The sequence below is a fragment of the Trichosurus vulpecula genome, chromosome 8 (genome assembly GCF_011100635.1).
Source record: "Trichosurus vulpecula isolate mTriVul1 chromosome 8, mTriVul1.pri, whole genome shotgun sequence".
NCBI classification, from domain to species: domain Eukaryota; kingdom Metazoa; phylum Chordata; class Mammalia; order Diprotodontia; family Phalangeridae; genus Trichosurus; species Trichosurus vulpecula.
Genome location: NC_050580.1, coordinates 32438378 through 32582556, shown reverse-complemented (window position 1 = coordinate 32582556; position 144179 = coordinate 32438378). Strand labels below are relative to the sequence as shown.

At 43.8% G+C, this 144179-nt stretch overlaps 2 protein-coding genes and 1 pseudogene across 2 annotated transcripts; 2 read left to right on the top strand and 1 right to left on the bottom strand.

The window, feature by feature from the left end:
• Positions 1-45595: 45595 nt before the first annotated feature.
• On the bottom strand, positions 45596-51413 carry FAM241B (family with sequence similarity 241 member B). The gene is made up of 3 exons (XM_036736412.1): positions 51327-51413; positions 49472-49589; positions 45596-47109 (listed from the first exon to the last, which is right to left on the bottom strand). The coding sequence occupies exons 2-3, from the start codon at positions 49562-49564 to the stop codon at positions 46840-46842; spliced, it is 363 nt and encodes a 120-aa protein (XP_036592307.1). The 5' UTR covers positions 49565-49589; positions 51327-51413; the 3' UTR covers positions 45596-46839.
• LOC118829454 lies at positions 49913-94031 on the top strand (annotated as a pseudogene).
• A 6081-nt stretch (positions 94032-100112) lies between these two features.
• Positions 100113-102477, top strand: NEUROG3 (neurogenin 3). The gene is made up of 2 exons (XM_036769593.1): positions 100113-100488; positions 100679-102477. The coding sequence occupies exon 2, from the start codon at positions 100680-100682 to the stop codon at positions 101355-101357; it is 678 nt and encodes a 225-aa protein (XP_036625488.1). The 5' UTR covers positions 100113-100488; position 100679; the 3' UTR covers positions 101358-102477.
• The last annotated feature ends 41702 nt before the right edge of the window (positions 102478-144179 follow it).

The following is a 144179-nucleotide window of genomic DNA, read 5'->3' as shown; positions in this document are numbered from 1 at the left end:
CGTGCACGCATGCATGTATGTATATATGTACACATATATGTGTGTATATTTATCATATCTACACAGACTACAGATCCCTGTCTGATTAATCTTCCTAATGCATAGTCTGCTACTTAAAAGCATTAATTGGCTCTCCATTAGTTTAAATTATAATAACAACCAAAAGTTACGCAATCTGGCATTGGTCTGGTAGTGATATGAAAAACGGATTGAACAGAAGAGGGCTGGAGATGAAAAGAAATGTTAGGAAACCATTTCAAGAGGTAATAGGGCTCTGAACTGCAGAGGTGAGGAAGTGAGAATGGCGAATAGGAGCAGAATGGAAGATGTCATGGTGTGCAGTTCAGATGTATTTATAATCCAGGGATACGTTTTGTGGAACAGACTCCAAAGCGCTATCAGCAAAAGAGGGAAAGACAATTGTGGAGTATGGTTCAATCAGGGCAGGCTTAATGAAGGAAGTGAAATTTGGATAAGCCTTAAAGGATGGGTGGGGAAGAAGCATTTGTTAGGTGCCCACCCCTTCCCAAGGAGCATTGGTGCCGAAGGGCAATTAATCAGAATCCTTGGGGGGAAATAAGTGTCCTTGTCCAAGTAGTGATATGGAAAAATAAATACAACATTCACCAACATCAACCAATCAAAAGACTTGATAGGCATTGTGAACCTGAGGTCAGAACCACAGCATAAAGGATAGGAGATGACAAGAAGGAGGGGCGCTAATACAGAGAATCAGCAATGGTGGAAAGGGCACACAATGCATGAGCAACTTGGTCTCAGGCCACATATCTTCCTAATTTGGTCTGGGCATTGGCTAACATGATACAGTGCTGGCTACAATATTCCACAACTTGGACTCAGGGGATTCAATTCACTAGGTCAGTGCTACAGTTAGGATGAGATCCAAGATCTGGACTCAAGAGAACTTTTTCCTGAAAGACTGTTCCCAGCTCGCAAAGTTTTTACTACCAAAGGTCCTCCTTGTTTTTTTAATAAGTTTTTATTGAGGTCTTCTGTTTCTTACATCATCATAGTTTTCCCCAGTGCTCCTCCCATTCCCCTTTCCAGAGAGTCATCCCATAGAATAAATAGAATTTTTTTTTAGAGAGGAAAAAAGAGTCAGCGCAACTGATTAATTCATTGAAAAAATCTGAAAACCAGGTCAGTGTGTAACAGCTGTGCACTTCCCACCTCTGTGAGTTGGGGCTCTCATATCTCAAGTCTTACTGGATTTGTATAATTTTGTTATATTTACTTTTGATTTTTTAGTGTGTAGTTGTTTTTTTCATATACGTTGTACTTACTGTATATATTGTTTTCTTGGCTCCACTTTCTTCTGTATCAGCTGATAAAGATTTTTCTGTGCTTCTCTATCCCATGCTCATCCCACATATCTTTTCTTACAGCACAATAATACTGCATTACATTCATGTATCAAATTTTGTTTAGCCATTTCCTAATTGATAGGCATCTACTTTGTTTCCAATTCTTAGCTCTTTTTTTGACAGTTTTTTATTTTATTTTACCAGAACACAAATACAAAATAGAGAAAAAGAAACAAAAACATATCATAAACTTAAATATTGAGACTTAAATATAAAGTAAGAAAGAAAAAAAGTATGTCATGTGCATAGCAGAACATAGGAGAGGATTCAAAATATATAACAATAAATTTTCATTTCAAGAAAGCCTGTATGATAATAATACACCTTGTATTGAGAATTGTCCATCTTTTCTTTGCTTTCTTGTGTTTTCTTTTGTTCTCTGCTGTGCCCTTTTTAACTTTGTTCTTTTTCCCCTTCTCCCCTCCTCCCCAGAAGGCTACAATATAATTTAGATATGTTTCTTGATATATACATACACATACAGATACATACATACACTTATACATACATACACGTGTATATAGATATATACTTTCCCAAACATACGCTACTCCTGCTCTTTGGTTTTTTTTATATTTGTACATATCTTTTGTTTCCTATCCCTCCTGCATCCTCTACTTTACTTCTGTCCGCTACATAGCCTTCCTATTACTTGCCTTCCCCCCTCCAAGGATCCCTTCCCTATCCTGCCATTGCCATTGATCTGAAGTCCCTTTTCCTATCCCCTCATTCACCCCTCTAAAAATCCCTCCCTTGTCCTAATCCCTCCTTTGTCCTCTCCCCCCTCACTATACCCATACCATTTTATTTCTTCTAAATTTAGAAGACTTTTATACTCTTCTAAATATATATGTATTATTCCCTCTTCAACCCATTCCCGATGAAAGTAGGTTACCAGACCTAGCAGCCATCCTCCCCCATCTAAATCCTCTGTATATTTTCTTCTTCTTGCACCTCTTTTGTATAAAAGTTACTGTTTTAGCTGTTTCTAAATGGTTTTACTTTTTAAATTCATATCATAGTCAGGTTTATCCCCCTCTTTCTTATGAGCTTGACAGTTATTAATAAGAATGTTAGACATACATTTTACATTTTATGTTATATGAAAGGTTAGCAGTCTGTTCTTATAAATCCCTTATAATCAGTCTTTGCTATGTACCTTATGTTTCTCTTGGTTCTTGTATGTTGAATGTTCTATTAAGTTGGGGATTCTTTTTAACACAGTCTTGAAAGTCTGAGGGTTTTTCAAATGTCCATTTTTTTCATTCAAGATAATACTGAAATTTGAAGGTTATGTTATTTTCGGCCTAAGCCCCAGCTCTTTTGCTCTTTGATATATTGTGTTCCAAGACCTGCAGTCCTTTAATGTCTCTGCTGCTAGGTCTTGTGTAATTCTAATTGTGGGACCATCATATTTAAATTGATTTAATCTTGATGCTTTTAGTATTTTATCCTTGATCTGGGGATTTTGGAATTTGACTATGATATTCCTATGAGTTTTCCTTATAGGATCTCTTTTAAGTGGTGTTCGATGGATTTTCTCTATTTCTACTCCCCCCCCCCCCCGCCCTTGTTCTAATGCTTCAGGATGATTTTCTTTAATTATTTCTTGCATTATTTTATCAAGATTCTTTTTTTGATCATAACTTTCAGTTACTGTGATTATTTTTATATTTTCTGTTCTTCTCCAAATCTGTTGTTTTTCTTGTAAGATGTTTCACTTTCTCTTTTATTTTTTCATTATTCATGTTTTGTTTAATTATTTCTTGATCTCTTATAATATTACTGGCTTCACTTTGCCCAATTCTAATTTTCAATGTGTCATTTTCCTCCTTGAGATTCTGGATCTCCTTTCCTCATTGATTGACCTTCCTTTCATAACTTTCTTGTTTTTCTTGGATTATATTTTTTTTTAGTTTTTCCTCCACCTCTGTCATTTGATTTTTAAAGTCTTTTTTAAGATCTTCTATAAATTCTTTTTGGGCAGATGACCATTTGACATTGCTTTTTGGGGGTTTCTTTATTTCAATATCCTCCTTTGAAGATGAATCCCGGTCATCTCTGTTCCCATAATTAGGTCTCTATGGTTGGATTCTTTCTCCTTTGTGCATTTTTGTGTGTGTGTGTGGGAATAACTTGATTTTTGTAATACCTCTAGCCCTGGGGTATGGGAAATGGTGCCTCTTGCCCCAAACCTTCAGTTCTCTCCTCTAGCCTGGAACCAAAACCAAACCTCCAACCTCCTGTAACTGCCCACAGCCACAGGCTTTCTGCCCCACTGCTTATGCACTCACCGGGTGTGTGCTGGTTCCTTCTCACTCCCACAGCTCTTCGGAGCACAGCTGGGTCTGGCATTCCTCATCAGCAGAGGTTCCCGAAATCTTCCTGGGCTCAAACGCACGACTCCCCTCACTATCCCAGGGTTAAAAGTTCCAGTGGCTGGGGCTGAGGCAGCCTCTCAAACCAACTAACGCTGGGGCTTACCGCTAGTTATTTAAGTGGCTTGCCACTTGTTAAAACAGAACCTATCCTGGATGTGTTTACTCCTCGCAGGGACAAAACCTGGTCCTGGGGTTTTTCTTCAGATCTTCTCAAACTGTCGGAGGAAGATCCCGGTTGCGCCCTTATTTTTCTTTGTCTCCTCCCACACTTTGTTCGCCCTAAGGTGCTATTTTAACTCTTTTGTGGGGGGAAATCTTGACAGCTTGGAATTTTCTGACCTACTCCACCATCTTCCCAGAATCCTCTCCCCAATTCTTAGCTCTTACCAAAATGCTGCTATAAGTACTTGGGTGTTCATGAGGAAGTTCTTCGTGTCGATGGCTTCTTGGGCTGTCTCTGATTCAGAGAGTATGATCATTTTAGTCACTTTATTTTCATAATTCCAAATTGCTTTCCAAAATAGTTGTACCATTTCACAGCTCCATCAACAATTTCCCTATCATTCCAAAACACATTCAATATTGACTACTGCCATTTCTGTCTTCATTTGGGGGGAGCGGCAGTTTGCAGGGTGCAAGATGAAACTTTGAGATTGCTTTGATTTGCATTTCTTTTATTATTAGTGATTTGGAAATTCTTTCATGTGATTGTGAATAATTTGCAAATTTTTTGAGAACTATTGTTCATATTCTTTGACCATTTATCATCGGGAAATGGCTATTAATATATATATAATATGTATATATACATACACACAAACATATACATACACACATGTGTGTATGCATATATGTACACACATACATGCATACATATATACATACACACAATTATATATGTGTTTCTGTTTATTGTTTATATATCTTGGATACCAACCCCTTATCAAAGATATTTGACACAGAAATCTTTTTTTCCCATTCAACCGTTTCCCTTCTTATCCTAGGTGTATCAATGTTGTCAGTGCAAAATCTTTCCAGTTTCAAATAATCAAAGTTAATCTATTTTATCTTTTATAATTGCCTCTATCTCTTGTTGGGTTAAGAATATATCTCCTAGAAGATGTGGGAAAATTGGAACACTAATGCATTGTTGGTGGAGTTGTGAACTGATCCAACCATTTTGGAGAGCAATTTGGAACTATGTCCAAAGGGCTATAAAAATGTGCATACCCTTTGACCCTATAATACCACTTCTAGGACTGTATCTCAAAGAGATCATACAAATGGGAAAAGAACCCACATGTACAAAAATATTTGTAACAGCTCTTTTTGTAGTGACAAAGAACTGGAAATTGAGGGGATGCCCATCAATTGGGGAATGGCTGAACAAGTTGTGATATATGAACGTAATGGAATACTATTGTGCTATAAGAAATGATGAGCAGGTGGATTTCAGAAAAACCTGGAAAGACTTATATGAACTAATTCTGAGTGAGGGGAGCAGACCCATTGTACACAGTTACAGCCACATTATGCGACGACTAACATTGATAGACTTGGCACTTCTCAGCAATGCAAGGTTCTAAGACAACTCCTAAAGGCTCATGATGGAAAATGCTATCTACATCCAGAGAAAGAATTATGGAGTCAGAAATCAGATCAAAGCATACTATTTTCTCTCTCTCTCTCTCTCTCTCTTTCGTTTTATTTTGTTTCTTCTTTCTCATGGTTCATTCCATTGGTTATCATTCTTCTTTGCAACATGACTAATGTGAAAATATATTTAATGTGAATGTATATGTAGAGCCTATATCAGATTGAATGCTGTCTTGGGGAGGAGGGAAGGGAGGGAGGAGGGGAAAATTTGGAACTCAAAAGCTTGTGCAACTGAATGTTGCAAACTAAAAATAAATATTTTAATGGAAAAAAAGAATATATCTCCTACCCCTAAATGTGAGAGATATAGGATCTGTTTCTCTTCTAAACTTTTTGTAGTATGATCTTTAATATTAAGGTCTTATATCCATTTAGAATGTATTGTGGAATGTGGTGTAAGATGTCGGTCTAATCCTAATTTCTTCCAGACTGCTTTCCAGTATTCCCAGCAGTTTTTATCAAATAAGGAGGTTTTTTCTAGGTAATTTATATTTTCCATTTTATCAAACACTGAATTGTTAAGTTCTATTGTTTATGAATCTCCATTGTCTAGACTGTCCCATTGATCTGTCACTCTATTTTTTTAAGCCCAATACTAGATGGCTTGCTACTTTATAATATCGTTTGAAGTCTGAAAGTGGTCTTCCCCTTTGTTCCCACTTTTTCCATCATTTCCCTTGATATTCTAGATCTTTGGGTTTTTTCAAATAGATTTTGTTATTATTTTATCAACTTCTATAAAATATCCTTTGGTAATTTGATTGATATAAGATTAAAGTATAAATTCATTTTGGTAGTATTATAATTTTCATTATATTGGCATGATGGCAGAGCCTAGCCATGAACACTCCAGCTATTTAAGTTGGTCTTTATATCTTTAAGGAGCACTTTGTAATTAACTCCATACAAGTCTTTTATATGCTTTGGTAGGTCAATCCCCAGACATTTTATGCAATTTGTAATTATTTGGAATGGGATTTTCCTTCCTATTGTTTCTTCATGTGTTTTATTATTATTATATAGACATGATGGTGCTTTTTGAGCATTTATTTTGTAGTCTACAGCTCTGCTAAAACTATTGTCTCATTTAGTATCTTTTCTGACTCCTGGGATTTTCCAAGTCATTATATCATCAGCAGACAGGGATAGTTTTATCTCCGCTTTACCTATTTTTAGGTTTTAATTTCTTTCTCTTGCTTTATTGCTATTGCTAGCATTTCCAGAACTGAAAGCAGGCGTGTGCATCCTGTCTTCACTTCTATATTTATTAGAAAAGATTCTAATATATTCCCATTGCACATAATGCTTATTTTTAGAAAGATGCTTTTTATGATATTAAAAAAGATCCCTCTATGTCTATACCTTATAGGATTTTTAGCATAAAAGAATGTTACACTTTGTTAAAGTCTTTTTCTGCATCCATTGAGATGATCATGTAGTTTGTGAAGTTTTGGTTTTTAATATGATTAATTGTTGATTATTCTCCTAATACCAAACCATCCTTGCATCCCTGGTATAAATTCCATGTGGACATAATCAATGATTTATTGGATAAAACATTGTAGTCTGACTATAATATTTCATTTAACATTTTTGAATCAATGTTCATTAGTGACATTGGCCCATAGTTTTCTTTCTGTGTTTAATCTCTCCCTGATTTAGATATTAGTACTACATTTGTCTCATAAAAGGATTCTGATAAGGTGCTTTCTTTTGAAAATTATTTGTGAAGTATGGTTACTAACTGTTCTTCAAAAGTTTGGTAGAATTCTCATATGAATCCGTAAGACCCAGGAGGTTTTTTCTTTGGTAGTTTCTTTACAACTAGATCTATTTCCCTTTCTAAGATTGAGTTGTTAAAGATATCTAACTGTTGGGGCAGCTAGGTGGTGCAGTGAGTAGAGCACTGGCCCTGGAGTCAGGAGGACCTGAGTTCAAATCCAGCCTCAGGCACTTGGCACAGGTACTAGCTTTGTGACCTTGGGCAAGTCACTTAACCCCAATTGCCCTGCCCCACCAAAAAACAAAAAAAACAACAAAACAAACAAAAAAAATCTAATTGTCTTCTGATAATTTAGTAGTTTATATTTTTGAAGGTATTCTTTTTTTTAATGTTCCCAGTTTTATCAACATATAATTGTGTATGATATGGTCTGACTATTCTTATTTCGTCTGATTTTGCTATAATTTTACCTTGCTCACTTGTTATTTTGTTCATTTGACTTTCTGTTCTTTTTAATCAGATTATCTAAGATTATTATTTTCTCTTTGACCTGGTAATTTTGGAATTTGACTGCAATGTTCCTTGGCATTTTCAATTTGGAATCTCTTTCAGGAGGTCATCAATGGATTCTTTCGATAACTATTTTACCTTCTGATTCTAGGACCTCAAGGCAGTTTTCCTTGATGATTTCCTGAAAGATGCTGTCCAGGCTCTGTTTGTTAATTTAAGTTTGTAAAGATATGATTTTTCTCCTGAGGCTGCTTTAGCTGCATCCCAGAAATCTTGTTAGGTTGTTTCATCATTGTTTTTCTTTCATACAATTATTGATTTGTTCTTTGACTCAGTAATTATTTAGAATTTCATTGTTAAGTCTCCTTTTGGGGCTATATCTTCGGTTTGCAGTTCCTGAACCAATCACTATTTTTATTGCATTATGGTCTGTAAAGGATATATTAACTATATCTGAATTTTTACATTTTTTGCAATATCTCCATGGTTTAGTACAAGGTCAGTTTTTGTAAAAGTTCCATATGATGCTGAGAAATTTGTATATTCTTCTGTTTTCCCATTTAGTCAATACCATAAGTCTTTTATCTCAATTTCTCCAGGAATTTGTTCAATTATATATTTTTCCTTGTGTTTATCTTTCTGTTAGACTTATCTGAGAGAGGGATTTTGAAGTTTTCTGTCACTTTTGTGTTATTGTCTGTCTTCTTGTAGCATCATCTTGTAGATAATGTTTTCTTTATGAATTTGAATGCTAAGGTGTTTGGTGCATATAAGTTTATTACTGATATCGGCTTGTTGTCTATAGTTTCTTTCAGCATAAAATAGTTTCCTTGTTTATTCATTTTTGAATGTTTGTTTTCCCTTTGTCAAATAACATGACAAAATAATGCTTGTTTTTGTGGATTCACTTGAGGCATAGTAAGTGTCCTCCCTTGTTAATACCTTCAATCCCTACTTACATGCTTCAAAAACTTGTGATTTTGGAATTCCCCCTACTTGTACGGATTGGGACCCCTCTGTAACTAACCCTAAACTTGTTTGATCACACTACCCCCATCAATAAAAAATATTTGATCATGCGCTCCAATGTGTGTAAATGTACTTGTTTATAAGGTATATTCATGTACTACTATACAAATGATTGCATACAAATTATGATACCAGGGAAAAGTGGGGCCCAGGCAGGTGCTTGCCCATGATCACATAGCCACTAAGTGACAAAACTAGAATCTATACATCTCCTGACCCAATGCCCCCTTATTTCTTGATTTTTGTGTTTGCTTCCTTTACTGTCCATAAGGAGGTCTGCCAGAGGCAGCTCTAACCGTCCTATGTGAGTTTTGAGATGTTCCCTGGGAAGAATTAATTCTCCTCTCACTCACAAGGTCACCCTGGTGGTTATTACCACTGCCAGAAACAAAGAGTGGGTGGCAGAAATGTGGGAACAGAAAGGCGGGGGCTGCTGCCGGAGCCCCTGCAAGGGCACCAACCTCTCTCCATCTCTGAGACTGCCTCTAATAGGTAAGAGCAGGGAAAACCTAGGCCTGGGCTGGTGTTTATTAGACTGGTTCTTGGGTTGTGACTGTAGAAGTCAATGTGTTGACAGCAGAGACAACAAGACCTGGAGGCAGCATTATATGTGGGAGAGTGGGGGCTAGATTTGGAGTTGGAGGACCTGGGTTCAAATCCCAGGCCTGCCACTTAATCCATCAATCAACTAATTAGCATTTATTAAGTACTTAGGGGCAGCTGGTAGCACTGTAGCTAGAGCTCTGGGCCTGGAGCCAAGAAGACCTGAATTCAAATCCAACCTTAAATACTTCTTAGCTGTGTGACCCTTGGCAGGTCACCTCTGTTTAACTCAGCTTCTTTAGCTCTAAAATGAGGCTAATTAATAGTACCTACTTCAAAGGGTTGTTGTGCAGATCAAATGAGATAATTTTAAAGTGCTTGGCACAGTGCCAACGTTATATAGATGTTAACCATCATTGGCTGTTATTACTACTTACTTGCCAGGCACTGTGCTAAGCCCTAAGGATACAAAGAAACCTTAAAATCTTTGCCATCTTGTGGCTTCAAGCACGCTACTCAATTAACCTCTCTAGGCATCGTTTTCCTCATTTGTGAAATTAAAGAGTTGAAGTTAAATGACTGCTTAGCCCCCTTCTAATTCTAAATTTAGACCCTCTGACCCTCAAATGGAAGAGCAGTGTAATTCTGGGGAGTGGGATTCGAACCTGTGTCTCCTGGATCCAGTCCCAACCTTCTATTCACTACCTCTTCCATTGCTGTTCCAAATAAATACCCGGATGGCTTTCCCTATGTCTTGCTTGAGTTTCCTTGCATTATGTGTCCCTGGGGAAACGCTGGTGTATTAGGCTGTGCTGTGATCTGCCTGAGGTTTTAGACCCAGAACACACCTAATGGTTGGGTGAGGATGACTCTGTTATATGGTCGGCAACAGCCAGATATCTTCTGGGCTCCTTCCCGCTTTGCTCAAGCTGGTCAAGATTAACGGTCATGGGAACCTGAAACCTCAGACAGCTCTCAAGGGGGTACAGGTGGGCGTAGGCATCTGGAGAAGGGGTTTTCATAGTCTGGACATATCATGGACACATTTCTCCGAGCCTCCGATTCCTCATTGTTCCAAAAGAGGTCACTTCCTCCCCTGTCCTCCCCTCCCCTCTCCCAGACTCAATTAGATTATAGCTATAAAGCCCCTTGGAGCTAAGTACTCTATAAATACAAGGTGTTATTATTAGATCCAGAGAAGGCAAACTGGAAGAAGACAATGCTGAGACAAGGGAATGGGCTCAAGGAGTCTGTGCCGGCTCAACCAAACAAGTTTTCTTATAGCCCAGATGCCATTAGTCAAGACCAATCCCTCTGCTGGCTCCTCAGAATTATGATCAACTGGAGAGAGAAGACTGGCCAGGTTTTGAGCTTGCTGAGTGTTTTGCACAATTTGTCAAACACTTGTGGTTGGAGGGAGCCCAGGAGACGTTCCTCTGGGTCTTTCCCCCCCCCCCCCAACCCTTGTGAATGAAGAGTAGGGAATTTTCTTGGTTTTCATGCAAATTTATGCTACAATAACTCACAATTCTGTGGCTCCTTAAGGTTTACAAAGTGCTCTCTTCCTAGTTACCCTGGTTACCACTAGGATAGTGCCAACATTAGGATCCTCGTTTTACAGATGAGGAAGTTGAGGCACTCAGTGAGTGACTTGATCGATCTCACACATCGTGTCAGAAGTGAGATTTGAACCTGTGTCTCCTGAATCCAGTCCCAACCTTCCATTCACTGTCTATGCCATGGGCACCTCAGCATTGCTGTCCCAGATACTCTACTTGCCAAGGCCTGGAAAGCTTTGGATTGTTCTCAGGGATGATATCTAATACCCCCATTAGGGGTATTAGACTGGTGAGCAGACAGTAGTGGAATTCAAACTCAGATGATCTGATTGCAGATGCAGAGATATTTCTATCCTTTTTGTATTCATTGAAGGAATCACTCAATCTACAAACATTTGCTAACTGCCCCTCATGTGCCAAGCACTGTACCAGGAATTGGGTTCATGAAGACAAAAGTGAAATAGCAAAACAGTTACAACCTTGTAAGGATGCTCGATCCTTCCCAGCCTTCACCCCCCGCCCCCAAGCACCAGAAGGGAGTTCAGTTGTCATAATCCAAAAAGGAGCAAGATGCCTTCTGATCCCCACTAGATTGTACCCTGGACTGTTCTGGAAGGAGGGGCAATACAGCAACTGAGCCAAGCCCCCTAAGCAGGGAGACAAACCCCCAATATGTCCCACACCGCCCATGCCCTTGACAAAGGGAGAAAGGCAACCACAGTGCTTTCTATCCTCTCCTCAGCTTTCCCAAAACTCACCCTTTCATCTTAAGCTAAGACTCAAAGATCTCCTCACTACAATCACTGAACACCCTACGCATCCTAAGATTGGCCCCAACCATCTAGCTCACCGCCATACATATAACAATCTGCCCACTTCAAGGCATCTAAATAACCCCTAGTATTGCCATCTATCACTGCTCCTGTCAGCTAATCCTACAGGAGAGACATCTATGGGGTACACTTCCCCGTGCTATGTAAAGGCAGCACCTCCAAGCTTCCTACCCTCTTGGCCCAGGCTCCTGACCCACATCTTAGCCCTGATCAAAAACATTCTGATACCAAAATGAATCTGAGACCTAAAAGCTAGAGACTGTCTCAGAATTTGCGTGTCCCTACCTTCCTTGTCTCTGTACCATTTGGGACTCTTAAACATCATCCCTATGGTGATGGGACAATGCCTCAGAATCACTTTGCCGGATGGGAAGTCTGGGTTTTATCTGGGTAGCCACATCATCACAGACTTACTCCTCTAGAGAAGACATCCCATCCCCTAATACAGGGCAGGTCCTAAGTAGAGACACAGAACAAAAGAAACCCAGTGGGAGGGAAACCCAGGTACCCAGTGATCCTTTCCACCTGGCTGCCTTGCCATGGGTAAACACTCCAGGAAAGTTCTCAGAAATAGTATTTAAGGGGAATGCCCACGTAGAACAGCTGCACCCTTCCCCATTAAAGTCTACTTGGGTCAATAGTCAATTCACACAAAATCACAGAATTCCAGACTTAAAAGAAGCAAGAATAGCTCTCTAACCTATCCCAAAACCCAGACCAGAATCCTTCCCTCAATGAGGGCTCATGTGCCTCAGGTGAGAGGGAATCCACTCCCCCCACCATTGCATCCCATTCCACTCTGGGAGAGTGCCTATTCAAGTGGCCAGTATTAGAATTCACCAACAGAAGGCACTGCCTGCCCTTCTCTCCAAATAGCCCAGCTAAATGTTGCTGCTAAATTCCAAAATGGTGGTGTGCACCCTCATCACACAGGTTACGTGATCCCTGAAACTCTGCTCAGTTCTCCTAGTTGCCATGCACACGGTCTCTTAGCGATTCATCACGAGACCCCAGAAGTTAGAATGAGAAGGGACCTTAGAGATCCTTTAGTCCGACTTTGTCATTTGACGTGCAAGAGAGAAAGCGACTTAATGTCACTCAAGAAGCAATGTCAGGATCTGAACCCAGGTCTTCTACATCCAAATCTGGCCTCTTTCCATGACACCATGCAATCTTTCCTTTGAGAAATCAATTAAGGAATCATAGATGACTCTCAGGTTTCCCTTTGATCATTGCTGTAGGCTTTGGGGAAGGCTGATTTGTTTCCTCCCTCTGAGACATACTCTAGAAATCTAGGCCAGGGTCCCCTGATGAACGAGTAAAATTTACAGCTCAATCTCAATTCATTCTAAAATGTAAGAGGCAGCTGCGTGGGGGTATGGATTGAGAGTCAGAAAAACCTGAGTTCAAATCCAACCTCACATACTTATTAGCTGTGTGAAGTCACTACACTGCTGTCTGCCTCAGTTTCTTCATCTGTAAATTGAGAATAATATAGTACTTCCCTCCCAGAGTTGTTGTGAGGACCAAACAAGATAATACTGTACTTACAAAGGGCACTCTGTAAATGCTAGCTATTTATGGAAGTAAATGTTTACCTCACAGCGTTACCTAGTTAAAATGTCCAAGATGAGTTCCCCCACCTTCCCTGGTCAAGGCTCAACCATCAGCACCGTCCTCCCCTTCACAAACACACACTGGCTAGTGATTTGTGCAGTCAGCAACACCACCGGCCATGTGACGCTTGAGCTCTCCAATATGGCCCTAGGAAAATGGGGAAAATCTTAGAACAATCACGGTATTAAAACTATAGCCAGGGCTTTGTGTGAATTGCTGCATCATCCCAGAATCACCCTCTGCTGGGCAGGGATAGGGAGAAGGGGCCACCGAGACCAGACAGAACCAAAATGTAAGGTGGCGGAAAAAGCATTAAGTTTGGCTTCAGACAACCAGAGTTATAACCCTAACTTTATTTATTGCCTGTAGGACCACAGACAAATCACTGGGCCTCAGTATCCCATCATGGAAAATAAAGCATTAGATAGAGGAGATCTCCAAGGTCCTCTATAAGGTTTTAAATCTTCATTTATCAAATAGGACCCAAAAGATCAGAGATGAGATCCCAGAGCAAGTCAAAGTCCTGTCCTGGAACTATGTTTGCTCGGGGGCACCATCACACCCAGAGTCTCTAAGGTATTTGAGGACCAGATGGAAGCTGGGTTTTTCTTTCAGGGGCAGCTAGCTCCTTGTAGTCTCCTTGGTACCCGACTCCACTATCAGAGCTGTGGGAGCATAAGGACACAGAGCCAGGCTTTGGGAAGGGAGGGAAAAGAGAGAGTCACTAGTGGTGCCTGTGTCTCTGCTCCCAACAACTCTGGGGCACAGACAACTGGAGATATCAAGCTGGGAGGCAGAGGATGGGGAGACGCCCTAGCCCTGACTCCGAGGCAGGGGACAGGAAGGTGATAAAGGCAGATAGGATGACTGGAAGGCAGAGAAGCTGGAGGAGGGCAGAGGAGGAGGGGCCCCTAGGTCTGGTCCCACATTAAAAATAACTCCTGTCCATTGTTTGCTACAGTGACTGTATTTCTCTCTTGAGAGATTGCCTAAGTAAAGACTTGGCGAAGCCAGGAGACTGCCTGGAAGTTGTAAGGATGCAATTGTTTTTGTGATGAAAATTAAATTTGCCAAAAGAAAATGTTTTTAAATTTAAAAAACATCCAGCTGAGGCCAGAAGATTGTTTCTTTCTTCGTCTGTGCGCCCCAGGTGCCTAGCACGCAGTAGGCAATTAATAAGTGCTTGTCGATTGATTGTTCCTGTGCCTTCCATGGTCTGTGTTCACTGCATGCCCCTCTGGCCCATGATCAGGGGTCAATAAGGAACAGAGGACCTGGAGCTGATAGGGTCATCAAAGGCACCTAATGCAGCCCCTTCATTTTGTAAAAGAACAGTATGAGGCCCAGAGAGACCCCTACAAAGTCAGAAGAGCCTATAGAATCCCGGGCCTAGAAGTCATTTTACAAATGGGTAAATTGAGGCCTAGGGGAATTAATGAAATTACTTGCCCAAAGTCACATAGGCTTTAACCTTCAGAAGGGGCTAGACAAGTAACTTAACAATGCTCCCCCCACTTCTGGGACCTCTGTTCTTCTTCTGAAAGGCTTCTGAGGCCCCTCCTTGAATTAAATCCCTCCGTTATCTCATTTGATCTTCAGAACATCCCTCCAAGGTCACTAGGGTAGGTCTTAGTGGTCCCAATTGAGAGACAAGGAAACCAAGGCCCAGAGAGTCAAAATGTCCATTTGAAGGAGACACAGGGTGAGTTAGTAGCAATGTCGGTTCTGAAACCAGATACTGAAGATCAAAAATGGAAAAAGAAAGTTGTGCCTAGACCCTAAAGACCTCTGGTCCTTCTGCTGATGCCCTCTCTCTGGTTGTCTCCCTCTGGTAGGTAAGCACCTTGAGGTAGATGACTGCCTCTCTTGTGGATTTGTATGTCCAGCACTTAATACAGCGCTGGGTGCGTAGTAAGCTCATTCATTCATTCATGCATTCGTTCATTCCTGAATCCCAGTCTGCTCTCCCCCCAGTAGAACACACAAAACCACAAGCTGGGCCTGGGGCTGGGGGCTGGGGAACAGGGCAGAAAAGACCACCCTGGCTGAGATGCAGGGGGCTTGTCGTCGAGCACATCCTCCCCTTACCCACAGCTCGCTCCCCCAGACCCCACTTAGTGGAAACAGTCTTCCCTTGGCTGACCTCAGCAGAATTCACTCCTCCTTCCTCTGCCTGGATCTCTGTCTGCCTATCTGCTTCCCCAACTGGCTGGCCCACCTTCTAACAAGCTTGGCAGCCTTCCCCCCACCACGGCACCCAGGGGACAACGGCTTAGTGGTCAGAGCATCAGGTTTACTATACCTAGCTTCCAGGCAACCACAGCTATGTGCTCCTGGCAAGAGGGCTTTGGCCCCATCCTTCCGCCTTCCCACCAGACAGATGGAGTCTATTCTTCGTGGGGAGATGCCAAAGATTGAGCTGGGAATTGGGGTCTCTCCAATCCTTTGCCTTGGATCAAACTGGATCCAGGTCTCTGGTTCCAAGGGTCCAGGCTGCTGGGGAATAAAGTGGGAAGCTAGAAACTCCAAATGTTGATTGGGTGGTGATCAGGGGCGACGTTTCACCCATAAGATTCAATTCAGTTCAACCCAACAAACATTTATTAGGCATCTGCTGTGGAATGATCTGCTGGGTCGTTGGAATGAGAACCGTAAGGGGCTTTCAGAAGCAAATCAACCCCTTCCTCGATGGAGACAAGGAAAAAAGTGAGCAACCCCAGGTAACACAGCCACATCTACCTCATTCCACACCCACAGTCCCCCACCCCTCGATTGGGACATCAGAGGTTTATCTCCTCATTTGTCCTCCAGGATCAAGATTGATCATTAAAACCAAGTGGACCTTGGCTCTCAGCAGGCTTACTGGTGCTTTCATTTACTCACTGTGTCTTTTGGAGCCTCCCATTCCCAGCCCATCCTTCAACATCTGAAGTAATGATGCCTCTTGCAAGTAGTTTTTCCTTATCTTCCCCAAGTTGAGATTGACCCCAGGCCTCACAGAGAACTTTTTTTGGTCCTCATCTGTGTAATATTATAGAACAGGATTATCATGGAATTCTGGGTAATTTATTCCTTGAGATTAGGGACTTGATTTGGGAATCACAAATCCTAAATTCAAATCCTGATTACTTGACCTTGGACAAATCTCTTCACCTCTTTGGGTCTCATTCCCCGGAGCTGTAAAATGGGTAGCAATATCCTTGTACTTTCTACCTTACAGGACCATCGAGGTAGTGCTTCGTACACCTCAAAGCTCTGTAGAAATGAGAATCATCCCCATCCTCATCAGTTTACTCCATTTCTCTCTCATGTCTCTCTTTGGGGAAGGGGCACGGCCGCAGCTCTGAGGTAGATGAACCTAACTCCCTAGGCTGGGAGCCCGGGGACTGACCTCCCCAGGCAGGAAATGGCCTTGGGCCCAGCCCCTCTCCCACGGCACCAGGGAGGCCGGTGCTTCCTGAGCTCTTTGGGATGCCGCTACTCTCTGCCAGGCATATCATTTTCCCAGCATCTAAGTAGGTTGGGCGGCTGCTTAGGGCTCAACCCTGTCATTCCTAAGCCTGATTGCAGCCCAGTGGGAGCAGCCAATCATCCCCTGCTCCTGAGGCATCTTCTTTCTCATGCTTCCCATCCACATACTCACATGCCTGTCCACGCACACACATACATACTCACACACCCCTGGTTCTCCATTAGGCCGTGACTCACCTTGGGATGGAGGGGGAATTGGCAGAGGGAGGCTGGATTCCGAGCCCACAGAGCCCCTGAAGGGATGGTCTTTTATTCTCTTTCTAACATCGTGCTCAGAACCTTTGATCAGAAAGACATAATAGGGTCCACTCTCTCTGGCTTGAGCGCTCTGGCTCTCTTGGTGTAGTGTATGAGAAATTGGATTTGAACACATAGGGCCTACGTTCAAAACCCAGCTCAGCTACTTACTGTGGGACCTTGGATGAGGTCCTTCCCCCTCTGGGCCTCAGCTCACTCTTCTTTAAAAGGAGATTGACTGGCTGGCCTCTGGGGTCTTTCCAGCCCTTTGATCCCTCAAGACCTTACTGCCAAAGCAACAGAATCCACTTGGCTCTTGCTCAATCTTGATAAACTGGAAGGGAGTCAAGTTCTCCCTCCTCAAGCATTTGCCTGCCACTGGTGTCTCAGCATAGCCCAACCTCTGGACATGCCTGCCATATATACTCAGAGGGGACTGGGGAAGGCACCTCTCCAGTCCTCAAATGTCTCATCCACCCATCTGCCTGCCCCTGGCAGTTCCCATCATTAGCTGTTTGGCTAAAGCACAGTCCATAATGGGGAGTCATCCAGTGTCAAGAACCCTGGATTTGGAGGCAGGAGAAGTGGGTTTTAATGCAGGCTCTGCTGCTGACCAGCAGAAAATCCCTTCCCTCTAGCTTACCCTACAGGAAAATAGAAGGGGGAGAGGATAAGAGAAGTGGGGGAGTGATAGAAGAGAGGGCAGATTGGGGAAAGGGGTAATCAGAATGCTTGCTGTCATGGGTGGGGGAGGGGAGAGAGAGGGGAGGAAGAATTCTGAACTCAAAATCTTATGGACGTGAATATTGAAAACTAAAATAAATAAATAAATTGAAATATGAAAAAATTTTAAAATAAATTAAAAAAAAAGAAACCCCCCCCCCTAGCTTCCTAAGCTGTAAATTAAGAATTATAAACTAGATGATCCTTAAGGCCCTTCTGAGCTCTGAATCCTGTGAATCCTCTTTTAAAATGGTGAGGAAGAGGAGCCGGCCTCATTGATTTTTATAATACAGGGCACTCCCAGTGTGGGACCTACCTCCAATACTGATCTCAAACCATCTATGACTCAGTAGGTAAGGCACACAGGGGCTAAGTGACTTGTCCTGGGGCACAGATATTAAGCGTCAGAGTCAGGATCTGAACCTTCATCTTATACAGTCCAAACCTGCCTATGACTTACTCCATCACATTGTCTCAGAGGGCTAACCACAGGAATTACTTTAAAAGATAGCCAGGGAAATAAGAGTCAGGAAGACCCAAGTTCAAATCTGGCCTCAGATATTTCCTAGCTGGGTTGCCTCAGTAGAGTCACCTAACCTCTGTCTGCCTCAGTTTCCTAAATTGTAAAGTGGGGATAAAAATAGCGCCTACCTTGAAGGGTAGTTGTGATGATCAAATGAGATATTTCTAAAGTGTTTAGCACAGTGCCTGGCACATAGTAGGTGCTTAATAAATGCTTGTTTCCTTTCCCCCTCCTCCCTTTAAGCTTTCTAGGATGGCTGGGGGGAGAAAAGACAATGAACTAAAGAAACAGTTTGAAAGAGGAGAGAACTCCCAGGCAGCTCATCCCGTTGCGATTTCACACTATGGGGAATTTTTTTTTAAATAGGGAACTTTTGATAAGTCAACTCCATCTATGTGCATCGACACCTGTTCTGTGGTCTCAGAATTGTTAGGGACACACAACAAAGTGGTGAGGCTTACAATAGCTTCGTATTTTATATTTGTATATATTTATAATTTATGTTGTTGACCAATGACATCACCGAGGGAAGTCTTGACTTGAGGGTGAGTTGGGTTTGAGTGGTGCAGAGCTGCACAAAGTCGTCGGCCTCACTCCCTCTTCCGGAGTCATGGAGATCCACTGGCAAGACAAAAGTCAGGACGACTGGTGACGGCCTGTATGCAGTGGGTGACCTTGGGGTCTAACATCTAATACTTAGATGCGGCTCTAAAGTTTTCAAAGCACTTTGTTTACATTATCTCATACAATCCTCACAACAGCCCCAGGGGACAAGTGCTATTATTTTTAATATTATCCCATTTTACAGCTAAGGAAGTGGAGGCAATCAGAGGTGAAGTGACTTCCCCAAGGTCACACAGCCAGCAAGCATCGGAGGCAGGATTTGAACACTGATCTTCCCGACTCCTTGCTCGGTGCTCTCCCTACTGCCCCGTGTGGCTGCCAGTTCTTTCTGACTCAGAGGTTGGTTTTCTGTCCCCTCACCCTCGATGCCTCACCCCACTTCCCTTCTGGACAGCTCTCATGGTTAGGAAGTCTTTTTCTTTACATCAAGGTGAAATTTGCTTCTGTGGGACTTCCATTCATTGTACTTAGTTCTGTCCTTGGAGGGCGAGCAGAAAAAGACTAATTCTCCTTGTGCATGACAACCTGTCCAGTTGTTATCATGTCCTGCCCTGAGGCTCCCATTTTCCAGGCTAACAATAGCCGTTTCCTTCAGCTCACCCTCCTGTGGCTTGGACTGGGGGCCCTTCACAGTCAAAGTCCCTTTTGGACCCTCTGGCTGCCGGTGTCCTTCCCAAAATGGAAAAGTGTGGTCAGGCCGTGTCCTCTTTAGATAAAGAGGCCATAGGAACATCCTGTTTGTGTCTCAACTCTGTAGAATAAGGCCAGTGAGTCTCCCTTTCGTGATTCCTTTTTTCATGTTTTTTTCCATTCAGGCTCGATCAGAACCTGAAGCCGGGCACCAATGACGTCAAGAATCAACCCTCCTTCACCCCACACGCTATGCAGGCTTCCTGTTCCAAGGAAAGATGACAGTGATTCCATCTACTTCCTTTAGGTATCCATCTTCCCCTACCCATGATGGGAGGAGCAAAATGGTGGACCCGAAGAGAAAAGACCTTGAGGGAGCCACAGGAAGCCCATCAGCCCTTGGAAACTGGGGGGGTCCTGGCCCCTGGATGGCTGACTTATGGAAAATCCAACAGGCCAAGATGAAAGGCTTCTTCCCGATTTGGAGGAAACCCCACAGCTGGTTAGCTCATCCCCCAGGGGATTGTGGGGGCTCCAGATGTGAGGAAATTGGGCTAGCTGGCAGGCTGTTTGTGCCAAGTCTGCTTGGCTGCTAAAATCATGGGGTTTTGTCCCCTGTGACCTCATCAACTGATGAAAGGAAGGCCGCCATAGCAGCCTCAATAGCCAGCTGCCCGAAGAGCACAATGGAATGAGGCCTCTGGCTTCAGCTACCAATTCTGTTACTCCTTAGTTGTGTGACCTTGGGAAGGTCACCGGACCTCTCTGAGCCTCAGCTTCTACCTCTGGAAACTGAAACTGAAGATGCTCACACTACCTACTTACCTCCTTCACAGGCCTGTGGTAGGGACAACGCTTTGCAAGTATTTAAGGCAGGCCTGTACAACTTGTGGCCCACAGGCCACTTTTGGCACACCAAAAGATTTTGGGCAGCTCGCAAAAAATGTAGAGGAAAACATCCACGGGTTATAGAGGCCTGATTTAAGGGCTTTAGAAATATGAGCTGTAATTATGACTGCCAGCCTGGGGAAGGGGAAGCAGTGAATGAGGCCTCAAAGCCAGTCCCCTCCCCCCATGCTCCTCCAAGCCAAAGAACAAAAGGCAGAAGCCTCAGCATAAACAGAAGCCACTGCTGGGTCAGGTGTCCTAGGCGGCCTGGGATGTGGGGCTGGGGGAGATGACATAGGGCTCTCCTCCTCACAACCCCACTCCTCTAAACCAGCTGTACAAATGAGCACACTCCAGAGATCCAGGGACTGAAAGGAATTAAGCCAAATCAAGAAACCACTAAGAGAGCTGTAAATGATGTCCCATTTGCCTCACCATCCATTGAAATCTCCATGAGCCAGCGGGCCCAAAATTGCCTGGGTCCCTGGTTAATGTGGGCAGGACAGGAGAGATTTTGGCCAAGCTGCTAGGTTTTGAGTTTTAAAAAAAAAGTTGGAGATTGACACTAATCCAATACACCCATTTTACAGATAGAATAACTGAGACCCCCAAGCATGGAAATGACTTACCCAAGTACACACAGGTCATGAGTGGCAGAGCCTCAAGTTGAACCCAGCTCTTCTGGCTCCAGGTCTAACATGTCTTCTATTACAGCAAGCTCTCAGATTTCTGGAAAATCTTGGTAACATAGATTTTAACCTTGGATGGACCTTAGAGGCCATATAGTCCAACCATCTCATTTTCAAAATGAGGAATCTAAGACCCTTAGAGATTTTAGTGACTGGCCCAAGGTCACTCAGATAGTAAGCATCAGAGGTGGGGATTTGAACCCAAGGTTTTTGACTCAAGATCCAACAGATGTTCCATTAAACCATACTTCCTCTCATCCTTCTGTGAGATAGATCCCAGATCTAGGGTCCAACCCAGGCCTCTTGCAGATAAGGAAGCTAAGTCACTTTGTTCAAGGTCATACAAGTGGTGAGTAGTAGAATTAGGATTAGAACTCAGAGCCTGAGACCTCCAGTTCAGAGCTCCCAAAGCCCCATGCTGTCCCAGAGAGTGACATCACAGTCAACTGACTAACGGATCAATAAGAAATCAGTAAGCACCTTCTATATGCCAGACACGGGAGACACAAATACAAAAGTGAGACAATCTCTGCCCTCAAGGAGCTTACATTCACTGTGGAGATACAGCACATAAAGAAGAGAGGTTTGGCCAAAGGAGGAAGTTTATGTTGTTGGGAAAGATGGCTGTATTTGGAATGTGTAGACCTGGGTTTGAATCCTGACTTTGCCATTCACTCTGTAGTCTTAAACAAGTCATTCAATTTTTCTCAGTTTCATTTTCTGTAAAATGTAAGAGTCAGACCAGATGACCCTTTTAGCTCTCTAGCTATGATCCCATGATAGAGGGAAAATCTGCCTCAGAATTCCAACTTCAAGGCGAAGTCACTGGATTAAGAGCTTGAAGGGACCATCATGGTCCTAGACCAGGGGTGTCAAACTCAGAGAAACTGGGACTCGTTAAACCAAGTATGAGGATCCCTGGAGGCCACATATTGACTCAGAAAACCACGTATTAATGATATCTATGTTTCGTTGTGTTGTTACTTATTTTGTTAAACATTTCCCAGTTACATTTTAGTCTGGTTTTGCTGCACTGGGGAGTGTGGAGGTGTCAAACATTCTGTTCTAGGGCACATGGCCCCCAACCCTCTGGAGGGCCATTAAATCAGAATAAAACATAATAGGGAAATACTTAACAATATAAATAAAAATAAAATCAAACAGACGATTTTAACGTTCGGTTTTCTAAGCCAATATGCACCAGTGGGAATTCTTGTGTAAGATTGAGTGGCCCCTTTTCTATTTGAGTCACACTCCCCTGGTCTAGACTAACCTGCTCATTTTAAAGACGAGGAAACTGAGGTCCAAAGGGATGAAGCAACTCGGTCAGACTTGTAAAGGACAGATCCTTAGAGCGGCAGGGCCTCACTTCACTCCCAGACTCAGGAGAGAAACCTAAGTGGTCAGATTTGAATTTGAGGCTTCCTGACTCCAAACACAGCATCCTATCCACTAAGCCATTTAGCTGCTCCTTTAAGCCTACAGGAGCTGGTATTCCCAGCCAGTGTCTCAGGTGCATTGGGGTGGTACAGCCAAAGACTAAGGGCACATAGTAGGTGCTTAATAAATGCTTGTTCAGAGGCAGCTAAGTTCGAAATGAACAAGGTCACTTTAGTGGAAGATCTGAGTTCAAATTTGACTTCAGACACTTAATAGCTGTGAGACCCTAAGAAAATCACTCACCCTCTTTCCATCTGTTTGTCTGTAAAATGGAGACAATAATAGCACCTACCACCAGAGGGCGCTATGAGGATCAAACAGCTAACTTTCGAAGCGCTTTGCAAACATGGCCCGATTTAAATGCTAACTGTCAGGATCATTACTGAATTGAATGCTTTGCAGTCGCTGCTTCCAGTTTGAGCCAGGGACCAAGATGGCACAGAGGACAACATGCTGCTGGTTGGGGAGGATATGTTTGTATTTCTACGTTTATAGCTTTTCAAAAAATACCCTTTGTAAAAGCTAACTGGTGTTATTTGGTTAAATGATACTGGTGAGCTAATGACTGAGGAACCAATGATGTATAGGAAATAGTAACTCTAATTGGTGAATCACATGGAGAAGACCCACCAGAATGGAGGTGTGCGTGGATAGCATTAGATAAAACACCACGAAGCATTGGGTTATGGTGCCCCTGCAACTCCAAAGGGAAGACTTTGTTTTTCTTTGTGAGAGTGGGAGTTGGGATAAAGACCCCAAGAGTATAGAAAGGCTACATCCCAGGCATGCAGTTAGTCTGTGCAAAGCATCTGGATAAGAGACGCAAGATTGCGGGCAAGGAGGAGGACTCCAGTTTTGCTATAACACAGAGTGCTTGAAGGAGGGCCTGGGAAGACTGGCTGAAGCCACACTGCAAAGGGCCTTAAATGCCAAACAAGAGGAGGCTGCATTTTACCATAGAAGCACTAGGGAGCCATCACAGTTTTTTGAGCAGGGGAGAGGTATGGTCACATTTGTGCTTTAGGAATATCATTTTGGCAGTTGGGTGGAGGATGTATCAGAGACGGAGGAAGGTTAGAGCTAGAGAGACTGGTCCCAATGGAAGAGACTCCATCTACCAATGCAGCTTGTCAGCTTTTCTGCAACTTAAACCTTAGAGAGCCACCTAGAGCACTGGTTGGGTAAGTGACTTGCCCAGAGTCACACAGCCAGTGTGTATCAGGATTTGAACCTAAATCTTCCTGGCTTTGCAGCCAGTAGTCCATAGAAAGCACCTAACAAATGTTTGCTGATTGATTGAGCTGCCTCTCTACTGTCCCTCATTCTGGATACGTAGCCAACCCAAGTCCTCTTGCAACATATTTGTGCCCAATGATAGCTTTTACCCCACTTGTAAAGATCCATCAGTTTTGGTAATATGCTTCAGCCTGCTCACCCCCACCAAGCTCCTCTCCACTGCCCTTTGGCTCACCTACAGTTCTGAGTCTTCTGAGATCACACTGTTCCCTGATTCATAGCCATATAGTCTCACCAGAAAAATATGTGTTTGAAAGATGAGCTTTAGTGTCAAGGAGCAGCTTGGAATCACTTAAGTTCCTAAAAGCAATCCAGCCCACTCTCTTCTTTCTGTTCAAATCAGTGTCCAGCTCATATACTATGCCTATTCAAGATCAACAAAATGGAGGACTAACTCAATGGACTGCCCGTTCAACTTCATATTTTAATATGGATAATACATATTTTTCATCCACTCGGTTTTTCTTGTGTGGATGGCTAGACTAAGCTCTTTCTAACGCTTACAAATCTCATGAGATTTGTAACGTCCTGGGATTCAGTGCATTCAGTTCAACATCTGGAAGACCTCATCTTCTACAATAAATCCATCTTCCCTTTGGACTCTGCATAGAAAACTCTCTAAGGGTTTTCTGATGAATAGAGTACTCCCCATGCCCTACAAGAAAGAGACCCAAGATCAGACTGGTATCAACCACCTGAGACATAATTAGAGGGAGACCAGGGTGTTGTAGCAGCCAAAGCTCTGAATTTTGAGATGGAGGACTTGGATTCAAATTCTACTTCTGCCAGGTCACCTGTGTGACTTTGGCTAAGTCACTTCACCTTCCCAAGCCTCAGTTTCCTCATCTGTATAATGAGCTGGTTAAACACAATGACCTCTAAAGTCTCTCCCAATTCCAAATCTTTGACCCTAAAGCTTTGAAGTTTCCTTCCAACTGTAAATCTATGTTTGACTGTGGGATTTCAGATGTGGTAGTGCCCAAATAGAGGAGATGGTTTAGGGAAATGGGGGCTTTCTTGGTTCCACAAAGCACAACAAAATGACTGCCTGACTCCTCCTTAATTCTACTGCTCAAAAGAGGGACCCATGCTCCTAGAAATCTCTTTCCCCCACAGTAGTGGCCTGGAGACCTAAGGTCAGCCTCACCCCAATCATCTATAAACCATCTGAGAAGCATCAGAAGGAAACTTAACTTTTCTCTTCTATAAAGTAAGGAACTTGTGTGACCTTGGGCAAGTCGCTTAACCCCAATTGCCCTCCCCCCCCCCAAAAAAAAGAAAAGAGACCTAAGGTCAGCTTTACACCAGTCATATATAAACCATCTGAGAAGCAGCAGAAGGAAACTTAACTTTTCTCTTCTATAAAGTAAGGAACTTGAACGAGATGATTGCCAAGGCCCCTTTCGACTCTAACTTTTATGATCATGGCGGGGGGAGGGGGAAGGGAATTGATCCGGTCACTCCTGGCCATGCGATTTCCTGTCCTCCACACGATTGAAAGAAATGGCAAAAGTCGACAGAGACAATCAGGTGTAAATGTATTAAATGAAAGGCAAATAGACATTCATGTCTTGTTATTCCATTATGAAGTAGCAAGTTTTCCCTGTCATATTTGTAGGGCAGCTTGACCAAAGACTAATACAGCCCCAGGTGGCCTTGAAGAAGAAGTCAGCTACAAAAGGGGTAGGAGTCATTTCCAGGAGTGTGAGCCCGGGCAGCTTAATAAAGAGGCAGCTGTGGAGAAACAGTCCAGCTCTTGAGAACTGGTCCCTCTTTGCCTTTCTCTCTGAAGGCCAATTCTCTCTCCTCACTGGCTTCTCCAGCAGCCATGGCATTTTGTAGACCACCTCATTCAGTGGGAGACATCATACCCAGCAAGGAACAGACCCAGATGGTCGAAAGGGTCAGTGCAGGTGCCTCCATGGAGTATAACCCCTGGCAGCGGAGAAGAAATCCAACTGTGGATCCATGACAGAATAGTTCCAGAAGTCAGGAGCTGATCTTCAAAGAGAAGTGGGTCCAGGGAGCCCAGCTAAGTGATCTTCCCAGAAAAAACAACTGCATCCTGGAAGGGAGTAGCATGAGGACCCCATAAGAAAAGATAGGTAGAATCAGAAAGATCTGAGTTCAAATCCAGCCTCACACCCTTGTTAGCTATGTGACCCTGGACAAGTCACTTGCTCTCAGTTTCCTCATCTATAAAGTGGGGATTAAAATAAAACCTACCTCCCAAGGTTGTTCAGAGAATAAAATGAGATGATAATTGTAAAATGCTTATTTAATTATTATTATTGTTATTAAAAAAGAAAAGATGGCGGGCCCTCCAGTATCACAGGTGTAAGTTGCTTTTGTCATACACATTCCCTCCTTATGTACCTCACCATCCAAGGACCAGGAGGTGTGCCCACTCTTCCCACTGACACTGTGCATAAATGTTTTTTGGAAAGGGGAGGCGAGACAATTGGGGGTTAAGTGACTTGCCCAAGGTCACGCAGATAGTAAGTGTCAAGTGTCTGAGGCCACATTTGAACTCAGGTCCTCCTGATTCCAGGGCTGATGCTCTATTCACTACACCACCTAGCTGCCCCCGACACTGACACTGCACAATGGTGGGAGATCATGCCTTTGGTTAATTGGAGGGATGTGTCATAGCTACTGTTCTTATCATGCCATTTGCTTTGAGCTGCTTTTGTCTACTGGCTGATTGTTAAAGGCGGGTGCATCACAGTGGGCTCTTGAAGCACAGCTTTAGGAGTGCAGACCCACAGAGTACTAGAGGTAGGTGCCCCCTAGGGACTTGACCTAGAAGTGCAAGTTGAAGGAGCTAGCTCCCTGAGGGAGCACCATCTCATGACCCTCCTTCTCTTCCTCCCCTACCTGCCCTGGCGTTCTTTGTCTTAACTCCTCTCCCTCAGCTTTGGCATCTACACCCTCTCTCTTTCTCTTGTCTCCCAGCCCCCGCTGTCTCTTGCCTCTCTAGGACCCTCCCCTGCCACCCACATCTTCAGTGGAACACATGTTGCCATTCTCATAAACACACTCTGATCTTGGAAGCCACCTCCCCCCCTTGTCTTTGTGATTGATCCATTATGAAGAGGAAAGGAGAAACACAAATCTTTCATTAATTTCCTGCTTTTATTAATTATTATACTGGTTTTCAACTTGGGTGGGGGAGAGGGGAGCCCTCAAAATTGGGGGAGGTGGTTTTTTTTTATTTTAAAAAACCTACCACATTCTCTCTTCAACAGAAATGAGGCACCTCCCTTAGGGCTTTGGAGGCTGTTGATTGCAGGGGAGAGAAATACATTGGGTGAGGGGAGGCCCAGAGGAAAACTTGGAAGTGTCAACGAGATGCTGAAGGCAAGGGATGTGCTGGGAAAGCACCCGGTGGGGCTTTTCTTCAGACACCACGGTATCCCTTGTCCAAGGTTGTTGTGTTCTTATGGCTAGAAAAGACCCTAAGACTGTTTATCCCATTCCCCCACCCCTGTTTTTCAGAGAAGGAAACCAAGACCCAGAGAGGGGTCACACAATTACTTTGTGGCAAAGTCAAGATTCAAGCCTAGCTCCCTCAATGCCAGACCCACCCTCTTTTGTCTAGAAGCTGAAGAGCACACTCTTATTCAGGTGCAGGCTACACTGGCTGAGGTCCAAACCATCCTCTAGGCAGTTGACAAAGAAGTCTGACTATGTCACTCCCCTCCTCAGCAAAGTCTAGTGGCTCCCTGCTGCTTCATGGACAAGACAGGAGCTCTGCTATTCACCTTTTAATGTCCTTCACCACCTGGTCCCAGCCGAGCTCCCCAGCCTCATTGAACGTGATTTCCTCTCTGTGGATCACTCTATGATTGGGCCAAAGTGGCCTTTTCTCTGTTCCTCACACATGGCATTCCATGACCTTCCCTTGGCAATGGGCCATCCCATTTGCCCATCTCAAGTGCATCTCAGAGAATCTTTCTCTTCCTTTAAGCTGATGCTCAAACACCACTTTCTACAGGAAGCTTTTCATATCCCCCCAACTAGCCCCCTCCCTCCTAAACTACCCTGTATTTATCTATATTTACTTATAGATAATGTGACTTTCTCCTTTGTATGCAATTCCTTGTGAGCAGAGTGTTTCACTCTTTGTCTCAGAGCTTGGTAGAGTGCCTGGCACATAGTAGGTATTTAAATACTGCTTATTTGATGGACTGGAAGTTTCCAAGGTCCCTTTTGGTTTCGAGATTCTTTGATTCTGTAGAAATCAAGCTTGATCCCAATCTCCTCCTCTGCCTCTCTCAATCTTCCTTTTCCCAAATCCGTTCTCCCTCAATAGATTCAAAACCTAACTCTGAAGAAACCTGGCCTCTAGGTAATCCCTTGAAAAATGTGTTGGAGGTGGGGGGGGGGGGCAGAGGGAGCATGCCATATGTCATCATGGTGTGGTAATAGGAAGCACTGTCTCTGAAACCAGAGGACCAGGATTCAAATCTGAGATCACACCTCAAATTCTATGATTTTTGCACTCAGGCAGGAAGCCAGAATCTAAATTTGCATTATGGGTGGGGGAGTGAGTGAAGAATGGGGGTTGAGAGGAGGACACTGGGGTACTGGCACTGCCTGAGATCTCAGCCTATATTTTTATGCTTTGTTGTGACAGACCCCTCAGCCAAGCTGATTCAGAACTTGTCCCTCTGTCCATAAAGTAAGGGAGAAAAAGTTACCAAGGGGACATTATGTAAATAAAATGCTTTCCCATCCTTAGTGATCCTGTCTAGGAGCCCCTCAATTGAGGCAGAGGGGCAATTTCCAGGCCTGACTAGTGTATGGAAGGACCATTTGTGCTGGGAGGAATTTCTGGAAAGAGGGAAGATGAGGGAGGAGGGGGAGTGGGGGACCAGCCCCACAAATCACTTTCAATGAGGTGAGAGTCACCAAGGCAACCTGCCTAGTGCTGGAAAACACCACAGGGCCAAGAGATGCACCATTGCCATGGAAACCTCATCCTAGGAACCCATAGGGAATTGTCCCTGTTTGCTGTAGCAGCTGAGGTGGTAGGGGGAGGTCCAGCACTTAAGAATACAACAGTGGCTGATATGGCAGGGAGAGAAGAGGAAAGGATAGACAAAGAATGGAAGAGAGGAGGGAAGGAGAGAGAGAAGCGAGGAAAGAGAGGGAAGAGGAAGAAAGAGGAAGGTATGGGGAGAAAAGGAGGAAGGTAGAGAAAGGAAAGAGAGAAAAGATGACAGAAGAGGAATGAAGAAGGGAGAGTTCTGGAAAGAGGAGAGATTGAAGAGTGGAGGAGGAGAGGGAGAAAGAGAGATTTAAAGAGGGAGGACAGACAGGAAGAAAGGGAGATGGAAGGGGAAAGAGAGAGGGAAGGAGAGAGGGAGGGAGGGGAAGAGAGAAAAAAAGGAGATGTAAAGATGGAAAAAGACTATACAGGAAGAAAGGAAGGTGGAAGGGGAAAGAGAGAGGGAAGGAGGCGGGGTAAATGGTGGAGAAAGGAAAATAGGAAAGGGAAAGACAGAAGTCTGGTGTGGAAGTAAGGGTAAAAGGGAAAGAAAGAAGAGAGGAAGGAGAGGGGAGAGACGAAGGTGGAGAAAGAGGAGGCTAAATGGTAGAGGAGATAAAAAGAGAGAAGGAAAAGGGACAGAGTGGAATCTGATGTGGGAGTGAGGGAGAGAGAGAGAGAGCAATTACACAGGAAGGAATAGGGAGGGATAAAGGCAGAGAGATGGAGAGGAAGGTGGAGAGAAAGAGAAAAGAAGAGGGGGAAAGAGAAAAGGAGGGGAAAAATAGTAAAAATCATAGATGATGGCAGAAGAGAGGAGAAAGGGAAGCACGGGAGAAAAGGCTCCCAGAAAAGGAGGGAGATGGGATGGAAGATGTCAAGGGGAGAAAGATGGAGGCAAAGGGAGCTCCTTAAAGTAGAAGGTTCCCGTTAGCATGGAAACCCTCAAGCGAAACCAGAGTTGCCAAGAATGGGAACATGCTTAGAGATCTCAGAATGAGTGGGGTGACCCGAAGAAGGCCAGAGCCAGTGTTTTGCCAACTGGAGCAGGAGGATCGCAGGCTGGCTCCATGAGTATTGCCAATAGTCATTGTCTGTGCAATCCACAGTAAGCCGGCTGACCCAGGCACTGACTCAGGGGGGACTCAGGCCAGATGGAGCCCTGTGCAGGAAGCACAGCTCCCAGGCTCTGAGTCCCATCCCCCACCCCAACCCCAAGCCCTGGGTGGGAGGGGGCCCAGCCCCTGCACTGCCCCTAATGACTCCCAGATCCATCTCCCTTCATCTGCCTTAGCCTCCAGAGGGCCCAGCTGCTGGGGGCCCAGCACCACCTGCTGGCCAACATTGGAAGCTGAGGTCACTGCTACTGGGGTCCCTCTATGGTACCAGGCATCAGGTGGGGCTGTCTTTGGTAAACCTGTGGCGGTGACCTATTGTTCTTGTGAATTCTGATTGCGAGGTGATAGAAATAGTCCTATTTACTAATTTAGCTCATTCATTAAACATTTTCCCACCTCTTTCCCTAGGCTTCCTGGGTAGCCATGGGGAAGTCACTCAACCACTTTGGCACTCAGTTTCCTCATCTGTAAAATTAGGAGACTAAACTAAATCAAGCAGGCATTTATTAGTCACCTACTGTGTGCCAGGCACTGTGCTGAGCACTGGAAATGCAAAACAGAATCTGTCCTCGGGGAGCGATCCTGTCATTCTAATATAGAGAAGATATATACATATATATATGAAGATATATATATATATATATATATATATATATATATGAAGATATATTTTTAAAATGTATAGAAATCAGATAAAATGTAATGTTGGCATGGGAGGCCACAGAGGTTCCTAACCTGGTGTACATGAACTTGTGTTTTAAATTTTCTTGACTATTATGTTTCAACATTTCCCTTCTTTTGTCTGATGCCGCCACTCTGGTGTAGGCCCTCATAGCCTCCAGCCTGGACCATTGCAGTAGCAACTGGTGGGTCTACCTGCCTCAAGTCTCGCTCGACTCCTATCCACCCTCTATTGAGCCACTAAAGCACAGGTTGGACCACATCACTCACCTACCTCAATAAACTTCAGTGGCTCCCTGTTTCTTCCAGAAGCACACATAAAATACTGTTTGGCATTCAAAACCTTCCATAACTTGGACCCCTCCGAGCTTTCCCGTCTTCTCACACTTTATTCCCCAACGCTTTCTCTTCGGTCAGTGACACTGGCCTCCATCTCTCTGCTCCAGGCTTTTTCCCTGACTGTCCTCCATGCCTGGAATGCTTTCCCTCCTCAACTCTGACTGGTGACCACTTAGGGCTTTCTTTAAATGCCATCTAAAGTTCTACCTTCTTCAGGAAGCCTTTCCCCTTTAATTCCAGGGCCTTCCCTCTTTCAATTTGTATTTCTTATTTATCCTGTGTACAACTCACTCTGTATATATTTGTTTGCATGTTACCTCCCCCATTAGATTGTAATTTTCTTGGGGGCAGGTACTACTTTCAACTCTTTTTGTGTCCCCACTATGCCTTGAACATAGTAGGAGCTTAATAAATATTGGTTGGTTGAGCCTATATGTTTTCTTTGGTGCATTTAAAACATCACTCCCAGGAGAAATCCATAGGCTTTCCCAGACCACCAAGGGGTGCACAATACCATAAAGATTAAGAACTCCATCACTGGAAGCTAAACTGGGGCTAGGAATGGAAGCGGAGAAAGACCTCAAGCAGGAGAAAGCACTTGAGCTGAGTTCTTATGGAAAGTGGACCGTGGGAGGCAGAAGTGAAGAGAGAGAATGTGGCTAAAGGCCTGGAGCTGGGCAATGGCTTCCAAGGTCCCTACTAATTCTATTCCTTTGATCCTATTAATCATCATGTATTTATAAGGGAGAAAACTTGGCAGGAGAGAGAGGGGCAGGCTTCAGAGTCAGGAAGATCCGGGCTCAAGCTCTGCCTCTGACCCATCTTGGCCACATGACCCTGGGTAAGTCTTAACCTCACTGCCCAGAGCATCTCTATAGAACCTTGCGCCACAGAACAGTAGACAAATCTACATTGGTAGGAAGTGTTTCTTCATTGCATGTTCCCTAGACCAATCAGAGGTCCAGAACAAAATGTTCTTGTATTTGGTAGTCTTTCTATTGGCTTAGGGTAGGGGTTGGGGTAGGTAGTCAATTTGACGGAGGATGGCTGTAGTTCAGTGGGATGGAGTAAGCAGACAGAGCCACAAGGAGCATGGGAGTAGCCAAGGTTTTCTCCAGATGATGATTCCTTCCTCCCTACCCATTCCTCCTCCTTCATACTAGTCCCCCAGGGTCTTATGGTCATTAAGTTCTTCTTTTGGGGTAGCCCTTCCCACTAGGGCAAATTGACCCCAATAGGCTGCCTTCCCTAGGGAACTGTGGTACCACACAGGACTGGTAGCAGAGCAGGTAGAAGGGAGATATCTATCATGAGTCCCGTTGGCGCCTTCCCCATGCCTGGTCAATGTTTCCCTTGCACCCACTATCACAGGGAGTCAGGGAGTCCTTACTCCCCTCTGCCACTTGCAGCCTCTTCTTCTGCCACCATCACTCAGCATCCACCTCTTCTCAGGCCAAGTTCTCTCCATCCTGTCCAAGTCCTTGCTGCTGTCATCAGGAGGAAGTCTTCATGGCCATTTTCCTCGTCTGTCGTGCTGGGGGCTGGACTGTGTGGTCTCTGAGCTAGGATCTGTGACTCTAGAACCTAAGTCATTGCTCCTCCCCAGGAGCTTCAATTCAACAAGCATTTATGGAGTGCCCTGAGAATAAATCTCAGCTGTGCTTCTTACTTGCTGGGCGATCTTGGGTAAGTCACTTCTGTCTGAGACTTGTTTATTGTTCTGTAAAATAAGAAAGCTGAACTAGATGACTGTTTAGGTCCCTCCCAGCTTGAAATCCTTGTGATGTAAGGACACAGTTCCCTGGAGGGCTGAGGAGCACTATGGGCACAGTACTCGCAGCCCACTATGCTTTCCTATGGTCTGCAGGGTGCAGAAACAAGGAGAAGAAAAGAGGAAAGTGTTGGCTAGGAAAAACCGTATCAGTGGCAGAAAGGGGAAGGTGGGACAGACTGAAGACTGGGGCCCAGAAAGGAAGGAGACTTCAGACCAATCCTAGGCAAGGGCCAAGAAAACTAAGTAAGAAAACCTAGTGCCAAAGGCCACTCTCTATGGCACAAGTTCTTAACCTTTTTGGGGTCCCCTTTGGCAGTTTGGTAAAGTTGATGGGTCCCTCCCAGAAGAGTGTTTTCAAATGCCTAAAATAAAATACATAGGATTACAAATGTAAGGGAGGTCTGGTGTATGGACAGACCCCATCAGCTTCCTCAAATTGTGTCTTTCCATGTGGAAGATGTTAATTTACGTAAAGGAAATCAAATTATATTGAAACAAAGATGTAATTTTTTCCCAACCAAGTTCACAAACATCCTGAAATTTAGCCATGGTTCCCTTGGCAAGGTGGGCATGGTCTGTGGACCCAGCTGGAGCTCTAGAATGCTGAAACTGACCTGATGGGTTTAAATCCCTGGACTGGATCCTGGCAACTGGCTCCGGAGGGAAGGAATTCCCAACCTTCAGAGGGAAGTCAAGAGACCCTACAGCCCTGTGACTTTCATCAGCCAAATGACCTCCAGAATAGAGAGGAGTTTTCCTCTTCCTCTAATGAAGTCCTTCTCTATCATCCCACCATGATGGGGAGGGGTCCTTGGGCTCTGAAAGAACAGAACCAGCCGAGTCCAAGTTCTGAGAGGTCCTGCCAAGGCAGAAGGGCTTCAGGCACGAGTCCAGTAATGGACTGTGTGCCCTCAGAACTGACAATCTTAGAGATTCCTGAAATATTTCTTGTCTAGAATCATGACTTCAAAGGCTTGATAGTGAAGGATACTTCCCAACTCTTAGAAGACAAGTGGTGAACTATAGGTGCAAAATGAGGTATACATTTTTTAGGCATGGCAGATGTGTTCATTTCTTTTCGTTAACTGTACTTATTTTTGACAAGGGAGGATTCTATGGGGGATAAGGGGAATCATTGAAAATGACATTGATAAAGACAGATCTAAACAACTGGAGAAATATTAATTCCTCATGAATAGGCTGAATCAATAAAATAAAAAATGTCAATTCTACCTAAAGTAATTTACTTATTTAGGGTTATACCAAACTATCAAAAAATATTTTATAGAGCTAGAGAAATCATAGCAAAATTCATCTGGAAGAACAAAAAGTCAAGAATATCAAGGGAGTCAATGAAAAAAAAATGTGAAGGAAGGTGGCCTAGCCATACCAGATCTCAAACTGTATGATAAAGTGGTAATCATCAGAACAATCTGGTACTGGCTAAGAAATAGAATGGTGGGTCAGTGGAATAGATTAGGTACACAATACATAGTAGTAAATGACCGTAGTCATCTAGTGTTTGATAAACCCAAAGATTCAAGCTTTTGGGATGAGAACTCAATATTTGACAAAAATTCCTGGGAAAATTAGAAAGCCGTTTGATGGAAATTAGGTATAGACTAACATCTCTCACTGGATAACAAGATAAGGTCAAAATGGGTACACGATTTAGACATACGGGGTGACAGAAACAAATAAGGGGAGCATGGAAAATTTTATCTGTCAAATCTATGGATAAGGGAAGAATTTATGACCAAGCAAGAGATAGAGAGAATCACAGGAAGTAAACTAGATAATTTTGATTATATAAAATTGTATAAATTTGCACAAACAAGACCAATGCAGCCAACATTAGAAGGAAAGCAAGAAACTGGAGAAAAAAAATTACATTAAGTTTCCCTGATAAAGGCCTTAGTTTTCAAACACATAGAAAAATGAGTCAAATGCATAAAAATATGAGTCATTCCCCAATTGATAAATGGTCAAAGGATGTGAACAGGCAGTTTTGAAAAGAAGAAATAAAAACTCTCTACAGTCATATGAAAAATGCTCTAAGTCACTGTTGATTAGAGAAATGCAAATTAAAACAACTCTGAGGTACCACCTCATCCATGTCAGATTGGCTAACACGACAGAAAAGGAAAATAACAAATGTTGGAAGGGATGTGGAAAAATTGTGACACTAATGAACTAATGAGGTAAAGTTAGTAGAGAACGATTTTGAACTAAACCCAAAGGGCTATAAAACTGTGTATACCATTTGACCCAACAATCTTACTAGTAGGTCTGTATCCCAAAGAGATCAAAGGGAAAGGGAAAGGACCCATATGTACAAAAATATTTATAGTAGCTTTATGGGGGTGGCAAAGAATTGGAAATTGAGGGGATACTCATCAACTGGGAAATGGCTAAGCAAGTTGTGGTATATGATTGTGATGAATTACTATTCTGCTATAAGAAATGATGAACAGGATGCTTTCAGAAAAACCTGGAAGACTTACATGAACGGATGCAGAGTAAAGTGAACAGAACCAGGAGAACATTGTACACATTAACAGCAATATTGTACAATGACCAACTGTGAATGACTTAGCTATCTGATCAATATAATCCAAGACAATTCTGAAGGATTTATGATAAAAAATGTTATCCACCTCCAGAGAGAGAACCAATAGAGTCTAAGTGTAGACCGAAGCATAATTTTTTCATTTCATTTTTTTTGCTTTTTGCAACGTGGTAAATATGGAAATGCATTTTGTGTGATTTCACATCTATAACTGATATCACATTTCTTGCCTTCTCAATAGGTAAGGAAGAAGTAGGAGGGAAGGAAAGAATTCAGGACTCAATTTTTTTAATGGATGCTAAAATAAATAAATAAAGTTACTTTTTAGAAAGAAAGTGGCTGATGTATTTTTAAAAAGAATATCAATAAAACGTTTTTTTCTTTTTAGAGCATCGCTTGGTACAAATAGAAATGACAGAAATGTCACCAGGTCACCATTAAGAGACTGGTTACTGAGTATCATCATTCCCAAGCTTTTATCTGGGGGACTTCTAGTCATCTTTCTTATACCCTCTCCCACGATGTTTTCCTGTATCTTGTGTCCCCTCTACCCTGGACTGAGGTCTCCATTATTCCTTTAAGGCAAGAACATCATCTCTAGAAGGCCCCTGTTAAAATGCTTTTATAAGAGTAGAGAGTGGGCTGGGGGACCTGTTCTCTCAATAGCACATTCATGAATGTTTGTTTAGATTACCAAGAGTGTAAACTGCTGGAAAGCAGTGAGAAGTTCATATTTCTTTTGTCTCCCTTGTGGAACCTAGCACGGTGCTAGGTATCTCCATCACTAACTGAAACTTGGGCAGTAATATTAAAATATACCTCAACCATAGTCTAATGGCATGGTGTGCTCGGGGCAGGAAATACATTTTTATGTATTTTTCTGGGTCCCCAAGCTTGGTACACCTGAGACAAATGTCTTTTTGTCTCCCCTTTGTTATGGTTCTGGTGCTTGGCACATTTAGTACCCACTCAAGCAAAAGACAAGAATTTAAGTGCCTACTAGGTGCTGGGGACACACAAAAACAAAAATAAAACCATCTTTGCCCTCAAGGAGCTTACATTCTAACAGAGAAGATGATGTGTACCCGTGTAAGTCTACACAAAATAAATATCGATAGTTAAATGCAAAGATTTCAGTAATGGACAGGACTAGCGATACAGGTGATCAGAAGAGGCATTGGGTAGCAGAAATTGATGCTTGAGTTACATCTGGAAAGAAGTGAGGGATTTTGTGAGTATTCCAGGAATGGAAGACAGCCAGTGTAAAGGCAGATGGTCTCCAGATTGGCTGCTGCTTCTCTTCCTCTCTCTTCCCAGGGCTTTCTCTGGGGAGGGGGGTGCTGCACTCCCTGTAGGCACTTCTTGGGCTAAGCAGGGGAGGGGAGGGGGTTTGCCACATTAGGACTTTTTTTTTTTCAGTCACATGAGGGCAGCCTTCTGTTCATGACTGTTGCCATCATATCCTGTTCTCCCACATAGAAGAGAGGCTTTGTGATGAAGTCAAAGAACCTGGGGTCAAATTTGGGACATTATTACCTGTCATTGACTAACAGGGCCACCTTGTGACTTTGGGCAAAAGACTATGCCTTTATGAGCCTCACTCTCATCTTTAGAATACCATGAACACTAACTTCCCTTCCAACTGGGCAAATCCTGTGCTCCTCTTTCCATTCTGGAGCCAGAGGGATAATGACCCAGAGGAGAAAACTGGATGGAACATCTCTCAGGTCCCAGAGCGGGCTAAGAAGCCCCTGAGCTCCCAGAGACTTCCAAAGGCAGAGTCCCTGAGTCACTGACACAGACATTCCACCAGATGGCGCCATGAGGCAACATTCCCATCTGCAGTTCTCAACATCCAGTTGGAATCCTGGCTGAAATGTGGGTCTGTCTTTGATGGCTGTGGGTCGTTCAGAACCATGAATGTCCAGCAACTCAGCCACCCCACCCTGTTCCTCTGTAATAAAGAAGGCCGTTAAATCAACAATAGACAAGCACAGTAATGCGGTCTGTGGTGTGTGGTTGTAGTGATTTGGCTGTGTAATTTGGGGAAGATCACACTCCCTTTCTCCGGGGTTCACTTCCATTAGATCGATCCAGACTTTCTACTTCTAAATTCTACTGTCCTATGAAATCAGAATGGTGTGTCCCTCCTTCCAGGCATGTGGGCCTAAATTTGTATCATAGTCACAGACTCTGAGGCCATCTCGTCCAACTCATATCCACACAATAACTCCCTCTGTTGATATCCCTGAAAAGAGAATTTTGCTCTGCAAAGATCTTCATGTTCTGCAAGATGGAGAAAATAAGGCCTCTTCAAAGAGTGCAAAAGGCCACTACACAGACTAGTTTGCTTTTTGGATTGCTCTAAGTGAGAGGCTTGCTAGAGGAGGAGATGGCAAACCACACCAGTATCTTTGCCAAGAAAGCCCCAAATCAATCACAGAGTTTTATGTGACTAAAAAACAAGAAGAAGAAGGAGGAGGAGGAGGAGGAGGAGGAGGAGGAGGAGGAGGAGGAGGAGGAGGAGGAGAAGGAGAAGAAGAAGAAGAAGAAGAAGAAGAAGAAGAAGAAGAAGAAGAAGAAGAAGAAGAAGAAGAAGAAGAAGAAGAAGAAGAAGAAGAAGAAGAAGAAGAAGAAGAAGAAGAAGAAGAAGAAGAAGAAAGTATAAGTTACAGAAAATTACCCATTTATTGGTAGAGGGAGATTTCATAGCAAGAGGTCCCCATGCTGATGCAGTCATGGGTCCTAACCACTCCCCACCCCCCAAAAAATATTTATTGAAAGTTTTTCTTAGCATCAAACTTCACTTTGCCACTTTGCTTCACTTTGTAACATTTACCTGTTTCACTTGGTTCTTCCCTCTAGGGCCAACTGGGACAAGTCCAGCTCTCATGGCTCCCTCAGAGCCTTCCCTTCCCCAGGATACATATCCTCAGCTTCTTCCCTGGATCTGCCCACACGACACTGGACTCACCCTCTTCCGGATCCTCTCCAATTTATATCCTTTCTAAACTACGGTGTCTAGAACTAGACACAGTATTCCGCGTGTGGTCTGACCAGGGCAGATAACTACCACATCTCCCCTTCTGGACCTTATGCCTCTCTCAGTACAGCTTAGGGTAAGGTGAATTTTTTTCTGCTGCCTGTCATCATATCATTGGATCATTCTTCTACCCTGGAACAATTCATATGCATACAGTATCAGAGCTAGGAAGGACTTTAGAACAGAGAACGTCAGAGGTGAGAGCAACCTAGAACACAGGTTAAAGCTGGGAGGGACCTTAGAACCTAGAAGGTCAGAGCTGGAAGGAGCGGTAGAACTCAGCTGATACATCCTCTCTGATTTTCCATAGGAAACAGGCTCAGGGAGGGGAAGTAAATTCCCAAAAATTGTGTAGTTAGTAGGAAATTCAGGACCTGAACCTCATTCTCCAGAATCCCAGCCTGAGGGCACTTTCTTCCACACTCCATTGAGTTAAGAAGATCTGGATTCAAATTCTGCCTCAGACACTTAGTAGCAGTGTGAAAGTGTATGTCCTTATCTACAAAATACATTGTATCCTTCCCAGTAGAATTTAAGCCCCTTGAGGGCAAGCACTATCCCTGCAGCATTTAGCGTTGCACCTGGCACACAGCGAGCATTTAGTAAATTCATGCTGATTGATTGACCTTGAGCAAGTCATTTCATATCTATGAGACTCAGTTTCCTCGTCTGTAAAATGGGGATAATAATAGCACCCCTTTCCATGGTTGTTGTGAGCATCAAACGCATCTAAAATGCTTTACAAACTCGAAAGTGCTTCAGAAATGTGAGCTATTGCTACTAAAGCTCGGGGAAAGGGCCTGCTCTGGCCAGGCACAAAAATGTGCTTAGAGATCCAAGGCTGAACTAGGTGAGCCCGGATAGCCCACCAAGAGAGAGCAAGGTTAGTGGCCCTCCCCACCCTTACTCTCCAGAGTTTGATCGTGCCGCAGATGGGGTCATGGAAGTGGAGAGTGGAAGGGACCTCACAGGCAAGTAGTCCCTCATTTTACAGATGAGGAAACTGAGGCACAGAAGTCACAGAGGTAGTGTAGGACAGGGAGAGCATTTCAGCCCCTGCTCCCAAGATCAATGCTCTTTGAACTGTACCACACGACGTCCTTCACTTCCTTTTCATCATCCTAAAGTCTCTGGAGATGGGAGGCACCCCTTTTCTCCTCATCACCAAATCAGCAGGTTAAAGATCTCTCCCCCCACAAACACACATACACACAGACACACTCACACTCTCACACACACTCACACTCACATTCACACACACTCACACTCACACACACATGCTCACACTCACACTCACACTCCCTGCCAGGACCTTACTCTCTCTCCTTCTCTGTCTCTTGAACCCCGCTGCTGCTCTTTTGGTTCCCGGGGGCCGCACAAAGGGAGAGTGAGTGTAGCTCTCCCGGGTTTTGTCCTGCTGATAGATGGGCTCTGGGGCTTCCCTCTACAACCCCTTTCTACAGGGGCCCCACTGGGCACACACACGCTGAATGGTCTATTAGGGAGGCCCCTTTGTGATGTAATTGGATTTCTCCCCTTGTTAGTCTGCAATGAAAATGTCATCTGGGGGGAGGAGGGAGCAAAAAGGGTGGGGGGGAGGGCACCCATTCAGCCTGAATGGAATTCAGCCATCTCTTCGGTGAGCTGTGAAGCTATTCAGGCCTCTGCAGTGGGCAGCTGCTGTGGCCACAATGTCCTGTTGGCCCACTGTCCTGGGGGGTGGGGGTACATGTTGGCTCTGAGTCAGAGCCACCTCTGGGGTGCGGCTGGGAGATGGAGTAGGTAGGGTGCTAAAATTTCTGATCTTGGGAGAATCAACCCATTAGACAAAAGGGGGTGCCATTGATTGGGGCCTGCCTGAACAAATTGTGCTATGGGAATGAAATGCAAGAATACCGTATTAGAACCAGTTAGACCCAGTGAAGGTGAGGAAGTCAGAAAAACCAAGGAAGAATCTTAACAACTGATAGAGAATAAAGTAAACAGAACCAGGAGAATTATAAATGCAGTGACTGCAGTGACACAAAGGAGAGAAAACTGTAACATTAGAAACAGATCAATCCGTTGTAATGCCTGGCGTGTGGTAGGAGTTGTGGCAGCAGCAGCAGCAGTAGTAGTTGTGGTGGTAGTAAAAGAAGTAATAGCTCTTTAAGGTTTCCAAAGTTTTTTGTATAAGCTCACTTGACCTTGCAACAACCCTGTGAAGTAGCCATCATGATCCCCATTCTACAGTTGAGGAAAGGAAGGCTAAGAGAGATTAAGAGTCCTACCCAGGATCACACAGCTAGTTAATATCTGAGGTAGAATTTGAACTCATGTCTTCCTGACTCTGACACTCCATCCACTGTGGCCAGTGGTAAGCACTCAACAAAAGCTTGACACCATGTGATGACCAGTCTTGAATCCTCAAGTCTGTTGATGAATCCCAGCCTTCCGCCTCCTGACAGAGAAGTAGAAAACTAGGTCAGAATGAAGCATAAAAAAAAAGTGAGCCAAAAGAAAAACAGTCTAAGTCCTTGGTACTGGGGCAGGCTCTAGAACTTTTCCTACCCTTCCAATGGGAATGAGAGCCTCAGGACTTTGAATCCTGTGCCATCTTGCCTAGGGAGTCCTTCGGGAGCTTGCTTTGGGGAGGCTGGGTTGGCCCCTGGTGGCCTTATGTCAGGCTTGTCCCCACTCTGGGTCCATTTTCTGTAAAATGATAGAGTGGTAAGTCCTGGACAGCCTGTGTTCTAACATGGCTTTGTCACTCTGTGGTCCATGAGACTTGCACCCAGGCCCTGGTGGGAGGTTTCATACACTTTCTGTGCTTGTCTTCAGCTCTCCTGTTGCCATGATAGCACTTCACGGTCAGGTTCTTTTTTTGTTTGCTCATTCTCTGAGGGTACTGCTTGGCATTGGATTTATGTTAGTGCTGGGCTCTACAGACTTGCTGGGGGAGAGGCATGTCTGGCCTGAGCTGTCCTTCTGATTCCATTGACCTGGCTGGGGCCTGCCATCTTTCAGTACTCCCAAAGTAGTAGGATGTGGGGCAGGGAAGTCTGTTCACTGCTTTCCTGGTCCAAGCTCTCTTAGTTTCTAGTTGGGAGTTTGAGCAGACTGCTGTCTGACTCAGTCACTATTGGCCCACTGGGAAGCTCTGTGCAGTTTAGAGGGGCAAAACTGCCAGGCTCCTGTTTGGTCTGAGACACTGCAGGATCAGAGCCACCCGCACAGCTCCAGTATGATTCCTAGAACTTGTTCCTTGCTCAGTCAGAGTTAGGGTCAAGGTTCATGACCATTCCTCTCCACCCTAGATCTGTGACTCAACACTGGGTGGTGGTCAACACAGCTGCCAGATGGCACCCATTTCCTCGCCCAGTGTTTTCTCAAGAGTCCCCTGCTGTCTCTGTCTGTGCCCTCCTTGGGCACTGGAATGCTTCCTGTGGCTGTTGTGGACACGGTGACTTCTTGGCTTTCTCAATGAGATTCCAGTCTGGTACATTCCCTAGATCTTTTGCAAGGAAATGCCGAAGGAGAACTAGATTCTAATACTTCTGCTCACTCTGCCATATTGGCCCATAGGCTTTCAGTGTGCTAGAATGATAGGAAAAATCTAATAAAACAGAATAATAGGGACAAACATAAAAGGGCATGGATGGGGTAGTGATCTACATCTTTAGAGGAAGTGTCCACATCCATGAGATCACAGGCATGAAGAATCAATTCCCAGGCTTGGTCCAAAAACAGCAATTGCGGAAGTATAGAAGAGGGGAAGGAAGGCTAGACACAGTACGGACAAAAGGACAGGAGACTTTAGTGTCCTGGGAGGTCAGTATGAGCCAACAGTTCCATTGGACTTGGATGGGGTCAGGCCAGTTGTAGAGAGCTGTATTCAGTCCTGAGTACCCACCATATTTTAGGAAGGACGATGTAGCCCATCTAGGGAAGGGTCACCAGGATGGTGAGAGATCTTGAGATCATGCCATTTGAAGGCCAGTTGAAGGAACTGGAGATATCTGGCCTGGAGAAGGGAAGATTTAGGTAGGATAAAAAAGTTGCCCTTAATTATTTGAAAAAAATCTTCACAAGGAAGAGAGATTAGCTTTGGTCTTCTTGGCTCCAAAAGGCAGATCTAGGAGAAATTAGAAGTTGAAAACAGGATACCTTCTGGTTAATATCGAGAAAAGCTTCCCTTAAACTATGCAAAAGGAAACTAGACTGCCTTGTGAGGTAATGAGTTCCCCATTATCGAAGGTGTTAAAGTAGAGGCCAGCTGACAATTTGTTAGGGATGTCATAAAAGGGATTCCCCCTCAGGTCTCAGTTGGCTTAAATCCCTTTCGAGTCCCTGGAGATTCTATGTGAATGTCAAATTCCAAGTATTTTTCCTAGGCAGCTAGATGGGTATGAGAACATTGGACATGGAATCAGGAAGGCCCAAGTTCAAATCTCACCTCAGACACTTACAGTGTGACCCTAGACAAGTTATTTAACTCGCCTTAGTTTCCTCACCTGTAAAACGAAGATAATAGCTCCTACCTCACAAGGTAGTTGTGAGTCTCAAACAAGAATAATTTATGTACGATGCTTGGCAAATGTTAAAGCATTATTTTAAAGTAAGGTATACCTAATAAAAATGAACAATTTCATGTATAATTTGCGTTTTCTCTTCTCTATGAGAACGCTCATTGTATTTGGTTAAGTTTTGAATTAAAATAAAGTTCAAAAACAAAGATTATATTGTGAGGGGAAGGATGAGCATAGCCAAGACACGAAAGAAGGAAAACAATAACTAGTTTTCTGGAGACTTGTTTTTTAGTCCAACTCTCTCCTCTTAGAAAAAAAGAAGATGAAGGTCCATCTGGGTCAAGTGACTTACCCAAGGTCACCAACTATTTCAGGATCTGAACCCAGTTCATCTGACTCCAAATCCAGTGTTCTTTTCATTCTATAACACTAGCTCCAAAAAGAGTCCAAGAAGGATTCCCTCTTGACAATAGGGCTGGTATGGTGCTTCAGAGTCTTCTCAATGAAATCCACTCTCATTTGAAAGAAATCAGCTTCCCCACCCACAGCAAAGAGGTGGAGCACCACTAGAAAGTCATGGCTGTATATATCAGCAGATTAGTCATTGTATGCACTATTTTTGCTTAATTCTTTCTCTTTGTCACAATAGAAGTTTCTAGGAAATGAGGTAAAACCCAAAGACATCATTAAAATGTATTTGAGAAAGAAAGAAAGAAAAGAAAAAAATTTTTGCCTGACCATCTACTCTAGGAAAACAAAATGAATGAAGAAAATATTTTCAAGTGCAATAGGTGATCACCTGCAAGAGATGATTTGAGAGGAACTAAGAATCCCCTGTCAAAACAATGGCTCTCCCCGTGAGGCCTTTAGTTGTTCATTCCTTCGAGTTAAACATTGCCCTCTTGCCAAGTCCTCTTTTAAAAGGCAAATGTTCCCATGAGAAGGCAACAAGTTGCCACCGACAACAACTCAGCATTATTTATTATCATCACCAGCAAACATTTATTAAGTACCTACTGTGTGCCAGGTACTGTGCTAAGCTCTGGGGATACAAAGAAAGGTAAAAAAAAAACTTAACCCTGCTCTCAAAAGAGCTCCCAGTCTAATGGGGGAGACAGCATGCAAACAACTCTGTATCAACAAGCTAGATAGATAAATGAAAATGGATCTCGGAGGGAAGGCACTAGCAGAAGGTGGGATCTGGGCTGAGTCTTAAGTGAGATGGTCAAACATTCCAGGCATGGGAGACAGCCAGGCAAAAGCACAGTCTGGAGATGGAATGAATAGCCCCTTCAACAAATAACCAAGTGACCAGTGTTGCTGGAAACACCAGAGTAGGGAAGGGGAAGGGAACCGTGTCTCCTGTGTTCCAGGCACTGTGTTAAGTGCTTTACAAATATTATCTCATTTGTAAGAGTATGTGAAGGGGAGTAAATGAAAGAAGACTGGGAAGGCAGAAAGGGGCCAGATAAATATTTTTTCCCAAGGAAGATCATGTACTTTGGGATCCCCTTATATATGGTGGTTGAAGTGGGGAAGCAGCTTACAGAGAAATAAAAAGAATACAGGCACACACAGAGATGGTAGTAGACAATCCGAGGACTTTTACTATATTAAAAGAATTCCCAGCCCCCTAGAAAACTTCCCCCTCCATAGGGACTTCTTCTACCTGTCTTTCCAGCTATAAAATGGGATCCATCCCTCCTACAGAGGGCTGGGCTGGGGGAAGAAGAGCTCAGAGGGGCAGATTCTTAGAGGTGACACCCAGGTGATGCTCTCCGAAGAAGGATGGTTGTGTGAGAAAGAGCTCTGCCTCAATCCCCATTTGGGTTCAGATCACAGCTCACTCACTAGCTGTGTGGGCAAGTCACTCAATCCTCAGGCTTTAAGGGGCTCCATTCAGAGTCTCCCTAAGGTCATTTCCAGCTCAAACTCTAGGGATCCCATTATCCCATTCATAAAGGTCACTCCTTCTTCCACAGGCAGGCCAATCAGGAGTCTGAAAGCAGGAGGCTGGGGTAGGGCAGCCAGGGGTTACCAACCCCAAGTCAATCAAGGTTAATGACTCACTTGGAGAAGGGGAGGGTTGAAACCCAGAGCAGCCAGGCTGCAAATCCAAACTGACTTGGAAATGTAGCCACTTACGGGGATTAGTCAAAGGATTAACAGAAACCCCCCCAAAGCTGGCCTTATATGGCAGGATTAGCACCTCAAGCCCACCATGGAAGACCCTGGCCTTACCAGGCAAATCTAGCATAGTGGCCCACTCTATCCAAGAGAGAAACAGCCCTAGGGGACCACCACTGGAACATAAGAATTCTGTCTGGATGTGGAGACCAAGAGAGACTGGAAAGAAAATAAAGCCCACAGGCTCTCCCTCCTCCCAAACCTACCCCAAGTTTTGTATTTTTGTTCAATCAGACTAGATGAACCCCAGCCTTCTAATTCAAGGTCAAGTCCACCAGTGTTTACAGTCTGGGCCCCACCTCAATACCTTTGATGTTTAACTTCATTCACCAGCACACCACCAACCCACCCCACCCCCATTTCTGGCTACCTCCTCTCTTTTGCTTTTTGGGACACACCAGAGATGTGAGAGCTGAACAAATCCTTGTCACAAAGAGTGTCTGAGCCAGATTAGGCATCTAGTCCCACCTCCCTCATTTTACAGGGGTGGGGGACTATCAGGAGTCTGTCCCATACCCAAGATGTTCCCCTCCCAGCCTATAAATAAGACACAGCAGAGACTTGCCTTGAGAAAGGAGTCATGTTCTGACAGAGAGCTCCCCCAGCATCCCAGGAATGTCAGTGATCCACCCCAGTAGCTGGGGTCCCCCATGCTCTGCCCCTCCCACAGCAGGTCCAGACTTCCCATCCCAGGGCCATGGTTGGGTACAAGGATCCAGTGAAGACCCTATCCATGAAACTCACCCAGAAGAAAGCGTTGGGTTTGCATCCACTCACACACACTAGTGCCAGAGCTGCTTGGGCTCTAAGACCTAGCCTGTCCAGCTAAGGTTTTCCTAGACCTGCCTCTGTTTTCTCCCCATCCCCCCAAAAAAATCTTAGAAAAAGGCCTTTAAAGAGGGTGTAGTTCGGTCCCAAGGCAGTGACGGACTCCTCTAGTGTATTGTATACCCACCATCCTCCCTCCCCTCCTGACAACACACACAGATATGACCCCCGCTTCTGTGGAGATTTCATTCTGTCTATATACTAAGCCTAGCCAGAGTTTTCAGGATAAAATAGGTCCCCACAATTAAAAAAAAACTTCTCCCCTTCAGATTTAAGGTTCAGCATCAGGGAAGGATCAAATAACCCTAGGAATCAGCCATCCCCTCTAGCCTATCCCCATTCCCAGGTACAGGAAGCAGTGCCCCTCCCGTCTGGGAACTGCCCAGTTGAAAACCATCTCTGGGAACTTTGTCTTGTTTGGGGACAACTGCCCTGAATCCAAGGGTTAGCACTGGTGAGTACCCTGACTCTCTGTGGGCTGGGTCTCCTCCTTGGAATTGGTTGAGATGGAAGGAAAAGGGGAAAATCCCCCAGGCTAAAAAGTTTTGACCAGAAGGGCCTGGAGGACTGGCTCCAGCTCCAGCTACCAGCCTCTATTCCTGGGAGCCTCAGTCAAGCCTAGTGGAGGAGCTAAGAGAGTTTGGGGATCTCCTCTAGCATGGTCTTCCAGCTTCAAGGACAAAAAGGAGTTGGAGTCCTTAGAAGCTGAAAGCCCTTTGGCTCAGAAGCCCCACTTATGGCAAAGCTTTTTCCTGACAGATACCAAGCCGAACTAGGAGACAGCAGCAGACACTTCCTTGTTTCCTTGGGGCCCTTTGCCAAAAAGGTAAGGAGCCTCACCCCCAACTAGTCACCCCTCACTCCTTATTAAAGCACTGGAGCTTCACACACACACACACACACACACACACACACACACACACACACACACACACCTTCTCGCAGGAGCTCCCCCCTCCTCCCTCCCTTCCCCTCCCCAGGGTCATCGAAGGCTCAGCTGGGACACCATGTAGACAAGGCCCACCAGCAGCAGCCCTCGAACTCCCAGCATCATGACTAGGAACAGAAGAAGGATGGACATCACAGGCTCCACCACCTGGTCCCCCAGGCGCCACAGGGGAAAGCCCAGATTCACCAGCTGCTGGTTGATGTCAGAGAATGGGGAGCGATGGGCTCCTTGCCTGGGCCCCAAGTGATGGATGTTTGGGGCAGGGCCCCCATGAGGCTGGCCTTCTCCTCTGGTGAAAAAGTTCTGCAGAGGAATAGAAAAAAAAATAGAGGAAGTAAACAGGACAGTAAGTGTAGAGTGAGAAGACCTGAGAAGGTTTGAATACTGGCTTGCTAACTGATTATGTATGACTTTGGGTAAGTCACTGAACCTCTGTGGATCTCAGTTTCCTCATCTGTAAAATGGCCTCTGAGGTCCCTTCCAATGCTAAGAGAACTCCAAGGAGTCTGGTAGAATCCTGAGCAAGGGAGGCATCACAGAGAACAGGTGTTCTATGAAATCTGCCCCCGGGAGCTCGTCAAAGGGGCTGAGGGATAACCAGGCCAAGAGGCACTTCCTATTACCGATATTTATCCAAAACAGCCAACTGGGCAGAGACAACTGTTACATCCATGGCAGTGCCAAGGCTCTGCAGGGCAATAACCACTCCTCCCCCTTCAGCCACACTAGGTCATTGCTCAGAATCCCAGGCAGACCACAAGTTCCTTGAAATAAATCATAAGATCATAGATTTAGAGCTAATAGAAACCTCAGTAAATAATAACGACGCCCACACAATGGTCAGAAAAACATTTTACACTAGAAAAAATAGGATGGGAATGGTCCTTGAACAAATCACTATCAGAACTCCATCAAACCAAAAGAGGAGGGAAGGCAGCCAGGTGGAAGCCTGGAAAGAGCACTGACCCCAAGTCAGGCAGACCGAGTTTGAATCCCACGTCATACTTACTAGCTGTATGACCCTGGGCAAGTCACTTAAACTCTGCCAGCTTCAATTTCCCCATCTGCAAAACGAGGGTCATAATAGTGGCTACCTCCCCAGGTGGTGGAAGATGAAATGAGATCATATTTGTAAAGCACTCTATAAACCTTCCAGTGCTGTGTGAATGTTGGCTATTATTATTATAACAAAGACACTTTAAGCACTTTACATATATTATCTCATTTGAGCCTTGCAACAACCCCACAATGCAAGTATTATCTCCACTTTACAGATGGGGTAAGTCTCATAGAGATTAAGTGACTTACCCAGCAGCTAATAAGTATCAAGCGAAGGATTAGAATCGGGGTCTGCCTGACTCCCACTGCGCTGCCTTAACAGACTAGGAAACAGAAGCCCAGAAAGCAGAAGCTTAATGGCCAAGGTCACACAGTGAACAGCCCAAGTGGGGTTGAAATCCAGGTTTCCCAAATCCTGCACTGTCTCTTGAGAGAACATATCTTTCCTTTTCTACCTCAGAGAAACCGGCACAGGGCTGGGCACATGGGAGGTGTCCGGTGAAGGTCTCAAAACAGGAAAGGGACAGATTCAGGCTGACAAAGAAGAGATGCATCTGACCACCTTCCAAAGCCAGGCAAAAACAAGTGTGCTTTGTACAAATGGTGATGACCTGTCTATCCCCTTTCACACCTTCCCTCCTTTGAAAGGAGGACATATGCATCATTTTACAGTTACTGGCTGAAGTGTTCTGCTCCTCCCCTGCTTCTACCACTCCCTTACAATTTGATTCTGCTGTAATTTTTTTAAATTTCTCACTTAACTCTAATTCCAGATCTTTAATATCTGCCTAGAGAACTCCTCTTATGGAAATACCTTCCACAGAGGCAGAGCAGCAATTTCTTTTAAGAAAATTGCTTTAAAAAGTCAAATGACTTGTCCAGGGTCCTACGGCCAGTAGATGCCAAATACAGATCTTCCTGGTGTTGAGGTTAGACCTCTATCCACATTGCTATACTAACCCAAGGGACAGAACATCATGGGGAAGCTTGCCAGACCAGGAGAGAGTCCCCAGACAAATTTGGGAGTCCGGGAAATCATAAATTTGTGAGGGTCATGCTCCTGTCTGGGTGTCAGGTCACTGGAGCCACCAAGGTACAGTAGTGGAAAGAACCCTGTGTTCAAATCCAAGCTCTCATTGTCTCTTGATCCTGGGCTTGACGCTCCATCCCTACGAGTCTTTGTTCTTACCTGTAAAACGGGAATGATATTCACACAATCTCCCTCCCAAGTCTGTTGTAGGAAAAGAGCTTTGTAAAATGATCCTAACTAACAGCAGCTCATGTTAATATAGCCCTGGGAGATCTGCAAGGTATTTAACACAAATTCGAACCTGATAACAACCCCGTGGACAGTACACTCATTTTACAAGGGAGAAGAGGTGATTTACAGCTTCATGCTACGAGTGTGTCTGAAGAGGGACTCGAACCCAGATCTTCTTGATTCCGAGCTCATCTTTCGAGCTACCATGTATAAATAGAGCTATATGAAATTTAGAAACTGGAGGAGCCTCCAACTCTGGCATGTATATGGTACAATGCCCAGAATTTGTAGGAAAAGCTTAACCAGGAGAAGCTACGAGGGGGCCCAGGAGTTCCTGTATCCTACCTGCCGAGATGTAATGTTCCGAAAGGGGGTGCTGGCCCTGGCTCGGGGGTCGTCATCTTGTACAATGTCCCCATTGGCCAAGATCCTCACCATCTTCAGAGGCACTGGTGGGCGGGACCTGCAACAACAACAAAAAAAAACCAGCTCTTTAAGATTCATAAAAGGTCTCTCCTTACTGAATCCCTTGGAGGTAAATGTGCTGTGCTTGTTGTCTCCATTTCACAGAAGGGGAAACTGAGGCTCTGCAAAGCAACATGACTGGCCCAGAGTTAGACAGCTGTTAAGTATTGCAGTTGACCTTCAAATCCCAGGTCCACAGAAATCAGGGAGAGAGAGATTTTTTGTTTTTTTTTTACCTAATCCTAGAAGGAGGTGGGGGAAAAAAATCAATCAGAATTAGCTAACTGGAAAATTCCCAGTCCTGAAACAAGTACATCAGGAATGGGTACAACGGCCTCTGTATCCATCGAAGGCACCGAGCAGGATGCCCCCAATCTAGCTGAGAGCCAGAACACCTGCTGCACCCCGAGCCCCCAGCTCCACTCTGCTGTGTCAGTTTCACTGTCTGAGAAATGGGAAAGCAGCAAGTAGGATCTGCTGGCCAGATCACGGCATGTTAATTTCATGGTCAATTGCTGCGCCAGAAGGAATGGCAGGTGTAAAACGTTTAGAAAACACAAAAGACAATTACATTAAGAGAGAGAGAGAGAAGGAAGGAAGCAGAGGCTGAAGTACAATATATACCACGACTATGATAATTGAGTGATGGCAACACAGAAAAGTCACAAAACAATTTCGATGGTCACTGTCAGTACTCCACTTACAGAACTGAATAAAGGACACGGCCTTCTTTTCTGTTAACATCAGTAAATTGCCTTCGGGGAAGATGGTTTTTAAGAGAGGAGGGACAGTGTAGGCCAAGAAACCTGGCCGGTGGTCAGAGATAGAGAGAGAACAGAACACTCTGACTTCATTTTTTCTATGTATATTTTTGCTGTATCATCCTGGGTTCAAATGCAAACTCTGCCACCACGTGACTTCAGACAAGTCCCTGGACATCTCTGGGCCTCAAAAGCATCACAAAGTGAGGGGCTTCATTTTAAAATTCCCTGCTAAGGTCTTGAGCTCAACCCAGCAGGCTTCTTAATCTCACCCACTTGACTCTGATAAGCAAATGGGTGGGGTAGGATTGTAGAAATTACGCAGAAGATCCCTGTATAAATTGTGGTCACTAGACAACCCTCAGTAAAGGAGAGGTGGTGGTTGTGTGTGTGTGTGTGTGTGTGTGTGTGTGTGTGTGTGTGTGTGTGTGTGTTTGGGGATGGGGGATAGAGGAGAAAGAAGAAAAGAAGAAGACAGCTTCCAATTTCTACGAGATGCTAGAAATGGAGAGGCTGCCTGCTTCCCGGGCCAGTCTCCCAGGATACAGCTAGTAGGACCATACAATTAAGACCTTGAAAGAACCTCAAAGCCCCCTGATTTTACAGAAGAAATTGAGCCCCCAGAAGGTAAAGGGTCTGGCCCAAGGTCAGTCAGGTAGGATACAGCCAGGAAGCCAGGTCCTCTGACTCCCTATCGAGGACCCAGGGCCCCCGACTCCTGATCCAAGCCTCTGTTCACGACCCCAGCACGTAGTCAGTCCCCAAGACGGTCTTCCTCCTCCCAGCGGCATCCCGGGAGTCGGAAGCAGGCAGCCTAGCACAGCCGATTAGGAGGCAGAGGCCGCACAGTCCAGAGGAGGAGATGGAGGACAGAAGGCAGCCTCTGCTTCCCAGGCCCCTCCCAACGTTCTCCAGGAGCGCTGGGTCCGCAGAATAGGGGAGAAGCCTCAACCCAGGCCCCCCTCTCTCCCTACCTGTGGAGGGATGCAGCTCCCCGGCCCGGTCGCTGTCCACTGAGGGCCGGCCTGGCTCCTTGAAGCTGAGGGGGCGGCTGCTAGCACTCCGGCCCCACCTCCCACTTCCTCCAGCCTGGCATGACAGGAAACGACAGAGAAGACGCAGGAGCTCAGCATTCCCCTCTTAAGGCCCCTGGGAGAAATTGCAGCTGCCCGGGCTCTGCACTGAGAAGGTGAAGCTGGATCCCGGGAGGAGGGTCGCAGGACCCCCAACTCCTGCCCGAAATTGGCCTCACCTGCCCAATCCACCCAGCTCCCAAATGTGCATCTCCCTTTCTCCAGGCTGCCCTCCCAAGCTTCCCAAGCACGGACAGGTGATGAAGGAAAAGAATCAAAAAATCTGGATTCAGTTTCCCCTGGTCTGCTTACTAGCTGTGGGATCTTAGGCAAGTGGTTTCCTCTCTCTGGGCTTTCTTTTCCTCGGTAAAATGAGGGGCTTGGATTAACTGGCTGCTAAGATCCTTCTGGTCTCTGGACCCTGCAAAGCCCTACATAAATGTCCCTCTCCTTTCCGATCCCCTCCAACCACAAGACTACCTCTTTCCTCCTCTGCAACCTGATTCAAGGCTTCTTAACATGAGATAAGAGAACTTGCTTTTTAAATATATTGATAACTGTATTTCAAAATAATTGGTTTCTCTTATAATTCTTTGAATTTCATTCTATGCATTTAAAAACATTCTTCTGAGAAGAGGTCCAAAGACTTTACCAGACTGACAAAAAAAAAAGGAAAGGAAAGGAAAAGTTAAGAAGCCCGGATCTAATTAATCCAGCATCTATCTTACTTTCAGCTGGCTGACAACCAATCAGGCAACCCATCAATCAATCACCAGATATCTAGTGACCAGCTGGGTCCTAGGCACAGCGGGAGCGTTCTTTTCAATTAAATTCCAAAGACTTCAATTAAGTGTACAGAAACCTAGACTAAGCAATGAGAGAGGTCAAAGTTTGGATAAGACAAAATTCTTGCTTTTGAGGACATTAAGGGAAGAAGGGGATTAAAGAAAAAAATACAGATATCCCTAATATAATATATTCTGACAGAGAAGGAAAATATGTATCATAGCAGATTTTGCTGTGTGAGATCCAAAGATGAAAAGGTCATCACTGACTGTGAGGATCACGAAGGACTTCCTGGAGGAGGTAGCATTTGAGTTGGATTTTAGTCATGGCTCTGATAACTTGAGGAATGGTTGAACAAATGGTGTGTGTGTGTGTGTGTGTGTGTGTGTGTGTTAAATAAATGAATGGAATGGAATATTGAGCTTCAAAAAAAGAGCAGAATGCAAAGAATGTAGGAAGAATTATCTAAAATGATGCAAAGCTAAGAAAGTAGACAGAAAGCTATATAAAACAATTTTGTCACTTGTTAAAGTTAATTTCACCGCTGTTGGATAGGGTGTTGGTGTTTTGGGTTTTTGGTTTTTTTTATACAATAAACAGTAAACCCTTCATTTAGAAGAGGGGGTCTATGGGTATGAAGTATTATACACACTGTCAGACTGCTGTCAATATATTGGTGGATTTTAACAGTTTTTCTTTCTATTTTAATATATTGGAAGGGACATCTTGCTAAGTAGGGTAAGGAAAGTAAGGGAATGGATATATTTTTAAAATTGAAAATGGATACATTTGAAAATAATATTCATGTTTCTATGGAGTCTTTTATATTTTACAAATATAAACTTAGTAGCTCTCAACAAAATAAAAACATTTAAATACACAGGCAAAATTTTTAAAAGCACCCACCAAATGTATGGGAGTATGAAATTCTAATATTTTCTGAGTGTCAGCTCTGCACCTTGGAATCCCTAATTCCTTTCAAGGCTCTTCTTCATCACCACCTGCTATACAGTGCCTCTCACGATCATTCCTTGGTAGCACCCGTCCCCTACCACTTCATATTTATTCTATATAAGTTTTGCATTTGTCTGCATATAATCATGCTTTCCCCTCCCCCAATAGACTACAAGCTACATGAGGTCAGGGACTATCTTGGTGGTTTTTGTATCCCCAGCCCTTGGTCAATAGTAAACATTTGCTTGGTAATTGAATAAATGAAACAGAGAAGGAGCAGGAGAAGAGTGTGATGTATCTGAAGCCTTAAAAGAAGTAGGTCAGTCAGTATGTCAATAGACATTCGTTACTCAACAACTGTGTTCCAGGCACTGTGCTAAGTGCTGGGGATACAAAAGGGGGCAACAGATAGACCCTGCTCTCAAGAGACTCACAATCTAATGCAGTAGACAACAAGCAAACAGGTCTGTACAAACAAGGGATACGTAAAAGAGTAGGATAGTCAACTGTGTGAAATGTTTTGGTGAGACTGAGACTGAAAATTAAGGGCAGACCACTGATTTTAGCAATTAAGAAGTTGTTGTAGAGGGCAGCTTGACAAAGGTTATTGTGGTTCTTGTTTGTCCAATGACATCGGGAGGGTGATGTGTTGACTCGCAAGTGAATTGGATTTGAGTGAGGCAGAGCTGTGCAAGGTCATCAGCCTCACTCTCTCCTCCTGAGTCATTGGGGTCCAGTGGCAAGACATAGGTCAAGACACCTGGTGATGGCCCCACATGCAGTGGGAGATCTTGACCTTTTTAAGCTAAGACCTTTGTCTACCCATTCAGTAATCCCAGATTACAAGGGACTGAGGAGAGAGTGGAGAGTGAGGAAGGAAAGGCCACTGTCCACCTATGCCTTGCTTGACTTAATCCAAAAAAATAGCTCCTGCCTCCCAGGAACTCAAGGTCTAGTTGAAGAGACAAGTCAAACACGGATGAGAAGATAATTCAAGGTCTTGTGTGCAAGGTGCCAACATAGGACCCTGGAATTCAGAAGAGGGGCTTCAGATGCCATCTCGTCCAACTCTCTCATTTTACAGGGGAGGAAACTGAAGCCTAAAGAGGGAAAGTAAATTGCCAAAGTCATGAAGGCAGCAAATGACAAAACTGGGATTTAAACTTAGGTCTTTCGTCCAAATAATAGCAAAAATAACTCACAGTTTAAAGTTTACAAAGCACATTCCTGACAATGATACCATGAGAGAGGTAGCTATTGCAGGTATATTCTCCCATTGCACAGATAAGGATGTTGAGGTTCAAAAATATTATGTGACTTGCCTAAGGTCACAGAGTCAGAGGCAGAATTTGTAACCAGATCTTTGGACAGCAAATCCAGGGGTTTTCCATTACAAAAGGATAGAAGGTGATAAAGAAATCTGATGATCTCCTTTTCTCACCAATCAGTCACTTCAGCAAAAACACTGAACCCCCAAAAAGCAGTTGTCATTTTTTTCTTACAAACCACTGAGTTTCATTTTCTAGTCTTCTTTAAACTAATACCTCTCATTTTCACATCCTATTCATTTTCATATCACTCTCCCCACCCCCTACTCATTAATCAGTAACCCACCCCTCAGGACTGAGTTTATTTTTAATTATATTTTATTTTCCCTCAGTTACATGTAAAGACAATTTTTAACATTCACTTTTCTTAATTTTGAGTTCCAAGTTTACTTTCTCCCTCCTTCACCTCCCCCCTCCCTGAGCAAGCAATTTGATATAGGTTATATATGTTCAATTATGCAAAATATATTGCCATATTAGTCATGTTACAAAAGAAGACACAGACCCAGAGGGGGAAAAACATGGAAAAATGCAGAAAGTGACAAATATTGTGCTTTGATCTTCATTCAGACTCCCTCAACAGCTAAGTTTTTAAAAGGAAGAAAGAAATCAGTTCTTTAAAACTAAACAACACATCAAGCACATCTGACAGTATGTGGAACATTCTATGACCGCCCTTGAGACCCCTTTGCTAAAAAGGGAGCTGAGGTGAGACTGTTGTAATTACCCATGGCTTCACTTCCTATTTTTGCTTCTTCACTTTTACAGTGTCCTAATCGTCATGTATACTGTGTTCTTCTGCTTGCTTTACTTGGCATCCATTCATATACTGCTTCCTGAATTCTTCATATTCATTGTTTCTTATGGCATAGTAATATTCCATCACATTCATGGGTCACAATTGGTTTTGCCATTCCCCAATCACTGGGCATCTACTTTGTTTCCAGTTCCTTACTGCCACAAAAAAGTGCTGCTATAAATATTTGATTAAATATTGGACTATTCTTTCTGTCTTTGTCCTCCTTGGGATACATGCCTAGAAATGGCAACTCTGAGTCACAAAGAAAGGTACCCTGGTTTAATAATAGCTAAGGCAACGTATGCACTACACTCTTCACATTTTCTCTATTGGATTCTTAAGACAAAGCAATAAATTAAACTACTATTTGTAGCAGTTGCCAATTTCTGAGCTATAAAGGTTGATACTGAAATTTAACAATTGGGCCCTCAAAAGTAGGTTCACACTGATTTCAGCACATTCTTGGGTAGGGGATGAACATTTTAGTCTGTTTTTACCATAGTTGCAAGTTGTTTTTCAGAATAGTTTGGGTTTCTTCGTAGCTTTCCTGGAAGTGTACTGGTGTGCCTATTTTTCTATGGTCCCTGCAATATTGACTATTTCCATAGTTTGTCATCTTTATCCATTTTCAGAGCATGAAGTGAACCCTCAGAATTATTTCCATCTGCACAGCTCTTATTATCATTACTGATTTAGAGCAATCTTTCATAAAGTTGTTAGTAGTTTGCAATTCTTCTCATAGTGGTATGTGGTGTAGGAAGTCGGTCTACACTAATTTCTGCCAATCTATTTTCCAGTCTTTCCTAAAATTCTCAAATAAGGACTTATTTTCCAAGTCACTTATGTTATTTGGTTTACTGAATGCTCAGTTATTAAGTTAAATTGTTTCTGATTTTTCCTTATCTGGTCTGTTCCATTATTCATCTTTTCTATTTTTAACCTGGACCAAATAGTTTTGATAGTTATTATTTCATAACACAACTTGAGATATGGAAATGCTATTCCCTCTTCATTCCTACTTTTTTTCATTATTTCTTCTGTGTATCCTTTTAATCAGAGTTTGATCAAAGGAAGACTCTTCTATAGCTCCTAAAAAGTGAAGAGGAGAACGATTTCAACTTTAGACCTTGTCTTGGCAAAGATTGTACCTCCCCTAGAGTCATTACCACAGAGCCATGAAGGGACTGAGAGTGCCTACCCATGGTTGGGCAGGTGTTACTCAGAGTTCCCCAAGTTCCTGTGGCTTTTTTTTTTACCTAAAATAGAAATGATAGCACATAAAGCAGAGATGCAAAGCCATTGAAAGAATACCTTGTAGACATCATTCTGGACTATCCAAGCATGGAGCTGAGTAATAACTGGCACTTATCATTTGTGTGGCACACACCAGTGAACCAGAAGATTATAAAGACTGAGACTGGAGTAGAGAACATACCCAGATGAAGGTGAGTCATAGGTAGACTGGGACCAGAGCAAGGAACTTGAGAGTAGGTCAGGTAGTCACCAGGTAGGTGAGAAGTCCAAACAAACTCTGAACTTGGTGACACCTTCCTTCACTCTCATTCCCCGGAGGGAGAGAATCAATTTCTCCCTAAGTAGAAAGAAGATGAGGGGATAGAGTTATTTGTCTTGTCTCTGGAGCAGCTAAAGCAGCCAGAATTTGGAAGCTTTATTCATTTGATCATATATTCTCACTTCTATGCCATTTCAAATCATTATTTTAAAAACTCAATGATCATCTAACATTTTTGTCTGACTATAAATGGATGGAATGGGACTGAGAAAGAGGAAGTCAAACCCAATGACAAAAGAAGTTTCCCCCGAACATAGGTGAGATGAGACCAAAAGCGTTTACTATTAACAATAATTTTCCAGAGCACACATATGTTCAGATCATACCCTAGACATTTTCCTTGAACATATAGAGATAGACAGACTTATGAGGAAATTGTTCTGAAAGCTGGAAGCTTGGGGTGTTGGTGCCTTGGTGCCTTTTTTGCCCCTTGGCAGTGAAGCAGCGCTAGTCTTGCTTGTGATTCAGTCTTCCTGGCACACATACCCCTAGGGGAACCCCATCCCACTGCGGGGTAGATAGCTAATGTGTAAAGTACATCAAGGCAGGATCTGGGTCTCAGACTTCTCTTACATTCCCTTCACAGACAGAAAGACAGAGACAGAGAGAGTGGGAAAGAGAGAGATACAGTAAGACAGGACTAGGCATATAATATCATTCAATGCTTGCTACCTCTTTAAATCATTGCTCTTCCAAACTGTCCATTCAACCTCAGGAAGCCACTTGATACTGCGGTGACCAGGAAGGGGCTTCTTTAATGTAACAAAGACTGGGGAATCTGAGGGGGTGTCCATAAATCAAGGAATGGGTAAACAAGTTATGGTATAGAAATGTGATGGAATACTATTCATGCTGAACACTTAGCATAAGGACCAACCACAACTCCAGAAGATTAATAATGAAACATACTACCCTCCTCAAAATGCAGAATGGGACAAATTTTATTTTCTTTGTTTTTTATGACATGGTCAACATGGAAATGTCTTGGTCGACTATACATACTTGTAATCAGTCTTCTTTATCTTGTGTTCTCCATTGGCATGAGAAGGGGAGGTTAAGAAGAAAGCAGATGTCAGCTGATTAAAACACATTAAATATTTTTAAACTCATATTTTCTTAAAAGCATGTAAAATATGCAAGGCAAATACAAGCAAACCTTAGAGTTAAGAAAGCCTGGGTTCCAGTTCTGCCTCTGACACATAGTGGCTCTGTGAAAGTCACTTGGATTCTCCCAGTGGTTAGAGTCTCTAAGGCCATAAGTAATAAAACAGTTACAGATCAGGGAGTTACTTATACCGAAGTAACTGCAGCTTAAAAACAAAACAAACCAGTGCCAGGCCCTAAGGATACAAAGATAAGAAAGGATGAACTGGTGGGTCCAGAGGGCCTTCCTGGGAATCATTCACATATTCCCCTCTGGGAAGGAAACATCAGGAGCCACATCGAAAGAAGGACAGAGACAAGAAGGGGGGAGGGGTGCTGGTCAAGTGTTCAATATGTTGCTTTAATGAAGCCTCGAGTCACAATTGGTCTTTTCAAGGTGGAACATATGTTCAAGGCTTGGTAAGAGGAAAGGAAAGAGCTTTACTTGGGAGACCTTGGGGTCTCAGAGACTTATCTGAGGAAGAAAGTCAGCCCAGAGCCTCTTCTAGCATCACTTTAAGCTACAAAGAAAGAGGATTGAATCATGGGACCTCCACACCTCAGTCATAGGGGAAAGACAGGGTAGAGGACTGGGGCAAAGCTACATTTGGCTCTATCTTTGTTTCTGCTTCTCTGGACAGCCTCGAATAGACGCCCCCCCCCTCTGGGCTACTGTTTTTAGCACTCAAAGAATGCAAGTAGTCATTTATGCCTGAAGGGACAAACCCATATCCATCATGGATTTAGAGCTGGCAGGGAATTCAGAGACAATCTAGTCCAATCTTTTCACTTTGCAAAACTGAGGCACAGAGAAGGTTAAATAGCTTGTCACCGTTCTTCCAGCCTCCCAGATGAGTAACCTCTTTGTTCCCCTCAACTCCTCATTCTCCCTCCCTCCACATATACAGTCAGTTGCCAAATCTTGCCATCTCTGCCTTCAAAACCTCTCTGGAAGCGGAGGCCTTCTTTGCTCTCCTACCTTCAGCCTTAGTCTTAAGCCTTCATCACTTCTCGCTCGGATTCTTGTCCTCTCTCCCTGCTCCACACTACTTCCAAAGCAATTTTCTTTCAGCACAGAAATGCCGTGTTACTTTCTTTGTCCATAAAATCCAGTGACTCCCTACTGCCTCTAAGATGAAAAACAACTCTCTTTAGCTCTCAAAGAACTTCACAATCTGGTCCTGATCGATCTTTCCAGCCTCATACTTAGCAATCCAACCACGCTGGCCTCCTCCCTATCCTCTCAAGCAACTTCCCATCTCCAGTCTTTTGTGTTTGCACCGACTGTGCACCATGCCGGATATGCCCTCCCTTCTCACCCCCACTGTATCCTTCCTCCTTCAAGTCAAAGCTCAAGTACCACCTCTACCTTCTTGACTGCCCCTCCCCATTGCTAAAGTCCTCCCTTCCCAACTACCTTGTACTTATGACTTTGTATTTATTTCCATTTATTCTCTTTCAAATGTTTTTCACTTGCCAAAAAGACTGTTTTATGGAGAACTCACACAAGGCAAGCATTCACATGGTGGTCAGAAGAGGCGATACAAGGACACTCTCAAGACCTCTCTTGAGAACTTTGGAATTGATTTGTGACATAGGAGACATTGGCACAGGACCGCTCAGCATGGCATTCCCATATCAGAGAAGGTGCTGTGCTCTATGAGCAAAGCAAAACTGAAACAGCTCAAAGGAAACGCAGGATGTGCAAATTTAGAACATCTACCCCAAATGTTCACATGGACTATTTGTGCCAACCTGTGGTAGAGCATTCTGAGCTCATATTGGTCTGATCAGCCACACTCAGACACACTGAAACTTGACTCTAGCATAGTGATATCATTTTGGTCCTCTTCAAGAATGAAGGACAACAACCATCCATAATTACTCTGCTTATACTTATAGAAGTGCTTATTGTCTCCCTCAGAATGGAAGCTGCTTGTCACATTCTTTTTATTTGCATTCCCAGTACGTAACCCATTGCTGAGACATAGAGACAGAGACAGAAAGACAGAGATAGAGAGAGAGGGAAAGAGAGAGATACAGTAAGACAGAAAGAGAGAGAGAGAGAGAGAGAGAGAGAGAGAATAAATCCTGGTAGGGGAATGGGTACTTCAACCAACAAGCAATTCTTGACTTTGCCATGTGCATGACCCTGTTGTGGATACAAGGATATATGACCTTGGACGGTTCTACTTAATAAACTAAGCTGCCACTATGTGTCAGCCTCTATATTAGGTCCTCCATATACAAAGACAAAAGAAGAAACATCATCCACCTTCTAGGATCTTGTGGACTAGTACTTTTATCTCTCATATTTGGTTTGCATAACTTAGTACAGGGCTGTCCAAAGTAGGCCCTGCAGGTGGCATGCAACTCACAGTGCAATTTTATGCAGCCGGCCTGTGGGTTTTAATTTTCACAAGCAAAATAATAAAATAATAATTTGCATGGAATGCGCATTCAGTTTTTTAATTCTATCACTAATAAATAATCTCATTGATGTTAATTTTCTTTGGTGTTTTTAAGAATTATTACAGACGGAACATCTCATGGAATTTTCAATTGGTATGTGGGATGCGTTCTGTCTGTACAATGCAGACTAGTCACTATGCACCTACCTTTATACTGTTGTGTTGTCACTTTGTTGTTTTGTGTTTGCTTTCATGCTTCACGCCTTCGCCTGTCGTATTGATGTCACACATTCCCCCACTTTTTATTAGTGTACTGTATTTTTTACTCTGGGTGCGGCCCTTGAATAATTATTTTAATGCGTCTCTAAGATAACCTAAGGATTTGGTTTTGTTTTGTTTTGTTTTTGTATCTCCAGGACCTGGAACAAAATATGTGCTTATGAATTATTGGTTATTGAATCCTACTAAAAGGATGTATAACCCAAGCCCAGCACTCCAGGTTGTCCGCTTCTTGGGTTGGAGGGTGGGGCCATGAACTCCAAACTCTATCGAAGCAAGAGGCTTAGTTCATTCATCTCCTCACTTCTCTCCTGACTGGACTACTTTGGGACTCCCTCCCTTTCCATTCCCCACCTCTCATTTTGTGTATTATCTCCACACACACAAACACTTGTTAGTTCCTTGAAGACAGGGAGTGTCTTTCTCTTTTCCCATTCGTATCCCGGGCACTTAGCATGGTGCCAGGCACCTGCTTTGTGATTAATAAATTGACCGTAATTCTTTGGCTCTTTTTGCCCCAGACCAACGTTTTCTCTGGAAATATTTGAATATAACTCATGTACCAGTCACCAAAGATGTGGCCAAAATGAACCCTGTTTCTTGCACAAGTACTCAAAGTAATACTACAAAGTGGGTAAAGAACAGTATTTTACTCCATAGTCAAAATGGAGAAAATACAAAAGATTCACTGTAACCATTAAAAAATGAATTCAATTTGCCTTCTTTTCTTTAGTTTTCTATCTTCCCCACTCCTCCCCCCCATTCCCACCATTATTCAGCTCCATAGCACCACCTTCAGGTTTGAGACTTGCCTCAGAAAGGAAATGCACTTGGTGTTGATAGAGAGCCAACTCTTTTTTTTTTACCTCTGGATCCACGATGGGATCTCATGGTGGCTGGAAAATCACTACTTCCAAATTATGGTGAGTTTCTCCTTCACATTGGAACCCATCTAAGAATCCAGTAGAATTGTAGTCCTGCCTGAAGATCTCTCCAGAAGGAAATACATTTGGACTTTCTAGAGAGGCAACCCCACCCTGTGATCCATAAACCCAGTAGTGTGCTAATGTGTTCAACAACTGGCTTGGGGCAATGGGAATGAAAACAAGCCACACTTTTATGTGTAATCTTCATTTTATTACATTTTCTCCATCACTTTATTAAGTCTAGAAAATCAACAGAACAATAAATCAAATTCTGATTAGTAGAATTTTCAATTTCCAAGGCTTGCACTGGAAATTTAAGTCAGCTCTCTCAAAAGCCAGTATGAGTTGGCTCCAACACACCCCTGCTAAGACACCTCAAGCCGAATAGTACTAGTGTTCTGGTGTGACATCCAATGTGGCATCCTCACTCCCAGACTTCTGTTTCTGGGGTGGTTGCCACCCCCAGCCTTCCTATTCTCATAGCTTGCTCTGCTACAACTAAATTGTAGCAAGAGAGACTTGCCCTAAGCAGGGAGGGGGAGTGAGCATGGAAGGAACCTGACTTGGGTTTTTTCCATTTCCATATGTCACCATGATGATCAATTTAAAGTCATGCTCTTCCTTGAACCCCATTCCCTTGTCCTATATCCCAAACCCTTAGTGTCACAGCCGAGACATCTCTCCTTCCCTCTAACAATTCTAAGGCATTTTAAGATTCTGTAGGACTATTGATCATAGATTTGAAATTAGGAGAGACTTTAGAGGTCATAGATCCCGGCTTCACCTATTTTACAGACAAAGAGAGGCTGAGAGAAATGGAGTGATTTGCCTAGTCACATTGCTACTAAGTGGTAGAGGTAGAATTTGAACCCAGGTCCTTAGGCTCCAAATCCAATCTTCTTTCCCCTGCAGCACAATTAAACAGGGAAAGGGGGGGACTCTTATGTCTACCATTGAAGTTCTCCTATGTTCATCATGGTGAGATGACCCTGGATTCTCAAAAGCCTGAAAAAATGGAGCTCAAGCTCTTTCAGGTCCTACCAGCCTGAAAAGGCTTTGAGAATGACCCTGGTAATGAACTACAAAGACCCTTGGAGGCCATCAGATTCAACCTGTTCATTTTACAGATGAACAAACTGAGGTATAGTGAAGCAACTAGGTGGCATTGCGAATAGAGCCCTAGACTTGGAGTTATCGAGACCTGAATTCAAATCCTGTCTCAGGCACTAGCTACTCAGTTTCCTCATCTGAGTTGTTCACAGGATCAAATTAGGCAATATACCTAAAGCATTTTCTAAGCCCTGAAGTACTATATAAATGTTAGCTGTTGTTATCATTAAATGCTTTGCCCTGTGTCACACAGTTAATAAGTGTTGGAGGTGGGATTTGAACCTAGCTCCTCCTGCCTCCAAATCCAGTGCCTTCTTTACTACACCTATACCACACTACCTCTCAGAACCATACATTACATCAGAATTTGAACTCAGTTCACTGGGTGCAGATTCTAGCCTGCCAACCATCACACCATGTAACCAAATCAAGATTAAATTCTTATTTCCTACAGACAGAAAATACTTCAGAGAGGCCCATGGGATAGCTGATTTCATAGACAGATAGATAGATAGATAGATAGATAGATAGATAGATAGATAGATAGATAGATAGATAGATAGATAGATAGATGGAGAGACACACACACAGAGAGAGAGAGAGAGAGAGAGAGAGAGAGAGAGAGAGAGAGAAAGATATTTCACTTCTATTTTAGTCTTCCCTGTCTGAGCTTGACTCAATGTCAAAGCTTTTCTGGCTTTTCGGGGCATGGCTCATCTTCCTGGTAGTAGTTGTCTGCTCTAAGAAGGAGGTAGTAAGTTTCAGGAAACACTACATGCCACAGTTCGGTTCCCAAGAACTCAGGAGGTAGCTGCCAAAGCTAAATTCATCCACATCCATTTAGCAATTGCTATTCAGTCTTTGCCACGTACTCAAGGAAAGAAACACCAAACAGAAGAGCTAGCCAGGGACTTGAGGTCCAGCTCCAAGGAAGCACACATTCCAGCTGCCTTGTGGTAGTCACTATAGCAGTTGTTGGGGAAGATATTGGGAGGGGAATCCTTCTCTGCCCCATCCCCCACTCAGGAAGTCTGAGGGAAATCTGATGTTGACATCCCAACAAACAGGCTAGCTCAAATGAAGGAGGAGCTTTTCTCCTTGAGCTGACCTCACGAGGATATGCTCTTGCCGGTTCAATCACTGAATCATCTTTGAAACAGACTTGCCCATCATAGGGACCAAAAGACCAGCCAAGAGCTTCTAAATGTCTCTTAGCAAGGGGCCAGAGCATGTGGCATTGGATGGAAGTGTCCCTAATGAATGCCCACCTCAACTCCAACATCACATTAGCTCTCCTAAGTGTCAGAGGCAGGATTTGACCCTAAACCTCCTACAATTGCACCCCACATCTCTGGGGGTGATTACAATCTTGCCTCTTCCCTTAACCAAAGAGGAGACAGAACACAGTGGTATCAGGGCAGCTAGGTGGCTCAATGAATAGAGCACCAGCCCTGGAGTCAGGAGGACATGAGTTCAAATCCAGCCTCAGATACTTACTAGCTGTGTGACCTTGGGCAAGTCACTTAACCCCAATCCCCTTGCCTTCTCCCCTCCAAAAAAAAAAACATAGTGGTATCAAGTAGATTATAGGTAATATCCTACCACCTAAACGCCCCTTTTAAGTCCCCAGAGTCACCTCTTCTTTTCACAAAAACTAACATTTATGTAGCATTTTAAGGTTTGTGAAGTACTTCTCATACATATTCCTTATTACAAACCTCTGAGGTAGGTGTTATTATTATCTTTATTTTATAGATGAGGAAACCGAGTCTGAGAAAGATTAACTAACTTGCTCAGTGTCTGGGGCAGGATTTGAACTCAGGGTACCTGTCTCTAAGTTCAGTACTGTCACATTTTTCTGCCTATAATTCTATCCTTACATGTGTTTCTTCCTGAGAGGTAGTTGCCACGTAGTTTGCTGTTGGAGGAGGTTATCCAATTCATCCAGGATATACTGGCACAGCCCATATACTGGCTGAGAAAACAGTGTGATGTGGTAAAAATGGTTCTGCACTGGAATCAAAAACCCCACTCTGCTGCTGCTAAGTTCTGTTTCTTTGTTTATAAGATACAAAGTTGGATTCAATGACCTCATACTGCCTTCTAGCTCTAATTTACAAGCCTATGAAATGGAAAATCTTCACTCTACAATCCAGACCTATTTTATAGCCATGGTGGTAAACTCCTGTCTGACATTTAAAATTCTCTACTCCTTGGCCCCCTCCCTACCTTTCTGGTCTTCTCCCATATTACTCCCCTCCATGTTTCTGCGAACAGAAATGCTGAGCAGTGTGCTAAGAGCTAACAGTCTTACTCTCATGTACGAATCCTGGCACTTAGCCCATTTGTGGGAACAAAAAGTTCTGCCCTCAGGAAACTCACAGTCTAGCTGAAGGATATGACACAAACACAGGAAAAAATATTTCAAAGAGGCAGTGTGTTGTAGTGGCTAGAGAGCCAGCCAGTCAGGCAGACCTGGGCTCACGTTCAGCCTCTAACACATATTGACCCCAGGCAAGTCACTTTCAGCTCTCAGTGCCCTCATATAACTTTAAGACCATAAATTGCAGAGCAGATGTGGTAGAAGGAATTTTCTCACTGGGAATTCCCAAAACCAATGACATCACAGAGCCTGTTACCTCCAAAATAAATCATCTTTTATCATGGACTACGTTCCAGGTTATGGCTTCTGAAGAGATTTAAACATTAACCTTCCAAAGGGGCAAGGGGTAAAAGTAGGGGTAAGGAGGAGATTTAATAACTGTGTTGATAAGTTAATTAATTGAATCCTGATTTAAGACTTCCTTTAAGTGTATAATTGTGGATAATTTATATTTGGCATTTCTTTTGTATTAGGAAATGCCTGTCCCATACTCAACTCCATGGGACATTTAATACCTTTCTTCTCCTCCATTTGGGGAGACCCCAGACCTGAGCCAAAACCTAGACTTAAGCAAATTTTCCCCCAAAACATCAGGATTGGGGTTCAATAAGCTGAAGAGCATTGAAAAGGGAAGAGTGATGATTCAATGTAGTTTTAAAAACAAGTAATCTACCCTCTCCTGCTCTATTGTCATAGAATCGGAGACTGAGAGCTGGGAGGGACCTTTAGAGACCATCAAATCCAATCTGCTCATTTTATGTATGAGGAAACAGAAGCTAAGAGAAATTGAAAAACTTGGGAGTCAGACATCTAGTGTCTAAGGCAGGGTTTGAACTCAGATACTCCTTACTCCAAGTCCAGCGCTCATTTTACAAGGACATATGGCTATGTTTTTCCCCTAGTTGCTTCTGTCAACTGCTGTTTCCAGCTGCTTTCATGCAGGATGAGGAAATGACTAATCACCCTATCCTTCACCCCAAACACCAGGCAGATACAAGCACATGTCCTGCCTTGGTGAGCCTGATCCTGGATTTTTGACTGTCTTTTCTATTTGTTCTGTCCTGATTGTAGGTGAATGAATATGGATCCTGAGATGGACGTGTCCAGGCTTAAAGGTCACTTTATGAGTTCAGGAGGTTCCGCAGTCCTGGGTCCTTTGGCTGGAGCCAACTAATGACAAGAAGAACATCTAACAACTACTCCAGAGTTCTTGGAGTAGCTGGACACCAAAAAGAGGATGAGTCCAAGCCCTGGCCTGACTTGCCAGAAGATCTCTACTGTGAGGAGGATAGTGCAGTGCCAAGGTGAAATATAAAATATCTACTCACATGTCCCACAAAATGCTTTATGTTCAGATAAATTTTAAGTATTCACCACCCAGGAGAATATAACAGAGGTGTATTACTTCCATGTGTTTAAGTTTGTCCATGGCAAAAGCATGTGTTCAGCGTATCTTTGGCAAAAAAGTACTAGGTGGCAAAGTGTAAAGAGCACTGGGCTTGGAATCAGGAAGGCTCATCTTCCTGAGTTCAAATCTGGCCTCAGACACTTACTAGTTGTGTGACTCTGGGCAAGTCACTTAACCCTGTTTGCCTCAATTTCCTCATCTGTAAAATGAGCTGGAGAAGGAAATGACAAACCACTCCAGGATTTTTGCCAAGAAAACCCCAGAAGGGTCACAAAGAGCTGGACATGACTGAAATGACCGAACAACAACACCTTTCCCCAAGATGGCGGAGTAAAAGCAAGGACTTGCTTAAGCTCTCCCCCAAACCCCTCCAAATCTCTGTAAAAAAATGATTCTAAACAAATTCTAGAGCTGTAGACCTATAAAATGACAGAGTGAAACAAATCTCCATCCCAAGATAGCCTTTCCAGGGGAAGGGTCTATCTGCCAGGCTGGGAGAGAAGCACAATCTAGTGTGGGGCACACCAGCACAGATGGGGCTGGAACAGGCCTCAGGGCACTGAATCACTGGCAGATGTGGTGGTTTCCAGACTTCTCAACCCACAGACACCAAAGACAACTGAGCAAATCAGTGGGAAAACTCTGTTGGACCTAGATGAGAGAAGAGCGTGGTTGGGCCCCAGCCCCAGAGTGGCAGAGGTGGCAGCTGCAGTGACAGCGAGAACAGCTGCTTTTGGGGCTTCAGGCCCACAGATAGTGGGGGGATCAAGCGGCTGATCAGAATGGGATTGCAAGGATCTCTTTGCTGGCACTGAGGATTCTCTTCCTTTGCCCTGCTTGGATCTGGGTTGCAGTCCTGGGTGGTGGTCCTGGTATGAGGAGGAGTGCTGGTGTGGCAGAGCTTGTGGTGGCTGTGAAGAGGGAATCCTCCGCACAGTTCCAAAGCAGAAAAGAGTTCTTGAGGTCACTCACAGACCAGAGCACAGGCCAGGAGAGGAGTGAAAAAACCACCTTAGAAGAACTGAAAATTTACAGGTGCCTAGAAGTACCTCTGAAAACAACTGCACAAAACCCCTGAAGCTTGGGATAGGGCACTCTCTGCTCTGGAAGCAGAGTCATTCCTTGACAAAGAGCTCAAAAGTCAAGAAACTGGCTGGGAAAATGAGCACATAGCTGAAAGAAACTCAGGCTATAGAATCTTACTTTAGTGACAAGATCAAAACATACAACTAGAAGAAGACAACAAAGTCAAAAATCCTACAGCAAAAGCCTCCAAGAAAAACATGAATTGCTCACAGGCCATGGAAGAGCTCAAAAAGGATTTTGAAAATCAAATAAGAGAAGTAGAGGAAAAACTGGGAAAAGAAATGAGAGTGATGCAAGAAAATCATGAAAAATGAGTCAACAACTTGCTAAAGGAGACCCAAAAAATACTGAAGAAAAAAAAACACCTGTCCCATATCTGATTCATACTGTCTTTGAAGTACCTTTCTCCTTTCTCTCCCTTTGGGGAAATCGTAGACATCAGCAAAAATCTAGTCTTTAAATAATTGTTCCAGAGGGATGTCAGGGGTGGGGGGGGGGAGGTGATGCTTAATGCATCAGGGCCTCAGCCTCTTGGTCTGAATATAGGCTGGATGACCACCTGTTGCGTTTGTTATAGTGGGCGTTCCTGGACTAGATGACCTGGACCAGATGAATTCTGAGGCTCTTTGTCCCTTTCAAATTCTGTGATTCTGTTATTTTGTGACTTGCTCAAGGTCACAACAAGTTAGTGGCAGATCCAGGATTGTAGTCCAAGTCTGCTGAAATCCAACCCAACACTTTCCATTAATTTTAATGGTGAGGAATGAGACAGGAAAGAAAACATGAAGCTGGATCTCCAATATGAGGCTAAGGAAACCACTTGGGTGTTAAAAGAAAGGGGAAAAAAATCTAACACTGTCTAAAAGTATAATGGACTGCCTTAGGAAGTTGTGAATGCCCTGTCTTCCTACCACCTAACTCCTAGACCTTTCTTTTTCTACCTTTTATTAGATCTCCAACCGGCCTGGAGTACTACCTGTCTTAGATGTTATCGAGGGGAATTCTTGCCTCAGTTTGAAAAGCCTACAGTTATGATTCTGACTTCTCCACTCTAGTTGTATTTCTAAGGCAGCTGTCCACTGGACAGAGAGCTGGACTTGATGTCAAGAAAATCTGAATTCAAATCCTGCCTTATATACTAGCTGAGTGATCTTGAACAAGTCACTTAACCCTTCTCAGCCTTAGTTTCCCTACCTATAGAATGGGGATAATAACAGTACCTTTATCTCTGGGTTGTTGGGTGGGTCCAATGAGATAAAAATATGTAAAGTGCTTTATGAACATTAAAGCATTAGGTAAGTCCTAATTATTATTTAAAATTCTATGTTAGATTTTAATAATTAATGTTTTATATTAATATACTATTTTATTTTGTTTTAATATTATTTTATGTTAATTAACTCATGACTTCCCCTGTCATTATGGCAAACTTTATTGATCCTTTCTTAGAATAACATTTTTAAATGTTCCAAATGAAATGCATAAGACTCAAAAAGGAAACCAATTATACTTAAATATAGTTATCAAAAAATGTTAAGATAAGTTCATGAACCCTGGACAAAGTACTCCTGTTCTAATCCATTACCTCTCTGCCAAAAGGTATAAATACTTTATTTTTAAAAAATATTTTATTTTTCCCCAATTACATTTAAAAACAATTTTAACATTATTTTTTTTTTTGTTTTAAGTTCCAGATTCTATTTCTTCCTCCTTTCTCTCCCCTTGACAGTAAGCAAATTGATATGGGTTGTATATGTATAATCATGTAAAACATCTTTCTGTATTTGTCATTTTGTAGAAGAAAAAAGAAAGAGGAGAGAGAAAGAGAGAGGGTTGGAGGGAGAAAGGGACAGAGGAAGGATGGAAGGGAGGGAGGGAGGGAGGGAGGAAGGAAGTAGGAACGAAGGAGGAAGGAAGGAAGGATAGCATGCTTCAGTCTCTATTCAGACTCGATCAGTTCTTTCTCTGGACATAGATAGCATTTTTCATCCTTTGGGATTGTCTTGGATCATTGTATTGCTGAGAATAGCTAAATCATTCAGAGCTGTTCATTGTACAATATTGCTGCTAACTGTGCACAATATTTTCCTGGTTTCCTGTTCTTCACTGTGCATCAGTTCATACAAGCCTTCTCAGTTCTCTTTAAATCTGTCATATTTGTTATTTTTTATGGCAAAAAAATTCCCTAACATTTATATAACATAGTTTCTTCAACCATTACGCAATCAACAGACACTCACTTTGCTTCCATTTCTTTGCTGTGTCAAAAAGGTGTGTGTGTACATGTGAGTTCTTTAGCTCTTTTTACCTCTTTAAGGTGTATGTCTAATAGTGGTATTACTGGACCAAAGGGTATGTGTCATTTGGGGAATTGTTCCAAATTACTTTGCTGAACGATAGAACCAATTCACAGCTTCACTAACAATGAATTTGTGTATCCAATGCCTATTCCAACAATTGCCCTTATCCTTTTTTGTTCTCTTTGCCAATCTAATGGGTGTGAGCTGGAACCTCAGAAGCCTATTAATTTTCATTACTCTTGCTATGAGTGATTCAGAGTATTTTTCACATGGTTGTTAATTATTTGCATTTTTCTTGTTTTGAAAACTGCCTATTTCTATCTCCTGACCATTTAACCATTGAGTAATGGCTTGTGTCCTTATATTATACTAATAGACAATATATAGGAAATCAGGCTTTTTTCAGAAATTTGTTGTGATCTTTGACCTAGTGATACCACTAGTAAGTAGGTCTATACCATAAAAATATGAAAGAAAGAAGAAAAGGACCCATAGGTACAAAAACATTTCTAGTAGCTCTTTTTGTGATGGCAAAGAAATGGGAACTACCCATCAGCTGGGGACAGACTAAACAAGTTATGGGGTATGAGTGTGATAGAATGTTATTATACTATAAGAAAATGATGAAGGGGAAAACCTGAGAGGATCCGTGTTAACTGATACAGAGTGAAGTAAGCATAACCAAGAGAATGATACACACAGTTACAGCAATATTGTAAAGAAAATCGACTGGGAAAGTCTAAGTAAATCTGATCGACACAGTGACCAACCATTCTGAGGGTGCTTTCTACTTCCACATAGAGAGCTGATGGACTCAGAGTGCAAACTGAAACATATTTTCTCTTTTTTTTTCTTTTTGTTTTAGACATGGCTAATGCAGAAGTTTGTTTGCATTTCTACACATATTTTAATGAGTTTGGGGGGTTTTGCCTTCTGAATGAGTGAGGGAGGGAGAATGAGAGAATTTGGAACTGAAAATAAAATAAAATTGAATTTAAAAATCTCTCTTGTTTTTACATGTAATTGTGGGTAAAATAAAATATTATTTATTAAAAAATTTAAATGGTCCCTTTAGGTAAAGTATAGCTTTGTGCTAAGTTCCTTGTAGAGACCCCAAAGTGCCTTTTCTTAGTATTTTAGTTTGTCTGAGTTCCTGATTTGGACACTGCCATCTTGTTTTCCCCGGAGAATGCTGCTAGGATGCTGATGAGAATTCCAAATCCTTTGACCCTCCAAAGTTCATAAGGTCATGCTCAGGGCAAGGGGGAGAATAGATGGAGGTACTTTCCTCCTCCACTCTCTCCCCCTCCCCAGTGAATTTCTTTTCAGGGGCTTGGCTGAAGATGCTTCCATCACTTACTGGCCAGATACTGTAATCCTAGAATCTGGATTGGGCTGCTACTTAATGCCAAACTCACAGAACATGACCAAGTTTCTTTAGCCAATCCAACTCTACATCCTATGAAGCTTCACTCCATTCTATGCAATGGCTTTCAAGGTCTTCACAGAACTATTCAAGTCATTGTTTGATTGAAATGATTGATTCAGTAGAAGTGTTCCACCAGCTCCAGGTAGTCACTGTAAGTGGGGAAGGATGACTGGTTCATTCCGTAGAGGTGCCTAAGTCTTGCCCACACCTAGTCTGTACTCTGATTGATTGGTTGAATTGAGAAATCTAGTTGACTGTTACCTTTATAATGACTATAATTATAACAACTCCAATATCTACAGCACTTTCCTCATATCAACCCTGTGAGGTGGGTAGTATAAATATTACAGAGTCTATTCTATAAATGAGGAAACTGAGAATCCCAGAAGTTGTGATGCACCCAAGTCTACACAGCCAGTGCCTGAGGTGGGTTTTAAACATCGATGTCCTCATTCCATCCAAATTCTGCACTTTAGCTACAAGGACAGCTGCATCTCTGGTTGTTGTTCATTTTTTCAGTCATGTCTGACTTTTCATAACCCCATTTGGGGTTTTCTTGGCAAAGATACTAGAGTAGTTAGCCATTTCCTTCTCCACCTCATTTTAGAGATAAGAAAACTGAGGCAAATAGGGTGAAGCAATTTGCCCAGGGTAAAATGGCTAGTAGGTATCTGAGGCTGGATTTGAACTCAGAAGAGGAGTCTTCCTGATTCCAGATCTGGAATTCTATCCACTGTGCCAACTAGAATCTAAGTCTTCCTGTTCCCTTCCCCCCCTCCACCTCCCTGGATTACAGTCCCTCACCACTCACCCAGGTCTTATACAGGCTGGAGCCTGTTTCCTTCCACCAAACTGAAATCTATCTCTTCATCTTCTACCCATTGCTCTGTGTTCTGCCCTCTGAGGTAAGGTTACCCCTTCCTCACATTATAGCCTTTTAAACACTTAAAGGCAGGGACCACGTTTTCGTGAAATCTTCTCTTTTCTAGGCTAAATATTCGAAGTTCCTCTGATTAATTCTCAAATGCTGTGGTTTTCCAAAGTGGACACACTCCGCCTCAGTATTGACGTTCAGTCACCTGTGCTCTTACATTCCGCCTTCTGGCTGCTGCCACAAGGCAGGGATGGGACTAAGGGACCATCCAGGGTTTTCGGCATCATACTAAAGGGCCAGGTCATTCAGCACTGAGCCACACTATACCCCCAGATGATACCTGCAGAAAGGTATACAAGACATTGTTACTGTCACGACTGCCCCCTCAGCCTCCACAGAGTCTCCAGCATATTGAATAGTAATGAAGTACTATTCAAAGACAAGGGAAATTGGGGAAGGTGCTTTGGTGTTATAAATGACACGAGACTACAGGTGTGGTGGTAGCCATGAAGAAAGTCAGATTAAAGAGTAAAAAGGAGGGAGTTCCAAGTACTACAATTTGAGACATTTGTTGAAAGAGCTTTGTTATCCTAATATAGTTGACTTTTAAGAAATACTCCTGACTTCTATAATAACCTGGAAAGACTTACATGATCTGATGCTGAGAGAGGGGAACAGAACCAGGAGAACGTTATACATGATCAGACATACGGTATCTGTGGTGACTAACTTTGATAGACTTGGCTCTTCTCAGTAATGCAAGGTTCTAAGACAACCCTGAAAGACTCATGATGGAAAAAGTGGTCCACATCCAGAGAAAGAATTACTGAGTCTGAATGCAGATCAAAGCAAACTATTTGCTCTTTTTTTTCTTCTTTTTTGGTTTTATTTCTTCTTTCTCATGGTTCATTCCAGGGGTTATAATTGTTCTTTACAACTTGACTATTGTGTAAATAAGTTTAATGTGAAGGTATATGTAGAACCTATATCAGATTACATGCCATCTTGGGGGGGCAGGAGGAGAGAAAGGGGGAGAAAATTGGGAACTGATAAACTTGTGGAACTGTCGTAAACTAAAAATAAAAAAGAAATTAAAAAAAAGAAATACTCCTAAAAGGAGTTAGACTATCCCTCATTTTAATACACTCCCATGGATCTCAAAAAATGGATTCTAGACCTCTTGGCCAATATATGGATTCTTTACTTATTAAAAATTATTTGTAGGGGGGTGGAGCCAAGATGGCAGCTAGAAAGCAGGGACTTGCTTAAGCTCTCCCCCAAATCCCTCCAAACACCTGTAAAAAATGACTCTGAACAAATTCTAGAGCTGTGGAACCCACAAAAATAGCAGAGGGAAACATGTCTCCAGCCCAGGAGAGGCTGGATGGTCACCAGGAAAGGTCCATCACATGATAGTGTGGAGCGGAGGGCAGTCCAGCATGGGCTGCACCAGGACAGACCAGACCCAGAATCAACCAGCTGGAACAGGCCTTGGAGCCATGAAACAGTGAGCTGTGGCAGTTATCAGGCTTCTCAACCAACAAATGCCAAAGAGCAGGTTGGGGGAAACTGCAGGATACGGTTTAGAGGTCTGGTCGCCAGCTCTGGCGGTGGAAGAGGTGGTGCGGTGGTGGTGGTAGCAGCAACAGGAAGCTCCTGAGGCTGCTTCCAGAACTCCAGCATCAGCTGCTTCCAGATCAGAGCAAGAGTGCAAGGAGTGCTTTGTGGGCACAAAGGCAGATTCTCTTGCTGGATCTATATTGCCGTCCTGGTTGCTGGTTCTTGGGGGAGGAGGAGCACTGCTGGGACAGAGCATGGGGTGACAGTGGAGTAGAAGTAGCTCTGAAAACAGCGGTGCTTGGACCCTAAAGCTTCAGAGAAAGTACTCTGTACTATACAAGCAGTCATATCGTGACAAAAAGCTCAAGGGTCAAGTAGTTGACTGGGAACATAAACAGGCAGCAAAAATGAACTCAGACTCAAACTTGAACTCTAGACTCCTTTTTTGGTGACAAAGAAGATCAAAACATACAGCCAGAAGAAACCAACAAAGTCAAAGAGCCTACATCAAAAGCCTCCAAAAAAAATATGAATTGGTCTCAGGCCATGGAAGAGCTCAAAAAGGATTTGGAAAAGCAAGTTAGAGAAGTAGAGGAAAAATTGGGAAGAGAAATGAGAGTGATGCAAGAAAACCATGAAAAACAAATCAATGACTTGCTAAAGGAGACCCAAAAAATACTGAAGAAAATAACACCTTAAAGAACAGACTAACCCAAATGTCAAAAGAGCTCCAAAAAGCCAATGAGGAGAAGAATGCCTTGAAAGGCACAATTAGCCAAAAGGAAAAGGAGGTCCAAAAGACCACTGAAGAAAATACTACCTTAAAAATTAGATTGGAGCAAGTGGAAGCTAGTGACTTTATGAGGAAATCAAGATAGTATAAAACAGAACCAAAGGAATGAAAACATGGAAGACAAGGTGAAATATCTCATTGGAAAAACCACTGACCTGGAGAATAGATCCAAGAGAGATAATTTAAAAATTATTGGACTACCTGAAAGCCATGATCAAAAAAAGATCCCAGACATCATCTTTCAAGAAATTATCAAGGAAAACTGCCCTGATATTTGAGAACCAAAGGGTAAAATAGAAATCGAAAGAATCCACTGATCACTTTTTGAAAAAGATCCCAAAAAGGAAACTCCTAGGAATATTGTTGCCAAATTCCAGAGTTCCCATGTCAAGGAGAAAATACTGCAAGCAACCAGAAAGAAACAATTTGAATATTGTGGAAACACAATCAGGATAATACAAGATCTAGCAGCTCCTACATTAAGGGATTGAAGGGCTTGAAATATGATATTCTGGAGGTCGAAGGAGCTAGGAGTAAAACCAAGAATCACCTACCCAGCAAAACTGAGTATAATGCTCCAAGGCAAAATACGGATTTTCAATAAAATAGAGAACTTTCAAGCTTTCTCAATGAAAAGACCAGAGCTGAATAGAAATTTCACTTTCAAATACAAGAATCAAGAGAAGCATGGAAAGGTAAACAAGAAAGAGAATTCATAAGGGACTTACTAAAGTTGAACTGTTATGTTTACATTCCTACATGGAAAGATGATGTGTGTAATTCATGAGACCTTTCTCAGTATTAGGGGAGTTGAAGGGAATATAGACAGAGGGCACGGGATGAGCTGAATATGAAGGGATGATATCTAAAAAAATGAAATAAATTCAAGGAGTGAGAGAGAAATATACTGAGAGAGGGAGAAAGGGAAAGATAGAATGTGGTAAATTATCTCACATAAAAGTGGCAAGAAAAAGCAGCTCTGTTGGAAGGGAAGAGGGGGCAGGTGAGGGGGAATAAGTGAATCATACTCTCATCAGATCCAACTTGAGGAGGGAGTAACATACACACTCAATTGGGCATCTTACTCCACAGGAAAGTAAGGGGAAGGGGATAAAAAATGGGGGATGATAGAAGGGAGGGCAGATAAGGGGAGGAGGTAATCAAAAGCACTTTTGAAAAGGGACAGGATCAAAGGAGAAAACTGAATAAAGGGGTACAGGATAGGATGGAAGGAAATATAGTTAGCCTTTCACAACATGAATGCTCAATGAATGTGGAAGTGTTTTGCATGATGATACATGTGTGATCTATGCTGAATTGCTTGCCTTCCTAGGGAGGGTGGGTAGGAAGGGAAGAGGGGAGAGAATTTGGAACTCAAAATTTTAAAAGCAGACGTTTAAAAATTTTTTTAAAAAGTTATTTTTTGCATGCAGCTGGGAAACAAGATATATAGGGAATGGGGCATAGAAATCTATCCTGCCCTACAAGAAAGTAAAGGGATGGGGATGGGGGTGGGTGAAAGAGGGGAGGGCTGACGGGGGAACAAGGCAATCAGAATATATGCCATCTTGGAATGGGGGGAGGGTAGAAATGGGGAGAAATTTTGTAACTCAAAATCTTGTGGAAATCAATGTTGAAAACTAAAATATTAAATAAAAAAATAAATTTAAAAAATTATTTGTAGCAAATCTTAAAAGGTATTGCCTATTGGCATCCAGAGGAGTTCTTTAGAGATTTAAAACCTCAAAATCCATCAATAGTTGACAAACAAGTAATTGTTAGTTGACTACCAGAGACTTGCATAGATCTTTGGAATACCTGTCAGGGTTTATACACATGAAGTATTAACATGGTAGTAAGGCTGCCCAGAGGTTAGTCCCCTGCATTCAATGTTTGCTGAATTAACAACCAAGAAACCACTTTCCCATGGAGGTTCAAAAATTGATCAATGCTTCAGAATCTTCAGGACTGTGGGGAACCCTAATAATAAAGTATAACCAAAAGTTAAAACATTGCTGATTTTAAGAATACATTCCCCAAGTGGGATTCCTGGTTAGGAAGCCTGACACTGAACGTCAAAGATCTGGATGAAACATCGCAGAGATTTGCTTTCTACAATGTGAGTCAATAACCCTACCAAATGAATTTCTGGTAAAATGACATTGAACCATCCATATTTTAATAAACTAGATACTCAGAGTAAGAAGCTCTTGTTCTCCAGCCAAATGTTTCCAGGGACTTGTATCAATGATGAATGGTCCTCATTTACTATTAAGGCTCTAACAACATTTGCATGGTATGTGTGCTTCCTTTCTTTGTTATGAAACTAAAGCTTTCCTCTATTTTCCAAGGTGTTACTTAAAACTGCTGTGTTTCAGGAACAGCAAAAAAAAAACTGTGTGTTCAAGATCTGCCCCAAGACAAATTGGCTGTGTGGCCCTGTGTACATCACTTACCCTCTCAGTATTGTAGGCAACTCTATAAAATCGTAACCTGCTGATTAATTGCCAATCTGTGTGGATAAAGGGATTTTCCAACTGAGTTCCCCACAAAATTATATCATATGTCCAGGTAAAATAAAAATATATCGATCCTTGTTATGTCATATTTGACTCTTTGTGACTCTATTTGGGGTTTTCTTGGCAGAGACACTGGATTATTTTGCCATTTCCTTCTCTAGCTCATTTTAAGATGAGGAAACTAAGGCAGGGTGAAGTGACTTGCCCAGGGTCACACAGCTAGTAAGTATCTGAGGCCAGATTTGAACTTATGAAGATGAGTCTTCCTGACTCCAGGGTTGGCACTTGACAATGTTATCTGTGTAAATTGTTCTCCTGGTTCTGTTTACCTCACTCCACTTCAGTTCATGCTAGCCAGGATTCTCCGAAATCATCTCTTTCTCAATTTCTCCTGGCACAAAAATATTTGATTACATTCATATACCACAATTTGTTCAGCCATTTTCCAATTGATGGACACCTCCTTTAGATTCTAGTCCTGGTTTTTTTTTCCTATTTACTTTCCCCTTCAGGATCAGAATGCTTGTTTTGCTTGCAGCTATTCCATCATTTGTATTAAATTCCCTCTCAACCACTGCCTCCTTGTTTGGTTGTTTTCCTGTTGAGTTAGAGGTACTTCTATACCAAAACACATATGTGTTCAACCCTCTTTGTTTCAGAAAGGAACAAGATTCATCTGATGCTATGTACCACAATTATGAGAAATTATAAGTTCTTCTTCTTCCTCCGTTATACACTTGCGTACTCTCCTTTCCCTCTTCAGACCCTCAAAATGAAACCAATTATTTTCTCCCAAGACCTATGTTCTTATCTGACTCTTTCAATATCCTTTAAAGACATTTAAGTTCTGAAAGGAGACCTATTTCTTCTTCCCCTATTAGAATGTTAGCACCACATCATCATACTGCTCCTTCAAATTGCTCAAATAAATTTACCTTTCTAGATTCCTTCGGATTATTGTGTTTGTATTTCAAAGTTCTTCCTCAGCTTTGGCCTTTTCATTGGAAATGGATGAATTCTCTATTCCATTAAAAACAACTGATTTTCCCCTTGTAGTTATTCTTCATAAACCTATATATTTTCCTTAAAGGAATATTGTCTTCTAAGACAATAAAAGCTGTCAGGTTTTTTATGATCACGACTAACATTCTTTGATGCTTGAAATACTTCTTTGTATTTTTTTAACTATAGAAGCTCTGAATTTTGGCTGTGACATTGTTATAACTCTTTGGATGTCTTTTTAGGAGGCAATTGGTGAATTCTTTCAATCTTCACTTTACCCTCTGGTTCTAATAGATCTGGGTTATTTTCTGTTTATGATTTCTTGAAGGTACCCAGGCTTTTTTGAAATTGTGATTTCCAGGTAGTACAATAACTGAAATTGTCTTTCCTTACCACTTTTCCAGGTTAGCTTCTTTTAATATCAGATATCTTACATTAAAATTTTTTTTCGATTTTATTCTAATACTTCTTAGTGCCTGCTGGTGCCATCAATTTCAATTTGATCCATTCTAGTTTTCACTTACTACTCTCTCTTCTAAATTTTTTCTCTAGAGCTTTCATTTCACTTTTTATCTCTTGTTTTATTTCTTCTAGGTATCCATGTAGCCCTTGTGGAAAATCCATTTTTCCCCTGATTCTCACTTGCAGTTGTTACAGTTACTGTCTCCCTTCCAGAAATCTACAGATCTGCAATTTTTAAAAATACTGGTCCATGCTTTATTTGACTTACGCACCTCTCTAGCTTTTGTTACTGAATTGAGGCTTTTTTTTCCAGGACTAGGCTCTGTTTCCTATGCTGCTTTTGGATGGAGTGGTTAGCCCTGCTTCATCTCAAGCTATCTTGGGGATTTCTTCATGTTCCTCTACCTCCCAGTCTTATGCCCTAGCCATGTTTGTGCCCTAGGGGGACATTGAGGTTCAGAGTGCTGGAAATATCTATGATATTTCAAGATGGAATGATAGATGGTCTAAGCACTATTGTGCCTCTTTGGTTGCTGCCACTCCCCAGGGCCTCCAAGGTCACTACTTGGGACTTTTTCACTTCCCTGGCATTTTCAGATCTCCTGAGGACCTTCTTGAGGCTGGGGGAAAAACACAGACACAGACACAGAGCCTTCACAACTCTACCTTTCTTCAGCTCCTCAGTGATCTTGGGCTTGTTTGACTTTGCTAGTGGTGGCTTTGCTGGTGGTCTCATTCCTACTGCGCTTGGGCTTCAGGATAAGTGGATACAAGAAGTCACTTCCTATAATTTCTTATTAGATTTCCTGATTATTGAGTATGAATTTTGGTGTTGTTTTTTTTTCTGAAGTAGATTGTTGAATATAAGAGTTTGCCTTCCATTGAGTCAACCATCTTCAGGAACTTTTTCTTTTTTGGGGGGTGGGGTAGGGGCCTTGTTTTGGCTTTGTATCCCCAGGGCTTAATTCTTGTCAAATTGAATAAAATCCCAAATCCCTGGGAGGGCTTCAGCCTCCAAAAAGAATTCTCCCCCCAACACACACACACACACACACATGATGTATGTTAATAAACCTTATAATCAGGAAGTCCCCGCCCCCAATGCCTGGGACGCACTTTTCTCTTCATCGCCAATGGGAATCTCTACTTTCCTTTAAGACTCAATTCATGTATCCCCTTCAACATGAAGCCTTTCCTGATACCCCCAGCTACTAGTGTCCTGCTTCCTCCAAATATCTTGTATTTAGTGCATATCTCTTCTGTATATTCATATATGTACATGTGTGTTGTCTCTTCTATTAGAGGCAAAGGTTATATCCCCAACATTTAGCAAAGTGCCTGGCACATAGTCAGCACATACCAAAGACTTATTGATGAATGAATTGACTGAAAATTGATACTGGTTTTGTGTAACCTAAATCCCTGCTACTCCAATCAAAGCCAGCTTCCTCCAGGTCTAACTTCTGTGCTTGTGGAGAACAGCTGGCCACCATCCTCTATGTAATTACCCTTCACAGATGCTTACTGAAGGGCATCAAGGTGGTGCCCAGCTGGTGCACATGCCATCTTGTCACCTTGGCACAGGCATTAGCAGAGTCAAATATGGATGGGGGGGTTCTATGTGCTTTGGAGCTGAAAAAAAGAGATTAGGATTTGGGCTTTGATACCCAAATCTTGTGCCCCTCAAGAGACCATAGACAAAATGGGGTGTAAAGGAACAATTCCCTGAGGTTCATTTATGTTTCTGATTCGAAATCCAGAGATTCCCCAGAGATTTTCCTCTTTGTCTCTCTTCCACTACCATAAGCCTCAACAAGAACCCTACAACTCCAAACAGTGCTTTCCAAACTCGGCTCCATGCAGGAAAGGAAATACAGTCTGAGAAGACATTTCCCCAGCCTTCACTGAGGTCCCCATGTAGTAGGGGGATACAACATCGAGACAACTAGCTGCAATACACAAGAGTACATGATGAGCACATTAGGGAGGTAGAAAAAAAGTGTCTTGTGAGGTATAAGAACATCAGGAGAGGTGGCTTCTGAGCTGTCTTTAGAAGATGAGTGGGGTCTATGGAGCATTCAGGGAAAGCTAGCACCTCTGGTATGAGGGCTGCCAAGTGTTTTTCAGGGCTGCTTATCGATTGCTGGTGCCCACCTGGCACTCAAGCCTCACCTGTGGCTCTAAGAAGCTGTAGCAAGAGCAGTGGCCACACTCGGGTAAAACCTTCTTGGCAGATGAGCCAAGAGATGAGATAAAGAGTATTCTACAGGCCTTGGACCCATCAGTGAGTTACAGGGCTGTCTATCCCAAGCATGTGAAGACTTCCCCTAATAGAATGGGCACATAGGAACAATTTGTTCCAATGGCCACGAAGGTGGCCGAAGCAGGTGCTGTGGAGTGCTCAGAGCTTGGTCTGACATTGAAGATGCCAAGGTCATCCACTGCATCCTGGGCCATTGCCAGGCAACTTTTCTTTCGTCCTGCCACTGAACTTGGATGACTGTAGAAAAGTGAGGCTGACGCTTTGTTCAACTCAACCTTGATTAAATCCAATTCACCCACAAGTGAAGATATCAGCCTGTGGTGTCATTGGTCTTCTTTAAAAATGACAGACAAACAAAGGAAGATGAGCAGAAATTCAACAGGCACAAATAAAAGAATGAATATCCCAGGGATAAGAAACAGCTCAAACAGAGGCAGGGAGGTGGAGAGCCCTGAGTCCGTTTGTAGACCCCTTTGGCTGTAGCATAAAGTGCATGAAGAAGATGAGTTATGAGACAAGGTTGGAAAGGTAGGATGCACTAGATTTTGGAGAGCCTTGAATGCAAAGCAAATGCCTCATTTTTTATGGAAGGACTATACAATATTCAACAAACATTTTATTATGTCAATGCACAAGGTACTAAATTAGGTGTGAGGGATATAAAATAGATACAACATGATGTATAATACTACAAAATAAATACAACATAAGGAGGAGTAATCAGGGAGATTCCATTTTACTAGGTAGGTACAGTAAGACCTATAGTGATATGAGTAAGGAATGATGAGCATTCGTGAAATAATGGAATATCACTGTGCTATAAGAAATGATGAAGGGGCTGGTTTCAGGAAAAAAAAAAACACTAGGAAACTTGAATGAACTAGCAAAGTGAAGTGAGAAGAACCAGAAAAATGATTTACATGATAATAAAAAATATGTTAAAGACAACTTCAACAGGACAGGTGAGCAACAAGATGGAGGACTAGGTATCTTCTCTGATCCCCAGAACCTCCCACACCTCTATAAACACAAATTATACAACAAGGATAAAGCAATTTCAACTATCTCCATGGCCTAGGACACCCAGAATCCTAAAGAAAGTTAAAAACAAAACATGAATGAATGCTTACTGACTCTGAGCTCACTCAGCACCCCTCCGCCACCTCACACACCACTGACAGCAAGACTGTACTAGCAGACCCAAGGACAGGACACAGGCTCACAACAAAATCCACCCCTACATACCAGTCCTCCCTCCCTTTTTCCAGAACTGTGGACATCCCAGCTCCAGCTTATGAACATTTGCTCAGGCCTGTGACAGCTAGTTTGGCTACAGACTTTCAGGAGCAAAAGCTTTCTAGAGAATGCAACCCGAAAACACCAGGACTGCAAAGCTGAGAACTACCAATACTGAGCTAGAGACCCGAGGAAGAATGGGACTGGTCACCAGGACACATGTGGGGAGGGAAATGTGCAGCATTCCACCAAGTCTGAGCATCCAGCTGGGGCCATTTCTGACCACACAAAAGTCAGCTGGAGCAGAGACCTAGGCTGGTGAACTGTGAATGACCATGCCCGGGAGGAGGCTGAGATGCTTTAAAATCCAGCCCCTAAGAAAACCTCAATTAGATGGGAAGGAATCAAAAGGCAAATGGCAGAAAAAATGAAGGGGGAATAAAAACTGAAATTACCAAAGATTTCATGAAGCAGAAAACTCAAAGACCTTGAACATAAACTGATAAATCGAGAGGAAAAACAGCAAGAACAGGCAGAGATAGGGCCTCCAGATGTGGTAGATGAGTTCAGATATTTAGGAATAAGTTCGTCAAAACTAAGAAAACTTGAGAAGAAGACCCTGTGGAATTTGAGGAGGACACGGAACCACAACACACTGTTCCTGATCGTTTCAAAAGAAATGAGAGATATAATAGCAGAATTTGTCCAGCACGGCAAAAACAATGAGCAGAATAGAAATACCAGAATCTGTGATGAATGGCAAGCCTCACTGAGAGAGAGACAGAGACAGAGAGACAGAGACAGAGACAGAGAGAGAATGACGGAGACAGAGAATAACAGAGAAAGAATGACAGAGAGAGGGAGGAGAGAGAGATACATAGAAGTAAAGGGCAAAATACATATAAGAAAAGGATAGTCTGAAGAAACAAAAAACCATCAAAAAGAAATATGCTCACGATTCAAGCAAAATATGCTCAGGTCAAATGACAGAATGAGTAGAGACAACCTAAGGATCATAGGTTTCCCAGAATAATATGACAGGACAAAAACCCTTAACACCAGGATGAAGGAAATAGTAGAAGAGAACTGCCCAGAACTTCTGAGCATAGAAAATGAAATTCAAGTTGAAACAATTCACAGACTTCTTCCCCCTCCCAAAAAAAAATCCCAACAACAATCCAAAGCTGCCAACTCCAAGACACATAACGGTTAAATTTAATACTTCAATTCACAAACAAGTTCTATAAGCTATCAGGGGAAAACCCTTCAAAGAGAAAGCAAAGGACATTTGAACAATGTGAGACTATTCTGCACCTTCAAGAAAATGTGGGAGGGAATGGAACAATGCATTCTGAAGGGTAATGGAGCTCAGAACACAGCCCAGGGTGACCTACCCTGCAAATCTGAGCTTAACCATAGAGAAGAAATTGATATACATTCAATAGTAAAGAAGAGTTTGAAACATTTTTAAAAAGAAACCCATAATTAAAGAGATTATTTGCTTCTCAAAGACCCTAAACAATGGAAATACAGGAAGAATGAATAAATGAAGCAAGCAAGGACAGCAATAACAACAAAATGACAACAGAGAGACCATTAAAAGATTTCTTTCTAAATGCACACAAGTAGACAAGAAAATGCAAAAATCTGGTAGAGATGACAGTGAAGAGGCAGACGGGGCAGAACTTGGCAACACCCTGTGTACAGGTGAATCCATTTTTCTGTGGGATTATATTACAATATGGGAGGATACATGGAGTGGTAGAGGCAATGGGATAGAGAGATGTGTACTATGTGCTGGGACCAGCAATGAGGGAAGGTGACCTATATCGCCTCAGAAAGAGATGAGACTACAGGGGAGCGAATGAGGAGAAGAAGGGGGGGAACTTGAAAAAGGGGAGAGAGAAGGGAGCCTTAATTTGGAGTAGGAGAGGGTTCCACTGATAAATAATCCCATGGGTGAAGAGAGATGGTCAGTGAAGGTTTATGAGCACCTTACACTGGATGATGCCTGGGGGATTTGGTGCTTAAAAAGTCCATTTGTCCTACAATGGGTTGGGGGAGTTGGAATCCCTGGGGGACAACTGGCACCTAGAAGAGTAGGAGAGCATGGACACAGGGAAGATTACTTCTAGGCAAATGTGGTGGGGGGTGGGGGGGAGGGGGATGTAAACAGGGGAGGGTATATATCAGTGGTGGACTACATAATCAGGCTTGTGGTAGGGGAGGGGACCTACCATGGAACATTGTCCTCTCTGACACTTGCAATAGTTGGCTTTGATTTGAGAGTGAAGCATAATGGAAGGGAGGATTCTGAGGAGCAATCCCCATAATGCAAGGCCAGAAAGTGCCGAGAGGGGAGAACCTAAAATGAATATCTTGGAAGCTTTGATTGCCTGGAGAATACAGAGAAAAGAGAGAGAGCAAATAATTATGGGGTCATGAATCAGAGGATGAAGGTCTAGAGTAGACAGAAAGAGAGGATGGATAGTGAAGAAAGTGAGAGAAATCCTTTTTGGGAAGGGGTGCAAAAATGAAATTTTAAAAACTAAGAACAGAACTAGCTAAAGGGGAGGAGAGAAAGGGGGAATATATTTGACTAAATGGAAAAAGACAGGAAGAAATACATCACCAGGTAAAAGCAGAAGGGGAAAGGAAATAACAAACAAAACCCATAAGGGAAAGGAGTAAGGAATGAGAAGAGAGAGTAGGAGGCAAGGGGAAGAGAGCCAATGGAAACAGGGCCACTTTAACTAGAGATTAAAATAAAACAGCTGAAGGAATACAACCTTGTGCTTACAGCAGAAGAAGGAAAAATCATAACTTGGAAAAAAACAATTTTAGAATGAGAAGAAAATATAAACTTACCTCTTCTAACTTTAAATGTGAATGGATTAGGGAGCAGCTACATGGAGCTACATAGAGCACCAGCCCTATAGTCAGGAGTACCTGAGTTCAAATCTGGCCTCAGACACTTGACACACTTACTAGCTGTGTGACCTTGGGCAAGTCATTTAACCCCAATTGCCCTGCCTTCCTCCCTCAAAAAAATAAATGTGAATAGATTAAACAATCCAATAAAATGAAAAAGAGATACAGATTGCATAAGAAAACAAAACCCTATGATCTGTTGCTTACTAAAGCAAATTTTAAAAAAAAGACATAAACAAAATCAACCTGAGGGAGTGGGGAAAAAATTACTATGCACCTAGTGAGTCCAAAATAGCAGGACTTGTCATGATCTTATCAAAGAAAAAACAAACATTCAAAAAATAAAAGGGGATAAAAAGGAAATTATATTATGATGAAAGGAACAATAGACAACAAATCAATATTGACAATAAACTTCCATGTTTCAAATGTCTTAACAGCCAAATTCATAAAGTAAATATTAACTGAGCTTCATGAAGACATAGACAGTAATACAATATTGGCAGGAGACTTCAATATCCCTCTATCAGTTTTAGATAAGTCTAACAAAAATATAAACAAAAAGGAAAATATCGAACTGAACAAATTTCTGGAGAAACTATAGTTAAAAACTTATGGCATCTTCTAAGTGGGACAGCAAAGGAATACACACATTTCTCAGCACCACATAGAACTTTAACAAAAATCAACTATGTACTAGGGCACAGATGTGGCAAACAAATTTAAAAATTCAGAAATAGTTAATACATCTGTGGTGGGTGAAAAGTGAAATGACTGAGAAAACAAAAGTTCAAGCTTCCAAGCATATTGATTTATTAAGCAATGTATGCCAATTGCCCAACAAATCAGAACCAGTAGCCCTCCTCAGCTTTGGCACTGGATGCTGAATATAGGGGGGAACTGATTATTATACATTAAAAACAATTAATCAAATGAGACCAATCAATTAAAAGGAAGCAATTAACCAGGATATAACATTAGTAATCTGGTTTTTAATTAGAGAAAAGATTAAGGACTTTCCAAGTTGGGACAGGAAAATTGAACAGGTGCAATTCCCTGAAATCTGAAAAAAAGGTGTCCTATTCCTACCCCTGCCCCCACGATTGTCTGTAAACAATCAAAGGAACATGGAAACAAAAACTGATTGATCAGTATGGGGCCAGTTTTCAGATAAAACAGATGGGTTCCTTGAGATGTATAATTGTGAGAAAACTTGCATCAATCTTAGAATCTGACTGGGTTTCTGGTCAACATAACCTAGGTCCTTAGTTAAGGGTTTCTAAGCAGCAGGCAGAGGTAGTCCAGCTGTTCAGGCCCACAGGGCTACATTCAAACAATGGTTTTCTCACAATTCCCACAACTGAAAAACATCTTTCTTACAAGACAGAAATTGTACTAGACCCATAATAGAATAGAAAGGGAATTGAGCTAGCTTCAGAATTGAGTCACAAGATGGAGTCATTGTGGTTCACTTGATTCCCACTACCACTTGGTTCTCTAATTCCCTCAATTTGCTCACATCTTTTATAAACCATAATGCAATAAAAATAGAAATTGGATCAGAGACCACAAACAAAAGATACAGACCCAAATGGAGATTTATCAATGAAATCTTAAATAATGAGTGGATCAAAGAATAAATAATAGAAAGAATTAATAATTATGTAAAAGAAAATGATAGTGATGAAACAACATACCAAAATTTCTAAGGTGAAACTAAAGCAATCCTCCAGAGAAAAAATCATATTTTTACAAACATATATTAACAAACTAGAAAAAGAAAGGATTAATGAATTTTTAAAATAGAAAATAAATAGGCCCAAAATAATTACAAAAGAGAAAATATTTGAGAGGAAATAGAAACTAAAATAATCATAGAAATAATAAATAAAACTAAAAGCTAGTTCTTTGAAAATACTAATAAAATTGATAACCTTTTAGCCAATCCAATTAAAAAGAAGAGAACAGAAAATCAAATCAATACTAGCAAATGAGCGAGGCTAAATCACAGCAAAATCAGAAGAAATAAAAAGAATAACCAGAATATATTATGCACAGCTTCATGTTAACAAAACTGAGAACACAAAAGAAACAGAGGAATATTTTCAAGAATAAAAACTACTCCAACTATCAACAAAACAGATAGAGCTCTTAAATAACTTAATCTCAGTAAAAGAAATAGATCTACTTGTAAAAGAACTGTCAAAGAAAAAACTCCTGCTACTTATGAATTCACAGAAGAATTCTATCAAACTTTTAAAGAACAATTCATAAGGGATCAGAGGGCTTTGAATATGATATTCCAGAGATCAAAGGAGCCAGGATTAAAACCAAAAATCACCTATCCAGCAAAACTAAGTATAATCCTTTGGGGGGGAAATGGACATTCAATAAAATAGAGGACTTTCAAGCATTCTTGATGAAAAGACCAGAGCTGAATAGGAAATTTGACTTTCAAATATAAGATTCAAGAGAAGCATGAAAAGGTAAACAGGAAAGAGAAATCTTAAGGGATTTATTAAATTTGAACTGTTTAAATTTCAATGGAAAGATGATATTTATAACTCATGAGACCTTTCTCAGTATTAGCATAATTTGAGGAAATATATATATATGGACAGGGTGGGCACAGGGTGAGTTGAATGTGAAGGGATAATATCTTAAAAATAAAATTAAGGGGTCAGAGAGGAATGTACTGGGAGAAGGACAAAAGAAGAAGGAGAATGGGGTAAATTATCTCACATAAAATAGAGAAGAAAAAGCTTTTACATTGGAAGGGAAGAGGGGGGAGGTGAGAGGGAATGAGTGAACCTTACTCTCATCAGATTTGGCTTAAGGATAGAATAACATACACACTCAACTGGGTATGAAAATCTACCTTACCCTACAGGAAAGTAGAGATGAAGAGGAGAAGGGGTAGGGGGAATGATAGAAGGGAGGGCAGACTGGGGGAGGGGGTAGTCAAAAACAAACACTTTTTGAGAAGGGACAGGGTCAAAGGATAAATAGAATAAATTGGAAGCAGCATAGGATGGAGGGAAATATAGTTAGTCTTTCACAACATGTCTATTGTGGAAGTGTTTTGCATAATTGCAAGTGTATAAGCTCTATCAGATTGCTTGCCTTTTCAATGAGGGTGGATGGGGAGGGAACAAGGGAGAGAAGTTGGAACTCAAAGTTTTAAAAATAAATGTTAAAAATTGTTTTGGGGGCAGTCAGGTGGCACAGTGAGTAGAGCACCAGTCCTGGAGTCAGGAGGACCTCAGGTCAAATCCGGCCTCAGACACTTGACACACTTACTAGCTGTGTGACCTTGGGAAAGTCACTTAACCCCAATTGCCTTGCCTTCCCCCCTCAAAAAAAAGAAAAGAAAAAATTGTTTTTATGTGCAACTGGGAAATAAGATATATAGACAATGGGGTATAGAAATCTATCTTGTCCTACAGGAAAATAGAAGAGAAGAGGATAAAAGAAAGGGGGAGGTGACAGAAGGGAGGGAAGACTGGGGGGAAGGGGTAATCAGAATGCACACCATCTTGGGGTAGGGAGAGGCGAGGAATGGGGAGAAAATTTTGAGGTAAAAGTCTTGTGGAAGTGAATGTTGAAAACTAAAATTAATTAGTTAATAGCAGTGAAAAAAGAACAATTAGTACCCCTCAAATTATTTTCAAAAACTGATAAAGAAAGCACCCCTTCAGAATCCTTTTTAATGATACAAATATAGTCCTAATACCTAAACCAGGGAAAGATAAAACACAGAAAGAAAATTATAGGCCAATATCATTGATGATCATTGACTCAAAAATTTTAAACAAATGCCTATCAAATAGACAACAATGATTTATAAGAAAATATCATTCACTATGATCAAGTGGAATTTATACCAGGGAAGCAAAGATGGCTCAACATTAAGAAAATGATATAATTAGTCATATTAAAAAACCAAAATGCCAAAACTACATGACAGTCTCAATAGATGCCTTTGAGAAAGTAAAACACTCTTATATGCTAAAAAAAAAACACTATAATGTATAGGCATAAAGGGACCTTTTTTAATATAAAAGGCATCTATCTAAAACTAGAAGCACTTCATAAGCAACGGGTGTACATTAGAACCTTTTCTAATGAATATGGGAGTGATGCAAAGATGCCCACTCTTCCCACTATTATCTGATTTAGTTCTGGAAATGCTAGCAATAGCTATAAGGCAAGAAAAGGGAATTAAGGGAATAAAGATAAGAGGAGATAAAAATATCTTTGCTAATGATATGATGGTTTACTTGAAAAATTCTAGGAAATCAGCAAAGACATCAATTGGGAAAATAGCTTCAGCAAAGTTGCAGACCACAAAATAAATCCTCAAAAATCAACAGCATTTCTATATAATAATAACAAAACACAAGAAGCAATAATAGAAAGAGAAATCCACCTCCAAGTAACTACAAAATGCATAAGGTATCTGGGGATCAACCTACCAGAATACACAAAAAAAACTTGCATACATTCAATTACAAAGTATTTCTTAAAGAAATAAAGAACAACTTAAGTAGGTGGAGGAATATTCAGTACTCATGGCTAGGCTGTGCCAACATAACAAAAGTTACAACACTACCAAAATTAATTTACACTTTTAATTCTATAACAATCAAATTACCAAGGGAATATTTTACAGAACTTGACAAAATAATAACAAAATTCACTTGGAAAAATAAAAGATCTAGAGTATCAAGAGAAATCATGAAAAGAAGTAAAGATGAGGGAGTAGAGATAAAACAGCAATCATCCAAACTATCTGGTATTCGTCAAAGAATTGATTACATCAATGAAACAGTAGACAAGGGAGATTCAGAAATTATAGAACAGTATTTGATTAAGTAGAATATATAAATTACCTAAGGAAAAATTCCCCATTTGATAAAATCTGCTACAAAAACTGGAAAGCAATTTGGCAGAAATTAGGTTTAGACCAACACCTTACACCACATTCCCCAATGCGTTCTAAATGGATATGGGCTCTTAATATTAAAGATCATGCTATTTAAAAAAATAGAAAAGAAACAGATTATGTACTTCTTACAGCTAGGAGTAGCAGATGTATTATTAATCAAACAAGAGATGGAAGCAATTACAAAAGATAAAATAGGCAACTTTGATTACTGGAAACTGAAAAGCTTCTGCATTGTGACAAAGACGATTTTAATTAGAGCTCTATGTTGCTCCAATCAGTATTTAAGCAATTCCATAGGGGTAAATGATTATTTGTATTATACTTATCTAGTAATAGTGATATACATTTCATCAGTCTAGTTACCTAATATAGGAATTACAAATATTAATATTATTAGTATTAATATATTAATCTATGCACCTATATTAATTAATATTAATACATTTTAAACATGTCATTTAGGGATAATTATATAAGATAGATTCTTTCTTGTAGTAATCCTCAAACTTTAAAACTATAAATCTGTTGTTCACCACTTATTTATTAGTGGTGAAGTTCACTTGCCTAACCACAAGGATGCTGATGATGACCAAACCCATCAAGGGTGGGATGTCTTGGCATGATATGGAAAGTCCCCCAACTTATTTTTGTTCCTCCAAACCACTCTCTCTTGCCCAACCTGAGGAAGGGACTATCTTAATGACCACTTAGTCAGCAGAGATGACCCTTACCTTTCCCATCCTGTGACCACCCTTTCTAATTTCTGGCCCTCCTGAATGGTCAAAAGCAAGGTTTATCAACCAATGAGACTCTACATTTTACTTTGTCTCTTCTGAGTGTCTGGGTATCAAGACCTATAGGAAGTGAGGTCCTGGGACCCAATGGGCATCTCAGATCATGAGGAAGATCTGAAGTCCCATTCATTGAAGGGATCAGGTCCCTTTTAATAAATGGTCAATGGTTCAGAGCTCCATCTCAGTAATTTTTCTTGCAGATTGGATAATTTTGGACCCCACAACAGACATAAGAAGGGAAGTGAATGAATGGGGAAAGAAATCTTTGTATCAAATTTCTCTGTTAAAGGTTTAATATCCAAGATATAGAGACAAGTAATCTGTGTGTGTACATGTGTGTGTTGATGAGATCCCTAAGGAAGAAAGAAGAGAAAGGAAAGAACTTTCACACTTAGGGAATGAAACTGAGAAAGAACAGTCAGACAGATGGGAGAACCAGGAGAGAGCATTGTCACAGATGCCAAGGGAGAAAACCACGTGGCAAGGAGGCGGAGGGGAGCCAACAGTGATAAATGCTGGGGAAAGATCAAGTAGGCTGAGGACTAAGAAAAGGCCACTGGATTTTTCAATTGAGAGGTCATGAATGACCTTTAAAATAGCAGTTTCATTGGAGGAGTGAGGTCAGAAAGATTGCTAGGAGTTGATTGGTAGCAAGAAAGTACAGACAGGAGTGAACAGAAAACCACTATTTCTAAGACTTCACCCATTAAAGGGAAGGGAGGTAGAGCGCATAGTTTGAAGAGATGCCCAAGTCAAGTGAAGGGTTTTGTTTTTAGGAGACTTGTTTTGTAGCACTTTGTAGGCAATGGGAAAGGATTCATTAGACTGGAAGTGACTGAAAATGAAAGAGAAACTAATCAATGGAAAACACCGGCAGAGGATCAGGGAAAGGGTTGGTCCTGATGAGAAGGGCCTTCTCAACCACTCCCACCAGGACAAAGAATGAGAGAATGAGTAAAAACAGAAAGGTGTTGAAAGATGGAGTGTGGGGGGAAATTCAACTCAATTTAAAAAGCATATATTAGGGCTGAATTGTGTCAGTCTTCTCAGTAAAGTAGCAGGTCAGGTATATGGTGTGGGGTGGAGTGTTACTGGAGACAGTTAGGGGCTTCATATGGAAGAAGGTTTGAGGAAATCATGATAGGATTTCCATAAGAGATGAATAAAAGGATTGCTGCACTATGATGTGGGCCCAACATGCTACTGTTGAGTCATTCTTAGTCATGTCCAACTCTTCATGACCCAATTGGGGGTTTTCTTGGGAGGGATACTGGAGGGGTTTGCCATTTCCTTCTCCAGCTCATTCTACAGATGAGGAAACTGAGGCAAACAGGGTGAAGTGAGTTGCCCAGGCTCACCCAGCTAGTAAGTGTCTGAGGTTGAATTTGAACTCAAGTCTTCCTGACTCCAGGCCCAGTGTCTAGCTGCCCCAGTTGTACTTATTGAATTTGTAAGTGCACCTAGTCATCATCTAGGCTGGGTTTGTGATGGCAGCAGAAGAGACAGCCATGTGGGTCATGCAAATTGAAGAGGAGGGATCCAAAGGGCTCTAAGAAGACTTGAGGAAGGAGAGATCACTTTCAACTGGAGAGTGAGGAGGGGCTGTGAGGGAAGAAGTGATCAGGAATGATCAGGAAAAACTAGTTACATCCCAATATCCCAGCACACTCCTAAGGCATTAGCAAAGCCAGTTATTCTTAGAGTGAGTTCACCCCTCTCACCTCTAGCACAGCCTACCTTGGAGTCTGTCCATCCACATGACTATAAGGCCTGGAGCCAGTCTTTCCTAGGGCTCAGGAAAGACCATCTGTCCTTTTCAGTATCAAAACTTGCATATCCCCCCTCCCACTAAGTTCTACCTTCAGGAGATTTTCAATGGCCTTCAACTCTCGCCTCATTTGAAGAGCTGATAAGATTGTAACATCTGTCCCCAGTCTGGATGCAGGCTGCCACCTCCAACCAGCAAGACCAAAGTCTCAGGGTCAGGAGCTATTTCCAGGTCACCCCTCTCCTTCCCACCCCACAAATTCTCTCTTATGGGATTCTTATTTGAAGATTATAGAATTTAGAGCTGGAAGGGACCCAGGAGATCACATAGTCCAACCAAAATGAGACCCAGAAAAATGTCTCACCAAGGTCCCAGAAAATGTACGAGTAGTCAAGGCAGAATTGAATCCTAGGTCCTTTGAGTAAATCCAGTGATATTCTCCCACACTATACCAAAGGACACAATGTCACTGAATTTGGAATCAGAGGACCTGAGTTTGAATCCTATTTTTGTTACTCTCTGTGCCACTTCGGGCAAGTCACTAAATTTCTCTGGGACTCAGATCCTATCCTGTAAAATTAGAATCTGGTCTCTAAGGCCCCTTCCAAGTCCAAATCTATGCCCTTTTGGTTTTATGGCTTACCCTAAGGGTTCCAGAGAATGAATTATGGAGGCTGATGTGGGGAAGAAGAAGGGAATTACAATTCTGCTTGCTTTCCCTGGGTCATCTTATGCAAGATAGTTACTCTCTGTGACTTAGTTTCCTCATATGTAAAATGAGTTTCAAGTTCTCTAGTCCTTTGAGCCTATGATTCCTACATTTAATGTAGAGTGAATTTTTCTCTCCAACCCCCTAGACCTTCCCATGTTCAGCCTTATTATCCTCTCAATGGCTGAATAAACTGTACTCAGTGCTCCACAGAGAACTGAACAATCCCCCATCCTCAGCTGCCACCTCCACTTCCCCACCCCATCTCCTAGCACACAGCGAACAACCAGAAGGCAGAACTCGGACTTCTTGGAGCTGTCCCTACCTCAGCAGACTTCTCTTCGGGAGCTAGGAACGTGGAGCAGAGGCAACCTGCAAAGGCAGGTTATGGTCACCCCAAAAGCATCCCCTAGAGGACAGAAACCTTTCCCCAACAAAGAAACTTTCTTTGCTTTCTAAACTGATACTCAGAAAAAAGGCTGGTGATCAGGACTTCTTGGGATCAAGGCCTAGGCAAAGAAGGAAAATAGGAAGGAAAATAGGGAGTGAGAAGACTCCAGAAGGCCCCTCAGCAAACAGCTGCCTGCTTTTACAGGCAAAGCCAGAGGGGCTGGGTGAAGGGTGAGGGGACCAGATTTCTAATCCCTTGGGATCTCGGCAGCACACTGATACATTCCTGGGCCCTCCTGCCTACTCCCTCCTTATCTCAGCAGCACACCGTTCCACCAGCCCTCCTACCCAGGAACTTTGGAGAAAAGCTTCGCCATCTCCAGACGTTCCATTCTCGGACCTCCAAGAACCATCGAGTCCAACCCTCTTGTTGTACTGGTAAGGAAACCGAGGCCCAGAGGAATAGAAAGGCACGCCGAAATGCTGGCTCTAGGCCGTGGAAACGGATCCTTCTGTGTCTCAGGCCACGGCTCTTTCCACTGCCCCACGCTGCCTCTTGGATGTTCTGGCCAAAGCACAGGCTGCTCGCTGCTGGGGCCTGCCAGTCTGGGACTGCAAGGAAAGGACAAAGGCGCTGAAACAGGAGTCCTGCACTTTCCTTCCCCTGCCCTTCCCTCCCCTTGATTCTGCCTCTGGCAGATCTCGTTTTCCGGACAGCCTGCCCCCAAGCTTGGAGACCGGACCTCAAGGTACCCGCCGAGGTCTAAGAGGAAGTGAAAAGAGAGTCTCCTTAGAGCTGAGAATATCTACCAGCAGCCCCAGGGGACTCAAGTAAGGTCCCGGACCGTCAGGCTGCAGATGGACAAGAGGAAAGGGATCGGGGCTTGGTGTCTGGGCGCACGCGCCACAGAGGGTTTCAGGCCCAATCCGCTCCCGCCTTCCCTTGCCAGCTTTGGGCTCGGCTCTGCAGCTGGCTGACTCTCTCTGGGCCTCTCTCCTTGTCCCTTCCCCGCGGTCCAGGCCTTGGCTTTTACTCCCCAGGGCTGCGCTGCGCTCCTTTGAGCACTTGGAGAAACCAGTAACAACTGGCCTCCCAAAGGCACTCGCCGGCCTCTCTTTGCTTGGTTTTGGAGCACTAAGTCCTTCATCCCACAAAGGCTTATTAAGCTCCTGCTATGGGCCAAAACCCGCTGGCCGCTGGGGAAGATGAGGGTAGAGACTGAACAGACCTGATCCCCAAAGAGCTTCCTCTGCTCTGGTGAGGGGCGGGAGGGGGTGGGAGAGAATACCAAGCATCTCTCAAAGCAGCCTAGGAGAAAGCGCAATGGCTAGAAGGAGAAACCAGCCACAGTCCGTTAAAAAAAAAAACTCGATAAAAGAAAGAATGCTCGCAGTTGGGGACAGGGGTGACCAGGGAAGATCTCCCGGAGGAGCTAGACTAAAATGGGCTTCATCAGACCAAGGAGATGAGGCGCGAATGCATCTGGCTGGGCCTGGCCCATTCAGGGAGGTTGGGAACAATCCTAGGCCAGTGTGGCCGACCCCCTGAGCGAATGAATCCAGGAACAATGTGAAATAAGACTGGAGAGTCAGGGTGCTGAAACTGTTTGAAGCCAAGCAAAGGTGACTTTCGTTTTTTCTTAAAGAAAATAGGTCTTTGAGCGGGGAATGAGGACAGGTCTGCGCCTTAGAAAATTGACAGCCTTGTGAAGAATGGATAGGAAAGGGGGGAGGTTGGAAGAAGCTGTTAGGAGGTTGTTGGAATAGTCCAGGCGGGGAAGAGAAGAGTTGAGGATCTGAAACAGGGCGATTGTGAGTGGAGAGCAGGGGATTGGTAGGAAAGAGACTGGAGAGTTGGGGCGGGGGCATGAGAAGGGGGGAGGGAGGAGGAGGGCAAATCTTACAAATGTTTGAATTGGCTGCGTCTGCCGCAGAACTGGGCATATGGGCACCTTGCGCTCTGCATCTGTGTCCCCTGCCGCATTTTCTGTTGCGTGTGTTTGTGCCCGGTTCCGGACTCTGGGAACAAGTGTGCATTTGTTAGACCTCTACAATGAGATCACAAAGCAAAGCTGCCAAGATTGGGCTGGGGAAAAGTGGGGGGTGGGGGCGGAGGGAGCATTGTCCTCTCAAGAGGCTGGGCACCAAACCTCGAATCCCAGGTATTTATTATTCTCCAGGAAGGTGAGGGAAGCAGCTGCTGCTTCTCGCGGAGGGTGTCTTGCGTGCCTCCGTGTATTTGTGTGTGTGTGTGTGTGTGTCCCTCTGAAGAGTGCACACCGATCTGTTCAACATATGTCACCATAAATCACAGGACGTATCTCTGCCTCCCCCTCCCCCAGCCCTAGAGCTAGAGGAGAGAGTAGAGTCTGTGAGGGGCTCTGAGAAGAGGCGCGGTTGCAACAGGTGTCTCCGTGCGCCCTGCACCTTTTCAAGCATTCACCGACTCCTTAGTATCCCAGCCGTGGAGACTTTTTTTCCCAGGGGCTGAGCCAGGCTGTCAAGAGCAAAGGCAGAGGGGGAGGAAGTCCGAGAGGGGGAGGGGAAGCTAGAAATAAAGGGGCCTAAATCGCTCCCCCCTCCACCCCAGGCGCTCTCCTCTCTTTGTGTGGAGGCTCCTTCCTCAGCCGCTTCCCTATGCGCCTCGGGGGTGGCATATGGTGCCCTCTCACCTACCCAAGGGAAAAACACAGCGAAGATTGGAGCGCACAAGGCCTCTTGGGTGGGAGCGACCTCTTGAAAACTAGCAGGGCAAGGGGGATTATGTGTGGCACTGTCCTTATCTCTCCTTTCAACAAACCCCCCCTTCACCCCCCCTGTAACTGGCACGCCAGCCGTTGGGTAAGCAGCGGCCGAGCCAGCCAGCTCCAAGCTGAGGAACCTCCCCATTGCCTGGCAGATGAAATATGGGGCTCCTGAGCCCCTGGTGACCATATGTTTTCAATAAAATAAGACAAATAGGGCTGAGATAGGACTTGAAGTCAACCTGTTATAAATGAGCCGTCAATTGGGGCAAAGTAAACGGCCGCTGGGCCCCCAGTGGGGAGGGCGATTCGATGCCAGGCCTGTGTGTAAGCTCCTAGGACAGGTGTGGCGAGAAGCTCCAGGCCAGGTCTCCCCTGGGGAGGGTTATCACAGCAAAGGTAATAGTGTGCTAAGTATGAGTAAACAGTCATTGTGAGAAGCATGGAGAGTTTATCAGAGACGGACAAGTCTGGGGCGGGGGTGTGGGGGTGACTTAACAATAAAGTTGCTCGCCTTGGGAGCAGGTGACGGCTGGTTGCATGGGCTGCCGTGCGCGATGTTTTCCAAAGCCCTCCACTTTACAATCTCTTCCAATTATTTATTAAACGAAATCTATTTATTATTATTTTAGCAAACACTGGGGGCAGGTGGGGCTTTCTTCTCGTCTTCTCCTTTTGTTTGAAGGGCTGTTTGAAGTGGCCAGACTCGGCTGGGGAAGCTCGCTAGCCAGATTTTGGTCCGGCGGCCCTCTTTTAGTGCGGAGGCCAAGACGAGAGAAAAGGAGAATCCAGCTCCTTTGCCAGCTCCCTCGCTATTCAGCTCGCCCTGGCCCCCTGCCCCTCCCCCTTGAAGCGGCTCTCAAAGCTCCCCATCAGCTGAAAAGATCCCCCCAGCACACAAGAGGGTAGCAGGCCCCTTCTGCCGCTTCCTTTCCCATACAATCCGTCCCTGGTCTCCAGGTGCCCCGGCTTCTCCCGGGGTCTCCTTTGCGCCTCTGGAGCCCCCAGGTGCGCAAAGGGGCCCGGGTGTTGGAGGGCTGATGGTCCCGAGAGCCCTCCTGATTCGGCAGGCCAGCTGCAGGCGTGAGGGCCCAGCTCTCCCAGCCAAGGCAGGAGCTGTTTCAGCACCAACGCTTGCGCACAGAACTTCTCTGGCACAGCCTGCGTCTTCACCCTGGCTCTTGGGCTTTCTAGATTTGGAGAGGGCGCCGCTGGGCCCCTGAAGGGGGGGCAAGAGGGGATTGGCCCCGATCCCTGAGCCCAAGGGGCTTCCAGACCTCCCGTACCGCCCTCTGGATCGGGGGGGAAAACTCTGCAATATCTTGCGCACTGGAGGCTTCCCCTCATCCTGGCGCGTCCGACCCAGGGCTCCTTTTTTGCGCACTGAGGAAGCAGTCTTAATCAGAGGCTTTAAGCGTTAGCAGGGCCCTGGCAGCTTTTGGGAAGTTTGGGAAGGATTCTAGGGATAATTCCGGAGATCCTTTCCCGACGATTGAGATCCCTCCAAATCTCTGGGATCTACTTCCCCTGGAAGAGATCTGCATCTCAAACTACTTGGAGAGAGCTCACCTCTCTATCATTTCTCCGCTCCATTGCCACTACCGTTGCTCTGGGAAGCAAACAGCAGCTAAGAGGGGTTCATCTCTCACTGGCTTTTTAAGTCCTAAAGGAAGAAAGGATAACTCTGGCTGTCAGGGGTCTGAGGGTTGATGCTGCCTTTTCTGTCCCCTGGGATTCATGGGGCTCTGCTCTCTCTCTCTCTCTCTCTCTCTCTCTCTCTCTCTCTCTCTCTCTGATGTAGATCAACATTTCACATTTGAGATTCTCAAACTCAGAATCACAAACCGCTAGGACTGAAAAGGGATTTTAAAGATCATTGCTTTCTCCGGTTAGGGATGAGGTTCTGAGAAATTCAACGGCTTGCCTAAAAGCATGTAACTAATTGTGGCAAAGCCCAGCTCTTTGGATGTCAAATCCACAGCTATTTCTACAACCCCATCCAGCCCTGGTGCCTCAGACTGAGGCCATGTCACCAGGATGTGGAACAAAGAAAACCCACTACTATGGCTCAGCTTCCAGGGGCCAAGAGGATGGGAGTGGGAAGAAAAGAGAATCTTCTCTCAACTGGCCTGGGGTCATCATCCTCTGTCCCCTTTGTCAAAACACTGTAAGGTACACAGTGCTCTAAGGAAAGATTCACCCAGGGGATCCATGAATGGGGGGAGAGCTTTATGGCAAGGCCTGTCGTGGTGGTGTTGGTGCCACTAAAGTGAATCCATCAGGAGAAGGTGGTGATTTAAGGGATTTGAAGTGCAAAATCTCTGAGTTTGTATCTAAGCCCCATAATTTATGAGCTGCATGACCTGGGGCAAGCCATTTAACATTTCAGCCTCAGTTCCTGGATCTGTAAAATCTAGGAGTGGGGATCTGAATTCAATATCCTTAGAAGTACCTTCTAGCTTACACATTTTATGAGCTGGGGAAGGGCACAGACTTGACTTCCTATGATACTCCAGGAAGAAAGACCTCAGTTGTCTGAGGCAGAGTCAGGACAACTTAGAAGAGGAAAAATGTGAAGAGGGAAGAAGGGAGGGTAGATCTTCCTGACAACCCCAATAATAAGCCCTTGGAACAGATAAGTGAAGGAAGCTGTGGAATTCCCTGCCCCAGAGGCACCTAAGCATAGGATAAATGCCTGCCTGCACTCTGGTGGCAGGAAGATGGCCTAGATGACATCTGGAGGTTCCTTCCAGGACAGAAATTAATAAAAGGGATTAGTGAGGGGAGAGGTTTTCTGCTTTGGAGTGGGAGGGAGGAGAGGTTGCATTCAATAATCCATCAAAGAACTCAGAGACTCACAGGACAGTATGGTTAGGACCTAGCAGAGGTCTTAGAGATCATTTGGTCCAACTCTCACTTTACAGATATGGACATCTAAAGTCAGGAGAGAGGAAATGGTGTGCCCAAGGTCGCATAGACCTGGGATTTGAACCCCTGTCTTCTGACTCGGAATCCAGTGATCCCATTAGTCTTTCACACCACTCCAACTCTGAGGCTCCTTTTTTTTCCTCTACTCACACCCACTCCTTAGCTTTCTCTCCTTTTAGAGTGGAAGAAAGGGAGGCTCATAGAGATTAAGGGACCTATAGGGTCCTCACTACTGCCATCCCAGAGAAGACAAAGGGACTTCTCTGAAAGGCATTGGTCCAGGCCCAGACTGTGAGACAGTGCCCCGGCACCTCTGCCTTGTGCCCTGTACATCGTAGGTCCGATCCGCTGAAAACACTTCTGGTCCAGATCTCAGAGTGGCCAGAGAATGGGGACAATGTCACTTTATAACTTCCCTCTTTCTTTGTCTCTGTGTCTCTGGCCATCTCTGTGTCTCTGGCCATCTCTGTCTCTCTCTCTAGCCCTCGCTTCCTTTTTCTCCACACACTCCAGGTCCCCAGGAAATTAAATGGGACTCAGCAGAGCCTTTGAGTAAAGGGAGTAACAGGGTAGGGTAGGGAAGAGAAAGAAATCGTGAGAAGAGGAGGCCAAGAAGTGGGGCAGGCGGAGAGGGAGCGAGAGGAAGTTCTGGTTCGCCGAGTGAGTGAGGGTCTTTGATGAACCCAAAGTTACTGGAACGCAGCGGGTGAAGAGCAGTGAACTCCAGGACAGACTGAATGATTCCCCCACCCCACCCCGCCCCCAGGCCCTTTGTCCTTATCCAGCTGTGCCCTGCGGGGGAGGGGGGAAAGGGAGGGAGGGTTCGCGTGGCGGGGCCCCGAGGGCCCGCCGCGCTGATTGGTCCGTTGGGCAGCCAGCAGTGGGACAGGCACGCTCCAGGCCCGGGCCGATAAGATAAAGCGTTTGGAGGGGGGCACACGTCTGGTGGCTCCGGAAATCCCCTGCTGTCCCTGGGGCGGCAAGCAAATATAAGGAAGGGCCCTCCGCCCCTGCCCAACGAGTCGTGTGCTGGACTCTCAGCCTGCAGCGTTTCTGGTCCTTCCTCCACTCTACCTCTTTTCCCCCCTCCTCCTCCGTGTTCACCCTACCCCGAGCAGAGAGGCCCCAGGAGGCCGGAGCCGCACCTCTCCTGGGGTGGGCGGGAGGACGGGGAGACCGCTCTCGGCTCCGCCCCGGCTCTGCTCTGCCTCTTCCCCTCTGAGCTAGGTAAAACTTTCCCTGGGGGGCACCCTGAAGTCACTGGGTGAGGGGCAGCCGGGTGTCCTCTTGCACCAAGGCAGGTTCCCGGGCTTCTGGGCCCTTCCCCACTCCCAGGGGGACTGAGCCCCGAGGCTCCCAGCTGGGGCGGGGGTGGGGGTGGGGGTTCCACTGAGACTGCTCTTTCTGCCCAGTACAGGATGGCCCCCAAGCCCGCCTGCGTGGTGACCAGCGAGCCCTCCTTTCCGAGAGCTTCAGACGCAGCCACCGCCACCGACGCCAGACTGTGCGCCTCCTGTGCCTTGTCCCCTCCCGGCAGCCCCAGCCCAGCGCCGCCGCGGACCTGCGCCGAAAGCGAGTCCCGTGGAGCTCCCAAGAAGGGTAGGGCTCGGCGCGGGGGTCGCAGCCGGCCCAAGAGCGACGCGGCGCTGAGCAGACAGCGGCGCAGCCGGCGCATGAAAGCCAACGACCGCGAGCGCAACCGAATGCACAACCTCAACTCGGCGCTGGACGCGCTGCGCGGCGTTCTGCCCACGTTCCCGGACGACGCCAAGCTCACCAAGATTGAAACGCTGCGCTTTGCGCACAACTACATCTGGGCGCTGACCGAAACGCTTCGCATGGGGGAGCACAGTCTCCGGGGGCTAGGCCTGGGCCTGGGGCTGGGCCTGGCCCCACCTCCGCTCCCCTCCGGGGAGCTTAGCAGCCCTGGCAGTGCCTCCTCCTCCACCAGGGAGTGGGGCTCGCTGTACTCTCCAGCCTCGCAGGCGGGCAGCCTGAGCCCCACCGCCTCGCTGGAGGAGCCGCCGCCCTTGCACTCAGCCGGCTCCCCGGTCTGCCTGGGTCCCGAAATCCTGTCCTTCCCAGACTTTGTGTAGGGGGGCCCAGAAGAGCCTGAGAGGAGAGTGGGCTCTTAGGGCTAACTCACACGCCCACGCGCGGGAAGCAAGCCCTTGGACACTAGATCTTCGGCCTTTGGGCAGCTTTCCCATTTCAGATTCTTCTTCCACAGTTGCCAGTTTCTTCCAGGTTTGGTGGACTTAAGCATATTCCTTCTCGAGCACGCCAAGAGTCGGCATGCCAGGAAGTGTCTGCAGTTTAGGCAACAGGTCCCACCGAATTCCTACAAAGAGCACCAGATTAATGGTGCCAGAATCAAATTCACCTTCTCGTGGTCACGCGCTCGTCTGCCTGAGCTGCTCTCTACTGACTCCTGTCTCTCAATCTGTCCTTGTCTATACCTTTTTTTACCCCTCCCTATTTCCTTATCTCTCTCGGTGTGTCTCTGTATGTTTCGTCTCTGTGTCCGTTTCTCTCAATGTCTCTCTTCCCATGTCTGTCTTGTTCTGTATGTCTTTAGCTGTGTCGGTTTGCATGTGTTTCTATTTCTCTCTTGCTGTATCTATTTCTGTCTTTGTCTCTCTCTCTCTTTCACACACACACACACACACACACACACACACACACACACACGCGTTAAACCCTGTTTTCTTATACCCTAAGTGCTTTCCTCCTCCGCTTGGAGCTGCTTTCTTTCCCACTAGGAGTGCCCCGCCCCCGCGCCACCACCACCACCCCCTGCACGGCTCCTCTCTTACTCAATCACGAGAGAAGACGCTCAGCCTTCTCCTCTAGCACTTTCTGGAGCTGCCTCCGGCTATGGATACAGCGGTGAGGTTCGAACTTGATAGAACTCTAGGACCAAAAGGCGGTGCCTGAGGCCATCTTTCCGACTCCCCCATCCCGAAGCCCGCCCCTCTATGTGGTGGGGGAGGTTGCGACCCCGGCGCCCGACCTGGGGCGGACAATATCTCTTCTTGAAATCAGGTTTTGATTTTTATGATGTCTTTTGGAATGATTTTTGGTACTCGGACACAGTAAATTATATTAATTTTCCATTTTGTATTTATTAATATTTCATAGCGGGAAAATATATATTTTGTAAATAAGATTATTTTGACATCGTTGAAAGCCTTTTGGTGCCAATAAAATATTTGGAAAAAACTGAGCAGGAGCTAATTAACTGAACGACTGTCGGGGATGAGGTTGGGCAGGGTGGGCAGGGTGCAGGGTTTTTAGTCAGAGCTGGGAGGAACTTTAGAAGTTATCTGGAGGTGAGGGTTCTTAACCTTTGCGTGTCAATCCCCCTTTGTACAATCTGAAGAAGCCCACGGACCCTTTCACAGGATATTTTTTAAACTTAACGGAAATGCTAAATTTCAGTTAGAGATTGGAGAAAATCAAGGTGATTTTTTTCCCCATCCAAATTGACTGACTCCCACCTTGACCCCGGGTTAAGAACGTCTAAACTAGTCCAACCTCTCGTCCTCGTTTGACATACGAAAAAAGGAGACCCCTAAAGGGGAAGGGAGTTAGTTGCACAAGGTAGTAAGTGAGAAGTAAGCAGAGTTGAGACACGAACCCGGATTCTTTGGCATGTAGAAGATCCCACCCCTGCCCAAAGTTAGAGAGGAACAGAAATCTGCTTAAACAGGAAATTTCTGTAGTCATTCCCCGTGGTCAATTAGAAGAGGCTTTATAGAAGGGTACATGTAAAGTTGGGGAGGACCTTTTTTCAGAGGAGGAAACCGAAGCCCAGAGGGTTGAGATTTGCTTAGGGTCACACAGCTAGTAAATGGGAAAGCTAGGATATGAATCCCTTTTTTCTGACTCCAAGTCGGTTGGTTTCAAGGTCAGATTACTCCCCCACCACCACGCACACCATCCAAAAAGAAAATCGAGGTTACTCGAGTTTAGAATAACAGAAGGGTGAAGGGAGAAAGAGGGGATGCTGGAGGAGTGCGCTGTGCTTCTGGGTTAGTGACCTACAGGCCTCTGTCCTAGAAGTTTTCCTAGCCTGTTTTATGGAGGGAGCCCAGGACCTGAAGGGCACTTCTTATGCAAACCATAGGCTGCTCCAAGCTGCAGGATCCTTTGGGTTGATGATTGGAGAATGTGGTGTATTCTTGGGAACCCTATCTGCTTGGTTGGAGGAGCTTCAATTTCATGCAGAGGTCAGTGGGTCATGCCCCCTCGTGCCCCCTCCGGGAACTCAGGTCCATTTGCCATTCCCTACCCACAGGTGGGAATTGCTGTGGACTTGGTCTAGGAGTTTACATCAATGCTCACTAATATCAAAGATGGAGCTGGCTTGGGGTGGGGAACTATCATCTGTAAGAAATGGCCTTGGTAAGAATTCCTTTGATGAAACACAAGGCTTCACACACACACACACACACACACACACACACACACACACACACCATGAAATCTAGCCCCCCGTTTCCTTCTTGCCTGAAACCGACAAAATCACAAAATGTCAGAGCTTGAAGGACCATCTAAGTCAATCTCTTCATTTTACAGATAAGAAAGTTAAGCCCCAGGGAGAAGTGACTTTCCCGGGGTAACACAGCCAGAGAAACATGTACTGTGGTGGGAAAGAGCCTGGATCTCTAGTCAGAGGAGGTGGGTTTAAATATTGGAGCCCTTGATTACCTCTCATGTTGGGCAAATTACCTCACTCTGAACCTCAGATATCTCCTCTGCAAAAGGAAGGGGGTTGGACTAATGAACTTTAGGGTTCCTTCCAGCTTCAAGTCCCATGGTCAAACCTTGGGACTAATAACAGGAGAGAGTTTAACTAGAAAAAGCTCATTCTAACATTCCCAGGTCCGTGGATGCCAAATTGGGAGCTCTTTCTACAACACACAACAACCTCTCTCCTCCTGCTTAGAGCTAAGGGGAGGAGGCTGGGCTTCTGCCTCAGTTTCCCTGACTGGAAAGCCAAAAAGACAGATAGGACCATTCGACTTAAACTGTTAAATCTTCCTCAAAGGGGACAAAAGACAAAAAGCTAGAAGGAACCCTTGAGGTTATCTATGTGTCAGCACTTAGCACAGTGCCTGGCATATGGTTGGCACTTAATAAATGCATATTAACACTGACTGATTCAACCCCTTCATTTTACAGTTGAGGAAACTAAGGCACAGAGTTTCCTTGTAAAAATAACTCACTAAAAGTGATTCAGATAGTAAATAATAGAGATGGGATTTAAATTAGGGGATGCTGAATCCAAACTCAGCACGTTTTTTTTTTCCAGTGCACTAGCCTGCCTCAGATTTGGAAAGAAGGCACCCCCTCCCCCATCCAAAACTATCTTCAAACTCCAAGGTCAGTTGATGAGGGAGGGGGAGAAGGGAAGACAGAGGAATGAGAGGACTGGTGCAATGAAGGATTTTACAGAGTCTGGGGGTCTAATTTTGAATATTTCCATTTGGAGGAGGTGAGGATAATCAAGGAAGCATATTCTCTGTTTTTCCCTGTGTCTCTCTTGTCGTCTCCCCTCTCCTGTCTCCTCTTTCTGCCCTCCTTCTCCTTCTCCTCCCCAAGTCACCTACTAACCAAAGAGAAGATAGATTGCTTTAATCAAGAGCTGGATTTGGGAGGGAAGAGGGGATGGCAAACATGGGAATAAAGGGAGGTGTTGTTTAATTCCTAGGGATTTAATCAGGAAGCAGGAGATTAATGACTTCTTGGTGGCGGCTGGCTGTGCTCAGGTGTAGTGTCAGGGCCAACTTTCCTTCCACCTGCAGCCCCATGCCTGAAGGCAGCTGTGTGGCCTAGTTTCACTTGGGGGCGGGGGGGGGGGGGGGAAGATGAGCTCCTATACACTGGCAGAAACTGAAAAGAGGAGGCTTTCTCTGGTGGAATTCTGTCATGTAAAGCCCCAGTTCACCACCACTCCTTCTCTTGATCTTCTGGAACCTCTCAAAAGCTGTCTTGCCTGGGAGAAAGAAGTACTTGAAACTGGCATCCTGAATTGTAGGTGTGTAAACTTCACACTTTCCCCCAAGTGAGTAGAAGCCATCAAGAAAACTTTCATCCAGGAATCGTTATTCACCTGATGAATACAAGTTGACCTTTTGCCCCTTCCCCCCCTTATTTATTTAATTTAACTAACTAGAAGGGTGCTTAACTTTTAAATGCAGTAGGGCTACCACTTCTGGGAATGGGTTTGTGGAGGAGTGAAAGAAAGTCTACTTCCAGTGGTTCTCAAAACGTGGCTGGGGACCCATAGTAGGATCGCTAGACTTCCCTCAGGTCAAAACTATTTTCATAATAATACTAAGATGTTTCAACTTCTAATGAGGTTAATAACAATAGACATAACAACATAAACAAAGCTCTTTGAATTGTGGCCTTCCCCGCCTCCTCAATAAACTCTAGTAGTTGCCTATCACCTCCAGAATCAAACATAAAATTTTTGTTTGGCACTCAAAACCCTTCACAGCCTGTCTCCTGACCGCCTTTCCAGTCTTTTCAAACTTTCACTCCCATCCCATCCAGTGACACTGGCCTCCTTGTTGTTCCTTGAACAAAGTACACTTTCTCTTGATTGCAGACATTTTCACCGACTGCCCCCCAAACCCTGAATATTCTCTCTCTCCAATTTGGTCTTCTTGCTTCCTTCAAGTCCCAGTTAAAAGCCCGTATTCTCCAGGAAGGCTTTCCTGATTCACCTTAATTCTAGTGCCACCTCTGTGTTGAACATTTCCAATTTATCATTTATATGCCTTGTTTGTACATAGTTGCTTACATGTCTTCCCATTCCATTCTGAAATCTTTGAGAGCAGGAACTGTCTTTTACCATTCTTTGTACTCCAGGCACTTAGCAGGCATTATATAAATGTCTATTCCCTTTCCCCTCCCCCTGGTAGGGACTTAACAAATGTTCATTGATTGACTGACTGTAAATGGTTCCTGAAACCAAAAAAGGTTGACAACTGGTCCAATGGAAAGAGCCTTGCATAGGATAATATGTTGCCTAGGTTCTGATCCCTGCTCTGCTACTGCCTAATACAATTCAACACGAATTTATTCGGCACCTACTGAAACCACAGTCCCTGCTTTGAAAGAGAATCTTCTTGGAAGAAAGGGAGCAGTATGTTCACAAATAAGTACAAAGTACCTATAAACTAATGGGGATGTGAAGTCAATGCTTCTCTAGTTTATAATAAGAACAAATTAGGTAGGGAGAGAGACAATCAACAACTTGGAGAAACAGGAAACTTTGCTTGTAGGAAGAGTCAATTCAGCTGAGCCTTGAAGGGAGCCAGAGGCTCACAAGAGGCTGAGCAGGGAGTGAAGGAGAGCCTTCCAGGAATAGAGGTCAGTCTGTGCAAAGGCGAGGAGATAATAGGCAAATTATTTCCCTCTCTGGACCTCATTTTCCCTCTCTGTACAATAATAGATTGGGACTTTGAAGGTGCCTCCTGGATCTAAACTAGGGCCTCATTACTCTTTTAACAATCCTGAGATAAGACTCCCCTCTTTCCTTATTCCTTTCACTGAAGAGGTCTGGTGCAATGCCATTTGGGGAACAGAGGAGGAAACTGCTTTCATGTTTAAAATGATAACAGGATTCATTTTGAAAGTGTTTTAGGGTTCCCTCACAACAAGAATGTAAAAGAGATAGTGCATGGAATTTTAGCCTTCATTTTTACAGACAAGGAAACTGAGCCTGAGAGAGATGATGAAATTTGCCCAAAGTCATGAAGCTTGGGGAGCCAAGCCTTGGACCCAAGGATCCTGACTTTCAAGGCTAGTGCTTTTTCCACTCCCCCAGGCTGCCCCTTTTTAAATGCTATTGAAAACAACCAGGGCCAAGATAATAGTTTGGAAATTCCCTTGATTTTTTCCGCAGGAGCTTGAAGGCCACAGGCCTGGAAAACTTCTGTGCTAGCCAATCAGACCTGCCAACTCAAATCCTATGTGAGAAATGGGGCCTCCTTAAGAATAGCGGTCTCTTGTCCTCTTTGGGCCCTCTGGCCACCCCAGACGACAGCCACACACAGCAGCCCCACGTGCACGCCCAATTCTGGCTGGTTCCCAGTGATGTGACTGGGGAAAACCATTGCTAGGACATCATGCCAGAGCAGGTGTCTCCCACACTGCGTCAGGGCAGTGGAGTCCCTGGGTTGAGTCACCACCCAGATCTATCCTCTAAACTTTTGTGTGCTTCCCTAACATTCAGAAAAGCAGAGCTTGAATGTGGTACCGTGCCTCCTCCCCCCAAACCCCCACCAAGCTGCAGGTAGATTTATGGGGCTCTATCCCACCCACCCACCCCCTTCCTCCAGCTCAGCCTGGAGGACAAAGCAGCCGCAGGTCTATTGGAATGCTAATGGATTGGCGCCAGGTCCGCCGCCGGCCAGCTAGAGGGGGAGGGGGGAACGATTCTGGGACAAAGACCAGCGGGGCTCCAGGAGCCCCGGGGCGCACGTGACCCCATCAGGGAGCCTCCAAACCTTCTAACCGCCACCCCGCAGTCAATCGCTCTGGGAGCAAGGGCAGGTCGCCAGGTGTCCCCGAGCCTCGATCTTCTCATCTGACTAATGGGATAAGTGAGCGTGAAATGACACAATAGTAGGTCTCTCTTCGATAGTGCTACAAGGTTAACCAAGCGCTTTACTTCCAACAAAACTCCGAGCTAGGTAGTGCGTTACTAAACCGAAGCCCCGAAAGATGAAGTGAATTGTCCAAGGTCACAGAACTAGTAAATACCCGAGCCGGGATCGAGTCCTAGTGTCCGGACTCCAAATCCAGCGCTTGCTACCGTTTTATCCTAGTACCTCTTATAAATGCTTCTAAGTTGATGATTGTCTGGAAAGGAGTATTACAAAGGCTCCGGCGCCAAACAAATCCCCGTTTTAGGCAGGTTCTGGGGACTACCTGGAGAGTGCTGTGTTTGCCGCAAAGGGATCTTACCTTCTGGAGGAGGGAAGAAAAGAGGTGGATGTGAGCCCTCAGAGGTTGGGGCTGGGGGTGAGAGGGAGGAGGCGGGGAAGAGGGAATACCCGCCGTATGTGGCCCCTAGGCAAAATTGGATTCGACCTGGTCCTAGTGCCCAGTCCCTTCGACCCAGGACACTGCCTGTTTTCCTCTTCCTTGCCCTCATGGTGAATAACCGAGCTCCAAGGCCCAACAGCTTAGGCTGTCTGCTCTGGAACCGGCCCCTTCCTCTTTCTGCCCTGGCGGGCTTAAAGCAAGAAACTGGCGTCGTGCCCCTGGCCATGGTGCTGAAATGGCGGTTCAGCGGGCGAGCGGGAGGAGCAGATGGCTTGCTTGACTCTTGCCTCCCAGAAGTAGCCAGAGTAGTCCGAGAAGCGACTCTCCTTCCCCTTCCCCCCAGTCCCACCGCTAGTTCAGTATGACTCACCCCACCTCCACTCCCGCCAATACCCAGGACAGAGAAGAAATAGTTGCTGGCGGCACTGGAGTGAAGGCGGCTCTGTAGAAAGAACTGGAGCTCAGTACTTGCAATCAGGAGAGACTTTAATGTGTGCTCTTCGACAGTCCCTTGGCCTCCGAACCCTGGTCTCATCTGTAAAATGAGGGAATGATATTTACACCGTCTACTTCACAATTAGTGAAGAAAGTGCTTCGTAAGGCTTGACGCATTCTAGAAATAGGATTTCTTAATGACTATTTCTGAAGTCTCTTCCAGCTCTGTCTGGGATTCTACAGAGGATAATCTAGGTTGTGCTGGGTCCTCTGCTTGGCCCTGGTTTCAGAATATATAGGGTATTATAGAGTAGTGTACCCTTAGAATTAGGTTTACGGTATTTTTGGAATTTGGAGCCCTGGATACTAATCTTGGTTATGCTGTTTAACAGGGGTGTGGCCTTCCTGACACAAGAAAAGAGCATTGAACTTAAAGTTTAAGAGAAACTGAGTTCAAATCCTGACACGTTTACTGCCTATATGACCTTGTGTAAATCACTTATCTCCTCTGGGCCTCAAAGAGGTAAAGTAAAGGGACTTGACTAAATGACCTCTAAGGCTTTTGTGGGGGTTTTGCTCCAGATCTATTGTATTAAGTCCCTTCTTTTAGGTGCTGTACTCAAGGTACAGAATAAGAAATATATTTTTTGAACATTGTTACAAGGACATAGTTTTTCTTTTTCTTTTCCAAAGTGGGAAGGTGGGAAGGGTTGCAAAAAATAAAGAAAGAAAAGAAGGACATTGAGGCCTCTTTTTTAATGCAGAGAACAGATGGAAGGCCAAAAAGAATCACAGACAAGTAGGACAGACTTCATGACTGTAAGTTGAACTCAAATACTTTTTAAAAAATATATACATAACGGAGACTTTCCGGTTCATGTATAATCCTTTTTCTGTTCTACTGTGTATGAGGAAATTCACATTTTGTTTGACATTTGTTATGTTCAATTTAAAAATAAAACAAAAAAATCAAACTCCTCTCTCCTCTTGGAACCTCAGTTTCCTAAGATGTAAATGAAGGAGTTGGACTATATGGTCCCTTCCAGCTCTAAATCTTGATTCTCCACACTGTCATTTCAGGCCCTGTCATATTAATTGTTTTCAGCTTCCTCATGCCCTCCAACACACAAGTGCATACGCAATTTGTTGGCAGAAGATCTTTATAAGAAACAGACCTTGACGGTGAAGACTCCTACCCATTGGCAAAGAAGTAGTGGACAAAGAAATCAGTTCATAAGCATTGATCTTAATCAATTAAGATTAAGCACTTATTATGTGCCTGGCACTGTGCTAAGCAAGGGGGGATATGAAAAAGGCCCCCCAAAATCAGTCTTTGCCTTCAAGAAACATATATTCTAATGAAAGAGACTGTGTTGGTGGCCATGATCTGGGTGGACCTGGGGAGGCTGAATCAACCCACACACACACACTCCCACAGAGCCAGTGGGACTTTTGTGAGCAAGGAAGTTTTGGTGCAGACCTGGGACAGTAGAGTTTAACTTTGCTTCCAGGTGAAATGATTGTGGTTCCTTTGAGCAAGAATATAAAAGCAGTTTTTAGGACTTTGTCAGGGAACTCCCCAGTTCTCACTAAGATAATGTATATATATATATATATATATATATATATATATATATATATATATATATATGTAGGCATAAAAAGGCAATAGAGAAAGCAATCATAGCAATTATGGAGCAATTTAAAGTTGGTGGACTATTTTGCATACATTATCTCATTCAATCCTCACAACAACACAGAGCTAGGTGCTATCATTTCCCCATTTTGCAGATAAGAATACTGAGGCAAGAAAGATTAAATGACTTGCCTAGAGTCACACAGCTAGTGTTGGTCTGGAGCTATATTTTAACCTTGGCCTTCCTTATTCTGAATTCAACACACTATCTGCTCTGCCATCTAGATAGGGGAAGTACTAACAGCTGGAGGAATAAGAAAAACTTCCTTCAGAAGATGGCATTTCAGGTAAGTCCTGAAAGGAACCAGGAATCCAGAAAGGCAGAGATGAGGAGGAAGAGCACTTCAGGCATTGGAGGTAGTCTATGGAAAGGCAGAAAGGTGAGAGATAGAATATCACAGATGAGGAAAAAATTGGGGAGTGTTTAGTGGGAGCAAGTAATTCTAGAAAAATGGAATCAAACCAGATGGTAAAGGACTTTAATATTGATTGATTCATTGATCTGAGAGCTATGCCACTCTCTTTGCAACACATTATTGAGGCTGGAAATACAAGTATTATTTTCCTCTTTTTACAGATGAGAAAGGTGAAACCCAGAGAGGTTAAAGTCACAAAGCTTGTAAGTGGGGGTGCCAACTTGAATCTCGATATTCTTACTCTACTCCATCCTTTGATGTTTTACCAGAACCATGACTGTTCTTTTAGATGAGACTTCATAGGGACAGCTAGGTGGCACAGTGAGTAGAGCACTGGTCCTGGAGTCAGGAGGACCTAAGTTCAAATCTGGCCTCAAACACTTGATGCATTTAGCAGCTGTGTGACCTTGGGCAAGTCACTTAACCCCAATTGCCCTGCCTTCCTTCCTTCAAAAAGGAAAAAATAGATGAGATTTCCTGACCCTGACTGCAGGCCTGGTTCATTCTCAAGTGGGACCTTTTGGACCCTGCGGATTGATGATGATGGTGATGATGATGATGAAGAAGAATAGCTAATATTTATATCTCTCTTACGATGTGCTAGGCACTTTCCTAAGCAATTTACATTTATTATCTCATTTGATCTTCACAACAACCCTAGGAGGTAGATGCTTTTATTATCCCAATTTTACAGATGAGGAAACTGAGGTAGACTGAGGTTAAGTGATATTCCCAGGGTCACACAACTAGTAAGTGTCTGAGGTCAGATTTGATCTTGTTTTCTGACTCTAAGCTTTGGGCTCTGGCCATGTATGGCCAATCAAGGACAATGAATCACTCAGAGTTTAAGGGGTTCAAAAACCCTAATCCATTTAATAAGATTATATTCAAATGTCCCCTTGGCCAAAAGCAGTTTAAAAGAAATCCAGGAAGAGAAAAGGCTGTGGCAAAGAAGAGCTCTCAGCCCAAATCCCAAAATCTACTTTTAAATTCTTGTCCAAGAATCCCACAACTGCGTCCCAGATTAGTCCAAAGTTAACTCCAACTGAACCAGGTTTGCAGCCCCTGCTTCCTTGCTCATAGACAGTCTTGGCTGGTGTTTTAGGAATGTAGGGGCATTAACCCATGCCTCCCCAGTTCCACCAGTCCCCTGGCTCACAATGCCAGGTAATTTGTCTTTTGGGGTCTGGGACTGGCTTAGAGAGTCTGAACTGAGGAAGAAAATTTGAATTCTGGAGGTGCTTTCTGAAGTAAGTTTACTGGCTTTCTTCTTCCCTTGGAGATTTAGGATGTCTGGGCCCTGGGCCTGGCAGCACGCAGGGGAAATTTACTGCTTCTGGGGAGAGCTAGTCCCTGCCTTGGGGTCTTGAATGCATCTTTTTCCCCTTTGCCTCCACATTATTAGGTTAATCATTGCTTGAATCGGTTGCCATGGTTTGTGCAAACCCTTGGTGACTCCAAAATGAAGACTGAAAGACTCTGTCCCCATTTATCTTCCCTGAGTGTTGGGGAGGGTGATCATTGGTTCTCTCTATCCCAGAGCTCTCCTACCACCTTCCCCACAGAGTCCTTGAATCCCTATTAAGAGAGGGATAAACAGGTGGCCATTTCATGTGTGGCAGGATTTAAGAGCTGGAAGGTATCTTAAAGATCATTTAATCCAACCCCTCATTTTACAGTAGAGGTAACTCAGGTCCAGAGAGGAAAAAGACCACACAGCCAGCAAGCAGCAAATTGGGGATTTAACCCAGATCATTAGATTCTTCATCTGCTATGCTGGTTTCCACTAAGCTCTGAGCGAGAGTACAAGCAGAATGTTGTAGAAATCCTGCACCATCCCCATACTACCAAAGGCAACTGACTATCTCTCCTTGTCCCCCAGTGGCACAGAAACACAACAAACACACAGGAAGCATAATTCCCATCCTGATTTTCAGAGAGACAGGTGCCACATATGGGATCTCTTTTCCTTGTAATGTACAGAAAGACAGAAGGAGAATCAATTTTATCTGAAAAATGGTGTATACAATTTAGGAACAGGAAAAGTTTTTTTCTGTCCTTCCAATGTGCAATAGAATTTACAAACTGAAAGCAACCTGTGAAGCCATCTAATCTAACTGTTTTACAGAGAAGGAAACTGTATTCCAAAAGGGTGAAGGTCACACAGTGAGTTTTGGCAGAGCAAAGATGAACCCCAGACCTCTAGCTCCAAATCTAGTTCACTTTCCACTACCCTTTACTACCTGCTTCCTAATGATCATGGTACCTTATCCTTATATCACTCTTATGCTTTTCAATGTGCTCTTCCATCCATCATAACAGCCCTAAGGCAGAGGCAGGGCAGTTACTATTCTTTTTTCCAGAAGATAAATAGATAAACATCATCCACTTGGTTTTTCCTGTGTGAATGGTCAGGCTAAACTCTTTTGAGTGATTATAGATCTCTTTCAGAAAGTTCTGCAGTGTTCCAAAGCTTGGTGCAATCAGTATAATGATATCAGCAAACAGGAGCAAATGGATGACCTTACCAACCCCAGGAATTCCCTCTTCCACTTGGACTCTGAGATGGATCTCTGCCACAATAGTATGAACTAAACATCAAATGGACAAACTGGATCCCAGAGCAGCTAAGCGATGTGGCCAAGGCTTACAGTGTAATCAGAAAGGTTTTGCAAACAGAAAACAATGAGGTGGGAGTTTTAGATTCAACTGGACAGTGTTCTAGAGAGGTTCCAAGAAGGGAGAGATCATTGAGGACCGGATGGAGTAGTAGGGGAAGATTTCCTGGAGAGGGACCTTGGGCTGGGCCTGGAAAGAGGGCTATGCTTCTGATAAAAGGAGAAGAGAAGGTAAGGTGGGATGGGAGGAGGGGTTTGAAGGAAAAAAACATGAGCAAAAGACAGAAAGTGAATCTCTTTGTAATCTGTATATTATTCTCTTCTAAAGCATTCTATAGGTTTCTGAGAATTTTAAAACTTGTCTTCTTTCTGCTTAGGAGTCTGGAGGCCTGGGCTCCACACTTTGTCTACCACTTACTGTATGGCTTTGGGAAAGCCTCCTCTGCCTTCTGGGCCTCAGTTTCTTGGTCTGTAAAATGAATAGGTGGGTTTTTTACATCTTAGAAGTTCTTCCAACACTAAATCTTAAGTTTCCTTATCTCTCTGGCTAAATAGTTGGGGTTTGCCCCCACCCCCCACCCCCATCTCCACAAGTCTCTATAACACTGGTAAGCTTATCCAGAGAGCACTTAGCCTCATTTTCCCGGCCCACCCCACCAGCTGCAAAGGTGCCAAGAGACTAGAAAGTTTCAATGCCTTTTCCCAAACTCCTTTCCCTAATTCTACTGCCTTCTCCCAGCTTATGTGGAGCTGAACAGTGGGGTTCAGGATCTTAGGCAAGGAGGCCTGAGAGCTAGAGGTGGGGTAGCCTAAAATGCCCCCTCCAACCTGTACCCCTGCCCCAATCAGTTTGTAACCTAGTGGGCAAGTTACTTCTCTCCTTCAAGCTCCTAACCCCTTTCCTGTCCCTCCCACCCACCTACCCCTTAAATGGAGCCGGAAGCCCCCTAAGCCCCCTCCCCCATTTCCACACCCATTCCACCCCTTTCTACAGTGTGGAGTCATGGAGCAAAAGGGGAGGTTGAACCCTGGGCTGAATTCCAAGAGCCCTCTAAATAATTTACCGAATCCTCTGTGGGGCCCAGGTGTCCCACTGCCCCAGCAAGGAGGGGGCCTGAAACCCCCCGACTGGAAGGGCAACGAATTGGGATCCTTTCACAGGGGGTCAGAATTCAAAAGCCTCCCCATTTCTTTCTTCCCCCCTTCTTCTTCCAGCTCTAATGACAATCCAAAGAGCTCCTGATAGGGTTTTAAAAGATGCTCCTTCATTCACTGTCCACCAAGCATAAAAATCCAGCTCATTTGTCCCCATTATTCACCCTAACGGCCTCACGGGTCTCGGGGCTGCAGCCTGAAACTTGTCACTCACTTTTAACTCCCTTTTGTTGGAATCTTCTTTATTTCATTCTTCTGCATCTCCCACTGAATCCTGCCCCCCTCCAACCCAAATCCCTCCCAGTCCTCTATCCTCATCCTTCTCTTCCCTCCCACCTCCTCCCTCCACCACTCCCCAGCTCCCCTAACTACATAAAATGAAAATTAAATGCAGATAGAAGAGTCTGGGAATCTCTTTAAAATCCCAGTCTTCCTCTCCTCCTCCTCTTCTCTCTCTCTCTCTCTCTCTCTCTCTCTCTCTCTCTCTCTCACACACACACACACACACACACACACACACACACATTCCATAAGAGCCTACAACACACAGCCCATTCATTGCTGCAGGTACTCACAGCCCTCACCTCGAGTCAACTGCACTGCTGTCTCATCTCTCATGATTTTCACCCCTTTCTTTCTGGGAGTCTTCCAAAGAGGGTCTAGCCAAAGTGCAGGAGGCTTTCCTCTGGATAGAGTGATAGAGTGACATTCCATGGGTGCTGAGATCATGCTTGGGTTGTCCTTCCATTACCTCTTGTGCTTGACGCAGACTGAAATCAATGGATCCAAGAGCCAGAAGTGAAAGAGACCTTAGCAGACGCAGGAACATGAATTTAGAGTTGGAAGAGAATTTGGTGGTCCTCAAGCCCAATCTCCTCATTTTACAGTTGAGGAAACTGAGGCACAGAAAGGTTAAGCGATTTGCCTGGTGTCACACAGTCAACAAGCTTTGGAGCTGAGATTTGAACCCACAGTCTCTAACTTGAAATTTCTCTCTCTCTCTCTCTCTCTCTCTCTCTCTCTCTCTCTCTCTCTCTCTCTTGCTCTCGATCTGTGTGTGTGTGTGTGTGTGTGTGTGTGTGTGTGTCTCCTTACTATTGCTGTGCCTCACTGCCTGCCTTAGGAGGAATTAGAGTCTCAGAGTTAGAAGGAACCTAAGGTCTTCTAGTCCAACTTGAACACAAAACATAAACCCCTTCTACATCGTTCCTGATGAGGGGTCATCTAGCCTTCATGTACGGAATTTGGAATCAAAGGATCTGGTTTTGAATCTTTGCTTTAGTGGTTTCTAATTGTTTTTAAAAGGAAGGAAAGAAGGGAGAAAGGGAGGGAAGGAATGAGGAAGGGAAGGATAGGAGGAAAGAAGGAAGGATGGAAGGAGGGAAGCGAGAAAGGAAGCAAGGAAAGAATGAAGAAAGGAAGGAAGGAAGGAAGGAAGGAAGGAAGGAAGGAAGGAAGGAAGGAAGGAAAGAAGGGAGGGAGGGAGGGAGGAAGGAAGGAAGGAAGGAAGGGAGGAAGGGAGGGAGGGAGGGAGGAAGGGAGGGGAGGAGGGAAGGAAAGAAAGAAAGGAGGGAAGGAGGGAGGGAGTATTGAATAAGCACCCACTGTTTGCTGGGCACTATGCTAAGCACTTTACAATTATTTATTATCTCATTTGGTCCTCACAACAACCCTGGGAAGTAGGTGCTATTATTATCCTCATTTTACAGCTGAAGAAACTGAGGTAAAGAGTGTGTGACTCTAGACCCGAACCCAGGTCTCCCTAATTCCAGGCCCCACACTCCATCCACTGTGCCCCTAGGCTGTATGTCCTAGGCTAGATGGTACAGTGGATACAGCACCAGACTTCAAATCAGGAATACCAGAGTTTAAATCCTGCCTCAGACACTCAATAGCTGTCTGAATAAGTAGATGAACTCTGTGCCTCAATTTTCTAGTCTAAAATGAGGCTAATAGTAACACTTACCTCTCAGAGTTGTGAGGATCAGTTAACATGTAAAATACTTGGCAAACCTTAAAGCACTATACAAATGCTAGCTATTATTTATATAATTTTAATGTTACCTTTTTATTCTGAATTTAACCCACGTCCAAAAAGTGAGTGAATAAAAAGTACTTTTATGCCATATACTTTTCCATACATAAAGTAGAACAGAGATTATCTGTGAAGCTATGAATCTCTATTATATATGGCTTGCCTTTCTTTTAAACATATAATATATTCAATATGACTTTTGAAGCAGCCCTGCTTCTCTGTGTTCCCCTCTGAACTTCTTTCTGTCCCCTTCTGTGCACTTTTAAAATGCACAATGACCCTTTTTTCTTTCTTTTCTTCTTTTTTGGGGCAACCTACTGCTTGTACCCTCTTCCCCTCCAATCTCCCTAATAAAAAAAGAAAAAGAAAAACCCTATCCTTATAACAAATATGAATAGTCAAGCAAAACAAATCCATACATTTGCCATGTTCAAAGACATACTTCTCATTCTGTACCTTGGGTCCAGCTGGGTCATCCACCTCTATAGATAAGGCTTTGTCATTATTAATCAAAAAAACTTGCTATAAATATTTTCCCAATTATCTCTTTCCCTCCTTAGCTGAACATCATTGTTTTTGTTTCTGCAAAAACTTATCAGTTTTGCATAATTAAAATTGTTCATTTTTTCTCTTTGTGAAAGATATTTTCTTCCTTGCTCCTTTGCTTTGATGTGACCTTTTATATCTAGGTCATGTATCCATTTGGAGTTCATTGTGGTAGATGGTATGAGATCTTCATCTAGACTTAATTTATGCCAGACTGCTTTCCAGTTTTCCCAACAGTTTTTTCAAAAGTGAGTCCTTACCCCAGTAAGGATAATTAATTATGTTTATTATTTTTAGTTGATTCCCTAGGGTTCTCTATGTATATTACTATGTTATCTGCAAAAAATTGATAATTTTTTCATACCCTTTGACCCAGCAATACCACTTCTAGGGTTGTATCCCAAAGAAATCACACAAGCGGGAAAAGGACCCATATGTACAAGGATATTTATAGCGGCTCTTTTTGTGGTAGCCAAGAAATGGAAATCAAAGGGATGCCCATCAATTGGGGAATGGATGAACAAGCTGTGGTATATGAAAGTAATGGAATACTATTGTGCCATAAGAAATGGGGATGATACGGACTTCGTAACAATCTGGAAAAACCTACACGATATAATGCTGAGTGAGCGGAGCAGAGCCAGGAGAACATTGTACACAACCACAGATATATGGATTGTGTGAGGACCAACCCTGACATACTTCGCTCTTCTCAGCAACGTAAGGTGCAAGGACAACTCCAGGGGACTCACGATGGAGAATGCTATCTTCATCCAGAGAAAGGACTGTGAAGTTTGAATGCAGACTGAGGCACACTTCATGCTCGCCTTTTTTCTTCTCTTTTGTTTTTGTTTTTGGGGGTTTTTTTTGGTTCTGTCTCTTCTTTCTCATGATTCACCCCATTGGTCATAATTCTTTTCCACATCTCGACTAGTGTATAAATTAATTCAATGCGAAGTTATACATGGTAGTTATATGAGACTCCATGCCGTCTTGGGGAGGGAGGGGGAGGGAGGGGAGAAAATCTGGATCTCAAAATTATGTAGAACCGTGTGTTGTAAACTAAAAATAAAAAAAATTAATAAAGAAAAATAAAAAAATAAAAAAAATTGATAATTTTGTTTTCTCTTTGTCTATGACGATTTTCTCAATTTCTTTTTCTTGTCATTGTTATAAGTAGCATTTCCAGTACTATGTTAGTAGTTGTAGTCTTTGGGTTTCTCAAACACTATGTTCCTTTCCTTCTGTATATTGTGTACCTAGTCTCTTCCTCTGGTTGGCTTTTTTATTAAGTTTTTTTTTCATTTTAAAATCATTTACTTACCCTTTCTTTCACCTCCCTCTCCCTACTCACTAAAGCAAGAAAAATCCTTGTTAACAAATATGCATAGTTAAGCAAAAAAAAAAAAAATCCCAAACAGCATATATCTCATTCTACGTATTTAGCAAATCGCTTCTCTGTCAGGAGGTGGGCAGAATTTTCTGTCATTGGTCCTCTGGAATTATGATTGGTCATTGTGTTCATCATAGTTCTTAAGTCTTTCAAAACTGCTCATAATCTTATGACTTGTTTTTTTATTTCTATTCATTTTAACTTCTTCAGTTTGACTTTTTGGTTTTTACCAAATAAGGTTGATGATTGCTGCTTTATAGTACTAAAATTTGAAATTTGCCACTGCTAGACCCCTTCCTTTCCACTTTTTGTCATTATTTCTTCTAAGAATCTTGACCTTTTGTTCCTCCAGATGAATTTTGGCTTTTTTAGCTCTCTAAAATAATTCTTGCTAATTTGATTGGTATGGTACCGAAGAAGTAAGTTAATTAAAGTAGTGATGTTGCATTCATTATATGACATGTCCCAACCATAAGAAATAAATTTCTCTCCATGTATGTGGGTCTGTATTTCTATAAAGAGGATTTTATAGTTGCATTCATCTAGTTACTATATTGCCTTGGCAGATGGACTCCTAAATATTTTGTACATCCTTTGGCTATCTTGAATGGAATTTTTTCTGTTGCTTCTTATTGGGGTTTGTTAGCAACATGTAGAAAAGTTGATGATTTGGGTAGCTTCTTTTATGTTCTGCTATGCTGAAGTTATTATTAGTTTCAATTAATTTGAGTTGATTCTCTAGGGTTTTCTATGAATATTATCATATCATCCACAAAAATCACTAATTTTATCTCCTCTTTGCCTATGATTCCCTCAATTCCTTTTTCTTGTCTTGTTGCTATAAGTAGCATTTTTAGTACTTTATCAAGTAATAGTAGTGACAATGGATATCTTTGTTAACATTGATCCCCTTGGAAAGTTCTCTAGTCTCAATTACATATAATGGTGGCGTTTGGTTTTCGATGCTATTTATCATCATTCTTCCCCAATTTGGAAGCTAGAACCTGGCCTCCCACTCTGACCTGTGCTTCTTGGTGACACTGTCTTTTGACTTTGTCAAATTAGTCCCCAACCCCTTTCTGGGGATTAATTTCCCATTTATTAGGCCATGTTGGGGATATTTAGAATCATAAGAATGGATAGGACTTTAAGCGTCATTTTTTCCAATCTCCTCATTCTGTTGAGAGTCAAGGAAGGAACTGACTTAACCAATATCACATAGCTATTAGCAGAGCTGAGACTACATCCCAGGTCTCCTAGTTCCCTGCCCCATGTTCATTCCACTACATCACTTAAGAAGTAATTATATTAATCTTAAGAGAGGCAGCAAAGTTGCTGTTGTTGTTCAGTCATGTTTGACTCTTAATGACCCCATTCAGGGTTTTCTTGGCAAAGACACTGGAGTGGTTTGCCATTTCCTTCTCCAACTCATTTTACAGGTGAGGAAACTGAGGCAAACAGGGTGAAGTGACTTGCCCAGGGTCACATAGCTAGCCAGTGTCTGAGGCCATATTGGAACTCATAAAGATGAGTTTTCCTGACTCCACACTGGGCATTTTATCTGCTACACCAGTTACCTGCCAGAGACAGCAATGCATAGTGGTTCAAGAGCCTACCTCAGGGTCAGGAAGACCAGAGTTCAGGTCTTGCCTCTGACATGAACTGGTTGTGTGATCCTGGGCTCTTACAGCCATGAAGAATGGCATGAGGCACTGAGAGCTTAAGTGACTTGCCCAGGCTCATATCATCAGCATGTGTCAGAGGCAGGGACTTGAAATAGGGTTTTCCTGACTCTATGCGACTGTCTATCCACTACTGTCTGCTATTTCTTGGATGTATAATAGTTCACATTTCTCAAAACAATACTCCCCAAAGTGGGACCTGGGGCCCCCTAGAGGGGCTGTAGAATGACCCCAGGGAGGCCATGGCATGAACTCAAGGGGTATAAGATCAACCAACTAAAGGATGGGAAAATGTATTGTGTTCCCCAACTATACTAGCCCCTTCAACATTCTCCCATTTTGCCCCATCCCATCAATAGCCTCCTGGGCAGGAATCCAGGAATGGGTCACTTAGGGCAGTTACAAACCTATTCTGATCCAGGAACCCACAGATCAGTAGGCAAAATTTTCCATATATCTTCTTCACTCCCATGCCCACCCCCATCCCTGATCACTCTCTGGTTCCCACAGGGTGTCCTCAGTGGTCAGGCTCTGTGCTTTGGGACAGTTACCAGCAAGAAACACTTCCTTTCCCCACAAACACACATTCCTTCTACATACTTTTCATGTTTTTAATAGGAAAGACTGAGTAGTTCAGGATTAACTGGTATAGATGAATTACAGTTACGTTATCTAACATTACCAAGTTGTTTTACAAAACTCAAGTTCCTATAGAGATGTTAACTGTTACAATATCAATTACTTGGAAAGCTATAATAACTACATAATGATATTATTATTGTTGGCTTTTTCCCACCCACCCAATAGCCTTTTTCTTAGCTTCCTTCTTTCTGCGGACACCAACATTCTTAAGTCTTCCAGGTTCTCAATCTTCTCCCATCATTTGACTGAAACTGAAGCCGTCTTCAAAATAACTAATAACTTCTTAACTGTTGAATGGAATGCCCTTCTCTCAGTGCTCACCTTTCTGGACCTCTGCAGCTTTGATGATGCTGACCACCTTTTCCTCCTGGATACTCTTTTCTGTCCTGGTTCTTCTCCTACCTGCCTGACCAATTTCTTTGAGCTTTTTTGCTACGTGTCCCCTACCAAGGCTCTGTCCTGGACAGCCCTCTGTATATTCTCTTACTTGGGGGCTTCATCAGCTCCCATGGGTTGTTTCTGTGAAGATGACTCCCAGATCTATCTGTCCCACTCAAGTCTCTCTCCTGAACCCAATTTCCACATCTCCAGATGCCTGAGTTCAAGTCCAGCCTCAGACATTTACTGGCTGTGTGACCCTGGGCAAGTCACTTAACCTCAATTGCCTCCAAAAAATAAAATAAAATTTCTATTTTATGGAACTTTTGTAATATACGTGTGTGATTTGTGTATATGTGGAAGAGGTGCTCAAAAATTGTATTAATAGCACTTTGTAACCAGAAAAGTTTGCAGACCACTTCTCTTGCACTTGGGGGCTCACAAAGTTCTTCCTTTATAAAAACTCTGTGAAGCAGATAGTACAAGTTAAATATTCCCATTTATTCAGATGAGGGAGTTGAGATTCAGAGAGGTTTTGTGCTTGGCATAAGTCACACATTTGGTTAAGTGTCAGAGACAGGACTCGAACCCTGGATAGCCCACGGCAAAGCCAGAATTCTCTCCACTTTACCAGGCTGCTTGTGTGGGGTTCTGTGATGACTAGCTCTCTTCTAGCTAGGCAGAATTAAAATCAGCCATGAGCTTCTAAGTAGCAGTCTGAATATGAATGGAGAGGGGGGGGAAGGGGAAAAGAAAACGTGATTCTTTCTCATCCGTCAGCCCCAAACCCTACCCCCACCCTGTGTCAGCCCCCTGGCTCAGTAATGCCAGTAAGGTTCCACCTGGAGATCTCATTACCCACCTCTTGGGTCAACAGACAGACCAGGATCCAGGGGCCCCTGACCCAGACAGGAGAAGATTAATGGAAACAGGTGCAGGGCTCAGGACTGATAAAATCCCTCGGGGAGATACAGTGGGCTGTGTGTGCCAACATTCAGAGTCTGAGTCTTCAGGGATGCTACGCAGTGCTAGGGATGGGTTCAGTCCCAGAGCTGCCTTTCTGCTGAAGGACCGGGAGAAGCATAGGAGGCATGGTGAGACCACCCAACCAGGAAGGTGGTTTAATGCCCACTTTTTGCCGAGCTGTGTGGCAACGTGGTAGAGAAGAAAAAATAGGACAGTCCCCACCCTTCAGAGTGCAGAAGGCCAGAAGGGATAAGAGGCAAATGAGTGGTGGGTGAGGGAAGGGATGCAGGAAGACTAAAGACAAGCTAAAGCAACATAAAAGGGTGCTGGAGTGTCATGGAAAGATCCCTGGATGTGGAATCAGAAAACTTGAGTTCATGATATCCTGGTTCAGCTGTTTACTCCCTGGCTGATTTGGGGTCAAGTCACTTAATCTTGCTGTTCCTCAGTTTTCTCATCTGAAAAGTGAAGGGACTGAGCTGTAGCCTAGGATCACAGGTTTGGAGCTGAAAGTAAACTTGAAAGTCACGTAGCCCAAACCCCTCCTTAGAAATGAAGACAGGGTGGCCTGGGAAGATTAAGTGATTCTCCCAAGGTCACACAGGTACTGAATGGAAGGGTCCAAGTGTGCATCCAGGGCCTCTGAGTCCAAATACAGCATGTCCCAAAAGCCTTAGTGCAGTTTTAACTATTGGTTTTGGGATGGCCCATCCATCGATTATTCCAGTTCACCAGCTGGGGTCTCTAGCTTTAAAGCCCGTGACTGTGAAAGGTGCTCTAGCTCCCTCAGAAGGTACTGAGCTTGCTGAAAGCCTTGAATTAATCAGCAAACATTTATTAAGACCCTACAGAGCCAGGAAGACCCAGGATCAATCCTGCCATGGATATATACTGGTTCTGTAACCCTAGGCAGGGCAATTAGGTGGCCCAGTGGATAGAGGCCTGGCCTGGAGTCAGGAAGACCTGAGTTCAAATCTTACCTCAGATACTTACTAGCTGAGTGACCCTGGGCAAGTCACTTCACCCTGTTTGCCTCAGTTTCTTCATCTGTAGAATGAGCGGGAGAAGGAAATGGTAAAGAATCACAGTATCTTTGTCAAGAAAACTCCAAATGAGGTTCCAAAGAATCAGACCCGACCGAAGTGACTGAACAACAACAAAACCCCCTGGGCAAATCATTGAAGCTCTCGGTGTACTAGCAATTCTCCAAGACCCTAAGTTGCAGAGAGGCAGCCACCTAAAAATGGTAGAGAGATTTTCCTTACCTAGGAGTTTCTATACCAATGAAAACAGGACAAATTCCTATCTCTACAATCTGAGGAGACAAAGACAAAAGTGAAAAAATCCCTGCCTTCAAGGAGTTTCTGTTCTATCAGAAAAGATAATGAATGTATACATAAATAAACATATTAAAATATATACCATTTAAATTTAAGGTAATTTTTGAGGAAAATGATCAACTCAGGTGCTCAGAAAAACCATCCCATGGAAGGTGGTCCTTGAGCTGAGCTATCAAAGAAACTAGGGATTCTGGGAGGTAAAGGTGAGGAAGGAGGGCCCCCCTTTGCAAAGCATGGAGAGGAGAGATGAAGCATCATGTACGAGAAACAGAAGTAGCCCAGTTTAGCCGGGGCTGGATGAATACTCATCAGAGATATTGTAAAGGATACTTACTTTGGAACTTGCATAGACCCATGATCTCAGTAACTACATTTGATTCCACTCTGGGCTCATTTAGCCATCCATTAATTGACCAGCTCTAAGGGCTGGTCTTCCAACTCCCTACCATATTCTGGGCAATAGACATTCTTCATCCATTTGGGCTTTTTCTTTGTGGCATTAGGGCCAAAGTCATCTGAGGTATTGATGCATTGGGTAAACAAGGTTGGACTGTATAAGCTACCTCTGATGACAACAAATTTCTATACTCCAAATCTTATGATTGGGAGAAATTTCTAAAGTTAACCAAAACATGAGAACTTTTTATCTCTCTAAAGCTGAGATCCTGGTTCCATGACTGCTCATCTCTGCATCTCAGTGTGCTCACGTATCATACAGGGATAATAATGTTGCCCTGAGAAGCAGAAGAAACTGGGTTCAGATCTTGCCCCTGTCACATACTGGCTCTGTAACCCTGGGCAAGTCACTTAACCCCTCATTGTCCTGGATAACTCTCTAAGACTATACATATACACATAGCACAATTGCTATCTGCTCTGGGAAAGGGAGTTTCCTCTCTGGGAGCTCCTTGCACCAAATTATATTGTGGGCATGGGCCACAAGAAGAATATTTACACAACCTACCTCTTGAGATTGTGCTGAACACTTTGTCATCCCTGAGCATTAATCAACAAACCTTTATTAAGTGCTTACTGTGTGTCAGGAACTGTCCAAAGCAGGAGAAATTCATGTCCTTCAAAACAATATCTTTTCTTCTCTCCACTTCCCATTTGTCAGAATTTGTCACTTCAAAGACTGTCTCTATATGTAAGACTAGAAAGGAGGTATTTATGTAGGAAGAGTGAGGGACAAAAGATAGGCAGCCAATAGTTGAAGTGCCAAAGATAGCAAAGGACCCAGGAAAAGTTGTGCAGTACATTGGATAGGTCTTCTAGAGCTAGCCACAGTAACCTCTGTGTTGTAGGTGAACAGTGCAAGTATATTAATACAATATTATATGATATTAAGCCCCTTTTACAAATGAGGAAACTGAGGCTCAAAAGGTAAAGTGTTTTTTAACATAGTAGGCACTGAATATGCTTGTTTAAAAAAATGAATGCTGTGTGAAAATAATGGACAAGCACATCCCCTAAGAAGAGAAAAGAAAAAAAAAACAGCTCCTTCCCTCTCTTTTTGCAGACATGTAGGACTATAGTCATAGAACATTGAATGTAACTGTCAAACTCAGTAGATATGATGTTTAGTTCAGCTAAATTACTTTTCCTCCTCTTTCCCTTTTTCATTAGCAGAGATGGCTCAATGGGGATTGGAAGAGAAGACATGTTTTCAGAAATAAATGTTGTATGAGAATAAAATATATGTTAAAATTGTTTTAATTTGATGTGGAAAGAAAGAAGGGAAGGGAAGGAAGGAAGGAGGGAAGGAAGGAAGGGAAGGAAGGGAAGTGAAGGAAGGAAGGGGGAAGGAGGGAGGGAGGGAGGCAGGGAGAGGAGACTTATACAGCATTGATTAAGGACTTAGAGCATTAGGACTTGCCCTGGGTCACAATGTCAGCAAGTCAGTTCAATTGGGACTTAAATTCAGATCTGCTGATTTCAAGTCTATCACTCTTTCAGAAAAGCAAGCTCCATTCCATTCCAGATGTCCTGTGAGTCCATTCATTTATTTGTTAATAAATTAATTATGTGCTTATTAAGCACCTGTTATGGGCCCATCCCAGTACTGGGGCATGATATAAAAATCTTTAAGACTTGGCCCTTGTTCTCAGAGAATATAAGGCATAAGTACATAAAAAGTTAAACAATTAATATGTAATTAATTTGGTGTGGTTCCCCCCCCACCCAGAAATGGGGATAGTAGCAGTGAGTCATCCCGACAATCTCACCCAGTTCTACTTGAGACCAGTTGCACCAATGAATAAATTTAAAAAAAAAACCCTTGCTACCCGCAGCCATGCCAAGCTCTGAAGATATAAAACAAAAGCAAAGATAGCCACTGCCCTCGGGGAGCTTACTTTCTAACTGGGAGACAATAATTACATTCTAATGAGCATCTATTAAACTGCTTCCTATGTATCTAGGACTGTGCAAAGCTCTGGAGAGACAATGAAGAGCAAAAACAGGGCTTCTGCCCTGAAGGAGCTTACGTTCCAATGTACCCAAGCAACCAGTTGCATAGATGATACATAAAGAGTGTTGTTTCTCCTTGTTTCTAAGAGGACAGATGACATCCTGGGTGATGCCTTGGATCTAGAGTGAATTGGGTTTAGCTGAAGTAGAGCTGTACAAAGTCACCAGCCTCATTCTCTCTTCCAGAGTCTTCAAAGTCTAGTAACAAGACACAAGTCAAGACTGGCAATGGCCTAGGATGTAGCGGATGATCTTGGCATCTTCAGTGTCAGACCAAACACAGCGCCTGCTTCAGCCACCTTCATGGCCACAAATTGTTCTCATCTGCCCAAGCCTTCACATGCTTGGAGTACACATCCCCTCTAATTCACTAACCTCAACCTCTCAACCTGGGATAGCCCAACTGCTGAGACAGCTTTACTGAGGGTATAGCCACTGTCCATGCTGCAGCTTCTTGAAGCTACAGGTGAGAATTGGGTGAAGGTGGACACCAAAGGCGGGTGAGCAGCCCCCAAAAGGGCTCAGCAGCCCTCACATCAGAGGTGTTAGTCCTACCTGAACACCCCATACATCCCTACATAAGGAGTAGATGAGAGCCAGTGTGAGGAAAAAAACATTAGCTGTTGGAGGGATCAGGAAAGGCTTCCTAGAGTGGGTGGGATTTAACCTGGATCTTCAGGGAAACCAAGAGACTGGATAAGGGGATGGAATATTCCAGTCTTGGGGGAGGCAGGGTAAGGATGGTTATGGGAACTGAAAGTAGATCAACACACAGTAGGGGATGTGTCAGTGTCAGGGGTAAAGTTAACACAGGATTAGAGAGACCTGGCAAAGCTCATTGGCCTCCAGCCTTAGGAGGTTAAAGTGACTTGCCCAGGATCACACAGCTAGTAAGTGTCTGAGCAGGATTTGAACTCAGGACCTCCTAATTCTGAATCCGGTGCTCCATCTACCTGCCCAACTCTTGAATTCCTATAGATCATTGATCAAGAGGAATTGGCTATCTCAGGATGCTTGGGAGCCAGCTGAGATTGGAGAGCCACGGTTAAATTCCCACTGTAATGATTTATACCTTCAAAATCAGCAAATGCTACAGATCAGAGCTTGATTTATCGTTCTCTTGATTGTCTAGACAGTAATAGAGAAAATTTTAACAAGATATATTAAACTTAAAGTGTGTTATACATACATTACTTTTCAGAGATCTAGTTGTTAAACATTTACCAACACACCCCTGGACAGCTCTAATTCTTAAGTTTTTTCTTTTCTTTTTTTTCTTTTCTTTTTTCCCCTTTTAAATAGTATTTTATTACATAACGGTCTTTCACATGCTTATTTAGTACTAAGGGCTGATATAAGATTTTATTCCTTATTTGGGGTGAGTTTTTTGTTAACTATTTTATTAAATTTATTATACTAAGTATATAACACATATTTATTATATTAAATGTATAATTTTAATTATTTATTTTGTTTATTATTTAATTATAACACATATATTTTAGGGGCTAGACATAAAAAAAAGAATTTGGTCCTTATGAAATAAATTTGCCCATTTGAACATAATTGGAAAAACAGGCCAGCAACACTTCCATTTTTATCATACATAAGGCGTAAAAGAGGCCCTTCTTCAAAATAGTTCCGTGGCAAGATGATCACAAAAGAAGAAACTGAGGCTCTGAAAGGCAAAGGACACTCCCTCTTTTCCTGGAATCCCTTGTTTCCTTCAAAATTCAACTCAAACACCACCTCTTCCATAAAGCTTTTCCTGATTACCACCCCCACCCATGACCTTGTATCTAATTTCTATAGACTTTGTTCCCCCCTGTGGAATACAGGCTTCTTGAGGGCAGGGACTGTTTGGTTTCCCCAGTATTTAGAATGCCTGGAATGCATTGGGTGCTTAATAAATGCCCAATCTTGATTGCTGTCCAAGGTGGCACAGCTAGTATGGATCAAAGCTGTAACTTGAACTCTGGCATGGCCACCCTAGCTTATAAATATGGCAGTAGATAGAGGGCTGGATCTGAATCCTGCCTCAGGTACTAGCTCCCTGGGAAAATCTCGTCAACTCCCTCCATCTTGGCTTCCTCATCTGTAAAACGGGCTAAAAGCATCTACTTCAAAGGTTGTTCTGAGAATCAGATGAAAAATGCTTTGTAAGGCTTAAAACCCTATACAAATGCTAGTAGTAGTAGGAGTGGTGGTGGTGGTGGTGGTGGTGGTGGTAGTAGCAGTGGTAGTAGCAGTAGTAGTAGTAGTAGTAGTAGAAGGGCAGCTAGTGCAATGGATACAGAGCCCAGCCTGGAGTCAGGAAGACTCATCTCCCTGAGTTCAAATCTGGCCTCAGGCACTTACTAGCTGTATGACCTTGGGCAAGTCAATTAACCCTGCTTGCCTCAGTTTCCTCATCTGTAAAATGAACTGGAGAAGGAAATGGCAAGCCACTCCAGTATCTTTGCCAAGAAAACCCCAAATGGGACCATGAAGAGTTGGAAACAACTGAAACAACTGAACATAGTAGTAGTAGTGGTGGTGGTGGTGGTGGTGGTGGTAGTAATAGTAGATCTAAGGGCTCATTAACTGAACTTGACTCCTGCCTCCAAGCATAGCCCTCCTTCTGCTCTTCAGGGAATGGTGGGCAAGGGTCTTCAGCTCCCAAAGTGGAGAGATGAACATTCCCTGGGAGGAAAGAAGGCAGAGAAGCCCATGCCTCCTTGGAGACATGGTTGACCAGTCTCTCAGATGGTCTTAAAGTTGGACCTTGCCTGGCCTCGGTCACCCTGCCTCTTCCCTCTTGCCTCCGCTCTCCATTTCTCTTCCTCCCACCTTCCTCCAGAGCTCAGTTCTGAGGCACCCCATTCATCCCTGCCTTCAGAGCAGAGTTCAATTAGCTAAGTGAATCGCAGGGGGAAGGAAGCCACAAAGGGCGCCGTGTGTGGCCCTGGCCAGACAGCCCCGTGGCTTTGAAACAGCGATTTGCTCATGCTAGGCAGAATGAAGGCAATGCTAATTCACCTGCAGGGAGCCAGCACTTTGGAGGAGAAAGGGGAGGCAGGGAGCTGTGGGCCTTTTCCCCAAAGCCAGCCCTCGGTTCAACCGTGGCCACTCACCAAAAGGGGAGACAGATTTGTGTACATGCCAGGCCTAGAAACTCATTCATTCTTTATTCTTTCTTCCTTTCCCTTCCTCTAGACCAATCCCCAGACCTCCCCAACCCCCTTTTCTGAGGCCTCTACATGATTCTGGGCACACATGAGGCCTCTGAAAAGCCATCTCTAATGGACATAGCTGTGGCCCATTCATTCCCCTTCACGCCTCATACCTATGGCTTGAATATAATTGGAAAAATAGGCTTAGAATAGTGATATTACCCATCCAGATGGGGGTCAATTGGGAAAACATTTAAGACTGTAAAGTTTAGAGCTGATGACAGTCATTGGCTCAAAGATCTAGAGCTAAAGAGAACTTTCAAATCACCCTAGAGCTAAAGAGAACTTTCAAATCACCAAATTTAGAAGCTGGAAGGGACCTCAGCAGCCACGCGGTTAAATTCATCCACCAAAAGAATCAAGGGTAATTGACCCAACAAATGGTCATCCTACCCTTGCTTGAAGACGTCCAAGGAGGAAGAACCCACCCACCCACCCCTTTTCTAAAGGAGGTCATTCCACTTTTCAAGGGCTCTAATTGTCAGGCCTAAATCTGCTCTTTGTACCCTCCACCCATTTGCCCCTGGTCCAGCCCTTTAGGGCCAAGAAGAACAAGATTAATCCCTTCTCCTCCGAATAAGAGCCCTCCAAATACTTGCGCCCTCTGCAGTCTTTTCTTTTTCAAGTTAAATATCCTGAGTTTCTTCATCTGATTGATCCTCATTTGAATTGGACTCATGACTTTTCACCATCCTGGTCACCCCCCCCTTTTAAAAATTTTATTAAAATAAAATTTAGTAAAATTATTTTGAATGTTTTATTATTTTTATTCTGAATTTAAACATGAAATATAATAAGCATTTTCATAAAAATTGTAGAAGAGGATTGTCCATGGAACTGGGAGCCTCTATGTTCTATTTGCTTTTCTTTTTAAGTACATAATAAATTCAACATGTACCTGTCAAAGGGGTAGGTAGGTATCACAATGGATAGAGCCCTGGGCTTGGAATCTGGAAGACTCATCCTCAGCAGTTCAAAGTTGACCTCAGACATTTACTAGCTGTGTGATCCTGGGCAAGTCACTTAACCCTGTATGCCTCAATTTCTTCATTGATAAAATGAGAAGGACATGGCAAACCACTCCAGTGCCTTTGCCAAGAAACCCCCAATGGGGTCACAGAGAGTTGGACATGGCTGAAATGACTCAACAATTACAACAACAAACCTTTCAAAACTGTTCTGCTAGAACCAGGAGATCATTATACACAATGACAGACACACGGTGTCTGTAAGGACTAACTTTGATAGACTTGACTCCTCTCATCAATGCAAGGTTCAAAGATAGCTCCAGAAGATTCATGACGGAAAAAGGTATGCACATGCAGAGAAAGAAATATGGAATCTGACTTTTTGCTGGCTTTCTTTTTTTTTTCTTCTTTTTTGGTTTCGTTTCTCCTTTCTCATGATTCATTCCATTGGTTATAATTCTTCTTTACAACTGGACTATTATGTAAATAAGTTCAATGTGAAGGTATATATTAAAACCTACATTGAATACATGCCGTCTTGGGGGGGAGGGGGAGGAGAGGGAGGGAGAGAAAATCTGGAACCCAAAAACTTGTGGAATCGAGTGTTGTAAACTAAAAATAAAAAATAAATTTATTTAAAAAAACTGTTCTACTAGTCTCTAATTGTTTTCGGCCTTCCTGTTTGGAGGAAGAATACTATCTCTGCTCCCTCTTCTTCATGCTACCTCTCTTCCTACCCAAAGGGGTGAGGGGAGAAAAACAAAAACCCTTAGAACAAACATGCATAGTCAAACAAAACAAGCGTCCTGGCCATGTCTGAAAAAGCACATCTCTTCCTACTTATCAATGTACTTTTTTAACTGTGTCCCCCAGAATTGAAAATGGTATTCCAGATGAAGTCAGATTCTTCAGAACAGACCGTCACTTTCCAATTCCTGGAACCCATGTCTCTCATAACTCAGCCCACGAGTACCTTAGGCTTATACATCACACTGCTGACTCGTACTGAGTTTGCAGTCACTAAAACCCCTAGAAGCTTTTCAGACCAAGTGCTCTCTAACCATGCCTTCTCCCATCTTGTATTTATGAAATTGATTTTTTGGACCCACATGTAAAACTTTACATTTATCCTCATTGAATTTCATTCAATTTCATTCTTCCCAATGCTCTAGTCTAGGCTGCGCCAAAATTCTTTTGGGTCCTGACTCTGTTATCCAGCGTATTAGCTGTTCCTCCTAACTTCAAGTTATCTATAAATTTGATAAGCATACTACCTATGTCTTTATCTAAGTCACTGATAAAAAAATGTTAATGGGGCAGACACTGCACTGAAGACTTCTGCCATGTTGACACTGGATTAACAACTACTCTTTGTGCACAGCCATCTAACCAGTTCTGAATCTATCTGATATTACCTAATCCATATCTCTCCATCTTCTCCACGGGAATAGTACATGATACGTTATCCAAAGCTGCTAAAATCTAGGTAAATGATATCCATAGCATTCTCTTTGTTTAACAGGTTAGTAGTCCTGGCAAAAAAGGTAACGGGGTTAGTCTGGCATGGCCTGTTCCTGATGAAACCAGATTGGCCTTTCGTAATTACTGATTCTCTAATTGTTCACCTTAATGATATTTTCAAGAATTTCCCCAGGAATCAAAGTCAAGCTCACTGACCTATAGTTTGTAGATGCTGTTCTCTTCCGTTTTTTGAAAATCAGGACAACATTTACCTTCTCCAGTCTTGTGGCATCACTCCCATTTCCCACGATTTTCCAAATATTATTGGCAATGGGTCACCAGTTACATCTACCAGCTCTCTCATGACCCAAAGATGTAGTTTAGAGGCAGAATCAGGATTATCTTCGCTATTTCCTGAGACCCAGAGAGCTTAGACCACTTGCTCAAGGTCACCCAGCTAGTGTCAGAGCCAGGGTCTGAGCGCAGGTTTCCTGGCTTTGAGTCTCAAATTCTTTCTACTCCACTGAGGTCTTCAAGTGAAGGAACATAGAAGATCTGGTGGGATTTCAGTTCCCTCAAAACCAATGGCAGCATGATGACAGATGACAACTCACATTCCTATGGAACTTCCTTTTATAGTTTGCAGAGTGCTGTCTTCACATCAACATTGTTTAAGGATAGCACCCTCCTTTCACTAACTCGGCCTGTGTGACCCTGGTCAAGTCATTGGACCTCTTTGTTTTCTGGGCAACTCTCTGAGACCTGTAGAACAGGTGCTAAATTGCATTAGTAGAGGCAATTTACTCACCGGGACCAACGAAATTATAGCTCTCTATTTTAACAAGAGGAAACTAAGGATCAGGGAGGTAATTTTCCCACAATTACCAGCCCTTAATGGGTCAGAGTTGAGGCTTGAACCCAGATCTCCTTACTCTAAATTCAATGCCTTTTTCTTATGTCTTCTAAGGCTCAGCTCAAATGCCCCCCCCATAGGAAATCTTTCCTAATCCCCCCACCCTCATGTCCAATGTCCAGGGTTCTCTTTTCCCCAAATTACCTTCATATATTTTGAAGTCACTTGTGAGCAGGTACTGTGAGGTGGCTCCAGGATGCACAGAGAGCCAGGCCTGGAGTCAAGAAGACCTGAGTTCAAATCCAGCCTCAGACTCACTCTGTGACCCTGGGCAAGTCACTTAACCCCATTTGCCTCAGTTTCCTCATTTGTAAAATGAGCTCGAGAAGGAAATGGCAAACCACTGCAGTATTTCTGCCTAGAAAACCCCAAACGGGGTCATGAAGAGTCGGACACAATGGAAAACAACTAAACAACAACTATTTGTGTGTGTGTGTGTGTGTGTGTGTGTGTGTAGCCTCAGTTTCCGGCACAGTGCCTGGGCTGGATTAATAAATGCTTATTGACTGGCTGAATTGAATTCTGAATTGACTGGCTTATTGACTGGCTGAATGGAATCTGTATGTGTATACAGACTGATGACGATGGAGGGATGCAGTATACATAGCACTGAAAACTATACATGGAATTCTTGTCAAATAAATCCTTCTGTAAACATGCTGGTGAGCCTGGATGCCCACGGGTACCCTGCCCCAAGGAAAGCAAAGCAAACTAAAATCCTTTCTAACTGTCAATCACCACCCCATGTTTATCTGGAATACACTCGGTCTTAGCGAGTTACCCAGGGCACAGAGAAGAGTAGGTGACTTGCCTAGGGTCACTCTGTCAATATTTGTCAATAGTTTCTCAATGACTTAGAATTAAAAGCAGAGTCTTCCTAAATCCCAGGTCAACCTATTATCCACTATCAACCCACTGCCTAATTTTATGATCACTATTGTTGTTATTAATTATTATAAACACCATTATTAGGACCCGACGGGGAGAGAACAGACTCTGGGCCCAGCCTTCTTTCTCTAGCTTGAGGAGGGAAGAGAATAAGCTTTTATTAATCACCTAAAGAGCTGGGCAGGCCCTCCTCTCCAGAGCCCAGTCAGGGCAGCTCTGAAATTGGCCTCAGGCAGCATCAGTGGCCTGAAACTTTCCCTCCCCCGAGTCGGTGGGGCTCAACTTGAGCACACTGACCAGTGGATCTGTCCAGGCTGGCCTCTTTGGCTGCCCCCCCCATTGGTCCCAGGTTAGCATTCTAGGGGCCAGGTTGGGCAGGGCCCTCAGGGCTTGGACTGGGCCCACAGCTTCTCTCCCTCCCCTGAAGGCTTCCAGCTCGGCCACCTCCCTTCCAGACTTGGGGCTGGGCTCATCCCCTCTCGCTCAGAGCCGCGCCTCCCTGCAACAGAGTGGCCCATTAGTGAGGCCCATTGTGATGTAATCGGATTTCTCCCCTTGTTAGTCTGCAATGAAAATATCTTCTAGACCCAGGCTGAGGGAGGAGAGCTGGGGAAGTGGGGGAGGAGGCTGGGCACCCCATTCATCCTGAATTAAATTCTCTCCGCTGAGCTGTGAAACTATTCAGGCGGTAGCTGGCAGCTGCAGCCTCCAGCTTCCTTGACAATGTCCTAGCCCACCCTGCCCCCTCCCCCAGCCCCTTCCCTGGACCAGGAGGGGTGGGCTAGGGCTGCTGGAGACTTGTGTCTGTGGGCTCTGGCTCAGACTGGCCTCTGGGGGGGCATTGCCAGAATTCTGCCCTCTCCAATACAGCTTTAGATCAGTGAGGTCAAGAGGGGGCTGGGAGCTGGAAGGAGCTGGCTCTCCGGCCGAGGGGATGGGCAGGTAGGGGAAGAGAGGGAAATGGAGGGAGGTCAGCTATTCTCGTGGAAGGGAAAGATCCACTGTCAGTAGAACTTTTAATAGCCGTAGGACCCTGGGCAAGTCACCTTCTCTGGGCTTTACTCTGCACACGGGAAAAAGGAGAGAGTTGATTTTGTTTATTTGAGACCCAAGGATTTAGAATTAGACTTGGATCATCTAGACCAGTCCCCTAGATTTACAGAAGAGGAAACTGAGGCCCAGGGAGGCAAGGTGACTGGCCCAAGGACAGAATAGTAGCAGAAGTAGTAACTAGTACTACTAGTAGTAGAGGTACTGGTCAAAGTAGCAGCAAAAGTATGTAGTAGAAGTTGCAGTGGCAGCAGTAGGTAGGAGAGCTAGGATTCAAACCCAGACCCTCTTTTGGACTTATTCTGTCTTGCTTTACACCTCGTCACCCCCCAGACTGTAAAACCCACACTACGATTCCAGTAAGGCATTCTCCATGGATACACGCATCGGTTTCCACCTCCCCTGCAAAATGTGATATCTTTGAAATGAAATACATATGAGATGATTGACAGTTTTATATATACTGAAAAATATATGCATGTAACCTATATGCGTGTACATACATATATCAGCATAATGAACAATTATGGGTCATAATTATGTTTAACAAATCAACCAATAAGCATTTACTAAGTCTGCATTTGGACTGTCCCGGGGGAGGTAAAAAGTGAAAACAATCTTTACCTTCAAGGAGGTTACAGTCTAGTGTCTAGTAGGAGACAGACAACCTGTGAATACAGAAATATCTACAAGATATTTTCAAGTCAATCAATACAAAGTGTTGAGGGAGCTCTGGAAAGGCAGGTTGGAGGAAATGGCCCTTGAGCTAAGCCTTGAAGACAACGCAGGCTGCGTAGAGATCCAGATCACAAGGAGCGCACAGGGCATCGAAAGACCAGTTTGGCTGAGGGTGCTCCTGGAAAGGAATAACGTGCCATAAGGATGGGAAGGAGGGCTGGAGAAAGGCTGCGCAGGGCTTGAAATACCAAATTGAGTTTATAGTTATTTCATCCCGAAAGTAACAGGGAGACACTATTTACTCGCAAAGTTTGCCCTTTAGGGGACTGACTGGTCTCCTGAAATGAATTAAACAAATATTTGCTGAGCTCCAGCTCTGGGCTAGGCAGCAAATCTTTTTTCTCTCCTAGCCTGAGGATTAAGATTTAGGGAGTAAACACTCCTGGACCCCAAAGTCTGCCTGCCCCCTGGGCATTACCTTCCTCTCGGGTCTTGAAGGATTCTGGTTCGTGGGGATGAGAATGTGTGTCAGAGCCAGTCCTGGGAGAGTGGGAGGAGGAGGCAGATGGGGAGTGGGCAGCATCAAACCCACAAAGTTTTAACAGTTTTTATAAGGGAGCAGAATGTGTCCAAATAAAGAAGGAGTATGACAGCCACCCCATAATCTGGACCAGTGGCAGCCGAGGAGAGCTGGGCTTGGAGTTGGCTGGCTACCCACTGGCTACCTGGGTGAGTGACCTCTGGTCAGTCTCTTTCTCTTTCTAACCCTCAGCCTTCCTATCTGCCAACCACGGAGAATAACCTTTGTACCACCTCCCAGGGTGGCAGGGACCTTGTCACCTTAAAAGGACATAGCAATGGAGGTGGACACCATTATTAAAATTCTTCATATAGGATGCCAAATACCAATGTCTTGTGGCCAAAGAAGGCAGTGAAGTAGAGCAGAAAGAGAGCACCAGAGGCCCTGGGTTCAAATCCCACCTGGAATGCTCACTATCCATGTGACTTTGGGCCTTAGTTTCTTCATCTGCAAAACGAGGGAGCTGAATCTGATGGCCTCTGAGGTCCCTTCCAGCTGGTCCTATGACCCTCGGACTTACCTTTGAACTCTGACACTTTCATTCCCGACCATCTTGGGGCTTAGGAAATGCTGAGATCAAAGTAAAACTGTGTGGTCCCTCACAAGGATGCTTTACATCTCTGTGTCTCCTATTCCCCCCAGTCCTTGGGGATAGGAACCAGACTCTAAACTTTGTACCTCAATTGAATAAAATGGAGTGTTTCCACCCTTCTCTCCTGCATTTATATATCGCCTACTGTATGCTGTGCTAAGTGTTTAACAAAAACTATTTCATTTGATCCTCCCAACGACCCTGGGAGGTAGGGCTATTATAATCCCTGTTTTACAGATGGGGAAACTGAGGCGGAGATTAAGTGACTAGTCCAGGTCACACAGCTAGTGAGCAGCCGAGGCTAAGTTTGAACTCGGTTCTTTCTAATAAAAGTAATAATAACAGCTAATATTTATATAGCGTATACCCCGTGTGAGGCATTGTGCTAAGCTATCCTCTTTGAGCTTTACGACCACTGTGGAACGTAGGTGCTATTCTGATCCCCATTTTACAGACGAGGAAACTAAGGCAAATAAAGTCAAGTGACTTGCCCAGGGTCACACAGCTACTACGTGTCTGAGGCTGAATTTGAACTCAGGAAGATGAGCCTTCCCGATGGCAGGCTGGGCGTTCTATGTGCTATGGCGCCCCCTAGTTGTACTTTGTATATTTATAAAACCCTTCAAAATTTGCGAAGCAACATTGTTACTTTGGAGAAATGAGTTCCCATCACTACGTATTCTCTGTGCTAGAAGTGTCCACCGCAAGAGCAGCAACCCGCCCGAGTGTCTTAAAATGTAGTTAGGAAATAGTTGACAAAATAAATAAAAAATAGAATAAAACATAGGTAATATTACATTTTAAAACGAAGGCACTGAGTGCCAGCAGGGGTCCTTAGTTTGCGGTCCCACTACTGCTCAATGCTACTGACCCACCTCCAGCAAGGCATGGTGGGGGGTGGGAGGAGGTGCTGAAAGGCTCCACACTTTCTCACCCCCTCTCAGAGGCCAAGAAATTGGCATTTGTGAGGTGGCTAAGCAGGGTCAGGCTGCTGTGGGGACCCTGGTCAGAGGTTCTAGTGTGGTCCCAGATTAAGAACGTGCCTCTAGGAGGTTTTCTAACACTTGTTCTCTTCCCATCGGGCTCCAGCACCCTGGAGAGCCCCTGAAAAGAGATTGACAAAGGGGTCCAGCCCTCCCATAAGGAAAGACCAAGATGCTGGAGACCGACTTTCCTAGACAGTGATATGCAGTTGTGTGGACTGACCAAAGAGCTGGCCTATAGGTTTGGACAGATATCGCAGGTGCAAAATGAACTGGACCCAGAATTTAAAAACTATGGCAGGGACTGGTCATTATATGGTGTTTTGGTTTTAATTGTTGTTCAGTATTGTCCAACTCTTCGGGACCCTGTTTGGGATTTTCTATACAAAGATACTGGAGTGGTTTTGTCAGTTCCTTCTGTAGCTCATTTTATACATGAGGCAACGGAGACAGACAGGGTGAAGTGACTTGCCCAGGGTCACACAGTAGTCCTGATTTGAACTCAGAAAGAGGAGTCTTCTGGACTCCAGGTCCAACATTCTATGCACCATGGTGCCACCTAGCTGCCATGTGATTCTGTCTGAAACAAAAGCCCCTCCTTTAGACAGCTTTTAAGAGAGGCGCAGCATGATATGGTGGAGATAGTGCTAGATTTGAAGTCAAAGGACCTGGGCCTGAATTCTTACTCTTACTTACCTTGTGACCCTGGGCAAATCACTTGTCCCTTTGGGCCTCAATTTCTTCATCTGTAAAATGGAGATGACCATTACTAGGACCACCTCACAAAGCCCTTGTGAGATAATGAATCTAAATCCTTGTAGACTCTTCCAATATAATTATTAGGGGAGATAAGGATGCATGTCAGGAACTTGATTAAGATAAAAAATTCCAGAACTCAATGCCCCAGTGCCTGAAGGAATCAATGTGCCAAGAAGAAATTAGGAAGCATCCCCACAAGGAGGCTTGGACATTGGTACAGGGGCCAGAGTTGCTGCTAGGGTCCAGTGAGAGGGACCCTGGAGCCCCTGGACAGGAGAACTGGATTCTAACCTGGACTCTACCACTATTTTATTCAGTCTAACACCTACTATATGCTAGACACAGGGTGTTAAACACCTACCATGTGCTCAGCACTGGGTGTTAAACACCTACTGTGTGCTCAGCACTGGACATATAGACACAAAAGTGAAATCGTGCCAGACCTCAAGGAGCTTGTATTCTACTAGATAACCTTAATATATGATCTTAGGTAAATCACGTCCCTTCTTTGGGACTCAGTCTCCCAAACTGTAAAGTTAGAGTTGGACTCCATTTCTAAGCTCTACCTCCTATGATTCCCATTTCTCTCTTGAAGATTTAGGACCTGGAGACTGAGATCCTTATTTCTCCTAACAGTTCCTGGTCCTAAGACATTAAAGCTGGAAGAAAGAGACCTTTGAGATTATCTAATACCCAGCTCTTAACCCGTGGTTTGTGACATTATTTTTGAAAATATTTCGATAACTGTATTTCAATATAATCAGTTTCCTTTATAATCCTATGCATTTTATTTTATGCATTTAAAATGTTATTTTGAGAAGGGACCATAATATTACTTTACCAAATTTCCAAAGGGAGTCTAGGACAATGGGGAGGAAGGAAGGTTAAGACCCTCTGATCTAGACTCACCTCCTCATTCTAAAGAGGAGGAAAAGAAAGGTCTGAGAAGGCCTGTGATTTCTCCAAGATCATCCAGCTTGTAAATGATAGCAGCGTGACTCAAATCCAGGCTCCAAGACACATCAGGCACATTTCCTTTCCTTTGCCAGCACCTAAATCACTGAAATGGGGTGATAATCTGCCTCCTGCTATCTAGTGGGACCAAATGTATCCAATGCTGTCCTGTCTCCCAGTTACCCACTCTGCCAAGGGGAATCCATCCCTTTGGATGCCAAGCCTGGAGACAGGTAGGTTTTGAATTACAAGCGGGCAGTGCCCCCTGGTGTCCAAATGGAGCCCTGGAGACTTCTCAGGAAAAAGCAGGGTTACAGTGTGTCTCTATTGCCTGGGGAGAGTGACCAGATAGAACATGTAAGAAACGGAGAGCAGTCCATTAAGAAGCAGCCACAGTACAGTGGGAAAGAGATTTGGAGTCAAGGGGTCTGAGTTCAAATCCTTCCTTTCTCCCTAGCTCTGAGGTTGGGCAAGTCAACCTCACTCTCTGGGTCTCAGTTCCTCATTTGTAAAATGAGAGTTGGTTTCAATGATCTCCAAGGTCCTTTCCAGATTTAAATTTGTCACACTCCCCACTTCCCCCATGACCCTGCCTTCTGTGGGTAGAGTACTAGACTTTGAGCCAGGAAGTCATGGGTTCAACCTTGTCTTTTGCATCAACTAGCATTGTGACTTTGAGCAAGTCTTGTAATGTCTCTGGTCCTCAGTTTCCTCACTTGTAAGATTGGGGAGGGGGAGCAGACTTGCTGCCTGCTAAGATCCCATCCAGGGCAAACATAGACAAGGATGACACAGGATGAGAATGTGTGAAGCCATGAGAAGGTTGGAGTCTACTACTGCATAGGATAGAATGCATTTGCATTAAAAAGATCTGGATTTGAATTCCTTTTTAACTGGGTGGCCCCAAATTAGCCACATTTCCTGCCTCTCCAACACCCCACCCCCACTCCCAGCCCCACTTTCCTTCCCCTTAGAATGAGAGGATTGAGTTAAATGGTCTTGTTTCAGTTCTAAATTCTCTCCCTCCACCCCTCCCCCACCCACTGAGAAGCCAAGAAATACAATCATCATTACTCATCTTCAGATGGTCTAAAGCCAAGACAGCCTCTCTCTATTAAAGGCAAATCTATGACTTTCTCTGGATCTTAATTAAACTCATTGGAAAATGAGTCCATTGGAGCAGCTGACCCCTAAGGTTCCTTCCGGCTCTGACATGATCATAGTACCCCCTCCATAATAAAATATTCATGATTCCTAAGAGGAGGTCTCTTATTTTTTTAAGTTTCCAAAGTACTTTCTTCACCCTAGCCCTGTGAACCAAATAATACAAGCATTATCGTCCCCATCTTATAGGCAAGAGAGTTGGGGCTCAGAGAGGAGTCACACAGCTTAGTTAAATGCCAGGAGCTGGATTCCAAAGCAGGTCTTCTGAGTCGAGTCCCCTGGCTCTAACCACTACACCACTGGCTTCCAGAATATATGGAATCAATCAATCAATATTAAGTGCCCATCATGTGCCAAGGACCATGCTAGGCACTGGGGGCATAAGGAAAAATGAGAGCATCCTCGATCTCAGAATCTAAGTAGAATGGGCTGCCTTGGGTGAGTTTCTCCTCCTTGGGGGTCTTCAAGAGAAGGCTGGGTGACTCCTTGCTAGGGATACTGCAGTGGGGATTGTCAGGGAGTCAGGGAGAGGTTAGAAGTCGCTTCCATCTCAGAGGTTGTGTGAGTCTATTCACAGGACATCTGCCTTGAGGGTTAAGGGTTGGCTAAGCTTCACCTTATAGGACCCTTTCTGACTCCCAGAGGCAGCCTGGGGGATGTGGTGAGGGAGCAGCTTGGTGTAAAGATCGCCATATTTATGAGTCAGAAGACTAGGGTTTAGAAGCTGTGTGACCTTATATAAGTCACTTGACCTTTCTGAGCATCAGTCTCACAGAGCTATGGAAGAGAAAAACATGTCATTATTTATTAAATTAAATTTTGTTTTTTTCAATTACAAAAATCTGCCTTCTCTCTGTTTCCCATGTCTCCTCCCCTTTCTCCAATAGAGAAAGCAAGAAAAATAAACCCCTCCTACAAACATGTATAGGAAAGCAAAACAGATTACCTCTTTGGTCATGTCCAAAACAACATGTCTCAATTTGCCTTCTAATCCTTCACATCTGTCAGAAGGCAGTCAGCAGATCCTATCGGGAATTCTCTGAAATAGCAGCTGGTCATTAAGCTAATCAGAGTTCCTAGTGCTTCAAAGTTACCATCTTTACAATGTTGCAACTACTGCATCAATTGTTCTGGTTCTGATCACTCACTCTGCATCAGTTCATACAAGTCTTCCCAGATTTCTCTGAAACCATCCCTTTCATCATTGCTGACAGCACAGTAAGCATTCCACCATATTTATGAGGAAAACACTTTTTAAAAAGCTGAATGACCTATAAAAGTCAACTGCTATTTGTGTTGGGGGTGACAAGGGAACTCATCCCTTGCCCTATTGTGGGGGAGGGGAGGTAGAAGAGGGAAGGAAAGTTGCTCCTTTGGCTCCGCTTCAAGGTAGTAGGTTCACTCGACATCTAAAGGGCTAAGGTCATTGGCTCATTTACCTCCACAATCTGGACCAAGCCCCTCTTCCTGGTTTCACATTATTTTCCTTCATGCACTCTACATTCCAGCCAAACTGGACTCCTTGCCCTTCACCAAACAACACCTACCACCCCCATGCATTTGCCCAGCCTGGAACGCACTCCGTCCTCCCTAGCTTCCTTCAAGGCTCAGTTCAGGGACTACCTCCCAAGTGAGGCCTTTCTTCCTCTCCCTAGCTGTGTTCTCTCTCTCTTCTTAGATTTCTATGTCTATACTTCATCCACATTGTATTCCCCTGGTACAGTGAAAGCTCCTTGAAGACAAGGTTTTTGGGTTTATTTGCTTCCATCTTTATATCCCTGCTACCTAGGTGCCTTTCACAGTAATCCCTTCAAGTTCATTGGTTTAGATTAGAAAATAGAACCCAGGACTGGACACCCTTTTGGGTTCTGATCCCAGCTCTGCTAGAGGCAATGCTGTGAAGTCTCTCACCTTCTTTGTGACTTAATTTCTCTCTTTCTGGAAAACACAAGAGAGAGATCTTGTATCTCTGCCTGCTCTTTCGCATGGCGAATCCTAGGAAGCCTATGTCCCAAACCACAAACATAAAATGTGTGTGTGTGTTTGTATAAATACATACATACATACATATATAATCATTGTTTCTGGAAGTCCGGAAATGTCCTATAGATGTCATTACCTTTGGTGTCCCTTTCTATCTGAGATAGTTTTCAAGTCCCTGCCAGCTTTAATGCTCCATCTCCTAAATCTGTTTCTAGCACTAGTGTTCTATATCCTAAGATCCTCTTAGCTCTGACATCTCATGTTCTATGTTCTAAGAACCCTCCCACCTCTGACATTCTGGTCCCTAGGCCCCTTCCAGCTCCCCTACTCCCTATGGCTCTATATTTCAGAGCTAATTAATCAGATTGCCCTAGAGATCGGGGCCCTTCCCTGGCTTTGCTTCACTTGCTTCTGGACTGAGACTTTTAGAAGCAAAGAATCCTTACCAAGCTGGGACACTGAGCGGATCAATTAAGCTTAGAAAGACTTGAGAGATCACCTGTGATCATCGGCAGGGGAGTCTGTATGTTTCTTTATCCTCACTATGTGTTAGTGCAGAGTTGAACTGTTCATTAAAAGCCTGTGGATGGATCAAATGGGTCAAATTCTCTGGCCTTGGCACTCATTGGAGGCTTCCCCATCTTCTGGACAGTAAGAAAAGGGAGCTGGGGTCAGGACGGGCTTATACCAACATCTTCCACCAGAAGGCAGCACGGTGCAAGTTATCTTAGTGTATGTGTATTCTTGGAAGGTGAAAGTCTGTATCATAAAAACACCAGTAATAGTATATTTACACTGCAACTTAAGGCTGAAAAGGGCTTCTAACGCAGCCCATCCATCCCTGAGCAGGAAATCCTCTGTACATTGGCATTCCCACCTCCACACAGACTCTCAGAGATGCAGGGCTCTTCCTTGACCCCACCCCACCTTTATCAATCTGCCTACAATTATTTTTTTAATGCAGAGTAGAAATGTCTCTCTGTGCGTATGTGACTCTGAGGGCATCACCACCTCCCAGGGTCCAAGAATTCAAGTTGCAGACCAGACACTAATCCATGCCCACAAATCAGGGTCCAGTGAAAACAAAATGTGTATAAAGGCACGTGTGCACACACTTGGGCAAAAGCATAAGGGGGGAGGCGCAAAATCTTTCTGGAAATGAGCTTTATAAACAGCTGCGGGACCTTTTTAGACCCCTTCACACCTCGCAGACCTCTGACTTCCTATTGCTTTGGGCGAATCACTTAACTTCTCCAAATCTGTTTCCTCACCTGTAAAATGGGAACATTCATGCCTACAGTAACCACCTCCAAGGATTATTCTCAAGTTCAGCGATGTTTGAGCCCAAACCACCCACCACATTTTAGCCTTGATAGCTTAACTAGGTACAAACCCATCTCAGTCAACCTCAAAAAGCTTTTTTAGACTAAGGGTGAAAAGTCAGAGCCATTGGAAGAAGGGAAATGGTTGCAGACAACAAAATGTTGCATTTGGGTGAGGGATTTTGTTGTGGCTTCCGGGTCCTGTATGAAAGCATCAAATTAGCTGGAATAGGGAGGGGAGTTCCAGTGAGCGACGAGTCCGGGAGGAAAGCATGCCAACCAAGGTGGGGTGGAGGCAGGGGCAGCTATGGCCGATGACTCAACAAGCAGCTCCACCCAAGGCCTGGCTGATGCCACCAGGGTACCCAGCTCCTCAAGGGTGGATGGAGGGAAGTTCTGAGAAAGCCTCCTCCTTGGTACCTGCCCGCCACAGCTACTGCACGATAATCTGCTCCTTCGCTGCCCAAACGTCTCCAGTGACCTCAGTGTTGTCTCAACCACAAAGAGGCCAGGGGCTAACTACAGAGAAACATAACTGCAAAGTAACTCAGAACCCAACCTCTGCTAAATGCTA

Excerpts from the sequence above, each read along its gene's own strand:
- FAM241B (XM_036736412.1), bottom strand. The coding sequence starts at position 49,564 with ATGGTGAGGATCTTGGCCAATGGGGACATTGTACAAGATGACGACCCC. Across the intron at positions 47,110-49,471 it reads GGAACATTACATCTCGGCAG|AACTTTTTCACCAGAGGAGA; the intron begins GTAGGATACAGG and ends ATTCCTCTGCAG.
- NEUROG3 (XM_036769593.1), top strand. The coding sequence starts at position 100,680 with ATGGCCCCCAAGCCCGCCTGCGTGGTGACCAGCGAGCCCTCCTTTCCG.